At 42.0% G+C, this 123908-nt stretch overlaps 1 protein-coding gene across 18 annotated transcripts; it reads right to left on the reverse strand.

The window, feature by feature from the left end:
- Nucleotides 1–6724: 6724 nt before the first annotated feature.
- Nucleotides 6725–119872, reverse strand: LOC117262796 (neuronal cell adhesion molecule-like). Of its 18 annotated transcripts, none has more exons than XM_033635929.2 (31): nt 119668–119869; nt 68759–68837; nt 42157–42332; nt 39711–39816; nt 38524–38717; nt 38040–38162; nt 36178–36348; nt 35566–35622; nt 32601–32712; nt 32302–32486; nt 31979–32113; nt 30104–30247; nt 29884–29995; nt 29639–29805; nt 27999–28146; nt 27689–27813; nt 27332–27361; nt 26468–26569; nt 23986–24183; nt 22529–22599; nt 22106–22331; nt 21841–21956; nt 21549–21753; nt 20384–20506; nt 19835–20011; nt 17383–17442; nt 17011–17127; nt 14353–14514; nt 13619–13750; nt 11821–11899; nt 6725–7114 (listed from the first exon to the last, which is right to left on the reverse strand). In XM_033635929.2, the coding sequence occupies exons 3-31, from the start codon at nt 42239–42241 to the stop codon at nt 6868–6870; spliced, it is 3909 nt and encodes a 1302-aa protein (XP_033491820.2). In that variant the 5' UTR covers nt 42242–42332; nt 68759–68837; nt 119668–119869; the 3' UTR covers nt 6725–6867. The 18 variants fall into 18 exon arrangements, with proteins under 18 accessions (XP_033491820.2, XP_078023881.1, XP_078023880.1 ...); XM_078167755.1 differs by lacking the exon at nt 17383–17442 and adding an exon at nt 17919–17954; XM_078167754.1 differs by lacking the exon at nt 119668–119869 and adding an exon at nt 78623–78737.
- Nucleotides 119873–123908: the final 4036 nt, after the last annotated feature.

The raw sequence follows: 123908 nt of genomic DNA on the forward strand, positions 1-123908 counted from the left end.
GCAAATAAAGAGGGATCCTGCTGGTGAATAACACAGTTACAAGGCCGGTCTCTGGGGTGGATAAGAGGAACAGCAAACACCCTGCTGTCTGGAGGAAAGAATAGGTGGCTGTCATCTATCTGCCTAGCAGGGGGAGGAGGAGGAGGAGGAGGAGGAGGGAGGGGCGATGGTAAATATGATTTAGCCCCAATGATCTCCACAGGGGGCTCATGCAAAGGTAACCCCTCCCCCCTTCACCCACCACCACCCACCCAGTCCAAATGCACATGGGACATAGTAGGGGGTGCGTGGGGAATAGGAATCAGGGGTGTGGAGAGGTTTATAGTCCTGAAGCTATCATGATAAAAAGGGGGAGGGGGGGTCTGATAGAAAGTGTCAGATCGATAGAACAAAGCACCTTCACTTTATGTAGTATCCATCCAACAGGAGTGCAATGATATCTGCCACCAAATCAGCACAGCGCCCCCCCTCAGGGGAAACAGCTTCCTTGGGTTGATAGAAAAACTGGTGGGGAAATGATAACGTTTCACTGGAAGGGGTGATTTTCTTTTCAACAATTGGGGTTTTCAGTTTCAGGCAAACCAAATCTGCTATTCAGCTTCCAAACAGCTTGGTTTTGACAGATGTGTGTGTGTGTAAGAGAGTGTGTGCATGTGTGTGTGTGTTGGCGAGCCGTTCGTCAGCCATATGGAAATGTCACAGAGTAATCATAAACAATTATCCTCCCCAGCTCTCAGAGCATCAGAAAAGGGCAAATCTCCATAAAGACACAAAGGCTCTGCCACATACATCTAAGGAACAAACGCCCTGAAGCTCAGCACACACTCTAAAATATCACAAACTATATGATGCTGTTTTTCTAATACCTGCCTTTGATATTCTTTATTATACACGACATGTTATGGGTAGGCTGGGTGCTGAGAGATCACGTCCTTCACTTGAGCATCTGGGATGCAAATGATGCGCTTTAAAGCTCCCAGGTTGTCTGGAAACAGAACATCACTACGAGATCATGTAACGATCCTTTTTCCCCCATTGAAAGCAGTCTGGAAGGTAGACATAAAACCAGCTATAGATCAATTCAAACCAGGCTTTCCGCCCAGCAGTAAATCAAGGAGCTGGACACAGAGGAGGTGGGAATGGATAATGGATGCTATGGCAGACGCACAGCCGACACAGAATGAATCCACTGAGGATTGGATGAGGGATGAGAGGATGGAGGGAGGGAGGGGTCGGTGTGGAACGACAGGAAAAGGGGGAGTCGGGTGGAGTTCAGAAGGGTAATAGGGCAGCTGCTTGTTTGGTCGCAATGATCACCAATCGACAGACAGATAATGTAATTGTGTTGCCATGAAATTAGGTAAACCTCTTACAGGAAGCCTTTGTAATTGAGGAGCAGGGACATCAACAGAGGGCCAAACAAATCCATAGGATATCAGCTAAAATTAAAGGTCATTCAGTATGTTGTAATTTGATTAAAACAATTTATAGCATGACCCAGTTGTAGCTTCTACATAAGATATTTTCATTGCTGTCTTTGAAATTCAATACCAGTAAAAAGAACTTTATTGATGCCTTAAATCATGTGCTGTTTCCTATTAACTGTTAAAAGCCTGTTGCTTATTTCAGACATTGGTGTAATTGCCTCCTATCACTAGGTGGCAGTAAAGTCAAGAAGGAAAATCTGTCAAACAAATACAAAATGATGAATCGTCATCCATGAGCTGAAGGTCATCAGGTCTTTGGGAGCATTGCAGCTGGGTGCAGGAGTCATTTGTTTTGGTTGAAATAAAATGGACATTCATCCAACCAGCTGCAGCACGCTGATGCACTCATCCTTCATAAAATGAACTAAAAACAAACTTTGGCTCCATTTTGGAAAAGAAAAAAAAATCATCATCAACCCCAGATCGTTAATATGTGGAGCAGCAGTTGTGAAATGTGAAATATCCCCAAACAACTTTACCCTGGAAAATAAATTGGTGTACCTGAGCGAACAGAAGGCAAAAAGTCCTTGCCAGAGGGAGAGAAAGTATTTCCAAGACACTTGATACCAGCCTTCCCCACTTCCTGACACCATTGCTGTGTGATAATGCACCAGATGGCGAGCTGCTCTCTCGCTATTACCCTGACAATATGACTGTAATGGAAGTAGAAGTGCCACAAGTGAGCGCCAAAAAGATGGAGCCCAACTGTCGTGTTCCATAAGGGCCTTTCTATAGCTGCTTCGCACTGAGGAGACCGAGGCAGGTGTAGAGGCATCGATATTTACACAGCCTGCAGCTTCGGCTCACTGTACAGTGAGAATGCAGGTTTATGTGTGAGTGGTGTACGTGATTGTGTGTGCATTTGTCTTACTACTAATCCTGCCATGAAGTTTTGGATGGCTGAAATCTGATGTGTGTTTGGCATCGTTCCCTACAGATCCATACAGCTCCTCATATATCCCAGTCAGGTGCAGCAGGAGATGGTATTGGGCCAACGCCAACACACCCACGCATACAGTGGTGAGAAGTACTTTAGAGAGCCATTTACTCAAGTACTGAACTTAAGTGCAATTTTGAGGCAAACCACTTGAGAATTTCCATTTTATGCTCCTATATAGCTACTTTTATTCCACTACAATTCAGAGGGATATATTGTAGTTTTTTGCTCCATTATATTTATTTGACAGGTGAGGTTACTGGGTGATTTCCTGGTTGAGACGTTGCATAAAAACCACATAGTAAAAATATAAAATAAAATGCATTCCCAACCCAAAAAGCAGTCTGTAGTTGGGGCTCCTTGTCACGTTTGAGATGGTAATGAGTTTTTAGCAGCCCCACTAAAAAGATATTTCCCCTCTAAACTTCACAGATGGTTTCATTTTAATAATTATTAAGACCAAAAAACGTAAAGCTCTCCATTATTTCACAAGGAGCAAAGATAAGAGAATATAAAAAAAAGACAACAAATTTATGAAGGAGAATTTTTCTGAATTAATCATCTCACAAACGCTCAAATTTATCTTGTGACCTTTTGAAAGGGGGCCGGCGTGGGCATGGTCACCCTGAAACAACCCTAACGCCCCCAGTGAAAATAATTGAAGGCCTAAATTGCTGTCTTTAAGAAGCTGTGGTGCGCTCCACAATCTAAGGCATCCATTTGCACCAGCCATGTGAGCATATATTGGCAGAAAGGGGGATAAATAACACTTCAAAGTTAGACTAAATTTTCATGAAGGAAAAACTGGTGTGGCCATTTTTAAAGGGGTCCCTTGAACTCTCATCTCAATATATCTAAGGGAAAATGGATTCATGGGTACCTAATCGTCTCCCCTAAACTAAAGGACAACAGATGGTCGACTGTTGGTTACTGTCGGGCCATCAGTAAGCATCAGTCTCCCTAGTTTTCGTGGTGTGTCCCACACCTTGTTGGCCCCTGTGGCATTTTTCAGCCAATCCAGCATGTTAGATTGGCGTTGGAGATGGTGGAGGCCGTCGGCTAATGAAATCAGTCTGATTGGCAGCTCATCTCACTCCAGGAAAAGAGAAAGAGTGAGATGTGAGGAATCAAACAAGAGGGCATGAGATCAAAATAAATTTGTTATATTCAGATAAGATTAATTTTTTAGCCACTGAGCTCTTTCGCAGAAATGGTTTGTAATAATTTGTGTTACTGTCATGGTAGCGCACGATAAATATCCTTTGTTCTTTCAACATTGGGTTGTGTTGTTAATGCTAACTGGCTAACCAGCATCTTGAATCCATCTTGTCGGTCTTCCTGTTTCCCTTTATGTGTGACAAGTACAGACTCTTACTACCTCTTAGAATGGAGAGTTGTTTCCTCTCATGCAGGCACAGCTAGTTGGCTGCTGGCTGTATTCTTTTTGGCCACAACACAGGTGACATGAGGCAATGCAACAGTCGGCCATGGTCGCCACTAGTTCTTTGATGTCTGTTTGGTTGTGACTGTGCCTTCACACGTGTAGATGCTTAACACAGTAAAATAGGACTGTTGTGGAACTCACAATGATAACTGTACTAGTGTTAGTATTTCTATCAGGAGAGGCGTAAAGGTAATGTTTAATGTAGAATCTGAGTGTATGGATTAACAGATGATTTGTGCTAAAAGTTGACAGAAGTCTTTGGCGCCAGGGAGAGATAATTTGTGATCGAGGGACGTCTGAGTGGCAGTGAGATAAATCCCCCCATAGAGTCCAGACACTAATGGTGGTGGTGGTGGCTGCTGAGGCAGATGAGGCTGACGAATCCGTAAAGACTGGGTGGTGATCCATATGATCCAAGAACCATATTTAAAATGAGGAGCAGTAAGATGATAGGCTGACAGAGAAGGTGTGTCGCTGCGCTATTGGTTGATTGTGAATCGGCTGATGACTCAATTGACAGACCCAGACAATGACACATAGATAGTGCGTGAGCGTATGTACAAGGAGTGAATGGCAGGGTGAGAAAGAAACGAAAAATACTGTCGTCCTGACTGAACTTTCACTAGAGCTTCATTAGTCTGTGCACATCACATAATATTGACTTTCAATTAAGAAACCAAAACATTTCAGTATCCACTTACTTAACCCTCCATATTGACATAGTTTTCAACTGGCCTATATACTTTAACAGCACAGCAGAGTTCCTGAAATTGAATGACAGTTTCTGTTTTTTTGGTTTCAGTTGCGTCATCAACAACCCAAACTGTATAAAGTAGTTGAAACTCCACCTCATCCAGCTACGACAGCAAAATTCTGCCTTGATGCATCATTATTAAAAGAAATGTAATATATATTCATATGTAAGTCAAAGGAACCCATATTCCAGAATGAACACTTTATACGTGGTGTATTTTGTTATGTAATGAATCATTTATGGTTACATTATGTTGCATTAAGCGTGCACTGACTGAAAACAGGGCTTTTACGACTCACTGACTCAGAGCGTCATTCATCTCTTCCAGAGAGGGCGATGACACTCTGAATAAAAAGTCTGACGACTGAAATTAAAGCAGATAATGATTTATTCATTCATTATATTTCCAGTAGTTTGAATTTCATACTTGCACTAAAGGGAGAAACTTAAATAGAGACAAAGAAAGTATTCTGTTAGTACAAATCTGTTTCTTTAAATACAAAAACCATTTGCAATACTGTCAGAAAAGAGCATCATTTTGGCAGTATATTGGGACTGCATGGAACCAAAACAAATCAGAGTAATATAATTCTGTGCATCAATTAATATTGTCGCTATATCCTACATGATGTACAATACCAAAGTCATAGAACTCGCCGACAAGCAAATCGGAAAACAATCAAAATTCAAATTTATATGCAATTTTCTGTCCAGTTAGTTACAATACAATGTACACTGTGCACAGCAAGGAAAAAAAGAATATATATATATTCTCTACAAGTACTCTATATTTAATACAGTCCTATCAACAAGTTAAACCATATCATGCACAACATTGCCTCTTAGGCTGCCTTATAAGCTGCTTGTCCCTGTACAATCAATCAAGGTATTTACAAATTCAACAAATATTCTACACGTCTTAAAAAACAAAAAGAAAAAAAAAACTTGATGCAAGTTAAGAGAAAAGAAATCTTGATCCCATCCAAAGGCCCTCAAGTGTAGTTAGTACAAGTGAATGATTTTCGCCTAATAGGAATTGAATAATGTATTGAATTCGCACACACACGCACCTACACACTCAGATATCCATACATTCATACACTGCAGAAATACAATCAGGTTCTCTACATAATGACTGCAGACTTTGAAAATGCACCAGACATGGTTTTAATGATGTTTTAGTCTGATCCGATGTAGGTGCGCTTAGCTTCTCGGAGGAATCAAAGCCAGTCCTGTGTCGCAAGGCGAAAAAAAAAAAAAAAAGAAGAAAGATGACAAGAGTATATGAATTATTCCCCCCTCCACAGAGTCCTCTTCTCAAGCTTATCTTATCCATCCTTGGATGTGACTCCTGCAGCCCGACTACTGTCTCTGTTCCAGTCACTGGAGAGAGACTTCCAGTCACTGGAGAGAGACTTCAGAATTGAATCTTGTTTGTGAAGAAAAGGCACTACCTGCTGAAGGAGCTCTGCGGGGACCGAGGCAAGCTGTCACATCCTCAGCGTCTCCCGACTGGCCTTCAGATCGAGCTCAACGAGAAGAGGTTACATGCAGGGCAAAGGTCACGAGGTCATACAACAGGCCATGCAGCATTTCACCTTCCTCAATAGGTGGATCATTTCCAGAGTGGTGACGGATGAGGATGTGTTGATGCCGCGAGCATGCCACCGATATTCAGTTTACAGATAATTCACTTTATGTATATACACTGTACATGATCTGCCTTGTGCACTGATGGAATTACATGAAGGAGTTACATTATTAAATACAGATTCCTGTACAAGCGTCTGTGTTGGGAAAAAAAATACATGGAGTATAGTCATTTTACTGTAGACACTGATTACTATTTGAACATAGTAGATAATATAATAACAAAAACAAATATAGTTCAGACGAGCACTGCATAGTCCATAAGAGATTCCTGGTAAGAATGCAACACTTGTTAATATCAAAGTGTTAATTTAAATATGGATTTAGGTCATATCAGGTTGTGTTTCATGCATTGTTAAAATCAAATGTCTGGTTGAGCTACTTCATTCCTAAATGCTGCGTAAGGTATAATGAGCCACAGGTCTCCTCCACAAGCCTCTCCGTAAAGATTTCAAAACATAAATGTCTTTGATGAGTTGTGTGTGTTTCATGTGTGGCACTGGGGGATGGAGGTGTGATCGTAAAGCCATGCAGTGTTTGGGAATCCCTCTAAGAGAGACGTGGGGATTGAGCAGTCAGTGCAGCGCCTGATTGGCTACACGAATGAGTTCAAGGAGTTCATGGCATTAATAGGGGACGGGGCCTCCGAGCTCTCGTGGCCCTCAGCAGTCTCCCTGCTGGCACTCTTTCCACTATACTGGCCGATAAACGAGCCATCCTCGTTGAACTGTCCGTCTCCTCCTTCCCCGTAGTCAACTAAACTGTCGTCACTGTCGTCTCTCTTAACCGTCCCATTAGACGGCGTGCGGCTCCCTTTTAACGGTTTATGGTCCTCATTGTCACTGAAGGAGAAAATAACATGCAGGTGTTACAGGTGAGATGATGTGACAGATGCAACAAGGAGATTAGTGATTTTTTTAGATGGAGCATTCGACTGTTGATTGCTGCTTTTACCAACACCGACTGTACAGGTGTGTCAGGTGGGTGATAGTAAAAGTTTTTGTCCAAATTTCTCTGGTCTTTACTTTTTTAAAAGCTCAGCTCATTAAAATGCAACAGTGAACAATCCTGCCCACTTGCACGAGACGCAAATTTGAATTTAGCTCGCTCCATGTCTAAAAAACAGCAGCAATGAATGATTAGTTGGTTTCCATCAGGCAACAGGGGAATACAGCTCAAGCAATCATACCCTGTTCAAATTCCCCCTGAAACCAAATATGAAGTGGTAAATGTACTGTTTGACAAAAGCATCCCCCCCCCCCCCCCCGAGACAGGTCGTGATGAAAAACAGAAAATCCAAGGCAATGATGTGAATAAAACTTGGAAAGCAAGGTTTCAGCCAAACATCCCCCGAAGCAAGCATGATCATAATCACAAATTGGCAAAATGCATGAAAAATCTGCAAAGAAAGTTTTCTTTGGATATCAGATAGTCGACAACATTCCACATACACGAGTTGAACATCAATGAGATAAGATCACAAAGCCATCATAATGCTGTTTTTAGATTTAGAATAGATATGAATCAGTAAAGCATTATTGGGGATAAAACTTGCACAGAGTAAAGCCAAAGATTAAAAAAGACTTTTCAATGCACTGCACATGATGAAGGCTTTATGACCCAATATTAAACTTGATGACAGCCGTGAAGGAACCTGGGATGTTTCAACAGCGAGCATTTTTCTCCACAGTGACTCGACTATCCACTGACCCTCAGCCCCTCCCCCTCCCCGACACACCACCATCACCCTTACCTTTCCTGAGAACTACACCCCCTGCGATCAGATGGAGGAGATCCAGCTGACACACAACACAACAGTCACTCCTAGGGATGATTACACTGTGCACTTTAACAGGCGCGTACGTCATGTACATGTGCAGTCTGAACTTACAGTATGCTCTCCTGCAGTCAAACAACAACAGGTCAGGTGAGTGGAGTTATGCCTTTATTGACATACTGTAAGGTTCCAGCTGAGCTTAGTGAAACAGCATGGATAGAAAGTATACTCTCACAAAGGCACTATAATATTTGTACACTTTGCCTTGTGAATTATTGTCTACTGCGTCCATTACGTTGATGTCCAGTGGAGAGATTCCCCTGCAGTGTAAATAGGTCTCTCTACATGAGTTTTAAAGGGTAAGTCTGGTGATAAAATTTTCTTATTGTCATCAAAACCAATGAAAAGACCAAAACCAGCAATTAATTAAGCGTACTATCCAAAGCCTGACATAGATTATTCCTCTGTGCCACAGTGCTCCATTATTGTCCAAAAACGACCACAAACTTACCAGTGAGCCACGTTGTTGCACCAAGAACATTGGCACTGTAGTTTATTTTCAGTAAATCCCACAAACACCATCCTACTGCCATAAATCCTCAAGAGTGTAACAAGCCCGCTGCTAAAAATAGTTCTCAGTAAATATACTGTTCACTCCTGTTTGACTATGTTTTACTACAGGAAGTGCCCACTTGTTTTGGGGGATTTGTTTATTCAATAAAAGTATATAATGGCCTTGTTACTATCGTGGTCGTATCATTGTTGCGTCTCTGTGACTGTGTGCTAGGTGTACTGTGTGTATGACAATAGATGTGTGCCAGGACGGGGAGAAAACTGGTTGGCGGCTTCAGCAGGTGATTGGCACATACTGATGACAGCTCTAGTCCCTGCATAAAGAGCCAAGATTGCGTTGGCTCAGCAGCAGCAGCAGAGAGGCGCATCTTCCTCATCTTCCAACTGGCCACAATAGACTGAATCACAATGTTTGTTTACTGTAACTTCTGGGTAGTAAACCTCAGTGTCACATGTAAAATGAAACAACGCTGCTTCAATTGGTTGGTTTTTGCCACCTTAAAAAAATCAATATTGGCTAAAGTGTGCACTATATTTAGGATATTTCTGACACGGAACTGAAGCAGTTGCAGGTCTACCGCTGCTTTGATTGGTTTAAAGGGGAACTGGCCCATTTTCAAAATTCATTCATGTTAATCTAATGGTCTAAGACAGTCCAAAAATATCAATAAACATGAGTAACTCTTGCCAAATTCACAAACTAGAGTGCTAAAACTCAAATTTGTGATGTCATAGGGTGTAAAGTCTGGAGCTGCTCCATTAACAATGAATTGGGAAAGATATTCTAGATGACAGTGAGAGCACACAGGGGGATGTTCTGAGCACATGGGTACATTTCCTATTTCAGAACTGAGAACGCTACAACAGAATAAAGCTCATTTTGGTGTTAAAAAAACCCAAACATTATTGGGTCGCGGGGTCAGCAGGCCAAGCAAAGCATTCCAGACGTCCCTCTCCCCAGCAACGCTTTCCAGTTCGTCCTGGGGGACCTCAAGGCGTTCCCAGAACAGATAAGATATATAATCCGTCCAGCGTGTTCTTGGTCTGCCCGAGGCCTCCCACCAGTGGGACATACCAGGAACACCCCTAGCGGGAGGCGCCCAGGATGCATCCTGATCAGATGCCCGAACCACCTCAACTGACCCCTTTCGATGCGAAGGAGCAGCGGCTCTACTCTGAGCTCCTTACCCTTTATCTCTAAGGCTGAGCCCAGCCTCCCCACAGAGGAAACTCATTTCGGCCGCCTGGCACCTCATTCTTTCGGTCATAACCCAGAGCTCATGAGGTGAGGGTTGGGATGTAGATGGACCAGTAAATTGAAAGCTTTGCCTTCCTGCTCAGCTCCCTCTTCACCACATTACCACATTATTTAAGGCAGATAAAATATATTTTGCTGAGGCCCCCGTCCACAGCAGTAAATGGTTTAGCTTCTGTGCTGGGAGATTTGGTTTATCAAAGATGCTACCAGAGCAAGCAGAGCAGAAACATCAGATAGGCTGCAACACCTTATTAACTATACATCTTTAAACGTTACACTTAGAGCTGAAAACGACAGTTGTCTACACAGAAGTGTTCATCATTGTTAGCATGATGTCATGGTGATTTGGTCTATAGCACACGCTTAGGCTGATTGCCATACTGATGGGTTTGTCCTGCTGAAGGTAGTTATATTAGTATCAATTTTACTTAAGTGAGGGAGGTTAGCACTTTGATTTATTCTATTGTCTCCAGGTTAGATTGATTACTTGTTATGTTAGAGGTGTTTGTTTTGTTTTCCTGGCCTTGGCCCACCCTGAGGTCTGAGAGGAATTCTAGTCTTTTCATCCAAGGTTGTAAATAAACCAAATTGTTTTTAACATTCAGTGATCTGTCTCTGTGGCTGCTGGGGACTTGGAAGATGAGCTCATCTCAGTCACTCCCAGACGGGGACATACAACAGGTCTGTTTTTAAAGATTCAGTGGGAATATGGTTTGAAGCAAAGAGCCACAAACAAGCTGGAGAAGTCAGTGAGTACTGAGGGACAGACTTACACATTGCTGGTTTTGGTCTATCTAAAGAACGTGTTGACAGTAATAAAAATGCTGAATATCACCAGCCTTATCCGTAAAGAATTATTACTATTAAAGAATGGCTACTGGCCTGATAGAGACAGCATTAACCAGCTCAGTACACTCAGTGATGATCACTTCCCTCGAACATGCTGATAATTTCATAGAAGATCCATATGCATCTATATACTGTATATCTATATATGAACAATAATTCCATTCAATACATTATTGCCTAGAGCAAATTTTCATATATCAGATCTTCACGCCATGCATGTCACATATCATATACGTATATATATCTCGATATGTATTTATCACAGCATAAAATCCATAGAACAGATTTATGTATACATAATACAAAAAGGAATATAAAATATAAAAGCAAGACCATCTTATAAATCGACTTATAAAAAACAATTCAAAAATGCTAGCTATACAGAAGTAAAGTGCTTCATTTTTCTTTAATTCTGCGTGCGATTGGAGAAGCAGCCTAGAATGAGGATGCTAACAAGCGTAGCTGGATAACTGCTGTAGGTTAGCAGGAATGATCATTTCATTCAGTACTATCAGGGTTGTATGTGTAAGTAGCAATACACTAGGCAAAGTGTTAATACTATATATACTGTACACATGATGTATGTGAGTAGCTTATTAGTTGGAATGGGATTCGATGCTTGGGGTCAGTTTAGGATGTGTTGCAAATGACTCTAGCTTATATTTCTTTTTCCTGACAGCCTTGTTTAAAGATTTTAAAACACCCAAACAACTAAATCCCTTGAACCTGAAGAATCCTGCTTCTCAAATGACACAGCAATGTCATATCAAGCACACACACGACAGAGTCCGACGCAAGTATCATCCAGGACGTCCCAGAACCCAGAAAAAAAAAAAATCTTGTGCTTCACGGTGGTAAAAGTTCAGATGAGGGGCACTTCTTCTTCTTCTTCTTCTTCTTGTGAATTTGTGTTATTGGTGATCCTGGGTCAGTTACTGGTCAGCTGTAAGGGTTGAGAAGAGGAAGGGAGTGCAGAGCTCCAGCCCAGCCAGAGAGAGAGAGCAGATCTGGGCAGAAAGCAGGGACGGGGCAGGGGTTGATGGGTAAAATGGGGCTCTGGGGGCTCCAGAGGCCGGCGTACTTTCTCTCACCTGTATTCCCCAAAAGTACAGTCATCGTCTTTCATGGGCTGGAACTCTGGGTCTGTGTGTGCGTCCTCCTTCTCTTTGACTGGTGAGAGAAGAGAAGGCAATTTAAACAATTTAGACATACAGCGTATAAAGCAGAGTACTTGACAGTGTATGTGTGATGTTGTATATAAGTTGTTTTTGCCGTCCTCATGCTCATAGTTGCTCATTATTCAGACTGAATTTGACTAAAAGCTCAGTTTCTTGTCCTAACAAGATCCTTTCAACACTACAGACTGAATCACAGTGATTGTTTACCATGAAACAACGCTGAGCTGAGTTTTTAGCCACCTTAAAAAGGCCCACCTAAAATATCATTATCAGTTTAAGTGTATGTTATTTAGAACATTGTCACCACTTTACCTTGCAGTCAGGCTGTCATTTCTGATAGGGAAGTAAAGACGTTATCTCAAAGCCACCAGACTCCACTGACAAAAACAGTCATTTTGCTTTGCAGAATAAGGGAGATTTTGGTCTACCACTGCCTGGATTAGCTAGCGTGCAAAGTAAAGCAATAAAAATATTCCAAAATGATATCTACTTTTTTATTGGCTAAAATATATTTTGCTGTCGCCCCCATCCACAGAAGTACATTGTTTAGCTTCCATGTTGGTAGATGTGGTTTGTTAAAGAGCAAAGAGATGCTGTACATAAAATGAGCACAACAGAAACATCATTGTTGAATTATGCATCTTTAAATGTTATCGTTATGGCTGAAAATAATAACAAATGAACAAATCTGCCCATTTCACATGGTGGACACCCAAGATTAGTGTCTAGTGATATGACGTTAAGTAATGGCCAGAAAAGTGTTTTATGCAGAATATTATGATGTCACAGTAAAGTTGACCTTTGACCTTTTGGATATAAAATGTCATCACCTCATCATTTTATCCTGTTAGTGTGAGGATAGAAGATAGAATTCATTGTGTGAAGTTTTGTCATGATTAGCACGTGAATTCTTGAGTTATGGCCAAAAACGTGATTTGTGAGGTCACACTGACCTTGACCTTTAACCTTTGACTACCAAATTCTAAATCAGTTTATTCCTCAGTCCAAGTGGACGTTTTTGTTGAATTTGAAGAAATTCCTTTAAGGTGTTCTTGAGATATCGTGTTTACGAGAATGAAACAGGTAAAGTCACAGTGACCTTGACCTTTGACCACCATCCCTGAGTCCAAGGGAATGTTTGTGCCAAATTTAAAGGAATTCCCTTAAGTTTACTGAGATATTGCATTTATGAGAATGGGATGGATGGACAGATAACCTGAAAACATAATGCCTCAGGCTACAGCTATCAGCGGCACAGAGGCATTAAAATATTCTCGCATTAAAACATAATGGATTGGTATGTTGAAGAGACGTCCATACGTTGCTTTAATGAGAAACATGTCTTGTTTTCATGATGTAAGTCAGCATGTAGTTTTAATGAAATTTTTGTTTTAACAAGATTTAATGATTTTGTGTCATAACAAGACATTGCATAATGAGACGCACATGTAGATATGCGTCAAAATAGCATCAAAATATGTTGAAGTGTAATAAAAGAATAAACACATTTTTCCCCCGTAATTCTGGCAGCCATACACTTCTACAGAAAGCAATCTTAAATCCTTGTCTTAGTGTGCATTTAGTGCAGAAACAAGCCGCTATTCTAATCAAATCTAATCTTAAACTCCTCTTAAATATAATTGAATGGTGGCACACAGAGCACTGCGGTGCGGGTTTAGATATATAAGAGCGTGTCAGTGGCACTACTCACCGGGGTACTTCCCTCCCTTATTCCTCTGGATGAAGCAGATAATGAGGAGGATCAGGATGAGCAGAGCGATGGCACACATGAGGCCAATGAACCATCCCTGAGTGGCGATGTCCACCTGTCTGCTTGCCACAGCTGGAGGAGAGGAAGACTTCACATTTACGACTGGATGATCTTCTCCCCGAGGGAAGGGAAACATTTAACCATAATCACGTGCTATGTAACAAGTCAATCTCTTAGTATCTACTTGTTAGAGATTTCAGCTCATGAATGGATCATGATTGCTTATTGTTACCGAATAAGACGACTTTCATGTTAGACGAGTTAGAAATCTCCTATATGAAGCTCATGGTGACTGAAACCACATTAGTATGCAATGCTGGGAATCAATCTTCCTCTCACAAGTACGCACAGACAGACACAGATACACACATATAACACAAACTGAACACGCAGGTTTACTGTGGGTGATATTAGGTTGAAGATTATACCACTAACTAATCAAACTTCTATATGAGAATTACCACATCTACAGGACTGACTTTAATTACGCTGAGATTCAACCACACGATCATGCATCATGCCTGGCATACAGAGTGACCACAACACATCTGTTAAACCCATGCTTCACTGGATTACAATTACACATCGGCACAAGCTACTACACATCCTACACACGACACAGTGCAAGGCCAGACCAGACCGCGGTGGAGGCAACTGCCCAACAACTGCCTCACCTGGGATCGAGACCAACAGCTCGTCAGAGCGGTGGAGCGGCTGGTCATGGTGACCTTTGGCCACCAAACGCACCCTATAGGAGAGGCCCCCCTTTAAGCCTTTCAGCATAACGTTCTGAGAGCCGTTCACGAGCTCTTTCTGCCACTCCTCTTCACCTTCACCTGCAGGAGGGACGTTCATGAAGAGAGGTACGTTTGAGGGAGCAAACACAGCTTCAAATGGGCCAGGGATATCATGACATCATGGGATCTAATGACTTAAAAACAAATCTACTGACTTGGGATTACACTGCAGGCAGTTCTGTCTATATTAGATTTAAATACTTAATATTCATAGGAGTATGGAGCTGTAAAAATCAATTTAGTCTAACAATAAATTACAGCCCTGAAAGTTCAACGCACTGTAAGTGAAGGGTACTTTGGTTTCAACCTGGACACTTTTTTCCCGTGTTTTGGTGTCTAAGTGACGACAACACTTTTTGAACCCTGTCCAGCTACGAAACTGGCTGCAATGTAACACAGAGCATTCAATTTATGCTTACTAAAAGTGCTTGTTTTTGTCACTGACAGGCACAGATTACACTTCTACGTGTCTGACAACATTCTGGAAAGGATCCCTTCAGAAATAGAAGTGTAACCAGAAACAGCCCTAAATTCACTATTGCCAAAGCCACCAGACTCCATGTAAAAAAAAAACAGTAATTTTATCACCATAAAACACTTCATTTAAAGTTAACAGCAACATAATAAAACTCACAAAACCCTCTTGGTTCGTCGTTCTACTGTTCCAACAGTCACTAACTCTACTTTGGTTTAAATAAACCTTTAATTCAGCTAGTTAGAGGCGAAAATATGCTGGCTCTATTCATGCTAAAATTATTGTTTTTTCAATGGAGTCTGGTCGCTTTGGTATTAGCTGTTTCCAGTTGAACAAAAGGGATCTTTTTCTTAAACAAAAAGGGTCTATCTCTGTAGGTATCCTTTAAATTGTGTCGTTCTGCACTTAACCAGACAACTCTTTAATGCTTGCACTAAATTTTTTTCTGAAGCTGATAATGGGTTCACTCAAATTAAAAAACGGCCCAGAATACTTCCAGACACTTTTCTTTCTTCTAACATATGTTGCTTTGCTCTGTTGGAACTTATTAGTAAATTAGAAGGCTGTGAGAAAACACAAAGTAGTATTGATAACTAATATGGGGTATTTTGTGATATAATGTGTAGAGAAATGAATATAGACATACCTACAAAACATGATTTTTCCAATCAGAAAAAAACCAAGCCATATTGGAATACAGAACTAAGGGAGTTTCCAAACTATGATGACTTAGGAGAGCTTATATTGTATGAAATGGCTCGTCTAAATCCTGACATCTTCTGGTGATCAGATGACCAAAAGCTAGACTGCTTGGTTAATTTTGATGTGTTCAAGTCTGACAATTTTGTTGCTCAAGTCTGGAACAAAAGGCAAGGTTTGTTTAACTGTATTTATTTTTATCTCTTTCTTTCAGTTTTACATGTTAAATACCTTTGTGAGTGATCATCATTTTCTCTCCTTTTAATGCTGTCTGAATTTATGTTTCAAAATCCATTCATTCATTCATTCATTCAACAATCTGTTTTTGCCACTGACAGGCTCAAACACTTCTCCTGGACATATATTCACATTGCACAAAAGCTTCAAGTGTTTGCAGCCTGTTTTGCAGCTGCCAGCTGCAGCCCTCCTGCTCAATACTGAACAAATTTCAAAAACCGCTGTTCTTATTTGTCACTAAACCACAAAAACATGGGAAAACAGGGTCCTGGTTGACAAATACCAAAGTTACATTTCATCAACCTTACCAACATCATGTGCAGCATGCTGCAAAAACACGAAACACAACCAAATACAGAAACTGTTTTGTAATTCATTTCATGTCCAGTGCGACTTGCAGTATTATTTATGTATGTGTTTGGTTGTGCTTTCTGTATTTATGTGTTTTCATACAGTGCAGCATTTTAAGTATGCACCATGACAGCTGCATGACTCATATATGGCGATGTCTGTAGCTGCACATGCGTTGTCAAATTGATGTCATAAGACTTAATTGTTTTGTTGAGTCTATCTGCGTTGTTTTCTTAAGGGACAGTGCATCGAGCCCTCATGGCAAACTGAATTAGACGTGGTGTTGGGCTAAATAATAAATGAGTTCGACTGATTATCTTTTTGATAATGACATTTTCTAAATGACTGAGAATCTGTGACTAGGATATTCCCTCCTTGACCCCATTAAACAGTAGGTGTGAGAGAGCCATACTACAAGAGCACAGGGTTTTTTCATCCTCGCTGCAGGTGGATAAAAACAATGGAGAGTGCTTCAGTCAAAATCAATTGGCATAACAAGAGTGTTTGTGCTGCTCTTTATAATGTCTGTCTACATAAGTTCCAACAAGATTGTCACGGGAGATGCACGCAACTCTAGTCAATAACAGGAGTGGGTAATTAGAAATCCAATCACAGACAGCCTTGTTTATCACATCTGGGTCCACGTTGGCAGGAGCCAGCATCAACGTGACTGCCAATATTTCTATTCACCTGCACAAGCCAATAATGGAGTAGGAGTCTCTTGCCACCTATGTGTAGAACTGACAGAAATAAAGGTGTGAAGCTTTGCTTACTGTTCACTATGTATTCTACATAAACGTTTTTCTCCGGGCCCCAGTACTCCCAACTGATCAGGGTCCCATCCTCTCCAACCGAGGAGCTAATGTTCCCAAAAGGACTCACAGGCCGGGCTGAGCACACAGGAGAAAAAACAACCATCAAGTTTGGCCTGTTTGTCATAGACAGTCCAACAACTGGCAATTAATTGCTTTGATTTAATTATGGTCTTATTAAATGCTCTTAGCATCACACAATCTATCCTCATAGCCATACACAGTTACAATCAGAGCACTATACCAACAAACAAAAGAATAAACAAATAAACAAAGCTGATCATGTAACAAATCAGACATGTAATGTACTAAGATCACAGCAGTAATCAGTACCCAAGTGGGGCGGATGGCGTGGAGGAGACCGTGCAATGGGATGAGGGGTTTGCGTGTTTCCTGTAAACAACATGGAGAGGGGTAAAGACTGCACCACGCACAAGACACAGTGACGTAAACACTCACCACATGCAGACACATCACACAGACACTTAAGTCATTATACGCAGTGCACACAGTTCATTGGCATGCCAAGCAAACGCTCGCCATGCAGCGGGAAGCATCGCTAACAGCGAATGTGGAAGAAGTTAGGAGGGGTCAAAGTCGCCAAAGGCACAGTAAAGAGAAGAATGAAAAAAGCCGCTTTGAAAAGACTTTATCACATGACATTAAAAAGGCACACGTCACATAGCATCTTTATCTATGTGGCTTTGAACTTTCCCCAGCTTTGAACTCAGCAGAGTATTTTGGCGGGCTGCAGGATTTGATAAAGACGAGGGGAAATTGCTCAGTGAAGAGGAGTGCATGCCTGCAGTGGTTTTTCGAAGCCATGGCTGTATCTGTAAAACATGCATGAGGCTAGATACGACCAGTACCTGCGTCCATATCTATGTCAAGCTGTGATATTAGAGCTTGTAGAGAGAAACAGGACACGGAGAGACCACAGGACAGGGGTCACTATGGGATGACCCCCAAACCCCAGCCATCTGTGTCACTGTATGTAACAGTAACAGTAAGACATTCATGTGGGTCATGCTGAGTAATGTAAGAGATGATCTGTGTGAGGGTTTATAACTGCATGGGTCACCTTGTGTAACAATGCAACTGGATCACACTCATGTTCCACTTAACATTCATCAAGATCTTATTTACATCATGCTAAAAATATAAGATAATGCTATGGAACAGTGTGCATCATATTGTAAACTGTACATGGTAGAATGACGAGGATTTCACATAAACAAAACACATAACAATGTTGGGCTGCAGCCAACAATTATTGTCATTATCGATTAGTGTCTGGAGCAGTTTTGCAGTTAATTGATTAATTGTTTAGTCTATAAAATGACCTAAAGTCCTAAAAGGTGAAATTCTTCATCTTGTACACACAACTTATCATCTTGTAACAAGATAATTAACTTGTTTCCACAAGGTGATAATATAAAAATAGTAAGAAAATGTGAATCATAATTTCCCACAGTCCAAGGTGACTTGTCTCGGCCGACCACAAGTCAAAACTGCAAAAGATTCACTTTACAATGATATAAAACAAGTTATTTTTTTTTACATTGGACTGGCTGAAACCAGTTAATGTTGCCAATTTTTTTGCTGTAAAATGATTTTCTGTCAGCTAATCGATAAATCGACTAATCGTTTCCACGCCACTTTATAGAGAACACACAAAAACAGAACATCATGCGTCACAATAAACAGCATTATAGTGTTGAGAGAAATGTTTTTCAGTCAAAAAAACAACAATTTACAACTTTGAAATAACACAAAGGTGCACTGAGGTGCAACCAGTGTGAGCTTCAGTCCATACAAAGTTAAAACACATCATCAAAGGCGTAGGTTTCATTTTAACACTGGGGGGGACATATATGAAATGGGGGGTTAAGGGGGCCTCTGCCAGAAGATTTTGAGCACCCAACAGTTAATATCCTCTGTTCTGGTGATTTTTATGTGCCATTCTGTGCCTTTTCTGCTATAATTTATATTAATTTATATTTGTTTATTTTTTTGGTGGGGAGAGGGGGCGACATGCGTAGGTTCTAAATTTAGAGGAGTATGTGTCCCCTGCTTCCTCTTGAAATCTACACTTATTCACATGGCACAACTTCTCTCCAGAACACCATGTTCTTAAGGTTTTGGCTGTCTTGCCTTCATCAGGATGATATCTGAGGTTGGTTGTGGTTTCCTGATACAGTCCATCAATATACTGTAGATCAGTGGTTCGTGGTCCAAAAGTGGGTCACAGGTACATTCTGAATGGACCACAAGTGACTTGCAAACATGTCAAGATGGAAAAAAACAAACTAGATTTTTAAGTACTGGCACAGAGCTTTTATTTTTAAGTGCTGTTTCCTGCTGTAGAGTGAGTGACTAATGAATGGCTACTTGACAGAGACAGCAAACTAGCTCGACGACATAGCCAAACACAAGTGTGACACTGAATATATTTAGCTGTGTGGACCTCGAGCTAATGACTAAGGAGAAATCTGGACCCTGTGGGTGGACCAGTTGGGAACCACTGCTAAAAACGAAAGACTACAACACAACATTACAATCATGTTTACAAAATAAGCCTCTTGATGAAGGCAAGATAAGTCGAAAACCTTTGATGAATGAAGTGTGCTGTACTGAAGAGTCATGTGATGTGTTTTAAGTTTACATGGACTTCATATTGCGTATGTGTGATCTGTGGATTACTGACATGTTTGGATCCTTTTTACCTGAGTTATAAAGCTTTCCAGTTGGAGAAACATTAAAACTATTCAGGTATTAAACTTACCTTCGTCCATGATGGTGACAGCTTCCTGAGAAGTGGCCGGGCCTGCTCCCCTGCCTGTTTTCGCATTCAAATAAAACTTGTAGCGTGTGCTGTACTTGAGGTTGAGCAAAGTGACTGAGGTCTCATTGGCAGGCAGGGCCAGCTCCTCCACTGGGCCCAGCTCATTGGAGTTATTGACTACAGGAGTGGAGGATGGGTGACAAGAATGATGGGATGGAGATGGAAGTTGGGAAGTAGTGAGGTAAGTTGAATAGAGGGGTCGTAGATGGGGTTGGAGTGTCAATGGTGAGAAGGTGGAAATGGAAACGTTTGGGGCACAGAGGTGTAGGGTTCAGGAACAGAAGGCGAGGTGACAAAAGTTGATTTGTTAATTTGGGTCATAATTTAGGCAAATAACTTGAAGTGTTCTGAGACTACTTTAAACTACTTTTTTCCTTATAATCTCTGAACAGGATGACACTACAAGACATGAAAAAGAGGACATACAAAACTACAAACTACATGAACGAAGGTGACATTCACTGGGCAAAGATATAAAAGCTTAGTTACCTGGCTGATATTTGAGGGTGTAGCCGGTGATACGTCCATTACGGTCATGAGGAGGATTCCATTCAAGGGTTAGAGAGTCCAGGTTGAGGTTGGTGACCACGAGGGAAGTCGGAGCACTCGGCACTGCAGATAAGACATAAATAATCAGACTTTACATAAGTTCTTTAAAAGATAGTTATTTTTACTTTTACCTGTTGTGCTATTTACAAATCTAGATAGCTTTGGTGTGAGTTGCAGTATTGGAGATATCGGCCATAGAGATTTCAGCCTCCTCTCGATTATAATGAAACTAGATGGTACTCGGCTTGTGGTGCTCAAAGCGCCAAAATAATTGATTTAAAAAAACTCAACAGCAATGTCTCTTTCCAGAAATCATGACCAGGTTACTCAAGATAATCCACAGACCTTGTTGTGAGCAGTTTCATGCAGAACTATTTTATTTCTACCGAACTACACTCACAAACTGTATCGTCATGCATAAGTAAGTGTTCATCTTCTCATGGACGAGAGACTAACACTTGTGACAGCATGAGATGTAAACGATAGGGTACCCCTCTGCTGAGCTGTAACGTTAGCTAGCTCAGTGGTGCTAGGTGAGCTAGCAGTAGATGCACACTTCCTTCTGCACAGTGATACTGCTGGCAGGTGTAGGTTGGTAGAAAGAAAGTAGTTCCTGCATTAATCTGCTCACAACAAGGTCTGTGGATTATCTTGAGTAACCGGGTCATGATTTCTGGAAAGAGACATTGCTGTTGAGTTTTTCAAATGTATTATTTCTGGGGCGTCGGTAGCGTAGTGGATAGTGCCGGCGCCCCATGTACAGAGGCGACGCCTCGCTGCAGCGGTCGCAGGCTCGACTCCGGCTTGCGACCATTTCTACAAGTCACCCCCCGCTCTCTCTCTCACCCCCTTCACTCTGTCCTATACAATAAAAAGCAAAAAAGCCCAAAAAAATAATCTTAAAAAAAAAAAAAATTATTATAATTCCTGGCCACCTAGTTTCATTATATTTGAGAGAGGGCAGAAATCTCTTTGGCTGATATCTCCAACAACTCACACCAAAACCATCTAGACAGATAAATAGCTGATGTGCATTTAAGAGTTTTTAATTTGGTAACTAGTTTATTTTTTGAGGAGAAAAAAGAAAGAGCACTCCTTCTCCTACCTCCTTCAGGTGTCTCAAACTGCTGGGTGGGGCTGGAGGGACCCTCTCCCTTGCCGTTAAAAACCCTGACATTGAATGAGTAGAGACTGAAGGGGTGCAGTCCGGGCAGCATGCCGTGAGTGTGGTTTCCACTGAAGGTCAGGATCTGCTTCTCCACATGATGGGGGTTGTGTTTGTGGAGGCTGCGCTCTCTCCAGTAGTAAACCTACAAGACACAGTTAGGATATTAAGTGTTAAGTGTGTGTGTATAATAGGTGGCATTGGTGTACATGTTACACTGATTGTACTGTACCTTAAATCCCTTGAGATGTCCTCGTATTAATCTGGAGGGCACAGAATCCCAGTGTACTTCAGCCAGAGTGCTGTTCAGCACCACAGCATGCACATTTCCTGGAGCTGCTACCGGCACTGTACGACAGACAAGGAATGCAACAACAGCTGAATACAGAAGGAAACACACTGAGTAAATGTTCTAGGCCACACAGCCGAGTGCATCACCCCACAGTCTTGTATGTAGTGCATTTTTTTTTAAGGGTCTTAGAGGTGATCTAACTCACAGTCCTCTCCTGAGTAGCCGTGGGCAATAGCAGGCTCAGGTCCAGCTCCATAGTCATTCATAGCCTGAACTTTTAGCTCATATGGAACAAATGTGGGCGTTCCAGACACAACAAACTTGGAGTTGTTAGCCACAGTCACAGAGGTCCAAACACTGTCCACAGCCTTCTGCCGCCACATCACTTTATAGTGAAGCCCTGGACCATTAGACTGGAGGCCTGTCAGCGGCTGCAGAGGAGAAAGTTTTAAATGCAACTTGTTCTTCAATACAAAGACAGCAAAGTAAGAAAAGAGAAAGCTCATGAGACCAGGCAATAACAAAACTATTCTTCATAGTGCAGAGACATTTTTATGTTTCATGGTGCTCCCTGGAAAACAGAAAATGCTTCATGGTTAAAACAGACAGATTTCTACAACTGTATTACCTTCCATGAGATTACAAGATTATCATGTTCTGTTCCAAATCCCGTGACACCTGTTGGGTTCTCGTCTGGAGCTAAAACAAAAAAGAAAAAGATCAATATAATGATTTGCCAACAAAAGCTGATACATATGCAGTCTTACTTTAAAGTGGATCTATCATGCCTTTCCTTATTTTCTGTAATGTTACAGTGTTGGATGTTCATATTAAACATGGCCAAAGTTTCAAATGATGAAGTGAACGAAGGCAAAAATAATCCCTGTGAGACAAAACATTAGGCTTCAGACTGTTCTGAATACTCTGTGTACAGTGTTTTTACTACTTTTAGACGAGCTGACGTCAGCTCGTGATGAATTACTTTATATCGTTACCTACCCCAGGCACACTACTCCACATTACACCGCCTACACTGCTACATGAGACTACTTGCTAACATCAGGGAAACATGTAATCTTTGTTGCCAATGTTGTTTATTTCTCCCCGATTTCGAATTAGATTCCTGCTGAATGGGCTGGCTATGTTAAGAAGCTTTTATTGGTGATGTTTCACTGTAAAACAGTGCCACTATTCTCCATTACAATCTTTCCCTGTTACAATGACAGTGCAGAGACGCCGATGCGAAAGACTTGGACACACTAACCAATCAGAGGAGACTGGGTTTTTGGGGGAAGGGGCTTAAAGACACAGGCACTGACCATTAACCTTTTGAACCTAAGCAAATTGGCTGGATTTCTTTTAAAAACATGAGAAGAAGGTAGTGAGTAATGAAAGAAGAAATGACCCAAAAAATTTGCAAGAAATTGCTAAAAAGAGAGAGAAAAAAAAAATTAAAAGAAAATTTGTAAAAAAAAAAAAAAAAAAAAAAAAAAATAATAATAATAATAAAAGGAAGAAAGAAAATTAAAAACAAACAAACAATGAAATGACCTGGAAAGAGTGTTTAAAATTATAATAATTCTGTAACAAGAATTTCAAATGTAATAATAATAATTAAAAATGTGTTTTTTCCCTAGCTTTTTAAAAATAATTTTCTAAATCTATTGTTTTTATTTTATTTTATTCTATTTTATTTTATTTGTTACTGAGTTGCTCATTGCCTTTTTCCCCATGTTTTTCAAAGAAATCACACCAATTTGCTCAGGGTTCAAAGGTTTCAATACTTGCTAGGCGTCTGAAAGCATCACAAGAAAAGTGATGTGGCTCCAGCTTTCAAAGAGTTAAAGCATGTAAACATGTTTTAGCACAAACTCAAAATACAAGTGTGAACCTGAAAATGAGCAAAATATGTCCCCTTTAAATCATTTACTCACATAAGAGCCATGATTTCCAAGACAGAATTATTCATATTTTAAAAACATCAGCAGATTTGTTGATTATTTATGTCCTATTAAAACACAATTAATTTACAGAGTGAGATTTCACAAGGCCATCAGAAACTCTACAGGGCAGACGAGTCTGTACCTGCAGGTTCTGTCTTGTACATTCTGGAGGGGAAGCTGGGGCGGCTGAGACCCATGGCATTGTGGGCCAAAACTCTGAAGGTGTAGTGCATGTAGGGTGACAGTTTGAGGTGAGCTGTCGTCTTCGTTCCAGGGACCTCGGTGAGATTATGCCAGTGCCCCCGGTGGTGCAGTGAGTCTTCATACTGGATCAGAAATTCTGTGTTAAAAAAAAAAAAAAAGAGACAAATATTGAACATAACTAACTGAACATTTTATACACGGCCTGATAGAATATTGGGAATGAATACCCTCGAGTGATTTTTGGAAACTGTAACGCTAAAGCTAAAAGATTTGCTTAAATATGTCTTAACATGCTATTTCTGGCAGTGCTGGGGATTTAGCCATGAGGAGATTATGTTGCAGCGGTGGCGGGAGGCGTTTTAATGGACATTTTGTTGTTGTTGTTGTTGTTGTTGTTGTTTGTTGTGCTGTTAAAACTTGTCACCACTGGACTCTATTGTAACCAATGATTTCAAGCTGACCTCAGCTATTGTCCTCCATCACTGAAGAAACTACAAACTCTTTACAGCTTGCTTTCAGGCCTGTAGATGGTAAATAGTAAATGGACTGCACTTGTATAGGGTCTTTGTAGTCTTCAGACCACTCAAAGTGCTTTTTACACTACGTCACATCCACCCCTTCACACACACATTCGCACACTGGTGGCCGAGGCCATCTACTACTCAGTAATCATTCACATGCACTTACACACCAATGGAACAGCCATCAGGTACAATTTGGGGTTGAGTATCTTGCCCAAGGATACTTTGAAATGTGAAATGAACCGGTAATCTTCAAATTGGTGGACGACCTGCTCTACCTCAGAGCCACAGCCACTGCCTGTAGATGTGTCCGCTTTCCAAAACACAGATTTAGGGATTCTTTCACTGACTTTTCGAACCCTCACGTTCTGTGTATCAGTCTGATTCTGTTCACATGTCCGACAACATGCCAAAAATGTTATTAATCAAAGGGGTACTCCAGTGATTTGCACTTCTATAATGCTGGGAGACTCATTAGAGACAGATGTTTCAAAAATGTCAAAATTGAAGCAGCAGCAGATTTTTAGTCCCCAGTATGGGACTCCAAAAGTGCTGAATCCTAAAAGTCCCATTATGTAAATTAAAAGCAACTTTAATCAAACAGTCCCTGCCTGCCGTATGCCCACTTCTTTCAAATGACACACCACAAGTTTTTAATGCAAGCTTTCTGCATGAAGATTAGTTCAGACTGCAGCATATCATTCATTCTGCTGAGAAGGGGTTCGGCTGCAATCTGTCGATCCCAGTGGGCAGGAGAGATCATGGCCGACCCCATCCACCCTGGACTCAAAGTCTTTGAAACACTCCTTCTGGTAGGCTGCCGACCATCAAGACTATAACCTCACACCACAAGAACAGTTTCTTTCCAACTGCAGGGAGCCTCATTGACACATTTTCAACCGCTTATCTGAAGGTGGGTCATCGGGGCAGCAGGCTGAGCAAAGTATTTCAGACGCGGGATATAGGACACAGTCGTAAACGTTCTCCAAATCCACAAAGCCCATGTAGACTGGATGTGCAAACTCCCACGACCCCTCCAGCAGCCCTGCAAAGGTACAGAGCTGGTCAACTGGTCCATGACCAGGACGGAATCTGCATTGCTCCTCCTGAATCCGAGGTTCAACAATCGGTTGGAGCCTTCTTTCCAGCACCCTGGAATAAACTTTCCCCGGTAGCGTGAGCAGTGTGATACCCCTATAATTGGATTACACTCTGCGGTGCCCTTTTTTAAAATTGGGAACCACCACCCTAATCTGCCACTCTGCAGGCACCGTACCCAACCTCCACGCAACACTGAAAACGCTTGTCAGCCAAGACAGCCCTACAATATCTAGAGTGTTCAGCATCTCATCCACACCTGGCACCTTGCCACAGGGGAGCTTTTTGACTACCTCAGCCACCTCTGCCAGGGATACGTGCGAGAGATGTCCTCAGTCTTCAGACTCTGCCTCCTCCAGGAGTTCCTCAAAGTGCTCCTTCCACTGCTCGACAATATCCCCAGTCGGCACTTATCCTCCCCCACTGAACACAGCCTGAGACAAGTCTTGCTTTCCCTTCCTGAGGTGTCTACCAGTCTACCAGAACTTCCTTGAGGCCAAGCAAAAGTCCTTCTCCATAGCCTCCCTGAACTCCAGTTACAGTACTTTCCTTTTAATATTTTTATTGTATGTTAAATGTATGCACCAATGTCCAAGGCAAATTCCTTGTGCGATCACCTACTTGATAAAAAATCTTATTCTGATTCTGGTTCTAAATCAGTTTTTATTCCTGTGTGAATTATGTCAAGTGTCCCTTTAAAAACTTCTGTGCATCTGCTTTATTTTTCGTTTTAGCACAGACATCTTGGATAAGGTGCACAAAGACACTCCTCTAACAGACACACACATATTTAAGACATACTCTCAATAGGGCTGTTATGTTCATCCCCAGGGGTCCAAGTGAGCTGCACACTCCTCTTTTTCTGGTCTGTCAGCTCCAGGTCAGTTGGAGCGTCAGGTCGCTCTGGGGGAGATACAGAACATGCAGCGACATCAGCACACATTTACAGTTACAGAACACGAAAGGTTCATGCCACAAGAACACGACGCAAAACAAAAGGGGATTTTTTTGTTACATGAATGTGTTTCTGTGACACTAGAATCATAATAAATGTTGGTTTAACCAAGCACACTTTTCAGTTACTCCCCCGTTTCTTTATGTGTTTCATTTAATGGTGTTTTGCATGCAGACTCTGCATCATGCATATGAAACACCTGATGCTCGACTGAGAATCTTCCATAATCACTCTGCATGAAATGGAGTCTTGGGCTCACGAGAGAGGTTAAATTGATGCTCATGTTTTGGAATTGTAATGATAAAGTGAAACGCATGCTTGGAATAAATGAGTGATGAGGAAATGGCACATTTGAAAAGATCCCAAGTGGTGCAATGGGAAGATGTCAGCTTTGCAAATTATCTTTGCATTCAAGAGTGAGTGGAAATTGCTTCCTCTTTGCAGAAGTGTTTAGGGTTTAATGCATTCAAACTTTATGCACTTTTGGGAAAATGGAAAAACATACAAAAACTTATGAAAAAAAACCCTTCAAGACAAAAACAAATAAATGCTGGTAAACAAAATGAAAATTAAAAGTGCTTTGTGACTGCAAAAAAACCCCCACATCTTCGGGCCACAACATGCTTCTCTTAACAATAACATAGAACAAACATGACACAAGCCCATGTCAGCTGCGCACAGCTGGGTGCTCGTGTGTGCTGCAGGTTTACCGTAGACAACAGCTGGTGTTGGTGTGGCCTCTGCCAGGTAGGAGGGCAGGAGTGAAATAGGGAGTTTAGTGGTCAGTCAGCCATAAGAAAACAAAGAAGATTATCTGGCTCACTAAGAAGACAACAATCAAATATTCATGCTGCTGACACGATAGCTGGCTAAATCCGCTCCGACCCTCTTAAGTAAACTCTCAGGCAATTAACCTTGAAGGCCTGAAAGGCAATCTGTTGTGTAAGTTATTATTGGACAGATTCACTTTTCTGGGAAGACCTGAGATGGAGGAAGGGTACACTTTAATAATTTGTGAGTTGGTTTTATGAGTCAGTGAAATTGAGCCTCTGTAAAGCTAAACGTACCGACAACAGTGAGCTCAGCGCTGGCTGAATCATGGTCCAGAGTGGTGTTCATGATGCAGGTGTACACCCCTGCATCATTCTCTGTCACATCTGTGATGGTGAGGCTGTCGGAGTCTACGATTAACCTGTAAACAAAGCATTCGTAAAGAAAGTTTAGCTCTGGACGTGATTTTATAACAAGCATTAATGGAGAAACAGGAACAAGCAGTATAATTTCATTAAAGGTAAGACTGCTCATTAGTGTCTCAATCTATTTAAACTAATGTAGAGAGAGCGTAAACAAAGTGAGACATCTCCAGACAGCTCTGACCTCTCGTCATCAGGCAGCTCTCCGTCGTCTTTGAGCCAGGTCATGGTGGGGATGAGTGAGGGGTCATGTTTCACCTTACACTCAAACACCACAGATCGGCCCCTCTGGACCACTTTGTACTCCGGCTGCTTCAGGATTCGGGTGGGCTCTGATGGGAGGGGGAGAAAGGTTCAGTCTGAATTAAGTGAAGTCAAAGAATCAAAGCAAACATATACCCTGTGTTTGGAATACGGCGTTACTTCACAGAAGTTATTATCAGGGCTGCAACTATTAGTTTCATTAACCGAAAATCTATTTTATTAATTGATCATATAACAATCATTTAGGTTATAAAGCCAGGGCCAGAGCCAGACGTTGTAAACATCTGGGGCTCGGCCCAAACGTAGGGACGTACATGCATCCCTAGGGAGAATTTTTTTCCACATTCCCGGCAGCTATAGAGTCAGAGCACAATGCATCATACCTTGAAAACCACACCCACCTGAGAGGAAAACAATCAGCGCCACAGTATGCAACCAAGAGCTGAGACGTTAATAAAATACCTGTAGCTAGCTAAAAACATTAGATTTCAGCATGTCAAAGGATTATTTTAGTCTTCCTGCTGATGCCTTACATCTCTGTTAGTAGTGCATCCCCACACAAAGCAGCTTTTAGGCATTTTCTGTTATCCACCAGAAGATATAAGTGACAAGGAGGCACTTTCACAGGATACAAAGTCAATGGAGAGAAAACAGAATTGTTTTCCCCTCCAGTGGGGGCAGGACTTAAATGCACTCCATCTTTTGAGTATGCATAGTATGGTATTTTTCAAGTTATCTGAGATAATGGAATGTCTAAAAATCTGTGCATCATCTGGAAAAAACATGCTCGTTATTGAGGAAAAGAATCATCCTGAAGAGCCTACATCATACTTTGTATCCAATTGTTCTCCTGCTGTCTTCATCATCCTGAAACCGTAACACAACAAATGTTGAGGATGACTAATCTTCACTCCTGCCACTGAAAAAGTGGCAAAAATTGTCTTACGTTACTATTTTTAATTTGCATAACATATGTTGGGTGGGAATGTGGTGTAAATAGCATGACCAATCTTGAAACCTATTCTTGTTATACTATGCTGGAGTACAGTTTACAGAATGAATGTTAAGCTCACAAGTCTGTTACATCTGAAATAATGCCATGAAAAATCTGAGCTGCTCTAATTATAAACCAAGGACCCCAAACAATGCCAAGTAAATTTGGACTTTAATACTATGAATTGAATATTAGGCCGACAGAAGAATATTCACTCAGCTATATCTGATTTGTTTTGGAAATAGCATCAATTCTTGGCTGTTAAGAAAGTATTCAGGGCTGAAGACCAAAGCCTCATTTCCACCAAACACTTTCGGCATGGTACCTTTGGAACCAAAAGTAACCCCTCAGACATGGTACCTAGACCCTAGAGTTTCCACAACAAACAGTACTCTTAAATGTGGGTGGGGTTGTTGTTACTTACTGTATTTCCTTCTCACTGGTGACACAGAGAGAAGTCTTCACCTCGTTTATTGTCCGCAGAATGCAGACATTTTTCAGAACAAAATAAAAACAGGCTGCAGTGAATTTAAAAATAGCGGGTTCTCCTGTGCAGAAACACTCACCTTTGACCTCAAGGTAGACGTGATTCTCGTAGATGCCGAGGATGTTTCTGGCCACGCAGGTGTATTTGCCACTATTGTGGGCTTGAGCTACGTGAATCTCTAAAGTCCCATTGTCATGCAGGATGTAAGAGTCTCCATCCAGGGTGCTGGACCGACTGTCTTTGAACCTGAGACAGAGAGGCAGCCACTTTGAGCGTTTGAAGAAACATAAAACACTTTCCTCTGTTAAAAATTCATTAACTCACCATGTAATTTTCGGAATGGGTGACCCGAAGGAAGCGCAGTCCATCAGGGCTGGGTGATTTTTGATGACCTGGTAGACTTTCTGGGCTTGTGTCAGCACTCTGGGCGGCTCCGCTGGATCGAGGCAGCAGCAATTATTGCCATGTTATTATTACACCACGGAAATCAATATAAATGGAAAACAGCGTCCTAATACAAATGGATCTTGTGTAATGAACTTACAGAGCACATTGACAAAAGCATTGGCCAGGAGGTAACCGTAGTCATTGGAGACATTACACTGGTAGACGGCACTGGATCCAGTCTGCACGTTATCGAAGATGATGGTGTCGTCCTCCACCTTCCTGCTGAGATCCTTCGGTGAATCTGTTCATGGATAACAAGAGATAAAACTCTGGCTCTTTGAACTCTGGATGAATCTTGTAGAGAAGATATGAAGTTAAGGGAGAATATTGATGCTGCTCTCATGTCTGTGCACTAAATATGTAACTATAACCAGCAGCTGATTAGCTTAGCTTAGCTTAAAGACTGGAAACCAGGGGGAAGCTAGCATGTCTCTGTGCAAAGGCAACAAAATCTGCCTTTCATATCATCATATCTCGCTTGTTCAACATGTACAAAAAGCAAAGTGTAAAACTGAAAAGCTGTGGTTTTCTGAGTGGTTACGTGTGGGACAAATTCCTAACTGGGTGTACTGACTTCCTGGAGTCTCTCCGCTGGTTGCGAAATTTAAATAACATAAAAAAGCAAAACCACTCACACCGGCAGCGATGCGATTTTGCAATAGTTGCAACACTTGTTCAATAATGCAAATAGATTCGCCAGCAGCAATGTGAATTTGCAAAAAATTAACACTAAGCCACTGACCCAGAGCAGCATCTGACAGTCTGTCTCAGGTAAGGTGTTATATAGCCTCAGGTGCTGTAAGCTATTTTATTGAATTTTCTTTTCCTGAAATACTTTAAGTAAAATTGAGTTCCCTTTGGTATACAGGTATGCAGTTATGTGTACAGTAACGTTGTATGTGTAGTAAGGATGAGCAAGTACACTATTTGTGTCTGTATGTGTTTAACCAACTAAATTATCTGTATCTGTACCGAGACCAAGAGTGGGGTGGGATTTCAATCCAAAGTGGAAGTGGGATCTAAGTACAAATTATATTTTAGGCCTGAAATTGACATTGGTTGACCTGAAGTTGCTATATTTATTATTTATGAGAAAACTATTCATACAAAAGCCTCATAATTTAGCTTCAGGTCATTTTTGATCTAAAGAATAAGAGATTAAAAAGGATTTCCTTCATCACAAGATCAGATATTGACACATTCACTTGTATTGTACTCATATTTGTATAAAGTATACATTATCTGTACCGGATACTAGTTTAATCTGCGTATTTGGCTCAACAAATCTTTTATTGTGAAAGGTAAGAATGGAAGAAGTGGATCTGGTGTGTGCTGTCTTGGTCAGGGTCAAAAATAAGAGCAGTAATAACATTTTTTGTCTTCAAAGCCTCTGTGTTGTTTTAAAATTTTATTTATAGGCACAATATGATTAGTTGCTGTGCCAAAGCTAAAAAAAAAATCTGCCTTGTTCCAAAAAAAATTAAAAAATTAAAAATAAATTGCCTTTTTTGCCACATAATATTCACATTTGTTGTAAAAGTACTCATGACAAAAATAACAGTTTGAAAAAATACACTGACATGCAAATTAATTGCGCGAAGAAAAAAAGTGCCCCTGGTGTTTAAAGGCCTTTGGGGTGCCAATAATTGCTGTATTTTTCAAAAATGTTTAACTGTTCCTTAGAGACAAAATGAAACACTGATGCAACTGATAAATTGCACTTTTTGTGGGATAGAAAAGGGGGTTTTGAAGAAAAACATCTTTATATTTCTCACTGTGGGGCACTGAAAAAAGTAAACGTAACAAACATTAACTCCATCGGAGAAACAAAAATGGTAAACAGAACCAAAATACATCATTTGAAAACAAAAGTCCAGCCTAAAATACTGAAATTAAACAATGCTAAACTTGTGTGAAAAAAGAGAGAGGCCACGTAGACAGAGTTTTACTCAAAGGAGCAGGTTGCACTCACTCTCTATTGGGATGCCATTCATAGCCCAGGTGACTGAGGGCTTGGGCGTGCCACTGGCCCTGCAGGTCAGCAGACCGTTCTCTCCTGGAGCTAGGACAAGGTTCCTGGGGGGGCTGCTGATCCAATACGGAGCAGCTGAAAATAGAACAGAGTGCAGCAGAGGGCTGGAGAATTAATCACTGAACACACTGTCCCGTTGGCATCTGTGCATAAATCAATTATGAGATGGAGGGAGAATGAAGAGACAGAGAGAAGGATTGACTGCGTCACCACATGGTGAACAAAAGCCTGATGGGATACTGTGCACTTCGTTACAGACCCACCTTTGACCGTGACGTGGATGGTGTGGTGCACCGAGCCAAGCCGATTCCTGGCGGTGCAGCGGTAATCTCCTTCGTCTGACTCGGACACATCCACGATGCGCAGCGTCTTCTGGTAGTGCAGGAAAGATGTGCGCTTGGCTGGGAGATCGCTGCTTACTTTGGTCCAGGAGATTTCAGGAGTGGGCCTGGATTCAAAGAGAGAGAGACGGGACAAAGACAAAGAGTGATGATGATGACACTTGAGCAGGTGGGCACTTGAGGCTTTCAGAGCTGAAGTAATGGCGGATTCTTTCACTTACAGTCCTTCGGCAATACACTCCATCTCCAGCATCTGTCCTCTCAACACCATCTTGGAGCTGGAGGGGCCAGATGGGATGAGGAAGGTTGGCCTCCTTTCATCCGCTGGGTCTTCTACAGTTACACACACACACAGATTCACAAAGAAAACTATTACCAACTCTTTTGCCAAGTCCATAAAAGAGTGAAGATCCAGGCCTGAGCCGGGCCCTTCAAATTCACAGTACTTTCCTCTCTGCACTCTGTGGTTTAATGAAACCTCTCGTCTACAATGGGTCTGCAATGCACGGGCACTGAGCCACTTCATTACAGACCACAATGCTCATATTTATGGCTGGATGTAAATTTTACTGTCATGTTGTCTTTTATTGCCGTCTGTGGGCATTTATAGCCAATTAATTACCCTCTATGACTAAAATGAACCTAATATGGAAATGAGAATTAGCGACAAAGTTCCGCCGACTAAATTGGCAAAGAAGTAATCTGCTAAACTAATAATTAAAAGAAACAGACTAAATGTTTATGATGATGGTGATGATGATAAATTAACACCCTGGCATGTGAGCAGTTTGTTGAGTAACTGCTTGCATGTGTCGGGTGAGAAAATGTGTGGTATTGTTTAGACAAAGAGACAAACCAGAAGTTCTTTTTAGCAATGAGATATGAAGTCAAGTGAAAATGATTGGTGACAGATAGATTAGAATTTAACAACTAGATGCGCTCTATAATTAGGCATGGGCAGCGGGGAAAAGAGTGGTTTTGAAAATGAAGATTGCAGCTTGTCGTTTGACAGAGGAAAGGCAAACAAAAAGGAGAGTTTTAACACATCTATACTTTAGGGGGTACATTTATTGTATATCACCAAATCAAAATGACCACTTCTATATCATTTAGTCATGTCTTGTCACTCTGAATTGGGGGGAAAAAAAACAGCGAACCCTTTAAAAACACAAAAAGTATATCAAAACATCCACTCACAAACTCTCACACAACCCGTGCAGTATAATTTAAGACTCATTTATCCAGTTGTATGCTCAGTGCTTTCCGAACACGTGCATTTTCGCCAAAACCTGAAAATTAAACTTACCTATACTCTCTTCAAAGCCAGACTCCAATAAAGGCTTTGAGCGATAATGTATGTGTTTAGGAAGTACTGAGCATACCACTGGATGAATGAGACTTGGAATATAGTGCATGAGTTGTGTGAGAGTATATGAACAGATGTTTTGATATAGTTTTGCTGTTGCTGATGTGATCCCCAGTCAATAAATAAATCAGTATGTTTGCAGTTTCCTGTGGAGGCATCAGAGAAACAAAGCTTTCTTCACAACTTCAGGGTAACACAGTATGACTCACTGATACACAAATGGTAATTTTGTGGATGGATATTTCTTCATTATGTTCAAATGTAATGTTGTAGTATTTAAGATCGGTTTCGGTCTCATCTAGGACTCTATTTGAACTTGGTCTAGTCTCTGTCTCAGACAAAGAGGACTCTGGATTTTATTTCAAGACCAGTCTCGCCTGTGCAAAAAAAGGAGTGTTGAATAAAGATCGTTAAGCTGATTTTAGCTCCTCAGTGTTTGTATTTGTTTCCTAATCGAAAACAAGAGAAAATTCCAATTTAAAAAATTCATCCCTGAAACGCCTTTTGATTATTTTATCCAGACATTTCTTAAAGTACACTTATACATACACTAGGGATGCACGATATTGGATTTTTTGCCAGTATCCAATATGCCGATATGCAACAAGTCATTTGACTGATAACCGATACCAATATTGATATATCCACATTTTCCCCTACCTAATTTTAGTACATACATACTCTTGTCGTGACGGCCCATCAGCAGATGGAGACATGAAATACAGTACTTTTCAATGTATGTAATATTCATTCATTGTGCAAAACAAGAAAAAGCATGTTTGACGATTCATGTAGTTTATTTTAAAACTGATATCAGCTGATACTGGTGATGTGCCGTATTATTGTGCATCCCTAACAAACACACATATATTCAGTTTGGCAATAGAGGAGGTGAATGAAGAGGGAATTTCATTAGTTTTTTTGGGGTGTTTTTATCGTAATGTGTCTCTTTCAGATCAATTTGAGGAGTGTCTATAGTTTGCGTTTCATCCTAAGTGTGTCTTGCGGTGTGGGACTCGAAGTGGTCTGGTCTTGGTCATGACTTAGTCTCAGTTTAGGTGGTCTTGATACAGTGGTTCTCAACCAGGGGTCCTTGAGGGAGTTCAAGGGAGTCCCCATAAAAATGCTTAATAGTTTAATTTCTCTATTCAATCACTATAAAAGTGAGCCCAATGTGAGTAAGAGTGACTATTCCAGAGATAAGTTTCTCTTCTCTCAAGGTTATCTCCTCAACTGTAGCCGACAGATTTAGAATTCTGGTCTTAATCATTTGTCACAACCAAAATCTTTTCACATGAAGATCACTGAAGTGATATTTTATCAAATGGTGTCCACGACCTAACTTGTATCAATTTAGGGGTCCTTCGCACAAAAAATGTTGAGAGCTGGTGGTCTTGGCGACAACACTGTTTAAATTACTACCTCATTACTTTTTTTTTTATTAAAATGTAGTTTTCAAAGCTCAAGACTGTACAGATGTTTATTACATGGACAGTGGAATCATCATGCAGCGCTGGTTTAAGCAGTTCATAGGAGAAAGTGAACAGTTATCAAAAGGGTTTTGATTGGATAGAGCAGGAGTGGCAGAGGGATAGAGCATTAACTTGTTGGATTTAAGGGTTAGTGGGTAACAGCTAGAGTTTAGAGCTCTATGTTGGGGGGTAAACACTAGAGGGTGCCACATCTCACCCCTAAATACATCAGTGAGATTGTAGGAAGCTTTGGGTTGGCGGGTTGAAGGGTTAGTGTTAGTGGGTAAAAGCTAGAGTTTGGAGCTCGAGGTTGGGTGGAGGTAAACACTAGAGGGTGCCAAAACTCACCACTAAATAAATCAGTGTCATTGTAAAAAGCTGCCATTGTGTCATTGATTGCATCCACTGTAACACAACAGAAAAAATCAAACACGCCACAGGTTGAAACCATCAGGCACATGGGAGAGAAAACAAAAACAACTTAATATGAGAGTGTACAGAATAAAAACAAAACTTTAAAACCACTCAAAAGTCAGAGATGAGGGGTGACAGTCAGAAGAATCTTGTGGGAACAGCATGCCGTCATGTCAACTGCAAAATGCTGCGCTGAATGAGAGCAGCCTTTGTTGTTGGTGGAGAGCGCGTATACAGAACGTCTCACAGAAGTAATAAAATGAACGCCTGCCTGGCAGATAGTGCTGGGAGCCATGAGAGCTCTGACAATATGCCTTTTCAGTGGGATGACGACCACTGGCGTCTCTGGGGATGGGATCAGAGATAGGAAATGTTGTTTTCCTCCTACGCAGTCAGGCTTGCACATACTACTGTGAATGAACTGCCGCTCATGTGGACACATTACACGCAAAGTCACACTCTAGTTATCGCTGTCATAGTAGCTCATTTGACCTCCTTCATCTTGGTTTCTTCTCCTCAAACACACACATACACTGTCAGACTTACGGTTGAGGACCTTGACGGTGATGGGTTGTTTCTGCTGGATGGTTTGTGTGTATGGGAAGCGGGCATAGCAGATGTAGTCGTTCCTGGAATCCTCTCGGAGTACATTAGAGAAGTAAAGGTCTCCGTTCAGGGACTGGGACACCCTGCTGCTCTGAGGCAGCCTCTGGAAGTCTGAAATGTACAGCAGGTTTAATTATTTGAATTTCAATACATGATACTGTAGTTATAGGTAGAGAGTTGGATGAAAGATAAACTGGTGTAGTTCTTAAGTTTTCATTGGAACACCTCTGGGACACCTGTGGATTATCCAAAATAACTGGGATACTGCTTCTGGAAAGAGGAGTACATCCCAGAGAGAATGGTCTCAAAACCTAGACAAGTTAATCTAAAACTTATGATTGTGTGTTTATTCTAGACCACACCCCAAAGGCCATTTTATTTATTTTTTATTAAATCTTTTGACTGCATCGCATGATCGTCCTCAGCAGATGGAGTTCTGATTTTTGGATCTTTGAAAGCTCCATAACAGCTACTAAAGCTGTTGTTTCCAAATTCGGAAATGAACTTTCAATCTCAACCTTTAACACAGCATGGACGAGAAGTGGCTCATAAAAAATGGAAATTTGAAAATCTACATTTCTATTTCCAACTGACTCGAATGTACTTGATGAATTAAAATACAGTACACCAATGTGCATACAGTACTAAAATTCCTCAGGTGATGTATCTTATCTTATCAGGTTGAACGTCAGGTTTCCTAGGAATGGTGCTTTGAGGTACATTTGGGTGTGTCATAGGTCTATGGTTCTCAACTGGTCCAGCCACAGGGTCCAGAATTCTCTTTAGTCATTCGTTTATGGCCATGTTGTCAAGCTAGTTTGCTGTCTCTGTCAAGTAGCTGTCCATTAGTCACTCACTTTACAGTAGGGGAACAGCACTTCAAAATAAAAGCTCTGTACTTAAAAATAAAGTGTTATTTCCAAACTTGACACCTTTGCGAGTCACTTGTGGTCCATTCAGAATGGACCCATGACCCACTTTTGGACCATGACCCACCAATTGGGAACCACTGTCAAAGGTGTTACCAAATCAGCAGCAATATTTGCAATGTAAAAGTATGTTTCGAGGGCCAATAAAGCCCCTTTGAATCAAACTGAATTAAACTCCACTGTATTAATGGGCAGTGTGCTTATGCAACAACGGGGTGTTTAACACACCACTGTTTCCCTTTGAATAAATGTGTTGCTGTGTTTTGTCAGGGCTGAATGTGCTGTAGGCTAGGAGGCTGGCCGGAAAGGGAATCACATGTATATCCTACTAATATCCCATTTCTATACTAATACACCTCATTAAAATAACATCAAACATCGATGCTGTACAGTCATAAAAATATATGATCATGATCCAGAACAGCTAACTAAACCAAAATTATCTGCACAACTAGATAAGTGAGCCTGTGCTTTTTTTTGTAATTTTGGTGAACTGACCCTTTAAAATTAACAAATGTAATAAATGAAATACTAGTTAAGCATGATACTTAGTGTGATAACATTAAATACACAGGACCAGGCATGAGACTAATAGTGGCCCTAATTAATTGCAGCGGCAGAGTGATTGTGTGTCTCAGCATGAAGACCATATTTCCCATAAACCCCTGCTTCTCTGCAATAGACAAGGCAAGTGATGGCTGCCGCTGTTCATATCAATCATTTCAATGTAAAAAACATTATGTGTATGTGACACATTTATATTTAAAAGCCGAAAACAGAACATTAACTTTGAGTAACACTAACATGGATCGTCCCAACCTTACAGGTAAGTCAGTGTGTTTTGATGTGTTCATGTATGACTGAAGCGCTCACTGTTGTCCATCCAGAATATGATGGGAGGGGGCAGGCCAGCAGGGGGTCGACACGGCAGCACCAGGGACACACCCTCCTGAACCACGATTGGCTTGATTTTCTCCTTCGACCACAAGGGGGACCCTGCATCGGTTGGAGAGGAATACACACATCAGTTGATGAGGAGTCTCGTAATTTGACATGAAATATGGGTTGCTAATGGGCTGTGGCTGACATGATGACGGAGGTGACGAGGCAGGATGAGAGGGATGATGCCTGGCTGAATAACAATATGCAACAGGAGAAATACAAAGGGATATTTGCTCTGAGTCAAACATGCCGCTTTCCACATACAACCTTTACCTTCCAGCAGCACTCGTAAGATGTAAAATGCAACTTAATTGTTAAAAAAAGAAAAAAGAATGATGTGAGATATGCATGACATCAAGAAAATGGAAGAAAAGAAAAATGAAATGACAGAAATGATAGGCAACGCTGCACTTACTCGACTGCTTTACGACGATGTTGTTGGAAACAGCAGTTCCATGTTTGTTCCTGGCTGTGCACTGGTACACGCACTCGTAATGTTCCGCCTTCGCTCTGCTGATGTCCACCACAAGGGTCCCAGAATGAGGCTTCATGGTCACGTTGGGGTCCTCATCGATGTCAAAGTGGGTCCCATTTCTGGTCCAGGAGAAACTGAAGGAAAAAAACAGATCAGTGTCATAACAATTTGAGTTTTGAGATTCAGCAATTGACATGGGCAGCGCGGGCGTTCAGTTGTCACTTGAAGCGCCAATGCTCACTTTGGTTTTGTTTTAACTGCTCTGAAAGTAGTGTTAGTTTAAAGATATAGAGCACTCTTTCTTTGTGAATAAATTAACCAACGGGCCAACCCAACTATTGGCTGTCACTCCCCCACTCTGGAAGCTTTATTGAACTGTGTCTGTGGACCATTTATAATCATAAAATTAACATTTGGAGTAAAATAAACTTTACAGTTTTGTTTGTGTTATATGTTATGAATAGTCATGAAAATTTGATTATGGGTCCCTAAAAAGTCATGGAAAATTTTTGAAATTTTGTCCATGAAAATGTGTGGGAACCCTGCAATCAGAGCTTGCAACATCTGAAGCAAAGTTTAACTTTGATTTAATGTTAAAAAGAAATTCTTATGATTTAAATTCAAGTTTTCGAGGGCTTTCAAACAGCATTTCAAGAGATTCTAACTTGTGTATACCTGCCAGGCTTCACTTCTTCAAAAGGGTGTTTGAAGGTTATGTAAGACTTGGCTTCAGGGTAAAGTGGAGGTTCAGGGCTAAGAAATGTATTCTGTGACTAAGGGTCCTCACAAGTATAGAAGTACAAGCGTGTGTGTGCATGCAGTGTTGGTGCCATCAAAATAATTAGGTACTAAACAAAGAAAGATACAGGAAAGAGAAGTGGAAGATTCAAAAGCATTAGCTACAATCAGCCTTTGGCAAGGGCAGAATAAAATGCCTTCTTTATTTATTGCACCTTGAACAAACCAAAACTTTACTCATTATACTTCAGACTGAAATTCTGGAGATTTGCTGTCAGCTGAGGCTTTTAACTGAAATTTGACAGGTGGTGGTTGAATCCACACCTGGAAAATCTTCCTAAAAACACAGCATCATGAATGCAAAAAAATCACACTTCACAGATTCCTACCTGGGGTGAGGCTTCCCCTTCGCCTCGCAGTGGATTATAATGTTCTCCCGTGGGTCGATGATGTAATCCTTGGGGGATTGGTGAGTTATGGTCGGTGGCTGCGGCACTAAGAGCAATCAGAAAGACGGCGATATTTAATCATGACCTTTACTGTATAACTAAGCCTTTTGCTGTTGCTGTATCGACCACACACAAGCAGTCATTCATTACCAATCACATGCAGACTTACCGTATTGAATCAAACCAGACGGCTGTTTGCTGACAGACATGAAAAGCTCTCATAACATGTGCTAAAGCAAAAAAAAAGCCATGCAGCACGCTCAGGTACATTTCACTTTATTATAATGATCCAATGCTTAATGTATTCCTGTCCGTGCTGGGGAAATAACTAATGGACTATGACAAAACTAATGATACAAGAACTCATGCTCTTTGCAATTACGCTCAACGGGAAATGCTCTACCACTGCAGAAACACACAGAGAGGAAAACAGCAAACAGAGAAACAAAGAGAGCAATGCATGCAATAAATTAAAATCCACTCCAAATCACATTTAGCATCTTATAAAACAAATAAATTATAATATCTAATCAAAAAAATATCAAATAAAACCTTTAAAGCACAACAAAAAAGCTGCAAACACAACCTCTGCAGTGAATCAACACTCGTTTGAGACTTACATCCTTCCAGAACTTTAGTGTGTTCCCAAGAATCAGCAAACAAAAGAGACAAATTGTGACAGTAAAGAGAGTCGGACATTAGTGGTGAAAAATATCCTCCTGCATTGTTTGTGCTTCAGACGTGATTTAAATGAGGCCAGCTCTTAGTTTAGAAATGCCAGCCTCCAGTGGTCGACACCTCCAACCAAACAATGTGTAGATCTACTACAGCACCGCTGTGGCATCGGGCTGTTGTCAGTCGGGCAAACGTATTTCTTTACACATCAGTCAGAATGAGGAACATGAGTCTAACAGTGTTTGCTTTACAAAACCATGGCAACAACGTACTGTGAGGTTCCTCCAAAAATAAAATATCAACTGTCTGACTCCTAATGATGGGTAGACATGTAGATGATGTATAGGTAAAAGATAAGAATAAATGTGAAAAGAGCTGAATTGTTGGTGAAGGTTCTCAGTCATCCAGGGCATGGTAATCTTAAGTGCTATATCACAAGGTAACTGGACTTGTTTGAGTCCAGTCACACCCACCCAGGGTATAAAGCCTGTGACTCCGCACCTGTCAGTTAAAACTGAAGAAGCCTTTTGGATGAGAGGTGAAACATCTTCAAAAAACTTAAGCAAGTCCAGTTGTCTACGATATAGATGAATCAACTTAATAATTAGTCAATGGTCAGAAAATGAATCTGCAACTACATTAATAATCAAATTGTTTCAGTGAGATTTTAAACAAGAATACCCAACAGTCCAGAGTTCCTGCTTTTTCAAATGGGGAGATTTGATGTCTTAATTTGCTATATGTGACAGTAAACTGAATATTTTTGTATTTTCTTTAGGTCAGATTCAAAAGAAAATGGTGATGTGACCTTGGGTTTAATGGGCATTTTTCAATATTTAAAATAAAATAAGATAAATACATCGAAAAATATTCCACTGAGTAATCAATCATTTTAAAAAGTTAAAGTATTAAAAAAATAATGCAAGCCTACATGTGAAAATGTCAAACTACTGCTGTCACAATACTTAAATCTCTAACTTTGATAAAATAATTGAAAACTATTAATATTTGTTACCATTTTTGATACGAGGAAAAACTTGACATTGAGGACATAAAATTTTTCTAATAAATAAGTCAAGGCTATAATGTGACAGCAACATCTTTTCTTTTCTTGGTTAGTAGCAGACTGACTGTAGTAAACATTAACAATAAGAGAGTGAGAAAGCACAGCTGGCACCAGTGTACCGATACTGCAGTTTCTAATATTCAAAGTCAAATCTGTAAATTGAAATTTTTGACACTATGTCAAACAGCGTAGAGTAAGATAAACCATAAAGCTACTTAAGGGGAAATGTAAGGGGAGACCAATTAAATTCTCATTTTGATAAAATCAGGATTGTGGGATCCTTTTCAGTTTCAGTTAATCTGCTCTGAGAAATACTTTTATCTTTGTTCTTGCCAAGAGGTAAATGAGGAGTTTAATACCACCCTGCTGTTCATATGATAAATATGGAGCCACCTGAAGCTTTTGTCCCAATAACAGTCCCAAACCTATTCAGTTTACTGTCATGTACGACAAAGAAAAGCAGCAAATCCTCACGTCTGAGAGGCTGCAACCAGCAAATGGCACTTTCTCTTTATAAATAATTTATATATCTCATTTTCTGTTGATCCATTAATCAATTCATTGACTAATATTTCATCCTCAGACAAAACACTCTCTTTACACTCTCTTGGATACAAATGTGGTGTGTGTGATGTGTTGCCTTACGGTCTAGTGGGACCTCCAGCGCAGTGGCGAGGTGCACCAGGAACAGCACCAGCAGTGCTGCGTCCATCCTCCTCCTCTCCATCATCGGTGTATGACGCGAAGGTCTGCCCCCAAATACAGCGACGCTCCGCCTCTCTGCTCAGTCACACTGTCTGAGGACACCTGCGCATTCACAACTACAGCGAGAGAAAGAAAGAAAGAAAGAGAGAAGGAGAGATAAGAGGACAGAGGCAGGAACACTGATTACTGGGTTGAATAGCACATCCAGTTACTGCTGCCATCAATCATAAACCTGAGTTCTGTTTTGTGTTCGTCTGCTGAAGAGTGAGAGAGAAACAGAGAGACACACACATATAGCTCTGGCCACAGATCGATGTTAGTTGCCATGCAGTGCAGTTTGCTGGAAGCTATCTTTTTGATCTAGTGCACTCCAATATGGACCGACGTGGCCCACATGGGCTCACTTTGCTCGGCTAATCACCGCCGTGGCCATGATGCCATTAGGCTTCTCTGCCATATCGATCACGTCAGCAGGCACATGACACGCCAAGGGACAAGACACAGGGACACTCGCTTTACTTTCCATTTTACCCTCAGCTTTATCAGTCTGATTGACTGACTGGCTGAGCCAGCAGCAACCTGATCCGCAATGAGGTCAGGTTTCAGACAGTGAACCATCATTCTTTCATGGGATTGTTGCAGTGAGAAACATCATGTGTGATTGGGCAGCTTTACAATCTCTGACATCTTAGTAGACACCGCTCAATGGGGACAAGTTCCACACAGTGTTCAGGTTCAAGCAAGTCGACTTGTTTACAGGTCTGAACACACTGGTGAAAGGCTAATTGGCTATTGACTCACTGTTAATTAAGTGAAGATTTTCTGTTCCTTTGTTACTCAATATAACCTAATTATTCCTCCATCACAACTAGTTCATTGAACAGTCTGGAGACAGAAATGTATGTACTGTATTGAACACACCAGGTTGGAAATCTTTCTCTTGTTGCCAGGCAGCAGAGTGTTGCCATATCACACCTCCACCTGAATCAGAAGCAATTATTTCTTTGAGACAAAGCTAAAAAAAGTAATGATAGAAAAACGTAACTGTTGAAATTATCACTGCTGGGGTCATCAAAACCAGTGTGACCCCAGCTTCAAAGAAAAATAATAATGATTTTGCTCAATCTAATTCATATTCATGTGCATAATTCAGCGGTGTCACAAAGAAATGAGCAGTATAATTCATTATTTTCCTGAGAATGTGAGTGTAGCTTGCAAATGACGAGTAAAATGCATGATGAAACTGAATTTAGGAGGAGTCGTTTTCTGTCTTTTAACAACCGCAGCCTGACCTGTTTTTATCTTGCTCTCCTGCCTGTCTTACCCAAGGCATCCGCCGGCACCGTATTAAAATGTCACAGCTTAATTTAGAGCTCGGGCAGACTAATTTGCTGCGTTATCACAAAAGCACACTATCAAATTTGGGATAGTAATGCCGGTTACCGTATGAAAGAATCAAATCGAGCCCATTAAAAGTGGAGCTGCCTACGTGTGCTGCTCTCCTGCCTTTGGGTGTGGGGCGGGTCAGATGAGGTGGAGGAAGTTGTGTCTGAGACCAGAGGCTAGGCACTCAGACTCTGGCCCAGTCCTCCGTGGGGAACTGATGTATTTGCTAGTGCTGCCCTACAGTCATGATTCAGTACCGGCCCTAGAGCCGGTGTCTGGCAGCAAGGGAAGAGACCAAGGCTAACGTCTGCTGCCCCCAGCTTCCACTACACCTCTCTAGGGAAGGCCTGTATTATTCGCCTAGGGCAGCCAATCACACTGCTGTGAACGCCATCAGGCAGCTCTGGCTTTGGGACTTGACATAAAAAGATCAAGAGGGGGGCAATTTCATCAAGCTCATTTGCAGGCTGCAGGCAGGGGTGCTGCAACCGTACTGAGCAAACAACCTGGAAAAGACTTTTGTCAACCTTGATTATTTTCAACTTGCAGTGTGTTAGGAATTTACAATCAGATGTCATTAATGCAAAATCAATTCATAGTGATTAGTAAGGCATTAAACTGTCTTCATTTCTTAGTGTCAGTAGGATGTTGTTGATGGATCACTTCTCTTCAAACAACCTGCTAATGCTTCTACTTTTTAAGCAAGGTAATCTTCACAAATTAACACCACTTTATGATTTTTAAAGCATAAATTAAATCACCAGAAGTAAAAGCACTAATTTCAAGCTATAAATGAACCACACCATGGTGGCACTACTACTTCATCACCACCACCAAAACAGGGCAGTAAAGTCGCGTTCACAGTGATAGCATTAAGTAGTCTCATTTAGCCACTTGTTATATGACACATAAAAGCTGCAAAATTTATGAAGAAGGTATTTACTGAAGTCTCTTAAACTTGTGTTAACCACAGACCTTATTTCAGACATCTAACCAAACACCCGTTAAAAGTGAGAGTGTATAAAGTAATGGATGTGGCCAAGGTGACATTTAATAGCCTCTAGTTTGGCATTTCAGCTGTCGCCATCTTGGATTTTTAGGACCATAACTGACAATATAGAGTGCCGAAGTCACGCCCCTTCCGGTGAAGCTCATGAGACCTTAGATTGAAAAAACATATGAATGGCAGTGAATGAGGAGACAAATATTATCTTTTGGTCCCGTTTGAGTTGTGACACGAAATCCAAATATGTCGTTAATGAATTTAAAACATAAATTTTAAGGTCAAGAAAGTCATACTTTGTGGTAAAACTGTTGAGATGTAAGCTTTTGAAAAAACGTAATTAGAAAGACTACACAGGAGGCGGTCGCATATGTGACGTCATAGCTTTCGCTCGCTTCCAGCAGCTTGGAGTGACTGCAACCTGGCACAAAACACACAGACATCTTCAATCATAAATCGATTAATCATAAAATAGTGGAATTTCAGCGGGGAGGCCAAGCTGCAGGAAGCAAGTGAAAGCTATGACGTCACATATGCGGCCTCCTCCTGTGTACTCTTGAGTCTTTCTAATTAAAAAGCTTATATCTCAACAGTTTTACCACAAAGTATGACTTTCTTGACCTTAAAATGTATGTTTTAAATTCATTAACAACATATTTAGATTTCATGTGGCAACTCAAACGGGAACAAAAGATAATATTGCTCTCCCCATTCACTGCCATTCATATTTTTTCCGATCTAAGGTCCCATGAGCTCTACCGGAAGGGGCATGACTTGAGCACTCTATTTGGATGAAAGGATTGAGCTAACCCTAGTGCTAGCTGCTAGCTTGGTTAGCAAGATGCATTTACAGCTATGGTTAGGGTGGTATAGATATTTTTGTGTGAATAACAAAATGTGAATGCATCTCAAGCTTGTGTTAACAGACCTCATTTCAGACATCTAACCAAACACCCATTCAAAAAACCCACTGACTTTGAGACAAGGGAAAGAAAGTGACAACATGCTAACTAATTTGCTAATATCGCTAACTTCATTCTTGCAACACTGTATAAAATAAAACAAGACTGTATAAAACGTCACCTATTTGTGGACTCCCGTTTAATAGCCTCTAGTTTGGCATTTCAGCTGTAGCCATCTTGGATTTTTAGGGCCAGAGGTGACCATATTTGGACAAAAGGGTTGAGCTAACTCTAACGCTAGCTGCTAGCGTAATTAGCACAGTGCATTTACAGCTATGGTTAACTGTGATAATACTAATACTAATGCTAATTTTGCCAGCAAAAAAAGACTTAAAACCACTAAAACAAAATGTACTTAACAGATAAACTAAATATCCGACTCAAAGACTTTTTTAGTCAGCTGAAACTTTACAATTAGCTTTCATTAACTTAAAACACACTAAAACAGCAACAGCTAAAGCCACGCCTACAGGCTACTCTGTGAATCTAGGGTTAGACTACACCCTGGTTAAGTTACCTAACCCAGTGGTTCCTAATTGGTGGGTTGTGGTCCAATAGCGGGTCGTGGGTCCATTCTGAATGGACTGCAAGTGACTTACACATCAGGTTTGTAAAAACCACACTTTATTTTGAGGTACAGTGAATTTCCGGCACAGAGTTTTTATTCTTAAGTACCGTTTTCTGCTGTAGAGTGAGTGAATAAAGGACAGCTTCTTCGCAGGGACAGCAAACTAGCTTGACAACATGGCCAAACGCAAGTATGTTGCTAAATATTTTAAACTACGTGGACCTTGAACTAATAACTACGGACAAATCTGGACCTCGTGGCTGGACCAGTTTGTAACCACTGACCTAACCAACGTTGTCGTCATAGTAGCAACTTGTCAACATATAGGCTAGCACCTATGGCACCACCTGAATGAGGAAATTAGTAGGACCAAAACCATTTTTGCACAGGGCTGTAAACATGTTTATTTCTACTGTATAGTTGGGCACTCTAACATTGGTGTCAATGTGGATTTGCTCGCTCTTGGAGGCAGCCTCAAGTGGCCATTAACGGGACTGCAGTTTTTTGCAATTCAGACCCGGAGGTTACTGTTTGGTGTACGTGTGAGTGTTGTTTTGCTCCATGCACTGTATTCTCTGCATATTTGTGTTAAGAACACCTTTGTAAATGAAATGGTTCATCTCAAGGGCCTTACTCTTCTAATACATGTCTTAAAAAGTTGTTAAGATCACTATAATTTGTGAATAAAACGTTAACCACAGCCTGAACTTGTCAGTGCACAGTCACAGGTGAAGTGAAAAAAAGGACAGCCCGCGACAGCAAGAGAGTAAATGTGTTAATTATAAATTTTACGGTGAATCCCCAAAAGCCTGGTGATTCTTATCTGGAAAGGAGCCAGGGCTTCATCCAGGATTCATTTCCCAATTTAATGAGGTGTAGCAGCTCAGCTCAAGCTGGTCAGCATGTGTGTGTCTCTGTGTGCATACTGTATATGTGTGGCTGTGTTCATTTGTGTGTATGCTATAATTATCCCTGTGAGCAGCAGTGATACGGGACCAACCCCTTACATCCCTCTCACAGTGGGGCGACGGTGGAAACTCAAGTGGGGCTCTTAAGACGTGAAACCAGCCACCAGGGCCTGAAAACTACTGACATCCTGCCTGAACAGTGAGCATAAAAATGATTAAAACAGCCAGACCTTACCCTTTTAAAATTAAGCAGTGGAGTATTCATGTTCCTAATTCTAAAACCTTCTTTTTACCGACGTAGCACAAGGCAGAAGTTTGCATAATGAGAGCATTGTGAGCTTACGCTAGAGAAGCCCTGCATCTTAAAGCGGAAACTACAGTTCAAAGCCCATTTCTCATTTGAATATACAATTCTTCGAGGGGACATGCAATCAGAAAATATCCATCACAATTGTTGAACCCTCCTATGCATCTTGTGCTGACGGAACTGGAAAAGCCAAAGTCAATAAAGCTCACTTTGGCACAGACTGCTGAGGCCGAGATAAAAACACAGTACTGTTTGGAGTGCTGTGCCAAAAGCTGTCAGACTGCTGATAAAATCGAACAGGAAATGGTCTCTTAAAACGAAACACGGCAGGTTGGTACGGACGCTTCCAGCAAGGAATTTTAGATATTTTTCAAAAGAGATGAGGCCAAGAGGATGATAAACGGCGCTATTGTCTCACTTAGAAAACTCAATACAATAGTTACTAAAGGCCTCATGATGACAACTGCCAGAGTGCCTGAAGAGTACTTAAAAAGCCAAACAAGTGTATTGACTAGTTTTAACTCCTTAAACCTGGATTAACTAATGTTTTGGCCACTTGAAAGCAGTGGAAACAAGTTTTAAGCTCACTAATATATTATCGCTTCATTCATTTAAGGTGAAAAAAGTTGCTTATTTACACATTCAGCAGATACAGAGCAGCATCATCATACATTTGAAGTTATTTTTCTGGCAATCAGATGAACGGAAGTCCAGTATCTACTCTCCTTTTAGCTATGTTTTTGGTCTCCACCAACTCCTGAAGGAGATATCTGGCTCTTTAGCTGCTAAATGCTCCATGTTCACCAGCTAGTTGCTAGCTGTGTCTGTCTGCTGTTTGGAGGTCAACGGCTGAAGGAACGGCTGATAAAATAACATGAAACACAACAGCATGGTTTGCAAAATAATAGGCTAAATTTTATTTGTATTAAATGAAAGGTTAGCTCCATTATTATTTATTTATTTAGGTTTTCAGTAGTGTAGGAGTAGTGTTCCTGAAATTCAAATTTTGGTCGGAGTGTGTATGTTTTAGCCTCAAAATGTTATATTCCCAAATCCTTCTAAAAAGATTCCCATGTGACCTAAAATAGGATTCTGCATGGTGTCTTTGCTTCATATAAACCTACGTACTGCTGTGGATGCCTCGTTAAGTTTGGTTCTGATCATCTATAACATCTATACCATCGAGTTGGCAGTAGACCAGCAACTGCAGTGTGCTGTAAGGTAAAATTACTGTTTTTGTCAATGGAGTCTGGTGGCCTTGAAGACGGCATACATAACAGCTCTAGTCTCCTGTCAGAGCAGGCTGTCTGACGATAAGGTAAAGTGGTAAAATAATCTTAATGTTGTGTACACAAACTGATGTTGATTTTTTTTACAGTAGGTGATCCTTTTTCAGGAGGCTAAAACATTCTTCACTGCCAGTCGCATCCACAGCCACCAGACTCCTTTGACAGAGATAGCAATTTTACTTTGTAGTACACAAGCACTTACCACTTTAGCAATTTCCTGAGCCACCACATAGCTTGCCTTTGTAACACCTTCACCTCTTTTCATAAGATTTGTGAAGACTGACTGCTGGGCAGACGAGCCTCAATTAAACTTTTCAACCTTACGTTTACACTCACCCATAAATGAGTTGAAGGATTTGTGATCAGTCTCATAATAACGTTTAACACGAAATCCTTTAAGCACTGAATTCTCCTGTCTGCAAATGAGGCAGACCACTTTATCTGTCCCCAGAGGTCAGATGAAGTAAGAGTTTATCTATTTTACCTGAAACCTCCTTTTCTCCTCAACCATACAGCATTTTTCAGTGGTGGCTTTTCCGTCTCACTTCTATATTTAAGTGCTGAGTTGTCGCTAATCTTAGCCAACAGCAATGACATTGATGTAAATCCTGTGACAGGTGTGAGATTCCACTAGTTACAATGCGACCAGTACCTTTCTACAAGTTGTCATTCCTAACCTGACAGATGCCTGCTGGAGGGTGCAGTTTGACGCAGGAGCTAAGTAGTGTATTAAATGTAAGTTATTGAGAGTGAGAGTATTAAAATATAACACTTAAATTTCATGTCACATTTGAGGGGTACACAAAATGTTTCTGAGGGCTGCCATTGGTCCATGGGCCAAGCTTTGGGCAACTATGAGCTAAAGCATGTAAACCCACAATCAGGGACCTTTAAATGCCACCACACAACCTAACTAGCTGAGTTCCTTCAGTAAAAATCAATGTCACCAAAATGAAAGGCTGTAATGTTAATTACCGGCTACGACTACATGAGACTGCCTTCACTCAGGACCTGCTTTTCTCTCTGGTCATTTTGTCCGTGGAGAAAACACTCAGCACTTGTGTAAAAGCTGCATTGAGCTGTCTGGCCTCTCATTCAGCCAGCCTCTTCAATTACTCCATTGTCATTTTCCCATGGCCAGCTACTTCACCATCCCAAAACTAATTGGTTTTGTGCACATGTCAGAGACGTAGCACATTACAGCGACACACACACATACACACATAAGCAAAGACATATTCATGAACGCTGGCTGCAGGACGTGAGGGTCAGGACATGTCTGAGCGCACAGATGGAGCTGACAGGGGCACGAGCACTGAGAACTGAAGCACACCACAGTGTAAATGAATAGCAGTCAGCAGGGAAAAAAGCCCAATTGAATTTCCCTTACAGCAACAGATAATGCTACTCCATACGCTTTCTGCCAACCACTAGCAAATATATTGCCATTGTCTTTGCCAAACAATAGTGATGTAACATTGCAACACTGACAGAATCACTTCTGTTGCATCAGTAGTGTACAGTTTTAGCATCTATGATGCAAGAAAAGCTGTTCTCTCCTGCCAAGCACCCTAATTAACTCCTATAATCAGCGCTATTGATGGCTCATGAAATCAGGGGTTTGTGAGCCTCGCTATGGCCTTAATGGAGCAGCAGGGATCCCCTACAGACGGCTGAATGTGGGGGTATAATGATGAGAATGGCTCCACACTCAGGAAGGTGGTGATGAGAAAACGGATACGGTTGGAAGAGTTTATTTTTCTGCGGCTGCCGGGTGCTCCCGCTGCAGCTCAGGATGTCACTGCATGGTTTTCATGCCCAGGGCTGCATGCCCATTTCTCTGTGCCATTAAACATCTATGGGGGAGCGGGGGGGAGCTTGATGTGGGAGGTAGTAAGACAGTCCTTCATTTGGTTACTTAAGTTTGTAAAGTCACAAATATATTGAACTGGAATTTAAAGTTATCACTCTGCCAAATAATCATGTGTAAGTCATTTTAAACAAAAGCTGAAATGAACATTTTCTTTAATTGCTTTCACAGCCAACGTAGTGGACAGGCATTAGCACTGACATGAATCATAGCCACGATGCATGAGGTTGAATGTTCAGTGGCTTTCACTAATACCTCTCTCAGGCCTTGTATCCGCAGCCACAGGATCACAATGCAAATTCCGCAGGCCGGCTTCAGCGTGCGTTTCCCATAATCTTCTCATTAGCTTTTATAATTGAGGGATCGTATGCAAATAATTGGTGTGGTTAACATATGAATTGGGGCCCTGTTGTTCAGGGAGACCTCACAGCTCAAAATCACGCCGTGGCCCTTTCATCTGCACTGTACAATGCCAGACAATAGAGTGAGGATCTTTAAAGGGGCAGTTCACCCCCACATCAAAAGTACAGATTTTTCTTCTTATGTGTATTTATCAGACTGTTTTGGTGTGAGTTTGTAGAGTGTTGGAGGTATCAGCTCTCTAATATAATGGAACTAGACGCGATGTCTTTTACCAGATATCATGGCCCGGTTACTTAAGATAATCCACAGACCTTGTTGTGAGCAGTTTCATGTGGGAACCATTTTACCTTCTACCAAACTGCAGCCGCCTATCATATCACTACACAGAAGGAAGTGTGCATCTACTTCTAACCTTGCACGACTGAGCTAGCTCACGTTACAGCTCAGCGGAGGAGGACGCTTGTCACGCTGTCACGACAACAAGCCTCTTGTTCATGAGTAGATGCACGCTTTCTTCTGTTTGATAAATGAAACCGCTCACAACAAGGTCTGTGGATTATCCTGAGTAACCAGGTCATGATTAAGAGACATTGCTGATGAGTTTTTAAAATTTCCTTTCTTTGCACTTTGAGCACCACAAGCCAAGTGCCATCGAGTTCTATTATATCAGAGAGAAGGCGAACATGTCTACAGCTGATATCTCAGGGCAGGTTGCAATATGGGAAGTTTTGGCTCTGGTGTTCTTGAAGTAAAAGTCAGGATTTTTTTGGGGCTTTTGATTCATAGATTTTAACCACACTCAGTAAACCTGATGGGAGCGCAATATTAAATCCCTGGTGCAGCCCTTTAAACATATGTTGCTCTGTTTTCTATACTTCTCCTCCAGCTATCAGTCTACCTCAACTCTTAATGCTAATGGGCATCTGCTACTAATGCAACGTGTCCGGCAATTTGTTTGGTCCTCCTCCTTTCATAGAGCACCGCACATTGGCATTCACTGAGCTTCCTCCATGTACACGCCAAAAACACTCCGGGATTCGCTCTCTGTCCCCTCTGCCCAAATGCTAATCACTGCCGGCGCCGGCACTTCTGAGAGGGAGCTCCTTTTTAGCATGCAGATGGAGGCAGCGCCGCTAGATGGGACGGCTGTGTGAAGGAGGAAATCCCTGCCTGTTCAACCTGAATGGAACCGAAGGGCATTTTGCTTTCATCTTATCATTGCAGACCGGCTAAATATGACATATAGTTGGTGAGTCACGTCCTCGCATTATACCGGCGCTCCCTCTGAGAGCCTTCTCATGATTGGATGGGTGTATGAGGCCCTCTCTTTCTCCTTAGGATAATTGCTGGTGGCAAACTGGAGGTCTTTCAATCTTTTCACCGCTTCACAATGTAGCAAAAGCTATAAATTAATAGCTAATAAAGTAGGGAGGTGGCAAAAGTTAAGTCTCCAAAGTGCATTTGTACGCTTGTCTGACATCTGACTCGTACAGTAGCTCATTACTGGCGAATTAAGCGAGCAGAGGCACTTTTAAAAAGCATTCATTAAAATGAGATCAGGAGGGGAAGCAGCACAAGGCAGAACGAGCAACTGTGGATCTGAACTTCACCTTTATTTGATAGCTGATCCCCACACTGTAATTACTCCTTAAAAGAGGATGTCTCAACATTGCCAAGCAGTCCTGCTCATGCATTTGGGTATATGAATTCATACTTGCTTACATCCATTTGCATCCTACTTGTTTGTGTGTTCACAGAGTCCATGGGTCAGTATAGACATCAGACATTCAAGATGGAGCTTGAGCCTGCTTGGCCTGCCACATGAGTGTGTTATGGGTGAGGCCATTCATATGCTGAGCAGAGGTTCATTATCATGAGCAAATGTAGGAGAGTGGGAGGAATGCATGCCGACTGGCTCCCTGAATAGCTAAAAGGACTCTCAAAATCCTCGGCATACAACGTCACAAAACACACTTTAGCTACAGAAACATAACAGCTTTGAGAGAGTAATCAACATAAAACCAATCTGCTGTGGGAAGACAAGCAAATCCTTTGAGACAGCAGACACCCATGCATATGTGAAGACAAATACTGTTATCATAGCTGTACAATATAATCCATAAGACTCATACTTCAGCAAATGCAGGGAAATGTATTATAGCTAAATATAGGGGCACTCCATACAGCTTTCAGCGGAGCACAACCACTCAAAATTGCACTCCAAAAGGGCACTCTGTATCCATGGCAATCCCCTCCTGTTCTCAGATCTCCGTGCTGACAAAAAGATGTCAACCCACTCATCAAACACAGACATATAAGGACGGGAAAAAGGGCACAAAGAGGCCCAAACCCATTTGTCATCTCATAAGTAACCTTGGAGAGAAACTGTACGCTTGGCATCTGCTCTGCCCCCCAAAAAACATCTCAACCTCCATTGAGCTCAACAAAAGAGGTATGATTAGAATCTCAGTTTGCCACCGTGTCCGCACCGGATGGCTTACTCCACATTTGAAGGGTCTCTCACGATGGGGCCAATATGTGGAGTTTACTTTAAGCTTAGGGGTGCAACAATAAGAGCGCATGAGAGGGGCAGTGGAGGAACTGTTCACCTCAGACACACAGAAACCAGCAGCCTGTGGTGTTTTGTAGCAAATGAACTCCTATGGGCAATGTCGGCCGGGGTAACACAGAAACAGTGTCTATGTATGATTGCTCAGAGTCAACAGTTAATGCAACTAGGCCTTTCTGGAAAAGCACGACTGTATAATAAACAGTTTTCTGGTGGAATTTGAATTGTGCTGATACAGTACAGGCAGGCAGGCAGGCGGGCATGCAGCGATGAGTCATTTAGAGCCGTCTACGCTTTGTGTGGTACCATTCAGTCTAGCAAAATCTGCCGACAACATCAGATAACAAAGCATGAACACTGACTGTGGGCTGGAACAATCCCTTACTGCTGCGTGTTACCAGAACATGTAATTTGCCAGAGAGAAAGTAGCAGGCGGACAGAGAAGGCAGCGAGGTGAAGTCATATCGAGGACAATCTTCTCTGCCCCGAGGCCATGTTGGTACTCATAATCAGACTAAACAGCATGCCGGAATTTATCCACAGCATCAAAGTGACTCAGAGGCATTTCAAGTAGAGGAGATGAAAGCAAAACACTTTTAATTGCAGTCTTTAAAAAGGTACCTGTTAACAGTAGGCGATAAATTATGTTTTTCTACAAAGGGGATGGTTTGTTTTACTGAACACATAACAAAGTTTGGGCTTTCAGAATACTAAAATCCTCCTAAAACCCTCCAGGTTGCCACTGGGTTTAACAGCATGTTAAATATTTTTGTCAATATGGACATGCTGCACAATGTTGTACATCATTAGCTTGGTTAGATTCCCCACAATTTAATCATCAAGTTCAACGTACAGAAACCATGAGCATTATGATTGCTTCAGATTTACCCAAGACAAACAAGAGAGATGGAAAAAGTGCTGACTCCCTGGCTTTGAAGTGGTCCTTAACTCCAAATATGTGTCCTATTCTCGATTATTTATAATCCTTCAATCCGTAAGGGTCCACCGATCAAGAGAATCAAAAAGAATCAAAGGGTATTTCAAGAAGAAATAATCCAAGTTGTGAATATTGTCATGTGGAGTCCATTGCTAACTGTGAATGCTAACTTCTTTCATCAAATGGACTGCTGTTCTTCTGACGTTTGTTCGTCTTCCTGCACCATGTTGTTGGGTATGCCTGTTTCTGATCTTTGCAGCCACCAAAATCATGACTTGGTGGTGGTCATTATGTAATGTGATGTATTTTGCTTAATATTTGGAGGACAAAAACAATACTGATATCAAAGAAAGCTTAAAGTATCTTCCTTCCCGGATGGAGAAGGATGGTAGATTAAAAGGGGGACACATTTTGGTCATTTTGCTAACAATGGGGATGGCGTCCACCCTCGAATAGTCTACTGCCTTTCAGAATGTACAGACATCTAATTGTCTGAACCAAGATACAGCATTACTAGCAGCACTGTGAGCGCTGCTGATGTTCATAATGCTCATACAATGTGCGCAATCTTAGTTAGCATGGTTACAATTATTGAGACACTACAGTCAAAACCACAAATGTGAACCTCATGGTGGCCCTAGAGGGAAAGTCATGAGACCGTCAAAGTTTTTAGGAGTCATTATCTGGGCATCATTGGTGTATGTGCCAAAGATCATAGCAATCCACCTTTGATTTGTCAAGATATTTCGCCAAAGCCAAAGATAACAACCTGTTGGTGCACTAGTGTAAAAAGGGGGATCACCAAAGTCAGTAGGATTCATCCTCTGGGGACAATGAATGTCTGCACAAAATTTAACAGCAATCAACGTAATAGTTGCTGAGATATTTGAGTCTGAAAGTGAACTGACGACAAACTGACGGACGTCGACAGACATACATTGGTTATCTGGGGAGCCATGGTGCTAGCATGGCTAAAAAGAAACAAATTGTGCCGACATTGGTCGACCAAAATCTATCATCAACATCAGATAACAAACCCTTAAGACTGTCTCTGTGCTGCGGGAACAATCTGTTACCAGAACATGTAATTTACTAGTGATAAAGTAGTGGTGAGAAAATCCCCGGCAGGTGGACAGAGGCAGCAAGGTCTAGTGTTATTGAGTGCCACCTCTACATTCACACACAGCACCACAATAGGCCTCTCCTGCCGCTCCCCTCCTTCTCCTCCTCCTCCACAAGCCTCTTCCACTCCATCCCACCTGTGTCTGTGAAAGGTCAGCGCAGAGGAGGGTCCTCGCCCCCTCCCTAAACCCACAGCTCCCACTCCACAATCAGCCCCAACACTGAAGCCCAGTGCCAGGAAACTCAATCAAAGAGGGGCTTCAGAGGGCTCCAGACCTCTCAAAACCCTCCATTGTCTCCAGAAGGCTTCCCCACACCGAGGCCGGTCTATATGTAACACTGTAAGAGGAGTTGCTCATTACCGCCCGTCCCCGGTTCCACTTTGTCTCCTTTGTGCAGCTGACAGAAGAATCCAGTTGCCCAGCCGGGCCAATAAAAGAGAGTGCGGTTACGTAAAAAACAGAAAAAGAGAGAAAGAAAATGAGAATTCATTTGCAGGACTGGATGATGACAGGACACATATGTTGCATGTGTTGGTGCATTGTTTTTAGATGTAAAAGAGACACAACACCGAACCCTGTCACCTGTTGTGTCGCTAAAGACACTTCTTTAATGGCATCTGTTTAAAATTTGCCATTCACCCCACGAGTTAGTGAGTATTGACTGATAGACACACCACACCACAATGTGTGTGAATGTCAGAGCAATCCATTATCACATAAAGGAAGCACTATGTAGTTGCCCCCCCTCGCTCCCTCTCTCAGCCCCTCCTCAGCTCCATTCAGATACGGCAGGTGAATACAAATCATTTCCCCTTCGCTGCTCCCTAAAAGGACTCACCATCCAATTTCAGACACGGAGGACACAAACAATAGTCCTTTCAAATTGTGAGAAAATCAAATCATGGGCTTCTTTTTTTTAATGAAAGACACAATCAGGAGTTAACCCTTCCAAAATGCTACACAACTTCTGTAAATGTTTTTCTCATCAACACTTATCAAAAGATCTGAGTTACATTTTTACACAACAAAAGTGTAATGCTTTGAAATATGACTGCAGCTAATGATTATTTTCTTTACTGATTAATCTGTCATTACTTTTTATTAAATATGTTAAACGTAACATTGCTGAAATGTAAGACTGTGCTGATATTAGTGCAACAGGTAAAGCAGAGAAACTTCTAAAGAGGAGATATTCTGGAGCAGCAGACTGTTTTACAAGTCGGGAGAATAAACGTGCAGTTTTGCAGATGCCTGCAGACCTCATCAAAACAGTGATGAATTCATACATCTGTCACATAGTTTTCAGCTTTTTCTTCAAAGTTTTAGTTGTCAAAGATGAATTTCTATTTAATTTTTGGTTTGTTCTGGCTATGAAAAAAGTTTCCAGATTAAAGAAATAAATCTTTACATTTGTATATCGCCCGTCAATGATTAGTGTTCTAAAGACTGTCTAATTGATTAACTAACAAATCATTTCAGCGCTAAAGTGAAATGACATTTGTTATTTTGGCAGAGCATTTAGGAAAGTTCATTTCATTTATCATTTCATTTATAGTCACTCTATACATGTGGAGCAGTAATATGGACAAGCTATTCATAGACAAACAGCTTTTCCATAAAGAGCTGTCAACTCTGGAACACATTACTAACTGAAATCAAACTGATTACCGATTTAAAATCCTTCACAACAAAGATCAAGTGCTGGCTAAAAGCAAAGCAGAGCTGCACCCACTCTTATCTACATGCACTCAAACTTTTAAGGGGTATAAGTGTAGGTGTTTTGGTGTACTGTGGTGTGTGTGTATTGTAGTATGTGGATTGTGATTTATGTATTTTATTGTGCCTTCCATGTTTACAGAGTACTGTGGTTTTATATTTTCAATTGTATATTTTTAATAACATTTTAGGTCTGCATGTAAAAGCCCAACTAGGGACAAGAGTTGAAAGTTAGCAATAGCTATAAACTCTGCAACACATCAGTCGCGCACTCTGTATTGGAACTATGTTAAATTGCATTGTCCCTATCAAAAAAATAAATAAAAATTATACAAAATTAAATAAAATTTAAAAATAAAAATTAAAATTAAATTAAATTAAAGATAAATAAATAAATAGTTTCTGTCAAACTGGACAAATGACATTATTTTAGAAAAACTAGTAGTATCTTTCATCGTAGTTTCAGTTTTTAAACAACTTTTTTGTGTGATAGTCCTTTATGTTTTCATCAGTTTTGAGCTGCAAAAATCAACCGATTAATTGTCAACTGTTAAATTATTTACCAACTAACTTGATAATCGATTAACCACTTTGAGTAATTTTTCAAGAGGAAAAAGTCAAAATCCTCTGATTTGAACTTCTTAAATGTGAATATTTTATGGTTCCGTCTACATAGGCATAGATTTCTGGGAGATATTAAATATCAATATTAAAAACATGCGCATTTGTCCCCCAATAAAAACATGAAAGTCACAGAGGACTCCTACTTTGATGAAATTAAAGACTTTCCATAAATTGATGCAGAAAAGGCACAAATTGTTGCAGAAAAACTCACCAGAAGGCAGGAAATTAAGTGTTTATTGCTCAAATATCCTGGGGGAGGAACTCTATCCATTTCATATGTGTTCCTCGAAAACCAAGAAACAAAACTGACGCCCCTGCTTCTCTGTGACTGTAAACTGAATATCTTTTATTATGGATAAAACAAGGCATTTGAGGATATAATCTTGGGTTGTGGGAGCACTGATTGATATTTTGTACTATTTCCTGACATTTTAGAGACCAAACAACTAACTGATTAATCAAAAAGCAATGAAAATAATCATAAGTTGCAGCCATAATCATTTTTGTGGACAAAATAAACAACTTAACACAATAAGTCTACAGGTATCATCAAAATCACTGACGATTAACAGTCTATTAATGCACTACTGTGTGCTCACGCCACTCATGCAGAAGCAGTGACAGAGAAGTTGCTGGTAAACTGGACACACAGCATTTCTCCAACCTGTTAGCATATGAAAAGTGAATCGCACTGAAAATAATCTACACCAAAATAACACGCAGAAACACTGCTTGATGTGAAAATATGTGTGTGTGCCAGCTGCACTGATCCACTCTCTTTCAGCCAAGTCTGAATGAGCTTTGATTACACTGGCTTGAGCTATGGCCACTCTATTTCATGAGTCAGGTTTTCATATGCTAAACTCAACAAACAACTCAAGGGAGGTGAACAATTCATCAAAGATCGCCTTGAGTAAACTCCCGGGACTGTATTTGAAGTGAAGAGTGGCGCTGTGAATTTCTACATTTTAAATCTTCCCCGTCCAAAGACTTGTGATAGAATTTGATCTAATTAAGTTCTGAGGCTGAGAGACTTGTGATATTTCACCAAAAATGAAAAAACAGGGAGAGAGATGACATCTCCCTTAAGCGAATGGAAGTATGTTTTTTTCTGTTAGCATGTAATTGGATGACCCCATTTTATTTGAAGCACTGGTTTTTGTGAAATTAAAGGGAGACTTAAAGATTAAAGAATACAACGGAAAAGCCCCTGGAGGTGGCTGACTGATGGCATTTCACCAAGGCTTAGTGTGAACATGTTTCTATCTGTCCCATGGGTCTCAATGACTGAAATGTTGGCTAATGAGTGCTAATGATTCTAATGAAGGACTTAGCTTTCTCATAAAGGAAGTCCCTTTATGTGCTGTAAAACTCTCTTTGCAAGTGAGGATGTGGTGTGAAAACTCACCAGAGACTCAAACTGGGAAAAAAAGCTTAACAGTGTCCTGATGTTATAGCTTAGAGATTTTCCCTTTTACATCCATCATGTGGAGCGTTTGAGTGTGTTTCGAGTGGGTTCGGTGTTTGGCCCAGAGGCCGTCGCAGCTCAGACAAACAGTGCTCCATCCTTACAGATCATCTGGCCCCATCAGAAATAATGGCCCCGGCAAGAGCTGCTCCATCAGCCCTCATTTGTCAAATGGTGATTCCGGAGGAAACATTGCTCCCGTTTAACACAAACAGTCCGCCCGGCTTCCGCTAACAGCCTCTGTCCCGTGTCTGTGTCTGACGGGATGAGACTGGTCGCTAATGCAGGAGAAGTGTCTGCTGAGTGTTGGATAATGGCCGGGCGAGGCCGCGGTGGAGAGTTTTCTGACTGCGTCTATCGTTCCGTGGGTGTTTAGAAAAAGGTCGGCGCTGGGAGGTCGAGTAGCGCGGCTGGACAAGGTGTGTGTGACTCGCCTCCAGGAAAGGAGACCGGGGATGTTTCGTTGTGTTTGTGCCCTCAGGGTCAAACTTGACAGAAGAATGAATTACTGCTATAACAGATAATGGTACAGTATCTCTGCTGGAACCACCTCACCCTCTGCTGTCGACACATCGCCGATGAATAAATGCATTTTATGGTTACCTAAATATAGCATAACAGTAGACAGTGGGATTCAAATGCAGGTATACACTTAGCTACAATCTTTTACAGGCAGAGTTGGGTATTGTGTATGTGTATATTATATTTATGCAGTATTAATTAATAATATATATATATATATATATATATATATATATATATATATATATATATATATATATATATATATATATATATATATAAAATCTCCCTTCTCACCCTGCCATGGGGGTGGTGGTGTGTTTTCCTCAAGCTCGGATCCTCTATCAGAGGCCTGGGAATTTGAAGGTTCTGCGCAGTACCTTAACTGTTCCTAGGACCGCATTCTTCTGGACAGAGACCTCTGATGTTGTTCCTGGAATCTGCTAGAGCCACTCTCCCAGTTTGGGGGTCACAGTAAGGTCTGATTACCACTGGCACCACTGTTGCCTTTACTCTCCACATCTTTTCTAGCTCCTCTTCCACCCCTTGGTATTTTTCAAGCTTCTCATGTTCCTTCTTCCTGATGTTGCTATTGCTTGGGATTGCTACATCTGTCACCACTGCCTTTTTCTGTAGTTGTCGATCATTATCGACATTGGGTGAGAGGCTGGGTACATCCTGGACAGGTCACCAGACTATCAAAGGGCTGACACAGAGAGACAGACAACCATTCACACACATTCACACCTTAGGCCAATTTAGAGTCACCAATTAACCTGCATGTCTTTGGACTGTGGGAGGAAGCTGGAGTACCCAGAAAACCCACGGTGACACTGCAAACATGCAAACTCTGCACAAAGGGTATCCCCTAACATGGGGTTCGAGCCAGGAACCTTCCTGCTGTGAGATGACAATGCTAACCACTGCACCACTATGCCGCCTATACACTGAAACTCTACGTTTCCTTATGTTTCATTCAGCTGTCCGCTGTGGTCAACGTGTGGTTCGGTTTAGGTACAAAACCACCTTGCTGGTTATGGTTAGGAAAAGGATCATGTTTCAGCTTAAAATTGCTGGCACAATCGCGGCTGGAAACGCAGCAATGTCTTGGTAGAAAAAACTTTTAAATGGCATTATCCCAACAGGAAAAGCAGCAAAGTAAAAAAACAACCACTTTTTGTGGGTCTATCCCCAATGGAACGACTAAAAAACATCCCGTTCTCTTTGTTGGTCTGGACCAGTGTTCTGCAGTTTGGCAGCCGTTTCGCCTAGCTGATCCGCCATCCATCAACCCCTCCTCCCCCAGATGACAAAGTCAGCTCATATACTTCATCACTTTATAAACTTCTTGTGACTGGACTGATACCAGAACTGTGCCGAAATAAAATACTGCAAAAATGCTTTGTCTGAATCAGTAATCTGATCAAGAATCCAAACCAACATGAGGCGTGCACACTCAACAATAGTAACAGTAGAGTGAGAGAGATGTCAGTCAAGCTCCATCTGTACCCACCCACGCTAATCAGGTTTAATCAGGCAAAGTAAGTGAACACAGCTGTGGAGGTGTATGACGGGGGTTTATTTAGATTTTTATTAGTTAAAATGACTGGGAGTCACTGTGACTCGAAGATTATTCAGTACAATAGTCAAAAAGATTTAAATTTAACAAGTGGATTTCATACTGGATTCATAATCCATAAAATATGAAGGAATGAATGCACAAAGATGCAGAATTTCATATTAAACTAAAAATAATTCCACATTCAATAGTGTGGAAATGAAATCTATAAACAGAAATGAAATATTGGTAGATGGAGGCTTCATGTAATTTACCAAGCAGTGAAAATCTAGAGACAGAGGTCTGTATATAGCTTGTTATTTCAGTGTGCTCTCACATTTCATATTTGTCTCATCGCTCCACTCTCTCTCTCAGCAGGTAAAGAGGAGAGAGATTTCTCATTAGACTCGGGTGAGATGCAGGTGAGCGAGGGGTTACATCTAAATTCAGCCATTTGTATTCCAGCACAACACCCAAAGAGCAGGCTGTTTATATTGATGAGCAGATAGACTTGGCCTTGGACCAGGACCCACGCCTAACAGCCACATAAATCATTTGGTCTCTTAGAGGCCCCTCCAAACAGACAGATCCCACCGGCTTATGGCGGTGCGAGGACAATCTTCTCTGTCCGGAAGCAGCGTCAACACCAAGAATTCACTCACAGTGTGAGGACAGATTCAGAGGCCTCTCAGGTAAAAAAGATGAAACAAAAAGACCTTTAATCATACAGAGTCATTAATTCTATACTTCCAGATTGAACACTTGGAACGGACAATTAAAATGTGGTCGAAAAAAAAAGACATACTTTAAGGCAGGTAAGTGCTCAGGATCTGAAACCACATGGCTCTATTTTCTCTTCTGCTATCGCTCTGTCTATATAAAGAATACAAAAACTAAAGGTGAGTAGACCTCATTCTACTTTCACACTTCAAAAAAAGATCTGTCCTCTCAGGTCAGTCAAGTATTCTGTCTGAATGTCTTATTTTCTTGAGCTCAAGTAAAAAATCCCCACAAATCCACATCTTTGAAAGCCAGCCACTCCGTTAAGAATATTTTACCCCCCAAATGCTAATTTGTATATCAATTACTCACCCAGCGTTACACTTTTCCTCACATGCCTCCACAGTAAAGGAAAAATCCAACAACAGAAACTTTTTAATGAATTGAAGTAAAGGGGGGACACTTTTAACAACAGCAAAACTATATCAAAACATCTGTTAACAAGCTCTCACTCAACTCATGCAGGGTAATCCAAGTCTCATTTATCCAGTCATATGCTCAGCACTTCCCGGACACATTCATTCCCCCGAAACACTTCCACATATGAGTAGCATGCCTTGGCAAAGCTGTGCATTTAAACTCTGCTCATGCATTCCACTGAGTTGTCCAGGTGCACGACTCATCCGTGCATGAGGCTGTTTATGAGCAAGTGTTTTAAATAGAAAGGTTTTAGCGTAAATGCATTTGTTTGGGAAGTACTAAGCATATGACTGGATAAATGAGGCTTTTGTCGTTGGTAAATGCTGTCCCCTTTTACCCTAATACATCAAGAATTTTCTTTGTTTTTTGGATTCTTCATTTAGCGTTGATTCATGCGATGCAGATTCACGGATTCAAGGTAACACAGGGTGAGTAACTGATATACAAATGGTTCTTTTTGCAGGTGAAGTATTGATTTAAAGGAATATTTTGACATATGAGAAAGTAACGCTTATTGACTTTTTTGCTGAGAATTAGATGAGAACCACTCTCATGTTTGTGTGCTAAACATGGAGCTACAGCAGGCGTTGATTAGCATAGCTTAGCACAAAGACTGGAAGCAGGGGGAAACAGCTAGCCTGACTCTGTCCAAGAAATAGTTCCAACATAAACCATAACTTTAGACAGAGCCAGGCCAATTGTTTCCCCCGTGTCCTGTCCTTATGCTAAGCTTCAGAACTTCGGAATTGATTTTAAGATTCTATTTAATAGCTTTTAAAGCTCAACATGGTTTAGTGCCGAGTTGTATAGCTGAGCTTCTGACTCCCTACGCTCCAAGTTGTGACCTGAGATCGTCAAACCTACCCTCACTAGTTGTCCGTAGACCAAGGCTGGTAACTAGAGGTGACCGGCTCTGGAATTCTCCGCCTGTATTTATATGTAAAAGTAATCCCTCTCAGTCATCACTTATGGCCCACTTGAAGTGTGTGGCAGAGATTCTGTATTCGGGCTGTATTCTCTTATTTTCTCCTTATTTTGATGTGTTCAGGACGTTTCAGGGCACAGTGTTAAGATGAAGTCAGGACTAAGGTGGTGATAAGGTGCACACATCAAAGAGGAAGCTCTAAATCTTGGACACAGCACCAAAAAAAACCAAACATAAATATCGCAAATTTAGGGGCTGGCTTTCACTTTTACACTGTTTACAAACAGTAACAAGTGCTTCCTGCATGGTATATCTTTAATACAAGACTACTCAACTAGTCACAATGGACAACACACACATAAATATAAGGTGTATGGATGCATTCAGCAGTGTGAACATGGAAAATCTTTGAGGCTGGACCAGATAATTGCGCAGAGAGGGCAGTGAAGGTAGAACGAGGCCTGGAGGAAGGTTGTGCAGGTGAGAGAAGGTGAACGGAGTTGGGAAAAGAAAAGCTGGAGATGCAGAGCCAGATATAGAAACCATGTCTCCTCAGACTCTCCAGGCTGTCTGCTGAACAGTTTGTGAGTCAGTTGTGCATGAAGCCAGCTTTCTCCACAACCCTGGAAGACGGAGAAGGAGAGCAGAAGCCCCTCAGGAGGGGCCTCACCAACCTCTTTCACATCACTCAGCCTCTTTGTCTCCCTCACTGTCTTTGTATCCATCTATTCATCTATTTGTTTATTCATGTCCTTCTTTCTGACACTTTAGCAGTGTCTCCCAGCACCTCCCTGTCTCCGCTTCTCATACGGCCACTGAGACACTGACAAACACACACACATCCACTCAATCACATCCACCCACACACACACACACACACACACAACAGTTTTCTCACACACAGTATAGCTCTTAAACACAGCATGCGGAGACGGGGAGTGTTGACACTGAGAACCGTCAGAGAATTGTCAGGCTCGTATCAAAGAGATACCTAAGAAATATTGACGCGTTCATCTGAAACGACGTGCGCTGGGAGCAGCCCAGGGGCCCTCTGTGCGTGTTTGAATCCCTTTACTCATCTGCAGCTCGTCTGATCTCAGAACTGCTACTGTGTAATATCACTGCTTTCTAAACTCATGCTGTTTCACTGATGACACTGTTCGTACGCTGGCATTTATGGAAAGGCGGTTATTTGTGTGACAGACAATGGCTCACAGTCCGGTCCCCAGTGCTTAAATTTGGCAACTCAGTTATTCCAACTAACTACATGATACAAGGAGTTGGTTACAATGCAGTCAGACTGTGTTAAGACAGAGGGCTCTGTACTCTAATACAGTAACTCTGAGGTTAAAGGGATAGTTCGGGTTTTTTGAAGTGGGGTTGTATGGGGTACTTATCCACAGATGGTTTATAACAAGCAGTAGACGTTAGTCGGCACGCCCCCAGTCCAGAAAAGCAGGCTAGAGTCTGACATGGAAGCAAAGCAATCTGATGCTGTGGATGGGAAAACAGCTAAAGGTATCAGATCCACCTAAAAAGTCCTATCTAAAATAACCAATATCAGTAAAGCATATTCTGTATTGAGAGTACTTTCTTCTGCTTCACCTTAATGTCAGACAGTGATTTCCTACTGGAAAATGAAGTTGTTATAGCACTCTCTCCAAAGCCAGACTCCATTGAGAAAAACAGTCATTTAAGCTCGCTGAACACAGGAGCTGCTGGTCTACTGCTGCTTCATACAGGTACTTAGTTTGTGTAATTGTGTGACTTCAGCTTTTAAAACAGTTAGTTCAGATTGCCCGAAGTCACACAATAACACAAACTAACTAATAGAGCAAAGCAGCTGTGGACCAGCAGCTCCTGTGCTCAGTGTGCTTAAATTACTGCTTTTCTCAATGGAGTCTGGTGGCGTTAATAACCAGACCACAGGAAGCTTAGTTAGCAGTAATGGCTTCCCCGTTGAAACAAGATGTCTGATGGAAAGGTGAAGCAGTAAAAATGCTCTCAATATAGTGTACACTTAAACTGATATTGATTTATGCAGGTGGCTAAAACATGTTTTGTTGCTGACCCCTCCACAGCAGTACATTGCTTTGCTTCCATGTCAGACTCCATCCTGCTCCTCTGAGCTGGGTGCTGCCAACTGACATCTACTGTAGGTAAAACACACATACAACCCCACTTAAAAAATGTGAATTATCCTTTTAAAGTGCTGATTCTAAGCTTTAATTTGAAGGTGTTTCCATCCACATCGCACGCACTGTGTAGGACTTATAACCACTTTTATATGTAGCCTCCCAATTTTACAGGACAAAACATGATTAGACAAAATCTGTTCTTATACATTTCAACATTGTAGTTAATTAGTAGTTACTTCAGTATACCTGGGAACGTAGCAACATTGTTAAAAAGATGTCAGACAGGGTAAGAACCATAGACGGTCAGATGATCATACAGCAGTGATACTCAACTTTAGGCCAAATCTAGCAGGCGGTAAGGTGCTGGGTGGCCAGCAGTCCATTTGCCAGTTCACAGTAAAAAGAAACTGATTCACACTGGCAACTGTTTTTGTACCGTGGCTGTAATTAAGGTGTTAAAGTGCATAAAAAAGCTCCTTTATTAAAAAAAAATAGCCAGGGGGGGATCACCTGGCATTTAAGCGCTAAATGTCCTCAAAGCCTAGAAACGCCCCCTGGCCTCTATGCGAGGACAGCAAACATTGAAAGGTTAAAACCAGGCAATTAATTTATAATATATTCTGATAAATATTATCAGTGGTTGTTTATTAACTGCCCCTGGCCTCCTGTCATTTTGCAAAAGTGGCCCCTGGGCAAAGCAAGTTGAGTGTCGTTATTTTACAGGTTTAAACCAGCCCTGGTTTAGCCAAGCTTATCTGAGAGAACAGGAAGGCCGAAAATTAAAATGACAGCCCAAACCATCCGTTGTTAACACTGACCTTCTGTGGAGTAATATTGGAATGATCCCAAATCCAAGCAATTACTTTCATGAGCACAGTGTTACCATTATTGATGCAAAACGACAAAATAGTACTTTTAGTAGTATTTTAAGTCGTTTGGTTACATTTTTAATTCATTTTGTCAGAGTCTCGATAGAAAATCAGGGGAAGAGAGAAGTAGAATGACATGTAACAAACAAATATCCCCAGCCAGACTTTTTCCGTTCCTCATATTTAATATTTGGTTGCAAATGCTTTGCAGAAACTGACTGGCTGGATTCTACGGCCTACAGACATCACTAGAGGATTGGCATCCTCCCTGGTGTTGCTCTGCCAGGCCTGTACTGCAGCCATCTGCACTTCTTGCTTGTTTCAGGGGCTCTTTGCCTCCAGTCTGGTCTTGAGCAAGTGAAACACATGATGAGTTGGCCTCAGGTCGGGTGGACAATCAAGAGCTTGGCCATAAAACTCCTTGGTCGCCTTTTCTGAGTGCTAAGGATTGTTGTCCTGCAGCGCTCTGCTAAAATTGGGGTTTTAAACAGGGCTAAGCGTCCTTCTGTTCATCCAGTATGCAATATGTGAGAGTCAGCACTTTAACCTCGTAGTCACACTTTCATTTAAAATCCGATGTGTTGGAGCAGAGTCGAATGGAAAATGCATCAATACACAAATACTGTCTGACTGCAGGTTATGTAATCAATCAAAAGCCACACTCATGTAGAGTTAACAATATAAACAGCTATTTCTCTGATTGGCTGATCCCCAAACTTTTTCCCACCTTCCCCTGCTTGGCATTAAAACACACAAACAATAATACCACACTCCCTGACAGCCACGTGAGAGAAACCGGTGAAAGACAGCACTATGGAGGTAAACAGAAACCTCTGCGGCCTTCTATTGAAGGGCCTGGGACATCAATGCTGCTGCTCACAATGGACGCTTCATGCCTCGTTGAGTTTCAAACTGCAAATTCAATCCGCAGCTCCTAAGTGTGGCCCTCTGTGACTCGGCCATTGAAAAAATGTGGACTCAGCCTCTCTGGCCTGCAGCGCACATTCACAACAACAACCGAGTGCCGTGGCAGGATGACAAGAGAGAAACGGAAAGAATGAGAGACTCAGAGACAAACAGACTTACAGATAGGCAGAGGCAAAGCGAAAGATTGAAATAGGCACATAAATGGATAAACTGAGAGAGTGAGAGAAAGCCCAGCCCGACCAATCGCCAAAAATAAAACAAGCGTAGCACCAACAGCGGAGGTAGATGAGCTCCGAGCCGTCAGAGTCCCTTAACTCTCCACTCAGCTGTGCGTGCAGCCTCCCCGCCCGGTTCGGCGTGCTGCGAGACCGAGGTGGGATCCTTCCTTCACACTCCACTGGACAGTGGACACACATCACACCGTGTCACCTCCACTCACAGAGCATTATATCAACTCCCTGCTGAATCACAGACACACTTTCAGCACCGCTGAATGAGGGGATGAGCCAAAGGTTACTGAGGGTCATTTTCAAAAAAAAACCCAATAACCCCTGTGAGCTGAGAGTCAATTCTCTGGGCTCTAATGCACACTCAGACCTTGTGTTTCGGGGAGCCACTTTCACTCTTAATTGTGCAACTGCCATTAGGGGAACTTCTCTACCTCTGCGTGCTCCATTACAACACATTATGTGTCAATAAGAGAGAGGCACTACGCACAATATAGCCTCTAAGTGCTATTTTGTGATTTCTAAGTATTGACGCCCACTGTCACAGCAGTGGGCAAGGATAAGAGGGTGTGTTACCTTGACAACCATATGCATCAAACAGACAGTTGGACACTAGAAACACAGTGTTGTTTTTTTTTATTGCCTGCCAAACCTCGCTGCCAAAATGGAGGCCGACAAAAAGACACTCTGCCAGTGGACGAATGCCAGTCAAGCAAGTGGTGACCTTTGCCTTACAGCCCGAGCAAAAGGAGCAGGCATCACAACAGACAGAGACAGAGAGTCGTAGTGGTCGTTTGGGGACTTCGGAGCGCTACAGTGTTAATATTAATACATTCACACTCTGGCAGCAGGACAGATGAAGATATTTGGACTGGAGACACTTGCCAGGCGTGGCAAACAGACTGACATTTGTGTGTGTTCACATCCTACGGGAGGGGAAATGCCTTTGAGAAGAACAAGAACGTTTGATTCAGAGAGGCAGGAAGTTCGCACTGTTTTGGAAAATGATGATGTTGGTGGAGATGATGTGACAAGAAAAAGAAAATGGGTTCAAAAGCCTGACGGAAATGTTTCCAACTTACCAGAGAAACTCAAATCCCCTCTGTCCTCCTCCTCCCTGGATAATTGTCTGCTTCTTCTTCTTCTGTGGTTTTCTTCAATCTGGTTAAGAGAAATAAAGAAAATAACAAATTTTAGTGCTCAGAATTCAGATTTCTCTGCTCTTCCTTCATAGTAGTCTCACATAGCCAGACCATTCTCCACAGTGCTGTCAGCACTAAGGTATAGGTGCACACATTATCATTCTGTTAGGGGGAAAAAAACACTCCCGCTTGTTTGTATTTCTTTAAACTCATCACAATTGTCCTGGGCGACGCTTGATCCACATTGTAGCGATGGTGCCCTTGCAAAGTAGCAGCGGGGGGAACACACACAGTGACAAGGCTAACTGTTAGCATCACGCAGCAACTGTAACGGTTATTTACGGGTTTAATAGAGTCAATAGAGTCGAGCTGTCTTGGTATCAGTGTGAGTGTGAGACCTCATCACATATTGACGTTTGGTCATGGACTTTCCATTTCCAGATGTGACGTGCAAGGTACCCTGGGTGCGTTGGTTATTGATGTTCTGGGACGCTGTGTCAAGTTCTGCCTGTTACATGCCTTTTCTTCTTTTAAAATAAACTTCAGTTTTCATAGGAAATTTACCGTTTACATACAGTCCCCTTAAAAATAAACTTACTACACCAGTACAACGCCGCAAATTGACATATTTTTCCTTCAACAACAAAAGCATGTGGTTAGGTTTAGGAAAAAAGAACAGGGGCTGTCTTTATAATCTCACAGGATGCTAACACTGCTCTCCTGGGTGAAACTCGGTGTTTGTTGGACCTATCCTCCACCCCTCCTGTCCGCACCGCTCAGACTTTCGCTGCCTTATTTTCGTTCTTGTCCCACCGCATTTCCCCCTGACGCGGCCAGATGCTGTTAAACTATAATAGCGCCTGGCTGCGTGTCATGCCAACGTTAAAGGACGTTTTTTTTTCGCCAGTGTCTGACGCCGCAAGTCACCTCAATTTCAGAGTGAGACCGGGTTGGCTTACAGGCTTAATATTGGGTGTTGGCACTGCTGCCGCGTTAGCTCCTTTTAACCAGGCAAACTCACGGGAGGAGAGATGCTCCAGAGACAGTGGCAACAAAAAGTGTTCTGATCTGGCAGAGATTTGGGACTGTCTGGGATCAGACCACAGCAAAAATAGGATGGAATTCAGTTCGTCGTTTGGAGATGTTTTGAAAGTTGTGACAAATCAATTCTGACTGGCCATGTCTGAAAATGAAGCAACATCGGGCATGAGAGTCCTGAGAGAGACGGAGTTTGGGCTTTTCCAAGGTGCGTTCAAAAGTTGTTTCACTTGTTGTAGATCTTCACAACATTTCACCAAAAGAGCAAAGCATGCATGCCTTGTTGCACGATCTTTGTGATTTTCTGTAGGTCGTTAGCTTGGAGGTTGTTGTTGTTTCTTGTACCGCAGGGGATTTTGATAACAGTAACAGACAGTGGAAGAATGGTGGTCTAAAGAACCGGCCAATGGCAGGCTTATAGCCGCAGTCTACATGTAGTGAGTCAGACTACCTTTGTGAAAACAACCAGGATTTTACACAAACCAGAAAAGGAAAATCCAATTTTTCTTAATAAGGTTCCTGGAGGGAGTTTTGCACAGCTACAGTATGCATATTTCCCGACATCCGGTGCATCAATTTGCCTTCACAATGGGCCTACTGCTCCATGTTTGGTTTTATTATAATCTGCTAAAATCCTTTTCATATTGAAGTCTCCTGCTCTGTCACAGTCACACCACAGATTACACACCAGGATGTCCCCACATGAAATCTCTCCTCCTCATCAAACGCTCGGTCTTGTGAAAGAAGTGATTTTTTTTTTTTTTTTTAAAATACATAATCATCCTTGAGTGTGTTGATTCTTTGGAAACGTACTTAAATGAATTCCAACTGTGACAAGTTTTGATGGTGAAAAGAAAGCAAACATCCAAGCTGTGCAAACCAAAGTGTGAACATGGATTTTCAGAGGCAGGAGTGTGTAATCCAAACTGATAGACACAAAAGCCTGTTGCTAAGAGCTGGAAGAGAGACGCATCTCCTCCCTCTCCTCTTGTCTTGTCTCATCTCCCTGATCTCCTTCCTCCCTACACTTCTCCTCTCCCTTCCTCTCGTCCTTCTGTTATCTACTGTCGTCCTCACTCCTGTACTCTTCCCTCTCACCTCATGTCCTTCTCTGTCTTCTCCTCGGTTCAGTGCCGTCTTCATTTTCCTTAACTCTCCTCACCCCTCCTGTGTTATCTGCAGCTTTCTAACTTGCCAAAACCAATCCTCTTTTCTTCCCTCATGTCTCCTTTCTCATCTCATCTCCTCCATTATTTTTTTTTATCTCGAGAGTTTTGGTTCCTTAAGTTCAGGAGCTCATGTGGAGTCGCATAATGTGCAGACTTTCATGGGAGATTTCTAGGACGAAAGGTTTTGAGATAAACCATAATGTCATGGGGCAGAAAAGGCTAAGGTGTCTACTTTGATTTATCCTGTCCTTTTCCTTTCCCTCCACCTCTCTGATCATCTCCTCACTTCACCTTTTCTCCTCTTCTGCCCCCGCCTGCCCTTTAGACTGTCATGTCCTTTTTTCTTTTTTACTCAGTCCTCTCCTCTTCTTAATTCTCCTCCATTCTTTCATCCCAGACTTTTTAAGCCTTAAGATCAAGATACCACCATGCAGAAAGTCTTGGGAGATAATATATGGATGTCATATTTTTTAAAGATTTTGGATGAAAACTCAACACGAGCAGCACAGTGGTGCAGTTAGCATTGTTGCCTCACAGGAAGAGGGTTCCGGGTTCGAACCAGGGATGGAGGGTTCAAACCTTGGCGTGGGGGAGCCCTTCTGTGTGGAGTTTGCATGTTGTCCCCGTGTCAGCGTGGGTTTTCTCTGGGTACTCCAGTTTCCTCCCACAGTCCAAAGACTTGCAGGTTAATTGGTGACTCTAAATTGGCCGTAGGTGTGAGTGTGAATGGTTGTCTGTCTCTATGTGTCAGCCCTGTGATAGCCTGGCGACCCGTCCAGGGTGTACCCTGCCTCTCACCCAGTGTCAGCTGAGATAGGCTCCAGCGCACGGAAAATGAATGAATTCATTCATAACACATGCTGTTAAAAAACAAAGTACTGAAGTATGTTTGACATGCTAACTTTACAACACCTTGCTCTGATTGTGGAAATTTGGAATGGTCAAGGGTCAGAAAAGGTTTCGGTTTTCTTTTTGTTCTCCATTCTGACTGCCCGTAAAAGAACTGTACATTAAGAGCGCATACATGATTCAGAGTTTGAGCCAGGACTGCCTGCACACAGCTCTCAACATGGATGTGGCTGAGTTGGCGGCTAGCAGCTAACGGTGCTAACAGCCCAAACAGTGCTAACAGAGCTAATGCGGTTAAGCGGGGCAGAACTCAGAGGGTGGGTGCTGAGCTTTTGTGCCACCACCGTTGGTTGCTGGGGTTTGGGATAGCATTATCCGTGGTAATTGACGTACGCAGCAAGACTGGAAGACTGGAAGCCATAAGATAATTGGATAAAAAACTGGGCTCACTGGTGCATTCAAACAACTCCACTTGAACACAGCATACCTTAGTGATAAAGTTCAAGCTCCAAAGCGACAGCTCAAAAGTCATGTTCATCAAAGCCTACACCAAGAGGTCACGTGAGAGGAGAAGCGTAAACACGGACATAGGATCCATATTTTGTTATCCTGATCCTGATCATGTCAGGAAATTATAGATCGTACAGAAGGCAAAATTATCGTAGAAGCACAATAATTATCTTACATCTCGCAATGCTTAGAGGGAAACACACACAGGGACTCACATGCACTAACACGGACACGTGGTTGGACCGATCACCACAGCAAAGAACCCTTAGGTCTTTGCTTAGGAAACCATTACTCCCCTATATCTTTTCATAGCATATAGTTGTTGCTATGTTACTGCTCTGAATGACATACAGTACAGGCCAAAAGTTTGGACACACCTTCTCATTCAATGCGTTTTCTTTATTTTCATGACTATTTACATTGTAGATTCTCACTGAAGGCATCAAAACTATGAATGAACACATGTGGAGTTATGTACTTAACAAAAAAAGGTGAAATAACTGAAAACATGTTTTATATTCTAGTTTCTTCAAAATAGCCACCCTTTGCTCTGATTACTGCTTTGCACACTCTTGGCATTCTCTCCATGAGCTTCAAGAGGTAGTCACCTGAAATGGTTTCCACTTCACAGGTGTGCCTTATCAGGGTTAATTAGTGGAATTTCTTGCTTTATCAATGGGGTTGGGACCATCAGTTGTGTTGTGCACAAGTCAGGTTAATACACAGCCGACAGCCCTATTGGACAACTGTTAAAATTCATATTATGGCAAGAACCAATCAGCTAACTAAAGAAAAACCAGTGGCCATCATTACTTGAAGAAATGAAGGTCAGTCAGTCCGGAAAATTGCAAAAACTTTAAATGTGTCCCCAAGTGGAGTCGCAAAAACCATCAAGCGCTACAACCAAACTGGCACACATGAGGACCGACCCAGGAAAGGAAGACCAAGAGTCACCTCTGCTTCTGAGGATAAGTTCATCCGAGTCACCAGCCTCAGAAATCGCAAGTTAACAGCAGCTCAGATCAGAGACCAGATGAATGCCACACAGAGTTCTAGCAGCAGACCCATCTCTAGAACAACTGTTAAGAGGAGACTGCGCCAATCAGGCCTTCATGGTCAAATAGCTGCTAGGAAACCACTGCTAAGGAGAGGCAACAAGCAGAAGAGATTTGTTTGGGCCAAGAAACACAAGGAATGGACATTAGACCAGTGGAAATCTGTGCTTTGGTCTGATGAGTCCAAATTTGAGATCTTTGGTTCCAACCGCCGTGTCTTTGTGAGACGCAGAAAAGGTGAACGGATGGATTCCACATGCCTGGTTCCCACTGTGAAGCATGGAGGAGGAGGTGTGATGGTGTGGGGGTGTTTTGCTGGTGACACTGTTGGGGATTTATTCAAAATTGAAGGCACACTGAACCAGCATGGCTACCACAGCATCCTGCAGCGACATGCCATCCCATCTGGTTTGCGTTTAGTTGGACGATCATTTATTTTTCAACAGGACAATGACCCCAAACACACCTCCAGGCTGTGTAAGGGCTATTTGACCAAGAAGGAGAGTGATGGAGTGCTGCGGCAGATGACCTGGCCTCCACAGTCACCGGACCTGAACCCAATCGAGATGGTTTGGGGTGAGCTGGACCGCAGAGTGAAGGCAAAGGGGCCAACAAGTGCTAAACACCTCTGGGAACTCCTTCAAGACTGTTGGAAAACCATTTCAGGTGACTACCTCTTGAAGCTCATGGAGAGAATGCCAAGAGTGTGCAAAGCAGTAATCAGAGCAAAGGGTGGCTATTTTGAAGAAACTAGAATATAAAACATGTTTTCAGTTATTTCACCTTTTTTTGTTAAGTACATAACTCCACATGTGTTCATTCATAGTTTTGATGCCTTCAGTGAGAATCTACAATGTAAATAGTCATGAAAATAAAGAAAACGCATTGAATGAGAAGGTGTGTCCAAACTTTTGGCCTGTACTGTATACAGCTTCTTTAACATGAGGTCACATGCCAGAGAAGGCTCTCCACCTCTCTTATAATCTCCTTACATTATATCTAGTCTCTTCCCTCCTTTATTTCTTGCCCACTCCTCTCCTCTCTTCCCCTCGAACACTGTCACAGCGAACACAGACACACCTACCGGAATCGATAGGCGAAATGATTGAAGAAGCCAATCCAATTTACTTCTAGCAAAGGCTTATCGACTTCAGTCTGCTGCTCCAAATAAGAGTGTGGGAGCCCCATTGAGAGACGCCGACGTTTCCACTCGGTTAAATACGAACACTGCTTTCTGCACCGCTACGCAGATACAATTGTGAACTACAGGTTTATATTAACTCTGTTTCACACAAATAACAGATGTGGTTTCTTCAGTTGTTTTCTCTCAAGATCCCCATTTTGTCTCACCTCCCAAGATTCGATTCTGCCAGCATCTGTGCACTGTCTAAAAACATTTGGGGTGTTTCTTTCACGCTATATTCTCCTAAACTCTGCATTATTTACTGCAATCTTTGGTACAATTCAAGGATTCAGAAAGCCTGAGCACCATAGTCAATAACATTACTTGTTACAGAATATTACAACAAAAAAACAGGTCTTCACACAGCCCTGAATTTGAAAGGCTCCTCCTGACCCAGATTTTAAAAACTACTGACATACATGCTTTACCCACAGCCTCACATTGCATTATTGCTGACACCTGTGCTGACACCATACCTGCGCACAGAACTACAGTTCAGCTATCATCTTGTTAGGCTCTTACAGCACGGGATAATATTTGCCTCACTGTGTATTTGCTGAATCGCAGTGAAACATCTGATTACAGCTGAGATCTATGAATAAAACACAACAACAAAGTGACCTTTCCACATCCTGTTTGACTGAGCTGAAGGCTGATCCCATCAAAAGCGGCCTCCCCCATGACACCGAGCCAGCCATCCCGCCACCCCACCTCTGCCCTCAGACACCACAGAGTCGAGCGGGGCTCAGTCCGGCTCTGCTGCCATGGTGATGAGAAGAGGGCCGCAGAACCGAGACTGAAAATAGCCTGAGATGGGATGCTGACAGTGGGCAACGAGCAGGACTACAAAACACCTCACAGCAAGAGACATGCGGTGCCCTCAATACCTCGGGGAGCGCTCTCGTGTCATGAGTGCTGACAAAGAGACAGCTGAATTTTTCATGAATATAGATAGCAACAACATTTCTCAACAACAAGGAAGGAGCTAACAGCAGATAAATACAGGAAATGCTTGTTAGCATTCTGAAGCTGCACTGATCAAAATTTTTGTGTTAACACTGGATCAAATGAGAAAGGATTCTCTCATAGTGAGGAACCCACAAAGAATAATCACCTGACTCTGTAGTTCCTCTCAGATATACCGAGAGTTTTAAGAGTCTTTCACCAGCTTTGGTTTTATAGCCCACTTTACCGTTCTGGTTCACTCACACTGCTCACATCAGCATAATTTTCAGCAACAGGAAGCTGTTTTCAGCAAAAAAAAGGTCAGATACATCCACTGCACACTACCTGCCCACCGCCAGAACATCAGACAGGCAAAGACAGACACAGATAGTTACCCCAGGAGTGAGTGAATATCAGAACAGAGAGTGAAAACTGTACAGGAAACACAGGTCCAAATGAACGCTAAAGCTAAGATACACTGTACGATTTGAGCCTGTTTCTGATCCAATTTTTGAGCCTCATGAGTCATGTTAGACTTGGACCGATTTCAGCTTCCTTGGGCGTCGTTGTCCGTGCAGTGTGGAGGAGTGAGGATCGACTGTGGGTCGATTCACTGCTCCCAACTGGCCATCAGATGTTTGGATGATTTTCTGACATGCCAGAAATTATAATCGGCCATCCTCAGGCTCACTTAAAGCAACAGCCACAAGTTGATTCCTCAATATCAGTACATTTCCTTTTCACTCGCCCGTGCAAAGTGGCAAACAGAGCGTCTGAAAGTGCCATGGCAAAACAATGCATCTTATGGACGGAGAATTTGGAGGGCAGGTTGGTCGAGCTCCAGCAACAGTATATGTGTCTTTTTGATGTTTCCGAGAGATACGTTGACAATAGTGCGTTAGTGTGAACCTGTGGTGGTCTAACATTATAGACTTACGCAAAAAACATTCTATCTGCATCACAGACGATTTTCTCGTACAGTGGGTGCCGGAATTAAACAACAACATTTCTAAACTAGACTAAAATTGTACAATGTATGCCCAGCTTAATGTTGCACCATATCTGCTAGATGTGTAAATTAGGAACTGCTTGCTAGCATGTTAGCCATGTTAGCTTTAAAAGGTGATAATATATGAGTGTTGTGGGAACAGCTTGTTGTGCTGCCCCCCAGTGGCCAAAAAAAGCTGCACGTTAGCTCCAAAAAAGTAGAACAGCAACATAAATAATTAATCTTAAGAGGGTAAATTATTACAATATATTTTAGTAAAAACATCTCCATGAATATAGATACAGTTATATAAAATATTTAGTATTTAACAACGTGGATGGGCTGACTTAACGCAAAGATGAATTAATGCTGTTCATTTCATTCATTCATGCTGCTTTCAAGACTAAAGAAAAACACACTTAAACATGGTTTACGTTTCCACTAGTCCCATCACACAGAGTATGAGAGTCCAGTAGAAAGAGATGTCATCAGGTTGAACAAGCATGGCTCACTGCAGATAATGCCAGGTAGTGAGGTGTCACACGTTTCTCTAATTAGAGTCTGCTGGTTTTCTCCTGCAGGCTGTGTTGTTTTGATGGGGAATGGGGCTCAGCACCAGCGTAGCGGCCTGTGGGTTTAATTTTAGTCTCTCACCTAATGAGAGGCAGAGTGTGGCTGCAGACGATACCGCTCTCCCGATGAAGCATCATTACCGCCAAAGAGGGGAGAAATAATTAGAGCCGGAAACACACTCTTCCCCTATGATGAATTTACATTACGGGGACACTGCTCGCAGAGACAGAGATGTGCTCTTATGCCATTATGCTGAGGACCAGCTGAGATCCAGCAGAATGAAGATGATGTGTTGATATGAAAGTGCTGGAAAAGTGTAAACTTTCCATGAAAATGTTAATAAGACAGCTGATTGTCAGAGGAAACAAGCTCTTATAGATGTCTCACTGCAAAAAAAGACATATGCTCCGGAATTTTTACCACACTGCAAGAAATATCTTAACATCCTCACCTGTCAATATGTCACAGGCTACAGGTAGAAAACTGGATTTGCTGTTTTATTAGGGATTTTAGGAATCATCTAGGGCTGCAACTGACAATTATATTCCCTATTGATTCAGTGTTTGGTTTATAAAATGTCAAAGAATTGTGAAAAATGTCCAAAACATCTTCATTAGGCTCAAAATCTTCAAAAGTCTTGTTTTTAACTATCAACAGTCTATAACTCAAATATAATCACTTGGCTAACGCATTCGACGAAGAAAAGCAGAAAGTTTTCACAACTGAGAAACTTTAACCATGGTACATTTGGTATTTCTGCTTGAAAACTGACTGAAAAGGTTAGTTGGTGACTAAATTTTCTGACAATCCACTTACTGTTTCAGCTCTATCAATTATTTTTCAAAGTTCAAAGTCATTTATTGTGCAACAATTACAAAAGCAGTTGCCTTTGAAAGACGTTGTATGAAAAAATGAAAATAATATTAAAATCACACGAGTAGAAACAAAAAGAGAATCTATAAATGAGGATATGAAGTATCGCAAGTTAAAATAAAGGATAAAATACAACAAAACATAAAGTAAAGTGACATAAAGCAGTAGTTGCATAAACAGAAAGAATATAACGGGAGTGTACTGTGGTAAAATGTAGATGTGTTATGAGAGTTATCATTAAAAACAGCCATCACAAGTTCTGAAAGGTCAGGGTAACATTGCAAAATGTCTAGTTTTATATTACCAACAGTCCAAAATCCCAAAATGTTTAATTTACAGTGATATAAAAGAAGGAATAGCATCAAATCCTCATGTTTGAGAGGTTTGCACCTTTAAATATTTTGTATTTTTCCTTGATTAATAACTTAAATGATTACTTGGTTGTCAAAATTGTTAGTGATTAGATTGATTCACTGGTTCACCAGTAGAAACATCCAGTAGTGTAAAACATCTTGAAGAGTTTGATCACCTGCAAACTAAGAGCATCACAAGCTGCACTTTCTACCCAACAGGTGACTACATGGCCTAAAATGCCCATTAACCAAAGAGAGCATACATCACCTTTATGTCCGTGTGTGTGTTAAATCCCCTCAGTGTGTGCATCCATCCTGCAAGAGCATAGTTCAGTTGTCATAATCCCAGTGGCTGTGTATTCCTCGATGTGTCTGCTGTGACTGAGTGACAGTCAAGAGAGACGAGCCGATTCCCTCACAAAATCACCCCCACAACGCCATCCCCCTACAACACACCCACAACCCCTCCTCCCCTCCTCCCGCGTCCCTCCCCTGACCCTCCCTCCCCCCCTCCCTCCCTTCTCACAGTGGGATTAAAACAACCTTTTGTCTCTCCACAATAGAGGTTAAACATTTCCTGGTATCACATGAACAGCTACCAGAATCTACAAAGTTACCGGGTGGTTGTTTTTTATTTTTTATTTTTTTAACACATTTGTACAGATGCATTAAATATTCAACAAGTTATTTGTTCTGTATCTGACACAACTGTCAGCAGGATGAGGAGATGACAGAGCATAACATCCTGCGATATGAATGTGGCAGAGCATAAAAGCAACATTGACACTGTAATTGCATGTTAAATCAAATGGCACCCAGTGTACACTGGAATAACTGTCAGCTGCACTGATTGTGCTCGAGTCAATGCGGCTCTCTGGATGTTCAATAGAGGGTGGAGGTGGAGTAAAACCAACTAAAGCTACGCGAATAAAAGGAAAAAAAGCCTCAAGGCACATCCTGAGGACTTCCTTTCCCATACAGAGCTGGAGAAAGTCTTCACCTACACTCAACAGATGTCCCCATGCAATCTAATCTAGTTGACTCAGTGAGGGGAAGCTTATTTATTGCCGACTCCTCACTGGTATTATTGCAACCCGCTTTAAAAGAATAGATGTTGGGAAAAGGTCTTTTGACGTCCGTTAGCTATGGTTGCAGAGGGCAACAATGGTGGGAGCTATCCCTTTGAAAGAGTCACTATTCTCTGGGCCCGGCCCTAAATAATGCTCCTCTCATTACAAAAGCACAGAAAATGTAACATTATCTGCCTCAAAGCACATTGTCCATCAAAGTGAACAATGATTTAGACTCCAGTATCTAAAAAACATTTTCTTTCACCCTTTGTCCCCTCTCAGTGGCAGAGGTGGGAGGTAACTGAGTACATTCAGGCTGCTTGAATACTGTACTGAAGTATACAATTTGAGATAGTTTTGCTCCACTACACTTATTTTAAACCTCAGATTAAGATTTTAAATACAAATATATGTCATGATCTCATAAAAAAAATCTACAGATATTAAAGCAGTGGTTCCTGACCTGTCTAGTTGGGGCCCCTTGTCACATTTCAGATGTCTACAAGTTGTTCGCAGTTCAACTAAAGAGACATTTCTTCTCTTATGGTTTCATGTCAATAACAAAAAAAGCAACAATTTGAGAAAAGATTTGTGCAGCAGAACCTTTTGTTTTTCATCTTTCCTCTCCCATGAAGCACCATACAATGCTTCAGATCTACCTCATGACCCTTTGGAGGGGCCCGACTGCGGCGGTCGCCAAGGGCAAACGTGCTGCAGCCAATAACATTGCTATTAGGAGAAACGTGCTGCAGCTTCAAAAACGATGCCAATTCACAACCACATACAAAAAATCCAAAACAAATGGAGCAACAGGAATGTGCTGCAAAAAGCCAAAACAAAAACTCTGCAACAGAAAAATACTGCACACTCAGACACAATGGTTCTCCAAGAAAAGATCATGTGCTTTAAACACCCACATTTGGTGGCACAAAAACACAAACAGGTCGGTGAAATACACCCTGGTTCAGTGACTCACACGCCACTTGGAAAAGCGGTGATGGGTCGCCAGAAGACAACTGGTTTTGTTATTTGTTTGTCTCGAACAGTGGTCTGCAGCTTGACAAGTGTCTCGCCTAGGTGACACAACATCCACCATCCCCTCCACCTCCTGATGACAAAGTCAGCTTATACTGTCACTTTGGAAACGTTGTTATGATACACATGAAACGTGCAAATGCAACAAGTGGCAGGTGGCACAGAGGAAAAAAGGAGGACCACCAGGTAGTGACACCTTTAATATAGGGAGGAGGTGGAACGAAGAATGTGATGTTGGTTCAGGTCAGTGGGGTGATACAGGTGCACATCTCATCCCATGCTGGTGTGTTGGGAAGACTGGGGCAGTGAGATGGGGGAAAAAACTGACCTGCTTCCCTGCTGGGTTGAAAGCAGCGGGTAGTCAGTAGGAAAGTAGATTGACGTACCATTGGCATCAATTGTCCATTAGCTGCTCTAGCCAGGAGACTGATTACGGTGTTTGGTTTTGTTTGGCTTGGTCTTTTTCTTTGTCTAGTCCAACCTGGCACATGCGCAGGTTTCGGGCAAAAATGTACAATGCAAACATTTTCTTATGGCAACTGAGCTGTGACTGGATTTTACAAATGTTTTATGTGGAGGGAAATGCATTCAGCACATTTGTTTGAGCTTGAGTCAAGAACACACACATTGTGTTTTGCTGCATAACACTGAATGTAAAACATAACTTTTATTTGTTTACAAGTAAACCCCACAGGGTACTTCTACAGCTGCTGCTCTGTTGTTTCCTGGTGCAGTGTTCCTCGCAGGTTTGGGAATAGCCACTTAATAATCCTACAAAGGCATATGAATCCTGTCTGCACCAGAGGGACGTGCTCAATAGCTTCACAACATGGTCATTGTTGCACGCGACTGCAAGTATATAATATCCACCCACTTACCATGATGAAACCGTCAGCCTACGGGCCGTCAGGGCTTCTCTGGTGGTCAAAAGACCTCTACGCTGGAATTCCAGCCTAATTCACTAATGAACGGCTGCAGTCGTCTTCTGTGCAAACATAACTCAGCACGTTGAGCTTTCTCAGCATCCAACGTCACCGCATGAGAAGCCATTAATTTAAAAAAATTGTATCATAAATAAAAGCATTCATAGTGGCAGGCATCTTTCAGAGAGATGATGGATAGCGGCGAGGTGTATGCATTATGGTATGAAATGAGTGAAAGGGCCATATTTCATTGAGCAAGGGGCGTGATTGACCAAGTCTAATGGGCATTATTTCTGCACACTGACTCCGTTGAGCTGAGACACTGGGCGAACCCCGCCGGCCCATTGCTTCTTCAGACTCACACTGAGATAGGAGCGGCGCCCTCCCTGCTCTTTGTCACGACACCAATAGAATAGCAATATTTCAATGGCAACTGCATATTTCAATGGCAACTTTTAGCAGAACAAAGTTCATGCTGCGGTCTAGACCAAGGCCTCCTAACTAGAGCTGCACGCTGTCTCCGTGTGTGTGTGTGTGTGAGAGTGTGCATCAGTGGGTGTTCGTGGCAAGGGCTCCTTTCGAGTCCCCTATTCAGAAATGTGAATGGGAGTGAAATATGATTGGTTCAGGGAGAGAATGAGGGGCTGAGTTCACAAGGCTATCGAAGCAGGGTGGGGGGACACTTGTGAAATACTTCAAGACAAGTATGGATGATTTAGCCTGCTTAAGTTTGCTCCCGATGCATTCCTGTTTCTACAAGATAATTTTAAACGCTTGTTTGAGCGCTCACGTCGCAATCGAATCAGTGATTGTTTAAATGTGGTTTTCTATCGCGTAATAAACCGTGACAGTAACCCTAATAACGCAGAGCAGCACTGTCCTCTGGCAATCACTTGGTCTTGTCCTCGTCCATGTCTGTATCAATTTTCGCCTTGTTAACTCTGGCTCTGAACTCATTACAGCACAATAACACTGAGGTGTCTAGTGTCAGAGGTATCACGTGGCAAGCGTATCATGATAAATCAAGGTATCTGGTTAAGTATCAAAGGAGCTAGGTGAAGGAATTTCACATATAAGACAAAAAAAAATGTGTCAAGCTGCATCGATGACACGGGCATCTGATCTGACACTGAGGAAAACAAAGCTGTCGGGGTCTTAAGGGAATTTACATGAATTACAGCAAGAGGCCCACAGGGACGGCCGCGACCTCTCCTCAGCTTTTTGAAACTAAACAAGACCCCGATCCCGCCCATCCACACACACACACACACACACACTGAGGAAGCCTCGGCTACACACATGCACAAAGCCACACTGGTAGAGAATGGTGTGACTGGTTACCATGGAGCCATGAGGCTCACTGACAGGGCTGGAGTGTTAACATGCTCACAGACAACAGAGAGGATGATGGAGAGAAAAAGAAGAGGACAGAGGGAGAGACAGAGGCAGAGAGAGCGCAGTAAAAAAACAAAGAAAGTGTAGAATAGGAGAGATTTACCACACACAGGCAGCAGACCGTCCCTGAGGTTAAGGACCTGTGGCGGCCTGTATCGTATTTCTTTTTAACTGAAAGACCCTTAGTGACACAATCCGAAACACACAATAGTCTTAATTTAACAGAGACCAGAGCAGCAGTGGTCTCTTTTTTTTCTTTCTCCTAACGGTTTTCAGCATTGATACTGTTTCTGTGATTCCTGTTTTCTTTCCATGTGGGTCCTATTTTTGTAGTTTTGACCATGATTCATATCAGTAACAATAACTCTGCACTCATTCAGTTAATTGCCGAGATCTGGGCAAGCAGCAACATTGCAAAGAAGGAGTCAGACAAGGAAACAAGACAAATGGTGACACACGTTTTTAAAACAAACCCTCATCATAGTTGAAGTTATTTGTAAGAGAAAACAAAAACAAATCGTAACTCTGGCTGATGAGGAAACAATCTTAAAATCCTGGATTACTCCTGATTGTTGTGCCGTCACTTTGCATTAATAATCTGCTGAAAACAGTAAATCTGGCACGCACAATGGAAAGACTGACACTCAGTGCTCTGCGGTTCAAGAAAAACAACAGTTTATTACAGCTGTGGTTTTATTGTTAGCTCGAGTCATTGTGTCTAAATTGTCATTTCGTTTCACTTTGTTCATTTAGGCTGACACTGTGTTCATGTAAGCAGATTTCTTGTTAGGAGGGGGGTTATTTTGTTTGCTCTAACCAATCAGTAGCAAGTGACATAACAATCAAAATGTAATGTTTTCTTTTTTATGTTATGTTAAATGTGTGGTGGCACAGTGGTGCAGTGGTAAGCATTGTTGCCTCACAGCAAGAGGGTTCGAACCCCAGGTGTGGGAGCACTTCTGTGCGTTTGCATGTTCTCCTTGTGTTAGCATGGGTTTTCTCCAGGTACTCCAGCTTCCTCCCACAGTCCAAAGACATGCAGGTTAGTTGGTGACTCTAAATTGTCCATAGGTATGAATGTGAGTGTCCAGGGTGTACCCCACATCTCGCCCAATGTCCAATGTCAGCTGGGATAGGCTCCAACCCCCCCCCCAGGATACAGGATAACAGGATAAGCGATTACGGAAAATGAATGAATGACATCGATTGTTGCCGTGTCTAACCAGCCGATATTTTATAATACTGGCCACGAAATATACCAGCTACCCCACATGAGATGCTGCCTGGCTGGCAGTGAGTCGGGAGACAGTCATGGAATGTCAGTGACATCATATCTCTCAGTGTTTATTAGCAACCTAGCTAATACTAGCTTGCAAGCTACTTTCGGTATCTGTCACATCAGGCACTGTCCTTACTCGGTAACAAAATCGCCTTAGCAGACGATGGTTTCTTACGCGCCTTCACTCATATGTGACCATGCTTTATACGTTTTCTTGATGTCTGCTTGGCCGGCTGTTTCTCCAACACCTGACCTAATCAAATCACTCAACAAATCTGAGATGTCTGAGGCAGTTCAGAGGTCTGGTCTAAGTCTAATGATAACGTAATAAACCCAACAAACCCAAAGTAAGTGCTTTCTTACTTCGCTAACAATCCCTCATTGCATAAAAAGTGCACAACAATGGCAAGCAGAGTAGCTCAAATTTAAACCAGGAAATCAATCTAATTATGATGGATGTTAAAAATGATCAGTTTGGGAAATTATCTCCTTTAAATAAGCTACTCGGGACTTGTTTAGAACTTGTACGATTGTCTGAACGCTTGTGTTTGCTTCCCCGTTGCACCTACTCGTAGCAACGCTGCTGTGTTCCCGGATCTCAGTAATTACTTTGGTGAGTACAGTGATATCAGTGTCAATGGAAACTAATGACTCAAGTTGTAATAAGCCATATTATTCTTCCCACTCGGTGAGCATCATAAGCTTTGTATCTCAGAAGAACTTTACAACAAATACACTTGTTATCAACGCTGTTTTTGTTTGACTGTGCTGTTCCCCGAGGTCTCTTTAGGATTGTTTTCTATTGTCTACCGCCCTCCTGTTTGTTAGGTTTCACAGCTTCCCCGTGCAATGAAGCATAATCATTGATATTTCCACTGTGCTCATTGTGAGTTTTAACTATAAAGTGGTTTTGATAAGTGTTGTCTTGTTTCCAACCCCTTTGATCATCAGTGTTGTTGTGTTCCCAGATTTCAGCAATCAACTTGATGAGTAAATACGAGATTAAAATAATGACCAAAACTGCAACCAATGAAGCCAAAGTTATAGTGAACCACAGTTTTGCTTTAAAGATAGACCACCATTACGCTTTTGTTGCCAACTCAAACAGGAACCCCTCCTCCATTTGCTATTGTTAGCTCACCATGTACGAGCCAATGACTTTGACTGACTTGCCAACAATAGCCATACAGTATATGGCAATATGGCAACCATTCATGTGGTAATGAAGCAGGAGAGGAAGCTCTACCGCCTGGTTTGGTTCAGTGTGTGTGTGGGGCTTTCCTCCAACTACAGAGAGCACCAGCTGAGGACGTGAGGGGAGGTGGAAGAGATCCAGAGTTTTATGCAGCACACAGAGAGAAAGGCCCACTGAGCAGGTCTCCCCCTCTATACGCTCCATACTGTCACCAATAAGAAGATCATCCTCGGTCCAGTGAGCATCCCGTCAATAAACACACACTGCCACAGACACACACCCACGGACACACACTCTCTCAGTATGTACATGTGTGCTGATCCCTGCATCCATATGTGTCCACAGAAGGTGCAGGCATGTGTGCGCCTCCTTTGCTTCCCCACCAGGACCAATTTCCATCCGCCGTCTGTGTGAGAGAGCGCGATCGATGCTGTGCGGGGCGCGCCATCCGGGCTGTTCATTACTGTTGGCAACACTGCAGCCATAAGCACAAACAACCTGCCCCACTGACGCATTACACACCAGCCATGGCCTGGATGGATGGACGTCAGTTTCATTTAACGCCGTGCTAGAGCATCCACCCGTCAATACGGGACAAAAACAAAACTTGAGTTTGCTGCTCGACTGTCATCACTAATGTACATTTCATTAGTTTTCATTAGCAAACCACAACAACAGCTGAGGGACCCCTGTGTCATCTTTGAAGTGCATGTTTGTGGCAGCAGGAGGGGAATGAGATTCTTCTTCATCCCTCCTTCTTCTTCTCTTCTTCATCCTCACCCACGCTGTGTGTTCAGCTCTCACACCACCTGTCTCCTCAGCACAACCCGAGCCTCCTAAGACCTTATGAACACACACAGTATCCACACAAACAGAAGTGACACAGTAGTGCTGACAGGTATTCAGTGCAAAACAAGAGTAAGAGTCTAAAGCCATTCATGCATTCACATGCTCCTCGAATGGTCCCCATTGGCAGAGTTGATAAGTCATTCTTCTGACTTTGGTGGGCTCATAAGCTTAAAGTCAAAATGTGGAAAAAACATGGCTGTTGCAAATAAGGCGGGTTGTTTCTTTATTGCTCAAAGCTTGAAACGACACTGATAAACATTTGAAGCTGTGTATTACACAGTGATTTTGTCCCAGACTTGTTGCTGCACCAGCTGATTCGCTAAAACTACCACAATACTGCTTTACCTGACTAATGCTAATAAATAACTTTTATAACTAGTCATGGTCAATCTACCTGGACAGCAACTAACGGTTACAACTTTATACTGTATTACAAATTCAATGTGGAGCAAAAATTGACAAATGATATGTGAATTATTAAAAGTTTTATTACCATCAGATGAACATTTACTTTCATCTGCCGTGTTTCTGCATAGGCTTACATGACATTGGCCTAGACTGGGCAGCTGTGTACCAAAACTTTTCGAGTTGTTGTTCCGACTTTAGGGGGGGTGTTCACATGAATTTTCCAAAACAGGAACACATTTTTCCGATCATTTCAACACCACATGAATGCAGGGAATGTTCGCCACCTTAGTTTTACATTTGCTAATTTTCACAAAACACAAAGTACAGCTCAGGCTGATCTGAACATCATGAATTTTGCCTAAATCTGTCCTAAACCAAAGTATTAGACATTAGACAAACAGAAAGTCTGACCTGATAGTGGCTCAAGGATCACCAAAGTTATTACAATTCATCCTGAGGGGAACACAAATGCGTGTGTACCACATTTTATGGCAATGCATCCGACAGCTGTAAAGACATTTTACTTGAAACCACAAATGTCAACCTAGAGGAAAGGTCAAGGGATCCCCAAAGTCAGTAGGATTCATCCTCTGTAGTGATGATTGGAGCGAGTCTTGTCACAGTATCAGTTCCTTTGACATGATACGTGTAAATGTATTGAACATTTTGAACCTTAAGAGTTTTAATACTTTCTGTAAAGTATGGTGCCGTTTCTCTGTGACACTCTTTTATATACTTTCAACAGCAAGTGCCTACCCCACAAAACTTCTCCTCACTGCATAACTAGACTTTGTGTATAAGTTTACATCAATAAAGATAAATATTAATCTTAACACATTGATTCAGGGTTTCACTTCTATGTAGGCGGGCTATGTAAGGTCATTCTGATGTTACCGAAATGTCACTGACCATCGATTTGTTTTTCTTTAAGGGGAAGTAGCAGACATCCCAGTTACCTCTCCAGCCTTGTGCTGCATTCATGTGGTGTTGGAATAATCTGAGAAATGAGCTTTTCCTTTGCTTTTTGTTTTCAGCATGTTGTTTAAACACTCTGGGCAATAAAATACGACACAAGTTCTTTGTAATGTCTGTGTTGTTTCCACATTATGACTTAGCCTTGGCTGGTGAAGGTCTTGACACGAGTCTGATTCAATCGCCTCTCGATCACTCACCATAGCAGGCAGTACAGTGCAAGCAGCACCCTTTGATAACAGTGAGTGGGTGAGTGGGAAAAGTCGGGGATTCATGAGCACTGACATTCAACAGGCTGAACAAGTACATACTGGACATTAAATAGAGACAGAGACAAAGAAGGCTGTCATGTCTTTGAATTTGCAGCTTTTAGCCTTGGGTTTGCCTAGGCATACCAACCTGCAGTGCACTGAATGAGCACAGAAATGTGATGAAGACTCGTCTTTCTACAGGCGTCACCTTAAATACACAACTACACGAGGTAGAGCTACCGAGATGAAACAGATGGCAAAACAAAAGCGAGGAGAAACACCTTGAAGCACCTGCATCACAGAAAATGCTTCATGTTCAGCGCTTTGCTTTTCTCAGAGACAAAATTATTTGCTTTCTAGTGAGTCCAAAAACCGACAATCTGATCTTTTGCCTCCTACTCCTGCTCTGATGTGAAATCCATATTGCGCTCAATGAGTCAACAGCAAAAAAAAAAAAAAAAAGGCAGAGTAAAAATAACAACAACTGTTCACTTCTTCAACGCACATACAGTTGACAGATATTTCATAAAAAATAAATAACTTGTGATAGAAGTGAAATGAGCCGCAGACAGCTGGCGGTATGGGAGTGTCAGTGACGTGGCATTATGTTGAGGTGTGCTGAGCCAGTGGTGAAGGAGACAGCGCTGAAGGGTTTAATCAGCCTGTCTGTGGCAGACTGATGCGCGCGTGCACACACACACACACACACACACACACACACACACACACACACACACACACACACACTACGCTGCTGCAGGTGCTGAGATAAAAATGCAGAGGCAGGGACCGAGACGGAGTGAAATATAGAGAAAAGAAGGTATGCCAAAGGAGCAAATGAGAGGAGCAGAAGTGAAGGCCAGTGGAGGTGTTGGCTAGTTAGATGTTCTGTGCGTGGGGACTGAACAATATATATATGTGAGCGTGAGTGGGAAGGGAGAAGCATGTATGCGCTCCTGCAACATGAATCCGCAAATGTTTGTGTTTGTACGGTGGCCAGTGTGAAGTTGTGTGTCTGTTTGGCATACAAGTACATCATTGAAACATGAATCCCCTGTGTGAGTGTGTATTAGTGCGTGTGTGCACTGTAAATTCTCAAATAACAGCCGGGTGAACAGCCGGGACAAACAAATAAAGGCTGGGTAAAAGGCATTGAGGGGATGGGAAAATTACCTGTATGATGTTGATGGGGAAAATTAGTAGATATACAGGCCTGTCTCATAACCCTGTTTCAAATAAAGGTAAATACAGGCCTCAACCCAAGTGTTGGGTATATGATTACTACTTGGCCTTCTCTGTTATTTGCCCCAGAAGACAAGTGTTTTTGCAGAGTTTTTGTGTTTTTCACTGTGGCCCAGTGGCAACACATTCTCACTTCCAACCACAGACTGTATAAAATAATGGACGAAGCCACGCACTGGTTTATAGACTGCCGTTTTGAAGCCTCAAGCTCAGGATTTCAGCCTTCACCATCTTGCTTTTTTTGGAGCCAGAAATGACCATATGAGAAGTTGGTGCCGTGGAGGAGCAAGGGGTGGATCTGACTCATAGACTGTGGTGACACCTCACATACAGCCTGTCACTTAAGCTGCCACGTCCTTAATTATGCATAACTTTAAGCCTTGATAAAATGTGGGTGAGTTGTATAAAAATTCATCCCTGTATAGTTGTCATGAATGTTGAAATTAGCTATAGAGACTTTTGTACCAGTCTGCCAGGCTGTAAACATGTTTATTTCTACTGTAAGGTTCGGCACTTTAACATGAGGGTCTGTGGGGATTGACTCACTTCTGGAGCCAGCCTCAAGTGGCCATTAGAGGAACTGCAGTTTTTGGCATTTCTGCATTGGCTTCGTTTTTCAGCCTCAGAGGTTGCTTCCTGCCTGCAACTCGTCAAATAGCTGTGGTTTGGCTTAAAATGAGTACATTTGTTACTAACGTACTGTATTGTAACATCATGTGACATGTCACATACATCTATTGATAAACCTCACTAGCACAGTATGATACACATACTAGCACACTATGTCGTTTATTATAATAACATGATTGACTTTTGGTTTCCCACAGGACACAAACAGCTGTCTCCGGGGTGAAAGTTCAAAGCTTGTTTGGCCCACGCATCTCCACTCCCGCCGCCCTATGCGGACTTTGTCACTCTTTATTCTTAAGCAGAGTTTGTACGTTTTCCCATGAAAAGTGATGAACCAAAATCTATATATTGCATGTCATTATGGGCCAATAATTTGTGTGTAACCCAAGTATTTGGAAAGGCCGAGATCACGTGACCGGTGCGCTAAAGTAAATAAACTCAAAACTGATGGGAACACAGAAGGAAATGGTCCTTTAAGGGGGTGGGTTGGAGTTTTGGATGGGTCACAAAACATGGTACTTTCCCCCGGGACTGGTCTTTGGAACCGTTTGAACTTTGGGTCATTTTAGGTACGTCCTTATCATGTTTCTCTTCCTAAACCTAACCACAGTAACTTTACTTGGCAAAATGTGACCTCTGCAACTTTAGGTCAAGAATGTAACTTCACATTAAGCAGGTAACATCACTCATTGGGTGTTGTAAGTGTTTGTAGGATATCATATGAACCATTGTATGAGGATATGTCATTATACTACAACAGTTGCACAGGTGCATCTCATACCACCGCTAAACGGTGCCTTACTTTCTCGGTATCTGACACTAGGGGCCACTGACGAAGCGTCGGTATTTGACAAGTTGGGAGTGAGACTGGCTGCCACTGGAGAATGACCACACAGTCCTGCATCCCTCTCAAGACTCCTCACCCTCCCTCACCCCCGGCCTCCTTTCTCCTTTCTCCTACTCCCTTCTCCTTACAGCTCTCTTTTCCTCCCCTCTCTTCCCGGACTCCATGCTCTCTGGTGCAGGTGACAGCGCAGGGACAATGGGATGATATCACTAGTCGGCTCCTAGCAGCTTGTCTGCGTGCTGCACAATAACAGACTGCTGCAGCTCAAGTGTGGCACATTGTGGAGTTTGTGGGAGAGAGAGAAGAGTACAAAGAGTGAGAGGGAGGCAGAGGGTGAGAGAAGGAGGGAGAGAAGAAGAAAAACAAACTGTACTGCAACAGTGAGGCTGAAAGGAGAGGAGACTGAGGAGGAAACATTCAGCCTTCTCTGTAGCATCACTTTATGTGTGTATATGTGTGTGTGTGTGTGTGTGTGTGTGTGTGTGTGTGTGCGAACTCTGGTGGTCGTGTGTGTATGCAAACTACACTGAGCCTATAGCCTGTGTGCCTATAGCTGAACGTGTGTGGGCAGGACTGCAGACTGTGCTGCCTTTTAATTACAGCACAGCTCCTTCCTCCTCTCTGACAATGCCTCACACACACATACATACATAAACACACACACATAGCAAACAGCACACGGTGCACCTGCCATGAAGCAGATTGGATTTACACTGCATCAATAATTCACCCTCACATATATCCCCAAACACATGCACACACAAACACACACACCATTGACGCAGGTTGTCTTTGAGTTACTGAGAGCATTTAGAGGAGGTGATGGTCACAAACACTCAATGATACGGAGAGAAGCAGGAAATAACTGTGGTTTGAGGCTAACGCGCGTCCCACTGACTGATCCTGCATCATTACAGCACAAATTACCTCAGATATTAAGCCAATTATGAGCCGTGTAAACACAGACAGAGAGGAGACTTTTTCGGAATCGTGCCGTCCAGAAACACCTGAATAAAAACAACAACCTTGGGCTTCCTATCCTCCAGATCCGTCATTACACTTCATCTGAGACAGGCTGAGTACCAGACACACTGCTGGAGAGAAGCTTTCATCTCCTCCACTGTGTTGTGCATTAGGCAGAATTTCAGCTGCCCTTGTTTTTAGCAGCCGAGTACAGGATGCAAATGGGCTTCTGTTACTGTTGCTGGTGTCTGTTGTTTCTTCCACAGTCAGCCAATACTGTGTTATATCTCCACTGTGTGATTAGATCTGGCCAGGTGCTATTTCTGAAGCATCTGTCCTGCATTTAGATTGAGTTTTATATGTTTTCCTCGAGTGTTTGTAATACTAACAGCTATTTCAATTATCAGTCATCATGTCAACTTCTGATATAGGTGGCAATTTCTCAGGGCCAAAGCTCATGTTTTCAAATAGCTTCTTTTATTCAGTCCAACACCCACAAATATTTAATTTACACGACTATACAACAGAGAAAAGCGGCAAATTCTGACATTTGAGGAGCTGCAACCAGCAAATATTTGGCATTTTGCTTGATAAATAACTAATTAGCAATATACTTTAAGTTAATCAACTACTTGATTGATCAACTAAAAGTTTCAGCAGTTTTTTAAAGGAAAATATGCAACAAATTTGGGGTATAGGATGGAAAGCATGTGAGGTTTAGTGGAAGATATGCATTGCTGAAATATGATATTGATTATGGCTCAGACACACCAAACCCACATCAGAACAAGTGGCGACAAAGGTCAACTGTGTCTAAGCCGAAGAGCTGCACTTGAACACACCACAAAGACTACAGCCAACGGTCAACAAGCACGTATGTTCTGTACCTATGTGAGAAGAATTAACTCTCGATACCAGCAGGCAGTGGTTGTCTGTATTCCTCAGCCAAAAAGGGAAATGAGAAGACCAACAGGATGAATTCAAGATGCTTGTTAGCCAGTTGACACATGAACAAGACAACCTGGTGGTGAAATTACTAATCATTTCTGATCATTGCTGAACAGCTCAATGGCTAAAAAAATAATCTCACCCAATATAATAAGTTTGTTTTGATTTCACTCCCTCTTGACTTTAGCTGTTTGTTTGCTTTCCTCACTTCTGTTTCTCTTCCTGTGCCCTGAGCTGCACTGTCAATCAGAGTGATTTCATTCAATGACAGCTCTGACACCAATTCCACATGCTGAATCTGCCAGGGGAAAAAAATGAGAAGGGCTGACTGGTGCCAACGTTGCGGGACACGCTGCAAAAACTAGGGCAACAGACTCTCAGTAATGTCCCGACATTGACCAATGGGCAACTATCAGCTTGGTGTGTCAGGGCGTTTAAGGGTAAACATATCAGTCTGTGATGATCTAAGTAGGTAAGTATTCCCTTTATTTTTCCAAAAGTGAAAGATCGTTTGTATGTTGAGAGAAACAGTGTTTCCTGACAGTAAATAACACTGCAAGCAAAGATCTTTATATGCCTAGTTAAGATCTGGCACAAGAGCTGCATCAATTAGTCGATTAATCATTGGCAGAAAGTCAATCAGCAACTATTTTGATGACCGAATAATCATTCAAGCAAAAATGTCAAACATTTGGTGGTATCATGCTTCTTATATGTGAAAACTTGATGTATTTCTTTGTCATACACAATAATAAATTGAATAGCGTAAGATTTTGGACTGATTTTTTTAAAATAATGGGCGGATTCATCAAATGAAAATGATCATTTGTCACAGCCCAAGCTGAAACTGGGTAGTATTTTGTCGAGCTTTCGGCTTATGAAGTAAGCTAGGCCTCTCTGTCTGGATGTGTGTGAGTGAAAATCACTTTGCACGACAAGGAATCTTCTGTTTCTGCACTTAACTAAACTCGGGCAGGTGAGTACTGAACATACAGCCATTTACATCAGTGAAGGCAACCAATGCTTGGTTGCGGTCTCGAGCTTGGGCACAGAACTGCATGCAGTGAGTCGCAAGCACCTTTACTAACTGACTCCTGCTAAAACTTGCTGTCCTCATTCGTAATCTTGTCACGTCACCTAACCAATCAAAATGTTACATCTAGCAACAAGGAAAATATTTATAAGGGAAGAGAGGAGGCACAAACTTAGCATTTTAGTGTGGCTCTGTTTGGTTTATAAAACCTGCAAAACTTTATCACTCTCCTTGTCTTATTCTGTTATTTGTTTGTTCTTTAAGCAGATGTATAAGTAGATGATTTTCTCGTGGCTGTGTGTATGTCTTCATTTAAAATATCTTCTTATATTGTAATATTTTTGCTCTGTAATTCCATGTGGGAGCAGCCAAATGAAATTGAATAAGACTATAAGGAACTGAATTTGAACTGAATGACATTTCATAAGACTAAATCAGAGTTATATGATACAAGTTCCAAAACACAACATCCATAAACATCCTACTGCAGCTCAAATGACTGGATTCAAGCACTTAATGGATTCTGATGCTCTCCTTGAAATGTGTTCAACCAACTTTAGTTTACAGTGGAAAAGCTTGTGTATTGATCAAACGACCCATTAGCACTTTGAACCGGGTCTTTATTGGAAACACTTTAAGTGGATTCCTTTAAAATGTTTTGAGAAAATGGATCCACCTGCACTACAGGCAATGGGATAATGCACTCATTGTGGATACATGAGCTCCATTAGGCTGAGGACTATGAGAAAATTATCAGTAATGCAAACATAAACAAGAATGGCCGACCTTGGAGGGTACAATCTAAATATCCGTACACAAATAATGCAGTGCACTGTTGTTGCGAGTGCAGTCTTAAGAGGAGGCTTGAACATTTTTTTGAGTCTGGTAATTTATTCACTTGGATGTCAGGCACAGGAGGGGGCAGGAATTTTTAGGAGTGTGTAACAATTGGGCTTTTCTTCCCCCAAATCTGCATAATTATTGAGGTTAATTCAACGCAGAGCTTGTGCACCATTGTCTTTGAATGTGGCTGCCGCTGCTCAGATGAATAAATTAGTAACAAAACGAAGCTGACAGACAAGCTCTGCCTGAATGCACCATGTCAGAGAAAACTGGCTCCGGAGATAAGAAGAAGCTGCGAGAACATGCCTTCACTTGATTTGCTGGAGACAACAGCCTTGTCATTTACAGGCTTTTGGGCCTGAGTTTTCTCAGTGATATGATTTCTGTGGTATCTGTGCTGCATGCTCAGCCATTCACAACCGCGACGAATTTCCCACAGCTTCCACTGTATGTGTGCGAGTCTCTGTGGTCTGTGTTCCCTCTGCTCCATTCTTGATAAGCAAAACTAACATTGCCGCAGTTGTGACAAGACACCTTGTACTCTTCGGGGAAATGATACAACAAAATGGGACAGATGCTCACTGCTGAAATAACTTAGATGACGGCGTAGACAGCTACATAATAAGAAAAGTGATGGAATGGGTTTTTGGGTGAATAGATCAACATTTTTTAATTCAAAAATTGGCCGGCGGGGATTCATTGGGAGCTGAATGTACTGACAGCATGCTTAAAAGTGTTTTTCCACTTATTTATCTACACCAGATGTCCTTTATGGACAGATTGTTCAGAAAAAAGCAAACGCAAGAAACTGCTTTCAAAGATGCTGTGTAGCATATAGAGTGGAATGGGATCTACTGCAACAGAGTTCTTGACAGAAAGTGCCCACTTATACTTAAACTGACTGAAACACTGCATTAAGGCAAGTCATCACAAATTTAAAAACATGAAAGGAAATGTTAAGCTTTTACCAAAGTTATTACGATCAATCCTGAGGGAACATAAATGTTTGTACCCAATTTCATGGCAACTAGTCAAATAGTTGTTAAGATCCTTCACTTGAAATTACAAATGTAAGCCTCATGATAGATAAAGTGTCAAAAGGATCACCAAAGTCAGAAGCGTTTATCCTCAGGGGACCATGAATGTCTGTATAAACAGCTCAGACACCAGAATAAAATGTTGGCATTGTACATTTCTTTAAACCACGGATATGTAACATTTATACACTCCACACACACAGCAGACCAGTGTTCGAGACCAACAACGGCAGGTCTTTTCAGGATGTGTTTTAACAACAGTTCGGGACATGTCGAGCCATGATAGTGACGTGGTATATGATCTGACTTTCTCATCAAGAGATGGAGGGGACAGTGGATGGCATTACACCTAGGCAAGATGCATGCCAAGCTACAGACCTCTGTTCCAGACCAACAAACAGCAAAACGGTCATTTTTAGGAACCTATCACTGTGTTTCCTGCAGCTTTTGAGCTCCTAAATGTAGGTTTATCTTAGTAAGCCCTCGCTATTTTTCCACCAAGATAAAGCCACAATAAGCTGTTGTTTTTACTAAGACATCGCTGTGTTTCCTGTCGGGACTGTGCCACTGTGCCATCTCATATAAAGAATGCAAAAAGAGGAAGTGCTTTGGGAACTACAAAGTGCCAGACCTCCCCCAGTCTGTTCGATGGCCATGTCTGGCCCATGTATTTGAAACACACAACATTTATCTTAAGCCAAAACATGTGTTCCTAACCATAACCACAAAACTGAACCATGTCATTCATTGTTTTGTGTCTAAACCTAACTGCATTTTAACCACATGTTGCCAGCTCACCCTTTTTCCCCTTTAATGGCAGTGGCCTTGTGGGTAACCTGTGAGGGTGTGACGTGCACTTCATGCTGTGTGTGGAGGGAAGCAGCTCTCTCAGGGTGTCATGGTGAAGATAGCTGGCGGCAAAGAGTGATAATAGCAATAGAAAAAGTGTCTAGATAAGCTCACGGCTACTGTTCAACCTCATGAGAAAGCCATGTTTATTGTTTCGTGGTAAAGGCTGCGATAAAGCCTAAAGCCATTGTTGGGAACGGCACCTGAATGCCTCACCATCCTTCCTTCTGCAGAGCGGTCCGGACCGCTAGAAGCTAGTTAGCAGCTAATAACGAGTCAAGCTACTTTAATGTTAATAAGCCACCATGTTCCCAACTACGGTTTGAAGCCGGTAAGCTGTCACTGGCAGAGGTAGCACAGGGCAGTGTCACAGCATAAAATTTAAAATTAAAACATAAAAAAACCCATAAAGTTTCAGCATATCTGCTACACATGAAATGTACGAATGCAACACATCCGTGATTTGCAGTAAGGGAAAAAGCCAACATTCTACATTCTGGTGATCCGTCCAATAATCCAATAGATATTTCAGTCTGGACCAAAGTGTCAAATTAACCAACCAATCAACGGACAGATATTGATGTTCTTTTGTTACTGTGGCAAACAAAAGTGAGATATTGTATTTATTGAAAAAAAGAAAGGGGAACACAGTCCTCCTTTAAAATACAGGCAGCAGCACCGTTTTCTCAGCGAGTGCAGCTGCACTCACCCAACTGCTGCTCTATCAACCCGCTACACAGGCAGAAATCTAATTACACAATTGGTTTATACACCCACAGTTACTTTCTTATTTCCCACAGTGACATCCTTCTTCTGAGGTGGGACTGGAGTTGGGTTAATGTACTTAAACGTGTCCCCATCTGAGCTTTTATGTGTGCAGTGCTGCTCTGATTTCTCCAGGCTCTTGACATGATAGATGTGTGTCCTTGACATGACTGATGGGCAGTTGAGGACTGGAGACCTCAAAGAGCTCTTGTCAGGGAGGATAAGCCCTGTGAGAGGTGCTGGGGGGTGGGGACTTAGCTTCAGGAGAGGGTCTGAGTGCTGCCTGTCTCCAGTGGTCCCTTCTAGGGCCTGAAATCACATCTGGGGTGGGGAGCAGTCTGACTGAAGGGTGACTGACCAACCAGCCTGTCTGGTAGGGTGCCTCCGGCCTTTCAAGGTCCCTCTCTGCTTGAGTGCTCAATTAGTGACTAAGAGCCTTGCTGACTACCAGGCTACCAGTAAGTCCAACGGCAGCGCTGGTTCAGCGCTGTTTTTATAAGGGGGGGGACATCATATAGTACGATGAGGCCTTGGGGCAGATAACTCGGAACAAGGGGAGCCTCTTCAACTGACCGACAACAAACAGCGAGACAAGAGAAGACAGGTACTAGTCACACAAAGGAGGCTAATCACTTAACTGCAGGGCTTTTCTGTTCTGCCGGTTAAGCCTCTGTAGTCAAGCTGTTTTCACTTCTCTTCTTAGTTCTTGATTTGTTGACTTTCAGTGAAAGAGGTCTTTAAAGATCAGTGTCCTCACCCAGAGAACACCTGCCACAGCTGTATCGGACTGCAGCGGGTCAGGGATGAGAAATTATCTTCATAGCAGTAAATCACATGAAAGATAATCTTTTTTGGGGTGGACAAACACTTAAACTGCAAATTTCCTGCCTGTTTATCTGTTGTGGGTGTAACTGCTGACAAGCTCATTTGATGTCACAGTAATCTCTGTATTCTGGTGAGAATAAAAAGTCCCAGCCTTAGAAGAATGGCCTGGATCAGCACTTTATACTGCATTTCCTCTCTCTATGCAGTGATCACAATGCCAGTTAAAGCTGCCTGCTCCTTTTTTTCCTTCCAGTGTGTACTCATTATAGAGTGGCAAGTCAAAAAGCCCCACACAGTGGTAGGCATCCTGATCCCGGTGTGCCTTTCACATGGTAAACAGTTTCAGATGGGCCACCATTGTGCTGCTATAATACAGCATCTGCTTTATGGCATGGAAAAAATGCATTGTCACAAAGCGGCAGTGAAAGAGCCATTGAAGGACAGCCAGGGCTTCTCCCCAAACGCTGAGGCTGTGACCGTGACACAGGCTGGTGGGTGGTGGTCAAGCGACCTGCATACTGCCCTGACACTGAAGAAAATGCAGGTGCACAAGACCCAAGCGACAGGGGAACTTTAAAGTCACAGCCAAGTTTGAGAACAGAAGCCTGTGCTGCAAAAACTCATCAATATACTGCATAACTTCAGTGGAGCTAAAAAGTCTCCAATGAGGCTTTGTATCCGGTCTCAATGCAGCAGCATAGTGGGTCAGAATGCTGCAGTGAGCACTGGAGCTCGGCCAGGTGGGAATGAGACACTATGCAGACAGAGACAGAGAGACAGAAGATGCCCCTCATTCCTTAACTCTCCATTAAACATTTAGAGCCGCACTCGGCACAGCTGAGAGCTGCTACTGTGTGAGCCTATGTGTGAAAACATCTCAGTGTCACAGAAGTGCTCGTTTATGCCACAGCTACCAACACTTTCAGAAATCATCCAGCACAATGCACCATTCTGTGTGATGTTTTGCTGCATTATTTTTTGTTTGGTTTTCTCTAATAAAACTCAGTTTCTTCTAGAAGCAGAGGAGAAACTGTGCAGCACCATGACAGAAGCTTTTTAAATTAGCCCATGGGGATTAATAAGATGATATGTTGTGTTATATTTAATCCCCACACTTTCATATCTGTGGTCAGAATGGTTAGGCTAATCATAGTGATCCACGTTTAAGGCTGAGCAAATATCCCACTTCATCTGATGAGTTCAGTGATATCATGAGAGCAAAGACAAAGATAGAATAAAGCCTCAAGGTTGTGTGCTCTCTGCCACCGCTGACTGTACGCAGCCAGATATTGTTTGTGTGGGAAGACTCAGCAATGCTGTACAATCGCAAGAGTATCTTTAGGTACAACAAATCCAATAGAGTGATACATCCTCTCTCAAGCAGGTCACATCAATTTCAGAAGTCGTATTCTCCCAGTCTAACTATTATTCACATCATGCAGGGCAGTCAGTATTTGGATCAAGTAGCTTGAGAAAAACAAGGTGTGTCAGATGAAGTAGTAGGAAGTAGCTGTTGCTTCAATATGTCAGATACATATCTAATCAACATTTAAGTAAGACTGAAAGAATGAGGTCGCGGATTCAAGCAGCCGAAATGAGTTTCCTCCGTGGGGTGGCTGGGCTCAGCCTTAGAGATAGGGTTAGGAGCTCGGACATCTGGAGGGAGCTCAGAGTAGAGCTGCTGCTCCTTCACGTCAAAAGGGGTCAGTTGAGGTGGCTTGGGCATCTGATCAGGATGCTTCCTGGGGGCCTCCCGTTGGAGGTGTTTCAGGCACGTCCCACTGGTAGGAGGCCCCGGGGCAGACCCAGAACACGCTGGAGGGATCACATATCTCATCTGGCCTGAGAACGCCTTGGGGTCCCCCAGGAGGAGCTGAAAAGCATTGCTGGGGAGAGGGACGTCTGGGGTGCTTTGCTTGGCCTGCTGCCCCTGTGACCCGGCCTCAGATAACCGGATGAAAATGGATGGATGGATTTAAGTGAGCATAACTATTGGATTGAACTTGGTATATCTTTTCCGAAATACTTTCTTGATTTTGATGGAAAACGTCCTGAGATCAAAAAAAGGTGTCGAGGAGAATTCAAAAGGATTTAGGAAAAGACAACCACGAGGCGAAGAGAATCCGACTGCACTTCCACTGGGCTATGTAATTATGCGACAGCAGATGCAAGTCTGCCATTGTGAAACTACGATGTGCCAAAGATGGACTGCCAAAAGCACATCTTAGGGTGCTTTCAGACCTAGAGTTGTCTTGCTTTGGTCTGAATCAGGAACTCATTTTATTACAAAGTTGCATAATTGCCTAGTGCTGGTTCGTGTTCTCACGGCAGTGGTTACAAGCAGACCAGATCAAATGCCCTGCACGAGAAAGCTGCTCTTGATTGGTCAGAATTTTCATGTGGAAAATCCTGGAAGTAGACAAAACGTTGAAGAAGAGTTCACTTGCAAGATAAATGTGACACTTTCTAATGTCACAATGGAGGGACAACTACACAGGTTGATTTTAGCGCTGCTCATCGTGGACTATATTGCTGTCATTGTTCATTTTAGTCAAACCATACAGTTTGAAAACGAGGCGCGGCTCCAACTAGAAAACAATGTTGTGATGCACTGGATGTGCTGAATGTGCATATTAAGGCAGTACAGGAGGAGGTGCACATTAATAATCCTCCAGGACTGTAACATGCTCATGTTTAACCCAAACAATGTGTCATGTGACTACAGTTGGTTCGGATCCAGGTCGGAACACGTTCTCACCACAAACGAACCGCACCAGAGTTTGTCTGTGACCGAACCGAGACCACCTCTTCAAGAAGGTCTCAGTCTGGTTGTTTTGGTGCGCACCTAAGTGTGATTGCTGTGTTCACATCTGCCCAAACGAACTGCACATGGGGGTAAATGAACTTGAGTTTGATTGAGCCGAACCAAACAGGGCAGGTGTGTTACTGTGTTGTTTCATGCGAGCTATATAAACATGGAAAACAAGCTGAAAAATATTACTTTACTACCACGGTTGCTGATTGTTTGCTTTTGTGAATGACCAAATTCTGCGTCGCCTTAAAATGTTGCTGCCACAAGGTATTATTTATTTTCCTTTCATAAAAGATGGTCTAGTCAGTGTATCCTATGCTCAAGGAAATCAGAAAGGACGCAGAGAGCACCTTTCCTTAGCATTTAGACAAGCTCTTATCATGGCTGCCACTTACTTCCTTGTCATTTAACTCAGTTAGGAACCTTCTTTGGCAAAAGTACTGTAGACTGCAGCCCCAGTATTAAAGGACTCTGATCGGGATCCGAGCCAACAAACTTATATTTGCATCAAAATGATTTATTTATTTAGTTATTTGCAGGGACAGTGCACATCATTGTCCCTGTCAGTTTATATTAAGAGTGGCCGACATCTCTGTAAACATGCAAGCGTTAGCCAAAAGGATCATTTTCAACTGCTGTCCCCTTGACCAAATGTTAAATTAGCTATTCAAATAGCAATGACGCAAGTGACATTTAAAATCATCAACAAGAGGGAGTAGATGAAACATGAAGTAGCTAAACAGAGAGTCAAAAGCTACTGTATCTAGAGTTAGGAAAGTAAAATACAAAATAGGACATGTACAATTCAAGAAATAATTTAAACATTTTAAGATTGCAACTATGGTTGAGCGACTGGACGAATATATCTGCTATCAGCAACTGACTAAATACATCAGCAATTGTTGTTGTTTTTTTTCGTGGTGATTTTTGTCATTATATTTTGCTACATTCTGAAGAACATGTGAGAGCCGCTGCTCAGTGGGCAGCTGAGGGACAGCGAGGGAAAACATCATGTAGAGCCAGAAGATTTATACATCTAATCCTGTGACTTAAGGGTTTATCTGGAGCAAACCAGAGTTGGTGACTGTTGGAACAGTGGAAAGACTTGACGAGAAGGTTTTGGTGAGTTTCATTTTGTTTCTGTCATGTTTCGATGAGTTAAGAAGGCAGTTAAGCTCGTCTAATTACCAAACTAATTAGTTCAATAAGAGAGAGAAAGTTGAATCCAGAAGGAGTACAGTTTTACTTTTCTGTTAAATAAGGAAAATCACAGCTAGATACCACTAAATCCTACACGCTGGACCTTTAATTTATTGAACTAATGAAAAAAAAAGCATTCACAATGGATTATTTTATCAATAAACCATCTCAGTTGAGTTTCGGTCACATGAAATCAGGTGATCAGATATAAAAAACATCTCCGTAAAAACTGCTGCCGATAAAGGCACCATGATGTGGCTGTCACGTCTAAAAATCCTATTACATGGATCTGGTGATAAGATTTTTGTCACACTGCTGTTTCCAAGGTCAAGAATGAACCTTAAAGCTCAAGTTTCTATATTGATTTCTCCAAAAATGCACTATATCACAATATATTGATATAATACTATGTATACGTACATATAACTAATTAATATTTCCCACATTAAACGTTAAACCAAAACCAACAAATTTTCAGTCTAATTCAAGAAGCCTGGCAGATATCCATGGTAACATGAAAACTGGCACTCAAACACAGTTTTCCTGCCTTATTACCATATCAAGCACATGCCTCAGATTCTGCTAATTTTAGCATTACAAAACACAGATATGTTGAGGTTGCTCCAGTTTGAATTCACAGAGGCCCAGTGGTGAATGAAGGAGGTTAGGCATGCCATTGTCCAATGTTATGTTAAAGAGCCACTTTTATACCACTTTACCATGTCTGATGTGAAAAAAGAAGTGCTGTGTCAATCAAACTGGAGTGCTATGACGAGCTGTCTCGGGTGGTTTCTCTGTGGCCACCTACTCCATTATGCTTCCATTCCACACAATATGAGTCACAGGGATAAAAAAGGATGGTTTCACAAGACATTATGGGTAAAAATGGACCTCCATCATAGCGGTGCATTGGATCAGTGGTAGGTTTTGTTCAGACCTACCCTTTTATTCTTTAAACCAGCCATTTGGAAGGAATTAATTCAACAGGGGCTGTCAAGGACGCGGCCCTGCCACTGCTGCCAACGCTCTGCTCCCACTCGAAATTCATATCTAAAGCTCCATTTCGGTTGAATCACAGCTTAGATAAACAGAGCGAGTGAAACAAATTCGGGGAGTTTTGTTTTGAGTACAAAACAGCATATTCAGCTCTCGCTCTGGCTGCATTTTGATGCTAGGCTGAGAAAAACAACTCACAAACAATCGAATCCCGAGAGAAGGCAAACAGAGGTGACAAGCAACTTTTTAACTTTTGCGGTGTTACTGTCCAAGTCAAGTCATTGATGCAGTGATAATAGAAAAGCAGAGCCTGTATTCACATGGGTACAGGTCAGTGATACCTTGGAGACATGGGAGAGGACACATGGGGAGAGGACATATCCTCGGGCCTCCAGCAGGCGCATTGTTTCCATGATCAAAAGAAAAGAGCCATATTTCAGACCTGGCTGCATCCTGGTGAGAGGGAGAGCATGTCCTGGTCACTGGCTCTTCCCTGTCTCTCACCCCATCCTGACCCCCTCACCTTTTCCTCCCTTCATCCCTACTTCCTTTGGGCAAACACCTGATCAACAGTCTCCTGTTGGGAGTCATTCTCCTCACAAATGGACTCTTTTCATGGACCGTTAAAAGAGCAACGACCACAGTAAACACGCACTTTCACTCAGCGGACAGTAAAACAAAAGAGCGAGTGAAAGGCAAACCCTAAAATTCAAAGCGTACATCCAACCCACAACCTAAAGTTGGGACAAAAGGGAAGATACTTTGCAGGGTTTATATTCTGTCACAAAAGGCAGATTTGAAGAGGAGGACGAGAGGAGGGGTTAAACGCTCCTTCAAAGCATGTTTTCTGTTCTCTAATCTGTCTGTCGTTTCCACCCATACAGACACACTTCTAATTTGACTTCAAAGCGCGGGGGATTGTGAGCTATACGGATGAAACCCTGCATGAAATCAGTTTTTCCATCATTATCTCCAAAAAACATGCTGATGTTACTGTAGCTATATGCACTGCTTCCTGCTGTGGTGCTGAACGTTAACACAGGGTCCACTTTCTCAAACTTTTACTCACCTGATGTTCTACTGCTTCCAAAATGACGTGACTGACATACAACTGAACCCGTGGTGAGGAAAGCCATCCCTGCAGTTGGGTGGTAGATTCAGTTTGCAATGATTTCATCATCACCGACCCCCCCCCCTACTCTACCATCGCTTCAGATTATGGGAGCCTAGTTATCACTCTCTCCCAGGGTTGGGTTTTGGGTGCAGGGCCAGGGTAATCCTGAGGAGTTTGACTTGGGACGCCTAAGGCTTAATTAGATTTTTTTCACCGCCGATGACCGTGGAGAATCCAATCAGTCCGACCTCCATGTAGTTCCCCTATTCTGGTCTGATTAGGCACTATATCACTGAACAGCTCCTATGTTTAATGGCAATGTTGGAGACAGGGAAATCTATAAATTCATAAAATATGCATGTATATAATGAATGCTAGTGGTTTGCCTAAGGCCTTACCCCTGAATAAAACAGTGTAAACATGTATGATTCAAGAATTATAATAACATAACGTCGACTCAGATGATTGTAGGCTGTAATATGGACATTTCTGCAGCAACAACATGCAGTGCTGTCCCCTTGTGAGTGACATTACATTGACTCATATGGTTAAATGTCCTTTTGACAAACCCAGAGAAAGGAAGGAAAGAAGAGGGAGGGAAACAGTGACACTTCTCCTCATTGTGACCTGTTCATGCAGTAGGAGCCATTGTTGTTTTGTCATATAGGCCGCTGAGTGGAGATTTAAGCATCATTAAATTAAAACAGGCTGCACCACACAACTAATTTTTACATAGAAATAAGCTGTCATTAAATATCTATGCCAGGTGTGACTGCTGCTAACTGAGGAAGCTAACAGCAGCTTGCAGGTGATAGCATATGGTCGACACATCTGACTTGACACTTGATCAAAATGCTGTTTAAACGTGATCTAAGCTAAGAAGGTTTTAAACTACATTTCACAGAAAAAACTCCTCAAACTAAAATGACACGCTAGTTTAGTATAATAAGATTTCCAGCTCTGAAGTGCATGAATACTACGCTAACTTGGAAATGCACATATTTCTCCATACATGGACTAGTGTTGTCACAATCCTGGGATTTCTAAGTCCGATGCAGTACTTTAAAATAAAAGTATTCAAAAGTTTTCAATACCACAGAGGAAAATTGACATTAAAGGCATAACACTTGAATTGTGTTTTTCATGACGTGTAAAACTTTTCTTTTCTTGGTTAGTAGCAGGGAACAGCAGAATGACTGAAGTAAACATGAACAATAAGAGCGAGAAAGCAGTTGATAGTGGTGTATGGATACTGTGGAAAATGAGTATTGAAACCATTTTAAATATTCTGAATCAATATGTATTGATAAATTAATATTTAACATAGTATGGACATTTTAAACAACAATGTCATACATAGAGATTGGCAATTAATTTTACTATATTGCTTGCTCCCTTACGACAATATTTCACCTGTAAAATCAACATTTATTATTCACTGTGTGTTACCTTGAATTTGTGGGGAAAAAAAGAAATGTGTTTCTCACATGCCTCCACAGTGAACGGTAAATCCAAAGAGTCACTGGGGACCGCATTTGTAACAACAAAACTGACAAAACATCTGTTTGAGCAGAGTTGAAAAGGCATGCGTGTGCCCAGGCACGCTACTCAGCCATGCCTGTAACTGTCTGTACTGTTTTAAATTGTAATATTTCAGCAAAAATGCATGTGTTTGGGAAGTACTGAGCATACGACTGGATAAATTAGGCTTGGATTATACTGCACCAGTTGTGTGAGAGTTTATAAACAGATTTTTTTATATAGTTTTGCTGCTGTATGAAGAATGGTCACCTTTTTTGGATTCTCCATTTACTGTGGAGGCATGCAAGAAAAACAAAGTGCTCTTAATGAATTCAAGGTAGCTCGCTATGAGTAGTGTGATATACAAATGGTCATTTTGTAGGTGTACTATCCCTTTAAAAGCATGGTTCTGGAGGATGTGCTGCAGCTTTTTTACTACCCTGACTTCATGACTTCACAAGTCAGTGATGGATTTACAAATAGCTGGTGCCAGGTTAGCAAAAGGAGATATGAAATATAGTCTGAGAGTGATACAGAAGAAAGAGGATCAGAAAGGAAAGGAAATACTCAGAGGAACAGAGAGAGTCAGAGACAGACAGTGGTAGAGATCAGTGCATAATCTGCTCTCAGGGCAGCGACTGCTCCTTTATTTAAATCACATGGCTACAAGCTGAGATTATAAAACAGGTTTTAATAATTCCATAAGCACCGTGCCCATCAGGATCTCAGAGGCCGGCTTTGAAAGTACAATTTTTAATCATTATCATTCAATCAAGGGGAGCTGAGATTTTTACTGAGATAGCGGTTTTAACAATTATGTAAAAGCTTCAGATGTGCACTTAAGTTTCACTCACAAAGCTGACAAAATGCATGTAACCAAGAGCAAGTACAGCAGCTAACAATTTCATCTATTATTCCACACACCAATCACATTTCATGAAAGCATCACTGAACATCTAAAGAGTGCCCCTTGACTCCAAGCTGGGCCTTCCACATACCCCAACATGTCAAATACAATCAGGATACTGACTTCAGAACCAGGAGCTATATGAATTCCATCTCAATGACACATCACAAATGACCAGTGAGTCAAAGTGTCCTATTTTTCCCCTCACAGGATCTGTGGAGGCATGCTCTCTGTCACGCTGTAACCCCTTTGAGTAACATGTCCACCATGGCCCCGCTCATACAGAGACGTGGTCATTGTGACTTGAGCCCTGAGAGGCCCAAAACCAGCCAACCTTGAAGACCCGAGCATTAGGTCTGCCTCAGACCAGAGCCTTTTCAACCTCTGCCAGAACAATACCAACTAAAACCAACAGAAGGAATGTCATTCATCGCCAAGATCTAAATAAACAATGGTGTAATTGTGTGATAAAATATACAGGAAACGGAGCACATGGACAAGAAGACTTCTGCTTGTGAAACGTAAAGATATTTAGTGTCGTTTCTGCTTTGAGAGACTTAACACTCTGGGACTTTGGCTATAAACCATGGCACACTGACAAAGACTCATTGATATTTCCACACAGACAGAGACAAACACAGAGCTGAAAAAGCCCAGTGTTGGCCCAGACAGCTCTCAGCCACACTAGACGTTTGATTGGGTTATCAGGCCAGCCAGCCTCAGAGGAGATCCTGATAAATGAAGTTGCCATTTGTCCATCCTCCCCTCCTCGCAGCCGGGCCCAGCTAGCCCACAGCAAGGAATTATCTTAGTGACAATTACATCCTTCCAGCTCCTAAAGACGCCCAGCGCTGAGAACCCAGCAAAGGACTGACCACAAGGAGATTATACTGATTGCTATTCCATTGCTCGCAATTGATCCTAAATTGCTTTGGCACAGGGCCTGAGCACAATGAACTCCACGGTGGATGTCCTTGGGTTTCTGTTAATAAATCAAATTTGCAGGCAATTTACCCCTAAAAATTATGTCCTTGATAAAACCGGAGTCCTGAAAACTGCTTAAATCTGGTGATCTGTGTTGTGCAATTACAGGAAAAAGAGGGTAAAATAAATATGGCACACATACAGTGTACAGCATAAATCAGAGGAAGGACCGAGTCAATGTTTTGCAAGTGAAAAGGAGGTCTCAAGTTGTTGTAGTTGAGTCCGAAGTCATTACGCACTCTGCACCAAATGTAATACGATTTTAACAAAAGAGTAAAAACATATAACACTTAGAAAAATCACGACTGCTTTTAAAAAAAGTGTATTAATTTGTTAAAACAAGTTTGTTGGAAGTTGTAATTTTCCACCTGCACATTTTGCATACTGCAATTCATTTATGTTGACAACTGCAGTCTTTTTTACACCAACGAAATTATCTTTGGTGTCATTTTTTCCATGTGGCGCTCAACTTTAGGTCTTTATAGTTCTTTCCTGCAACTTGATTGGACACTGTCAGATTGGCTCTAACAAAGTAGATCTAGGGAATTCAGTGTCGACTCGCAGGGAATGAGGGGAAATACACTGATTTGTGGCGCACTTTTTAAATCAGTGGTTCCCAGCTGGTCCAGCCACGGGGTCCAGATTTCTCCTTAGTCATTAGTTCAAGGTCCACACAGTTCATACATTCGGCATCATACTTGTGTTTGGCCATGTCGTCGAGCTAGCTTGCCATCTCTGTCAAGCAGCTGTTGGTTAGTCTCTCACACTACAGCAGGAAATGGCACTTCAAAATAAAAGCTCTGTGCTGAAAATTCATTCAATGGACCAGCAGCCCACCAGTTGGGAACCACTGCTTTAAATAACATAGCATTTTTGGTCTTTGGGGTTGGAGGAGGCTATCAAGTATTTTCAAATCAAGAGGCTCAAGTCTGAACTTATTGGAGACACTACTCATTGGTATCAAAGTCCAAGTCGAATGTCAAGTCTTTTGTGATTTTTCAAGTCCAATATAAAGTCATTCAATTTGCGTTGAGGCTGACTGGAGTTCAAGTCATGTGACTCGAGTCCACACCTCTGGTTAGGGCTGGGCATTATGTGAATATTGCATCGATATTAAGATATGGGGCCTCCCCAGTGTGGTGGTTATAGCGCTCGTCTTCTGTGCAGAATGTCCAGAGTTCAAATTCTGCTGGGGGATCAGATTCCTGAAGGAGCCCGCAGGAAAAGACGGCAATTCGGAATCGTCTTCAACGAGTGTGGGTCTCAAGCCCGCTGTAGACGGGAGATTCCAGATGTAAAAGTGGATTCACATCAATATTATGATATGAGACTTGATATTGTCTTAGATTTTGGGTATCGTAATATGATAAGTGTTGTCTTTTCCTGGTTTCAAGGCTGCATTAGAGTAAAGCGTTGTAATTTCCTGAACTTACCAGACTGCTGTAGCTGTTCTATTATTTGCATTTATCCACTTAGTCATTTTACCCACAACACTGATGGTTATTTATGAAATCTCATTTTGTGAATATTTTGTAAAAGTAAAAAAGTGAACCTTACAATATTGTCACAATATCTTGTCAAAATTATTACAATATTTTCTCCATATTGCCCAGCCCTATTTTAATGTAGGTCTATTTTATAAATTCAGATAAATATTTTCTATATTATCTCCTGGCCAAAGATCTCTAGGGATACATGTAATAATCATTTTCAACATGTAATAATCTGTTGGTTCTTCTACCAATTTGCTTAGTCTGTAAAATGTCAGAAAAAAATAAAAACAAATGCCCAGAATGCAAGATGATTGATGATCATTTGTCCGACAACCGTTCAAAAAACCAAACAGATTAAATTTAAATTGATATAAAACCAAGAAATATTTGACCTTTTCACTTGATGAATGATTATGGCTGTCCCGTCAATCAACGAATCAATTGACAAATTTCAGAGCTAAAAATTTTCAAATAGTCACACTAAACGAGGCTGAACAACCCCCACATTTCAGAAAAAACAGCATGTTACGGAGGCTCCTGAATGTTTCCAGTGTTAACTACACATCAGTGTGTCAGCGTGATCAATGGGGAGAAGGACAATTTGTCAGAGCTTCCTGGCAGAGTCACTCAGTCAACTGGCAAACGTATCTGATGCTCGTTGTTGTATCATTTGGTGACTACTAGCCCGTCTGGACCTCTATCCGCATGTGATCTGTGGTCGGCTCAGCTGATTGGCGTATAGGGAGGAAAAGGGATCTGGTTTGACAGTGGCACCAAATTTTATGATTCTAATGGTTTCCTGACCTCAATCTTCCCTAATCATTCCGAAGCCCGGACAAAGATTATCTCTGTATAGATTATGTTTTTTATACAACACGTGGCACCAGGACAAAAAAACAACAACAACAACAACAAAGCAGCCCAAGGCAGCATTGTATATGTCTCAAAGGACATGCACATTTATCTTCTTCTGAATGGAGGAATCTCAGATCTACACTTGGATTTGTTTACCATCCCATTCCTTTGTCTCCCCCGGGAGAATTTTTTTTTTTTCCCAGGATTCCTGTGGCTGTGTTTGGGGGGTTTAAGAGATGAAAAAGAGGGAAAGAAAAGCCCATTGGTCTCAGCGCCACAGAAACAGCATCAAGAGCCAAGCTGTCATCCTACTTGGATTAAGGACCCTTCAGTGGTGGCTGCTGAGCTGCTAACATGGTGTCTTACCCTCGGCCCGGGTGTGGGAGGGGGTAGAGGGTGGAGCAGAGGGTAAGGGCATTAGAGGGCCTGGCCTAAATAAGACCTCGAGGTCAGGGAGCCTCCTGAACCATGGAAAAGCCACTTTGTGTCTCCATGTCAACTTTATTCATGAGCTGACAGCTAAGTGTCCCCGTCTTTCCTGTTGATTCAATCACTGTTGCATCATGTGCTGGGGCAAAAAGATAATCTACGCCTTCGCTCTGCTTATCTCCGCATACCCCCACTTCTATAAGTTTATTGGGTGTAACGCTCAACAACAGGCTGGGGAGAGTGTGGAGGCTTGTGGTGGATTTCTTGGCAGGGCCCACTCTTTAAATCTCAGATTTTAAAAGCAGAATGTGGCGATGTATTTGCTGAACCATTAGACAACACAAGTGGGCTGCGTCGCTGTGCCAACAGAGAGTGGGATGTGCGGCCGAGTTACTCTTAAGCTCTATGCAAATAGGAGGAAGATGGAGGCTTGAGAACAGACTAGAAAAGCATTCAAGTGCACACTCTTCCTGAATTCTCTGTAATTTTGGCGAGCCTACACCCTGCCGGTGGAGCAATGCCCACCTCCTGTTTTCAGGACGGGAAAGGGAAGCAGTGGTCCTTGTTATGTGATGCCACTGGGCCACCAACTACCTCTCTCCAACATCTGCTGCCTATCCAAAGTTGGCCAGAGCTTCAACGGGCTCGAGGCAGTCGGTAGCAAGAACTGCCTCTCCAGTCCTCTTCAACAGGAACAAATGTGTGCTCAAACAGAGGCTTCAACACCCGAGTTTCTATTGTGGATCTCCTCAGCCATAACCCTGAATCACCCCCCCTATGCTGCAAGAAAGAGGCGAGGACAGCCGCCCCGCCAGTACAGACACAGAAAACAGACCCCCTTTGTTCCCCCTGCCCCTTCTCAGCGTCGAGCGAGGTACATGATCCACCCCTCCTCCCTCCTGCAACCCTGAAAGCTTCAAAAACACTCCTGCTTTTCCTTTCCCTCCCTCCACTTCTTCCAGTGGGTGGCAAGACAGCAGATCATCTCATGAGCATTCAGAAAATATACTCTGCATGCACAATTCAAGTCTCATCTTCATTTGTGCATATCAAGCCCCTAAACTCAAGGTTGACTGCGAGTCAGATCTAGTGCTACGTGCAGCTAGTTAACCTGTCAGGCGCTCTACTGGGGGTAGAGAGGGAACATAAAACCCGCAACGCTACGATCCATTACCCCAACCTCCCACTTCAAAGGGGGCCTCTATTGCCGTCACTCCCTTGCAGTTGCTTTGGACAGAAAAGAGCAACTCTAAATGCTTTGTTCTCTCTAAGGGGTGTAATAACCTGACACAGGCGATAATAGCATTCCCCGGGTAACCTTGAGTGATTGGGCTTGATGACTGTCATGGTGTAAAGCTCTGGTGTAATGATTCGGTCACAGTGGGCCGTCCAGGGACATCCGCACTGACCACTACTCACCCGCCATCTGTCAACATTACCTGCTGCCCAAAAACTGCAACCTAATGAAACAGCACAGCCCTCCAATTCAGAAAAGACAATATCAGGGCTGCAGCTAACAGCATCTCTCACTATTGATGATTCTGCTGATTAATTCCCAGAGCCCAAACTGACATATTCAAGTTGCTTGTGTGGTCCAACCTGGGGATGCTCTGACTGAAACACTGGGACACCAATACAGATATTTTTTGTGTGTGTGCTTTTTTTGTTATCTATCTATCCTTTTTGTGCCAGGGAAACAAAGAAGTCTTCATCATACAAAATGACTGAACAGCCTTAAAGTGATTCTGTCCTTCATTAGATTACCACTGAATGAGCACTAATTCAATCATACATTTCTGAAACAACCCTTAAACTAAGCTTCTTTCACTTGAAAAATGTGACCGCTCCAAAAGCCTCTTCATGAATATAATTCCCTCTCTAATATCTGATTTAAACTGCTGCGAAATCATCAACAAATTTCCCTTCAAACAATTGTATTTATTCAAGAGGCCGTTTACACGTGGCCAGCTATTTTCATAAACGGACATTTCACTGTCTCCATTTTCAAAAAGATCTTCGTTTACACTTACCCGTGTATATATACACAAGAGCATGCCAAACCTGTAGGTGGCAGTGTAACGAGAAGCTCAAGCCTTCCATGTATCCATTGTCACCATAGCAACATAGGTCGCACTTTTGACACAGGCGCAAGTTGCGGTGCATACTGTGACGTCGGCTGCCTATAACTCCGTTTATCTCCGTTTATCTCAGTTTACATGCAAACGCGCAACCGGAGTTTTCCAAAATCTCCACTCTGGCCGGAGTTTTTAGAAAGACACGTTTTCAGAGGAGAAATCTCCGTTTGCGTGTAAACGAAGGGCAAAAACGAAAGAAGATGTTTCCGTTTATCAAAATCATCGTGTACGTGTAAACGGCCTCCAAGTTTTGCTCCAAAAACTACAGTTAACCCATTCAGATCCCTGGTCCATTCCAGTGGACATAACTTTTCTATTATGTCTAGATCTATGATTAATGTCATCTGACTCCACCCAAGTGCACAGATTTATTTGATGGGATGTCTATGAGCCAATCACAGTGTTCCACATCATCTAAAGTGGACTGCAGTAGAGCCACAGCCCCTTTATTTATCTGAGGAAGTTTTCAACTTACTGTTTTCTGGAAATACTTCAGAAATGTTGAGTCCTGATGACAAATACAATGCAAAATATAGATGCAATGTGTTATAAAGCATCACTTTTTTCATTAAAGGCGCTGTATGTAAGAATGTGGCCAAAACGATTACTGCACTCAAATTCAAAATACTGCCGCGAGTCGTGTCCGCCCCCCCTCCCCTACAGATTCGAGGTTGCTGGACAGCGGCACGCTGGAGACTGATTTGTTTGCCCACAGGCGGCTGCTGTGGCAGAGCCGCGTCGCTGCATCCTTGATCTTCGGTTTTCCAGTGGACCGTTCAAGCAAGTCCGGCTTCTCTGCTGCTAACGCTGCTGCCGGGATACAGCTGAGGAGACTGCTAATGCTATGTACTGGGACACTGCTAATGCTGCTTGCCGTGTTGCTGTAGCTCAGTCGTAACTGTAACTGATGTTGAGACTCTACTGACTGCGTGACTGGTAGACGGCGGTGGGTGGCGCAACAGGCCAAAACACAAATTCAAAACATAAACATGATTTGCGGACTGTAAAAAATTTTTTTAAATGCGAATATTCTGGCTGTACTATTGTTGTTGGTGAGATCAGTATGTTACATGAACATTATTCCTTAGTCTCTGTGACGTATTAGGAGGATTTTACGACTATTTGCTTTAGATTTCTTACATATAGCTCCTTTAATGTGAGTTAACTACTCATTGAAAATAAATACATTTTTTGTTGAAGAAAAGTCTATTAAGACCATTTATTGACATTTTTCCAGTTTGGTGATTTCTTCAACCATCAGAGTGGATGGAAAAAAACAGCAACACATAATTAAGTATCCTAATCAAATGTTTTTCTAATGATTTATGAGTGCATTTAGTATAGAAATCCACTATTACAATATTTTTAAACATAATTTGGTTCTAAACAGGTTAGAACATTGCATTTGAAAACACCATGAGGACAATTTACCTTCGCCCAATACTCATTTTTACTGAATTTAGCTTGAAAGCGTCAAAATGTAATTCAATGCAACATCCATTAGCTCTTAGGTGCGGCCACCACCTGCTAACAGCTAACATTAACTAACTCTGTTCCTGCTGATTTCAACAAATTCAACAAATTGTTGTTGTTCACAATGTAGCATTATCAGGGAAACAATAGGGTGCGTCCCCTGACACGTCAGTACTGATTTTACTGTGTCGCTCTGTCCCAGAGGCGTTCTGGGGAAGACCTCTGTTTTATGTTTTCTATTGTACCCGTGAAGATGGGACACCGTTAGTCTCGACCCTTGCTTTTTAGCTTGCACAAAATTGGTGTTACACAACAAAAAAAAGGTTGGCCACTGCCATTGATGAATGTCATTATATTTGCTGATAGGCTGATGTCAGCCAACAAGGCAAATATTGGCCAATATCAATGTTTGGTCAATAATTGGTGCATCCCTGGTACAACCAATAGATCAAAACCCAAAGATATTCAGCTTACAATCACAGAAGACTAAACAGTGGAAATACTCACATTTGAGAGGCTACAACCAAAACAAATTTGGCATTTTGCTTCAAGAAACAACTCAAGTAAATAATACATCATCAAATTTTCTACAGTTAACTGATTAATTAACAAATTGTTTGGGATGTAATGCACCTACCATATTATTTCAACACAAGGGCTGCAATTTAACATTACTTTCATACAGTTTATTTGTTGATTATTTTTTGACAAATCAGTGAATCTTAAAAATGCTGGAAAGAGCCCATCACAAGTTCCCAGAACCACAGGTGACGACAGATTGCTTGTTTTGTTCAACCAACAGTCAAAAACAGCAAGATAGTCAATTTGCAATCATACAAAACAGAAAAAAGGAGCAAATCCTCACATTTAAGAAGCTGGAGAATGGTTGCTTAGTAAATAACTTAAACAATTATTTGATTGTCAACTGCTGCTGATTATTTTCTGTTTTGATTAACCCACTAATTTAATCAATAAATCCGTATAAAACGCTGAGGCTGTTGTTGCAGGAGATAGTAACAGAAAACAAGTATATCCACATCTTTTTATCTAATTACTCAGAAAAGCAGCCAGAGTCTCGCCAAGAGCAACAGATAAATCATCCAATATCAAATTTCCTTCTGTCATCATCCACTCCTAATAATATAATACAGGTCTAGTATGTAAACATCAACAGTTGCAGCTGTGTGGAGTGGATCCGCAGGAACGTGTCAATCCCCATTAGAGACTGCTGCCTAACTGAGTGTGAAACTCTAATTGCGCCCACCAGCTTGCAACCATACAGGACCCACACACACAGAGGGAGGCAGAAAGAATATGTGTGTGTGTGTGTATTAAGCATGTATGTCCTTCTTTGCATGTACTCATCTGCCCCTGCATACATTTGTCCAAATTACAACTAAGGCGAGTGCTCAAGCAGCCGTGAAGCGGGTGGGGGGACAGCATTCCCTCTGAGGTCCTCTAATGAGGCGCTCATCAGTCCCAAAATGAGACGAACATGCCTGTGACAGGGAGGTCCAGGCGATGACAGTGTGCTGTGCTGCTGTGTGTGCCTGGCCCACTGGGAAGAAACACCCACACCGCAATGACACTAATGGATAGGCGTGGGCCTCCATCAGTCCCCGGAGATTTGGCCTCATCACAGCTGAGCAGCACAGCTCCTCTATTCACAACGGCTGCTGGATCGTCTCCTCAGCCGTGTACACGTGTCTCCAGAACACAGTCAATCATTCAGCCAATCAGCTGGAGTGACCTGTGATGGGGCCTTATTTAACTGTGCGTCTGCCACTCTCGACGGAAAATAAATTATCGCAGCACTTTATGAAAGGACAATTAGGGTTTTATTCAACTTGGGCATGCATGTTGTAGTTTTGGTCATACTGTTACCAGTAATGCCTACACTAACACTGCTCTGAGATCTGAGACGGGGTGGAAATACAAGTAGCCAGACGACCACACAGGTTGTTAACAAGCCTCCAGGTTAGTCAAACTTATTTGGAAGAGAAAACAAAGGCAAACAGAAGCTGGAACCGAAGAACTGTTGTCATTTTTGCTTGAAAAATGACTAAAATAATAACTATACTATCAAAACAGTTGTAATAATTAATGTCCTGTCAATCAGCTAATTGAGTGATTAACAGCTGTTGTCTGATCACTCAATCCGTACCCTTTAGACATCATTTTTTTCTCCCAGATTTTAGCAATTAGTCTGGGGAGTCAGTGTGATCTCATCTGCGTTTGTCATATTCTTTAGTGCTTGGACAAAAGCCCTGGGCATTACTAAAATGACGCCAGGCGCAGCATTTTGCATTGTATCTTGATGCAGAAGGGTCGGCAGTTAGGTTTAGGCAACAAACCTACTTGGTTATGGTTTAGAAAAGGTCACGGATGTCACTAAAAAACACAATTTAGTCCGATTTATCGTTGTGCCGTAGCCTACGCAAGTGGCCTACAATGTTGTGAGCATTTATACTTGTGCAGTGGTGTGTCTGTGTTGCTCTGTCACACCTTCAAAACACTAGTTGGTAGCGAGGTTTCTGTGAAATGCTATAAAGTTTGATTGATTGAAAACACACCTAAACACACATTAAACATGGCTATGCGACAATATCAAACACAAGTACAAAACTTGGCTCCATTATAACTCAAAAGGTTCACTGACAAAACAACTGTCTTCTAGTAGACATGTTTTCCCAACAAAACCAACATGCTAACATTATAAGCATAAGTCTATGACATTTGACATTGCATAAATTAGCCTAGCGGCTGGCAAACTTTCTTCTGCTTATATGAAGCCAAGATTAATTATCACACACACAGGACTTGAAATGCTATTTTGTGGGGACTTAACTGTCTTCACAATTACTTGTTTCTTATCTATGAAATTAAGGTAAATTAAGTTTGTTTCCACTGAGGGTAATGGTTTTCAGCTTACAAAAATAAACAGGACATCTGTGTCGTTGTAATGTGTACTCACATTTCTGGCGAGATGCACATCAGGCTATGGCGTCAGGTACAGGTCTACGCAGAGCCTAATGCTGTACGACGCAACAGCATGACCAGCTGTATTATTGCTGAGTCACCACTGAAGTGTTCCTCGAGCGCTCGTTAATGTTATGTTGTCACAGACTTGTGTGTCTGCTAACTGCCTCAAAGCACCTTGAATAAACATTATCTAAAGTTTGTATTTGGCAAAAAAATGCTTATGTTCAATGCATGAGCCCCATTTTAACATTGCATTTCACTGCCCCGTTGCATCACTGTGTGCACATAAAGCTAGCATAGCATCAGATAGCCACGCTAAATAACACAGTACCAAGGCTAGAAACAAAAACACAGGATTGGTTGACGCTTCACCGCATCATTGGAGTGCTGAAAAAAGTTGAGGCCAGCTCAATTTTGATTTGTAGCACGTCACACCCACCTTCAACAGAGACAAATGTTAGGCATCAGTTTTTAGCTTCATGTCACAGGCTTCCATTGAAACTGAACTGTAGCCTGTTGCTATGTCACTAGTTGTGTGAACACAGCATAAGTCGTAGGTATTGAAATTGAATCCAACTTTAGGCATCATTATAGGGACACCAGAGACTAGGGATTCTCAATAATATCAATTGTCATCGGTATCAGCAGATATTGCATCAATGTGTGCACATAAAGCTAGCATAGCATCAGCTACCTAAGCTAACACAGTACCAAGGCTAGAAACAAAAACATAGGATTGGTTGACGCTTCATTACGTCATTGGAGCGCTGAAAAAGCCAGCTCAACTTGCATTTGTAGCGCATCTTTAGGCATCATTATACTGACACCAGCGATTAGAGATGCACGATAATATCAGCATGTCATCTGCGTAAGCCAATATTGACTTGAAAATGAACCAAAGAATTGGCAAAAATGCTTTTTCTTAGTTTGCACAATGAATGAATATTACATACATTGACAGGTATTCTATTTCATGTCTCCATCTGCTGGTGAGTCAAATTAATTGTTACGTATCAGCATATCGGATATTGGCAAACAATCCAATATCGTGCATCCCCACCAGAGACACTGCCCAAGCAGCGTTTTTTGACACTGTGGGAGTGAGACCAGGCTGAGTGAGTTAAAACAAACCAAAGAAATAACAGTCAAAGCCACAAAAGTAAGAACAAAGTTGTAATTTGCCAGATGTAACCTTAGAAATGTTGCTTCTACTCTTTCAAAGCCTCACAATACAGGAGACTTTGAGTTCCTTCTCTTTAAATGCTGCAGTTTGTTGAGGCCGCTTTAATATTCCCATCTATATGACACAGACTTTTCTATGACATAAATGAAGTTCGTCCTTGGTGAAATGAATCCCAGAATGAAAGCCTCTCAGGTTCAGATCAGTTCCTGTAAGAAATGATGTCATCATCACAAGTGACACAAGAACAAGTCTTTCTATGTATGAGGCACTTTGTCCCGTCCTGCGGTTGGCGGAGTTCATAATGCCACAGACGGCCGCTCACAGAAGGAGCGTTGATCACTTCTCGCAGAATACTCTGCATGTTCCTGATGCCCACGGGGTGAAATTAGTGGCATTTTCCCTTCAACACCCAAGCTTTTCCCATAGCCCCCACAGCAGAGCTGCCCGCCATTGGTTTTAGGTCAGCACTGTGACTGACTGGTGCTCTCACAATAACTCCGGCCAACGTGTGTCATCATAATCCCTTAGTTATGCAAATCTCCCCGCCTAGTGCCGTTTGTGTTGAGGGTGAAAGTAAAGATGGCAGCACAATGTAGGTCAATATCTTGTCCCGATTTCTCCACATTGGTCAAATGAGCCTGAAATGTCCTGTCAGTAGAGCTCGAGTAGCTACAGAGTAGTGGCTCTCCGGGTTTAAGCATCATCCTGATTTACGACAGTGGAGATATGACTAAAGAGACCTCCAAAAGGCTCACACACAAACAAAGTCTCGGGGATATGCATAAGTGGTATCACACATTTTGCCGCCTGTTTGTGAATTAATGCAAACGAGACATAAGGCACGGATAGGGGGGATATTGTTATCTTCTTAGACAGATTAACAATAGTCTGCCTGGAGTGAATAAACATTGCTAGAAAGTGTGTCAGCCCATTCAGAGAGAAAGTAAGAACAAGAGCTTCACACAATAAAGCAGAGGTCATTAGCATTGTATTAATACAGGCTATCTGAGCAAGCAGCGAAAGTGTGCAGCTGAGGCATGTGTGTGTGTGTGTGTGAGAGTGTCTGGGGATGAGCGGAGGAAGAAGAGGGGGTGGGGGGTGTTGTTGCATGATGGTGAGTTCCCCCTTGACTGAAGCTTTGACCAAAGGGAGACAGAGGGAGGGGGGAGGATGAGGAGGAGGGGGAGTAAGCAGAGGATTTGGGTGGGAATGTGTTTTTTTTTTCTTCAGTAAAGCATTTGTTTGGCTTGTATAATAAATGGCATGGGATGTAATTGGTGAATCTCTGGGGGGCTATCGTAATCAGATTGAGTGTGATGAGGGGAAATTAGACTAAACAAACTGACCGGTCAGTCAAAACAAGACAGAGTTGTGATATGAATATGAGGAGAATTAAACATGTGGGGAGCAAATCAGCTTAAGGACATGGGGGGATTTTGTGTAAGAGGACAGCTATTTCATCAACACATGGCACAAAAACAAATGTCAGACACAGAAAATCTATCTATCTATCTGTGATCTGATGTGAGCATCATGAAGCAAAGAACAGATCATATCAAAGGTTCAGAGTCTCAGCATCTTCTCAGCACCATGCTATGTGTCATGCCTTGCTTTGACAGTCGCGCTCTGGATCCTGCACACCTGCACCTGCTCTCGCTGATGACCACAAGCTGAAGGCTATCTGAAAATTATTTTTAGAGATGCAGCTTTGAAAACAACCCCCGCATCTTTGCGCTCATGAGGGACAAGCAATAAAGGAGGACAGTATCAGCATCCAACTCAACGCGCCGCTTTCCTCTCCCCACAAACTCCTGACAGCGAACTGTAAGCCACGACACGTGTTTATTATGAATGGTATAATTTGGCTCACCTTATCTCCTCCCTCGGCGGTGCGAAACGCGAAGCCTGCTCCGTGTCTTCAGTCCTCCCCTGCGACAGAGCGATACCGTCTGCTGTGTTTATTTACGTGGAGTCCCGTTCAGCGCCGAGCCTCTTTTGCACTTGTCTCCTCTGCCTCAGTCACACACACTGGTCCTCTCCTCTCCCACCAGTTCACCGACACACACACATACACGCAGGCGGGGGCGCGCAGCAGCACTCCGGGGCGTGCGCACGCCCATTGCGCGCACTGCAGCGCCGCCGCCGATGTATGGTGGCCTCAAGGCACTGAACCATTCTCGCAAATTGTTATCCAAATACGCACATTAATAGTACTTTAGCCCCCTGCAGGCTCACAATCACAGATGGACAACAGCTGGACCAGTTTTAGGATGAAACAAGCACAAAGTTCTCTTAAAGCTCAGCAATGCCATTTTCTGTTATTTAACAGCAGGGAGCTGCTTTATAATTTATCTGTTGCATTATTGTTGTTGAATTTAAGCATCAGAATGCTACAAGCAGAAATAAAACACAGAAATAATTCCCGGCCTTAAAGCTTTAATAATCCTACATTTCATTAATCAGGTCTGCAAAATATGAGAGAGAGAATGAAAACAAAATTTATATAAAACAACAAATCCACATACTAACATTAGTCCAGTATGAGTGCTTTCACCTTTTACAGTGAACTTCATTCCAGCTGTTCAGGACCTTAATTACTTGGAGCCATTTGCATGTCCTGATACACTCCACCGGTTTGCCCTGAGAGCAGGATTGCACTAATAATCATACAGTAGCCTCTGGGATCAACCAAGACTCTGGATGAGCTCATGTGACTTTAAAAGCGACATTTCCTCTTAGTTCAATCTGCTGCCAGCCAGCCAGCCTTGCTCTCTCTTCTCTCAGTGCATGTTACACACATGCATTATCTCAGGCTTAGCAATGGTAGCCATCTGCAGCCATGGAATCAAACACTGAGAGCAAGTGACGCAGTTATTACTGTGATAAGCCCCCATTTGGCAAGAAGACAAGGTTTCTGGTTTGAGTTGCCATCCAGAGGCTGGTTGACTGAGATTAGCTGAAATTAGGTTGTTGCACGGATTTGAAGCAAGATGGAAATGGATTTATTATAGATATATAATCATTTGGAAATAAGCCAAAGTGCAGTTCATCACGAGAAGCCTAAAGAAACGTCCTTTTTAGAGGGTAAAACCCATGATCCCTCACCCCCACCCCAACACTTCTCAGATCTTCATATATTTGTATTTTAAAGGTCCAGTGTGTCTGGTTTAGGGAAATATATTGGCAGAATGGAATGTATTATAATAAGTATGTTTTCTTTAGTGTATAATCCCATTTTCCTTACCTTAGAATGAGCAGTTTATATCTACATAGGGAGCAGGGGTCTCGTTTATAATATTGCAAATGCACAAAAGGAAGCCTGAAAGCGGCGTACACCACTTCCCACGGAAAAGCCATGATCTATAAAAACAGACTTGATGGGAGTAACTTTGACCCATGCTATGAACATTTTGGAGACGGGAAATTGGCATGCAGATGGTGAGATGGAAGCCTGATCGTAGAAATCGTCAAATATTACTTGACGCATGCCATTTTTGGCTTTTGTCCATACGTACATTTTTAGAATTGATCTGACACACTGTTTTATAAATGAGACCCCAGATCCTCATCCACGGAGATTGCCATGTTGCACCACATTTCTACAGTGCCCCAGAACAGAGACAGCAAACACTGGCTCTAGATAGGGCCATTTGCATTTTTGCATCAGCCACTGAAGTTGGCTTGTTGCTCCAGGACAAGCAGCAACAGAAAACACTGATTTTGGGAAACTGCTTAATTCAATTGTTTATAGCAATTTAAATCACTGGGTCCATTTGTTTTGGGGAGGAAGAGATCTCTCTGGATATTTCAACTCCTGGTAAAAAATAAAATCCTGAATGTATGGATCTTAATCTATCAGAGAAAAGAGGAGAGCACACATTAGCATGTGTAAGGCTAACAACCCGTCTCTGATGAGCTGAGCAGCATCGGAGAAACACTAAATTTGTAATGTGAAACTGCTTTATTTAGTGTTTTTACCAGTTTAAATCATCAGGTTCATTTCCTCTGGAGAGTAAGAGACCTCTGCGGATATTTCGACTCAAAGTAAAAACCTTCTGAGCGACTGGATCTGAATCTATCAAAGACAAAAGGTAAGCATATACAACACATTCTCACTCCGAACTTGTCACATATTGACTTTGGTCATGGACTTTCCATGTCCAGATACAAAGTGAAGGGTACCCTGAGTGCATTGGTTGTTGACGTTCTGGGACAGCGTGTCAAGTTCCGCCCGTTACATGCATTGTCTTCTTTCAAGATACACTAACATATTCATGGGAAATTTACCGTTTACATACAGTCTCTTTCAAAATAAATGCTCTAAGTCAGTACAACAATGCCAGTTGACATTTTTTAATTCCAACAACTAACACACATGGTTGGGTTTAGGCAATGAAAAATATGGTTAGGTTTAGGAAAAAAGAACGAGGTTTGGGTATTTACACATTAACCTTCGGTCTTGTCCCACCTTGTTCCCCCCTGACGCCGCCGAGCACTGTCAACTATAACAGCGACCGGCCGCGCATCATGCCGACATTAAAGGACGGCTTTTTTGTCAGAGTCTGATGCCACAAGTCACTGCCAAAGCGCCAGATTACGACAATTTTGGAGTGAGACTAGGTTGGCACACATTAGCAGGTGCTGGGCTAACAACATGTCTCTGAAGAGCCAAACAGCATAGAAGACACACAGATTTGTAACATTAATCTGCTTTATTCAGTGTTGTTACCAGTTTTAATCACCTGGTCCGTTTGTTTTGGTGAGGAAGAGGCCTCTGAAGAAAATTCGACTTCTGGAAAAAAACACTTAACAATGAACACTTAAGGAGTTCTCAGCTGGTTGCAGTCTGCAGTCCTCACCACTAGATGCCACTAAATCCCCCTAAATCTCACACACTGTTCCTTTAAGTATTTCCTAAGACATTTCTGCTTTGCTTAACAGCTTAACTTATTAAAATGAGACAGAAAACTGAAATAGAAAGAGGTTGACATGCAGACAAGGTCAATTGCTGGACGTAATTCCCCAGAGTCGATGGCACCAGTTTCCTTCATCATCAAGTGAAGGGAGCCAGGGGATTCTTCCCCACATCTGTCGATAGTGCCACACTGGGAAGTAGTGTAATTGTCCTCGCCTCTCATTTCAGACCGCCTCCAGATATGTCTGCATACCTCTTGAATCTCATTAAAATATTCTCTTAATTTCCCTCATGCATATTATCTGTAAAATACTCTGAGGGATTTGCACAAGTTCAAGGATACAGCACCATGGAGACAAAGTGTAGCACTTGCAAAGTTGCAAAGTGAATCTTGTCAGGTCTTTTGTGTTGAAAATGCAAAAAACCCACCAGAGAAGACGTTGTCTCTGCCTCACTGCTAACTCCAATTATTGTGCCTATTACTGCAGCGGATCCTTGAAGTCCTGGGCTCACTCGGATGCAAAACTTCACACATGGCGAGGCTATTGTGCAGGAGAGACATAGACATCGCTCAGCCTGTTTTCTTCACTGATTCAGTGGTATTTCGTTTGATTTTATTTCCAGAGCAAACTTCATAACAGATGCAGCACCAGCAAGCCAACCATTAAATGACCTGCCTCCCATCAGAGGTGATGATTAATTAACACAGATTCAACACAGATCAGCAGGCTCGGTCAGGACTGACATCAAAACACAGCGGTGGAGAACAACATCACAGCCATGATATTTTTTTCACATTTTGACATTTTTAAATGAGCCACAAATTCAGGCCATTATGCATTAGTTATGAACAACAATTACAAAAATCTGTATTTACAATGTTGTGTGTCTGTTGTGTGAATGTCTATGACTTTGCCAAAAACAGTAAGTCACATTATTTATTACCCGTTCAGTCTGTCAGGATGTGTTTTTCTATCACTTGTTTTGCTGTCACTTTTTTCAGAAGTGGCAATCAAATTTTGCAATTAAACTCTTCATATCTTATCTCGGTATCTGCCGCTCGCTCCAAAACTAATTAAGTGCTAATGAGCTGGGTTTATTTGCTGCGGCTAAATATGAGGTGTAATTGAGTAGCAGGCACCCCAAGGATAAACAGTTACACAACAACAAAGATGCGAGAACACAGTACCTGTCAA

This window comes from Epinephelus lanceolatus, chromosome 5, assembly GCF_041903045.1.
Source record: "Epinephelus lanceolatus isolate andai-2023 chromosome 5, ASM4190304v1, whole genome shotgun sequence".
NCBI lineage: Eukaryota > Metazoa > Chordata > Actinopteri > Perciformes > Serranidae > Epinephelus > Epinephelus lanceolatus.

What these genes read in the sequence shown, in the direction of transcription:
- LOC117262796 (XM_033635929.2), bottom strand. Translation starts at nt 42,241, where the DNA reads ATGATGGAGAGGAGGAGGATGGACGCAGCACTGCTGGTGCTGTTCCTG. An exon ending in TGACACTGATTTATTTAGTG is followed by an intron (nt 32,713 to 35,565) that starts GTGAGTTTTGGC and finishes GTGTAACTGTAG; the next exon opens with AAGACCCAGCGGATGAAAGG. An exon ending in ACATAACAGCCCTATTGAGA is followed by an intron (nt 24,184 to 26,467) that starts GTATGTCTTAAA and finishes TTTTTAACACAG; the next exon opens with AATTTCTGATCCAGTATGAA.